The sequence below is a fragment of the Mytilus galloprovincialis genome, chromosome 4, assembly GCF_965363235.1.
Source record: "Mytilus galloprovincialis chromosome 4, xbMytGall1.hap1.1, whole genome shotgun sequence".
Lineage (NCBI taxonomy): Eukaryota > Metazoa > Mollusca > Bivalvia > Mytilida > Mytilidae > Mytilus > Mytilus galloprovincialis.
Window position 1 is genome coordinate 17,853,160 of NC_134841.1, and position 144,179 is coordinate 17,997,338.

Consider the following 144,179-nt stretch of genomic DNA (forward strand, 5'->3'; position numbering starts at 1 on the left):
CATATATAGTATCAAAGCATGTCCAATTGACATAGTTTTTTTGTTTATTGCTACTAAAAAATGACCTAAAAGAGTTTGAACATATATATTCACATTCTGACTTTTTAAATGCCCATTTAATTAGGTGTGGGAATTTTTTCTTAACCACATTTTCCCTCAAGATTGTTTCAACGGTCTTCATTAGAAATATGTTATAGCTTTATTGATATAAAAATACGGATATGTGGCATGATCACCAAAAAAACAATTATTAATCAATGATTAAAAAAGACGGAAGTTAAATTTTAGGTCAATGAACAAAACACACATTTTACAGTAAGATATAAAAAGCGCCGACATAACAAAATGTGAACAGTCAAAACGTAAAACATCAACGGTCTTACGATAAAACAATAATTGAAAAACAAATATAACAGACCCATTATTATAGGTACTAATGACTTGGGACAAGCACAATACGAAAGAGACGAGGTTGCAAGGTTAAACCTGATATTTAGTTCTAAACCCTCCATAAAACTAGGGACAGTGGTTTGACAATACAATGTATTCAAATACTATAAAAAGTCGTTGAAAAGGATTAACTCATCTGATTAGCAGAGAGACACCAAGAAACAAAACAAAACAAAAGAAACAAAACACAATTAATTCACAGAAAAAAAAAAAATAGTGGATCTCAGATCACTCACAGTTACCGAAAGCTATTTCAAAAGTAAAAACAACTATTATTTCAACCATTCTTTTCCACAGTAAAATATCAATCAGTATACAACAAAGCGATTAAGCTTATGAAGCTATAAGCAGAAAAAGCATGATTTATTGCAATGAAAAATACAAAAACACTGTAAAACAAAATCAATTCTAGTACTGATCTGACAAAATACAATTAAAACACAATGTTGAATTTGCATATTGATATTGATGCAACTATTGAAACCATCCTAAAGTCTAAACCTTATGCAGTACTGTGGATATGCTTGTGTGTCGTTAAAAATAACAAACTGAACAGGAGGTTTGCTATCATCCGTAGCCGAATCAAAGTTCATCATGGTTCCATCTGGTCTCATTGGTAAGTATCGCATTCCTTTCATACCCTGACGGTGAACACCAGTCAGCACCTTACACATATATATTGTACGATCAGTTGTTGAGTTGTCGTCAGCGTCAATCCCTTTTAGAATAGTAAAGCCTGCTTCATTGCTGAAGTATACACCTTCTCCAAATTTTTCTACAAAATAAATTTATTTAAATAGTACATATGTAGTTCGGGTATAACAAATTATGGTATTACAATATATCATCATAACTGCAAAATATAGTATTGCAATATCAACATGGCATTAAGCGAAAGATTCCTTGAAATAAATCAAATTCACCTGTACTTTACATGTATACAATCTGCGCAAATGAAAAATGAGATTGACGCAAGTGAAAAAAAACCAAGGTGCAAGTGAAATGCAGATCAGCGCAAATGCAAAACGTCACTTTAATGTGTTCGAAGTTATAACGAGAGGTTTAACGGTTCATTTTATGAATATTTTGATAACATGAATGATTTTTCTTTAAAACAAAGTTTACGTTCACTTCTTTTTTAATAAAACTTAACCATTCATGTATATAAAACAGATTGATTTTTTTTTTAAATATGAAGTTTCTTATTTGTTTTTTTATATGTAATAAATCGCACCATCTCGACGGTCATATTAATAACAACTATATCAACAAGTATACTACCTTCGTATGGGTTGTTGTCCTTTGGATCGTCTGGCTTTTTAACATTCTGCCTTTTTAATTTACATTTTTGGTCTGCAATTTATTAAAAAATGTAATGCAAGTGTTATTTAGACCAGCAACTTTTACAATATCAGTAACTTAACAATATTTATATTTGAATAAGTTCAACTTGTATATTTACAAATTTTGTTGTTGTTGTGCATACCACAAATATGAAACCGAATTAACACGTGACACCATGTATTTAAGGTATACACTAGAATGCAGCTATCAACCTTTAATCCGAACAATGAAGCATATAATGTAATTGTTCTTCTATAACATGCACTAATCTACATAAATCACATGAATACAGATTTTTGACGTTTTGAAGGTTACGAAATAGACTAATGTGGCATATCTTTAGGGATATAGAGACTAGAACTTTCATGAATTAATGCGTTATTTCACAATAATTATATAGATTTCCTATTACAAAAGCTTCGTATTTCAAAGTACTAAATCAAAGTAAGTAAACATGAAGATGTGGTATGAGTGCCAATGAGATAACTCTCTAAGCCAAAATTGGTAAAAATTATAGGTCAAAATACGGCATTCAACAGGGATCCAGGGCCGTAAATTACATGGAGGCATGTAGGCAGTAGCCTCCTATTTCGGGTTGACAAAAAAAAAGAAAGAAAAAAAAACAGAAAAGAAAAAAAATGGTTAAAATCATGCATTATTTTAATAGCACTGGTTGTTAGTTTAACCAACAAGGTGATTAATCATAATGGCAGGGTGTGTTCGATATTTAGATCTGGTAAATATCGCTGAACGGTAGCCAACTCCTTTGCACACGTAAAATTTTCCCGCCAATTTGGTACGTTACGTTATAATAAGTTGAATTTGATAATCACAGTTATGAGTTAATACGTGTGCATTTTCATTTTAAGGTTTGAAAATTGTGTCTATGAAACGTACATTTGTAGTTAAAATAGCTCGATTGGGACAGCCAAAAAACAGGATAAACCCCAAAAAATGCTCAACGTCAGGCGCCTTTCATTTAAAGTTCGCAAATTGTTTCCCTAAAACTAAGTAAAAATAGCTTGTGAAGAGTCATAAAGCAGGATAAAGCTTAAAAAATAACTTCCTTTACCGGCACACCTAATCTAACTCTGGTTTATAACTGTATATTCAAGGCACTTATTTAATGAAATGTAACAAAAAACAAAAAAACAAAAAGTGGTGGATTTGGGGGAGGTACATTGCATATAGGGAAAATGCCCGAAGAAATATCATTTTCTGCATAAAATGGGTTCAAAAATTTCTCGCTTAGCTCCGCTCGGCAGGCAATTTACGGCCCTGGGATCCTTAGCTAATACCGAACAGCATCTAAAAGCGCCCCAACGATGACTTGTGTAAACTCATTCAAATAGGAAAATCGACGGTCTAATCTATCTTAAAAACGAAAAACACATATAAACACCGGAATACTACTGTTGCTTTTATGAACCACATCAACAAACGACAACCATTGAACAACATGTTCCTGACTTAGGACAGGTGCATAGACAAAGCACGTTTTAACGTTTTAATAAGCGTCAACCTTCACCCTAACTTGAAGTATTAGTGTTACATTTCAATATAGAAAGAAATACTACAGAATAGCAATTGAAATGGCTCACCTAAATCAAAAACACATGTTAACAAAAACAAGTTAACATACACTGAACGAATAAATTTGATATATGACACAATATAAGTACAATATTAATATAAAAAAGGAAAACATATACAGTCAGACATTTCTACATCTTTTGGTATCTATATTATGAAAATAGCTTATACAGTTACTTCGTAATATTTTTTTTAAAAATATCGATTTTAGTTGAAATGATAGGACTTTTTTTGACTGGGAACTCACTTTTGTCCAATGACTGTACATAAATAAACTCATCATATATACCAGGACTAAATTTTATATATACGCCAGACGCGTGTTTCGTCTACAAAGACGGCGTGCACAAAGCTGAGTCCACAAACGTAACGTCTTCAAATTAATAAAACCATTTACGACGTCGGCATTTTCCTCCAGAAAACAAGCGCGTAACAAAAACACTGGACACTTAGTTTATCACATAATTTTAAATATTTACGTTCAACATATTTCTTATTTCTTTCGAACAAAATAGTGCAGCAAATGCACATTCTGGAAATATAAATAGATATATGTTAAGAGCAGTGAAATGGAAACGATTAGCGATTATGTCGTGGACCCTTTTCAGAAAATATCGTTAAAACGTCATTTCTTAAGATTGTAACATACTCCATGTAGCTAAAATAAAGCCAAATAAAGTACGAAGTTGAAGAGCATTGCGATCCAAAATTCCTAGAGTACACAGGAAAACATAATAATTTTGTTTGAAGGGGTGCATGGAGTACATACATATTATTTTACAAAATTAATTAATTTGTTGTTCATAGTACGAGAACAGCATTGAAAATTTATTGTGATACTGAATACTAATCAAAATTATAAAATAGTAAGACGAGACATAACACAAAATAGGTTAACATCGATTAACACATTGTTTCAACAGACCAAATTAGCAAGAAAATATGATTTCAGAGTAGTCAGTTTACTGAAAGATAATAAAAGCCAAACACAATTAAAAGTAAATAAAATCACGCATCAGAGTGGTATTCTCTAGCTTTTCTTTAGTCTAAGACTATGATCATCTCGTTATATCTTCACTGAATTCGTAAAATAACTGTATTTACGACTTGTACAATAACAGTACTTACATAGGTCACCACAGTAACTTCTATTGAACCCATAAAGGTTTATGCTGACAACAGAGTCCTCAAATGCACTATACCATAATTCCTGTTCATTTTTCGTGCCAGACGGATTCTGTTTTTCAACTAAACCTTTCTTTGCAGTGTACATCTGGTAAAGACTAAGATTCTGAATCCTCTCTATCTAAAATTGCAAAATTAAACAGTAACACAGTTGGGAAACGGAAGCGAATTAATGTCACTAATTCAAAGGTGTTTTCTGAATTAAAAATGTTGAGCTACTTATGTTTTTTTATTGTTAAATTAATCTGTTCAACAAGTCAATTGTTTTTACAAACTGCCTTAAACGTTCCGCAAAGGAGTGGAATTCAAATTTAAAGGGTAATTAAGTGAAATCATGTTCAATTTTGGTATATTCTAATGACTCGTTTTATTCTTTAATCATCTGCAATAAATATCACGTGTATGCATAACTTCCACCATTCATTTTTCGTTCGACATCAGGATAAACACGGCTCGCATAGTAAACCATTCGATCAAACAAACATCACCGAGTGTATTTTCCAAGATAAATTTCCGTTGAATAAGATAGCGTTTGTCATTTCTTCACGTTTGGATCGTGATTATGAGTCACTTGATTTTGAAATGGCCCCTCATATCAATGTACAAGTAACATTCATTGTTGTTTTATGATCTTGTATATTGATATCATTAAGTTTATTGTTTTAAATTGACGTGCAATACAAATAGGTCATTTTGCGTCTTAAAATTTCAATTAACGTGCCTATCAATTTTATATTTACAGACGAGATGATGTTACCATGCGATAAAAGAGTTTTACATAACAAACCTTTGTAATTTTTAAAGACTGTTTTTTGAATTTGGAAGTCCACTCTTTTCTTCCACCAAATACAGAGTCCAAAAACTTCTTCTCGATAGTTTTATATTCTGGCGATGTATTTATCATTGTAATCACTTTAACGTTATCAGAGCCTTGAACATCCCATGCTGCTGGTGGTTCAAAAGAACCACCATCTCCTATAAATAAAAGGTCTATATAGTACAGTGAATTTGTAAAATCCCTGAAATTTCAGGGACTTTGTATAAACACTGAACTGATTAGTGAATTAATGATATCCCTGATTTTCTCAAGGGGGTTTACAAAAATAATCAAATAATTAAGATCTTTTTTGTAGATTCCAAAATCAAATTCAGTGAATTTGTTAAAAAAAAAAAGTGATTCTTTTGTATTTAAAAATTCTTATAAAACAGCCGTTACACTCAAAGAGTTTGAGGCAACATAAGTTTTAAATATTAATAATAAATGAGCAATTTTCATCAAACAACTGACATCCTTTGAAAAATGATCGGCAGATATGTCTCTACATCAAGAGGAAACTTAAGCTTATTTTGATAATTGTGGGAAATAAAATTGTTACACATAACCAGTAATAAATTACAGATTTAAAGGCTGTATCAATTAACAATTGCATATCTGTTCGACAGGCAGTTATGTGATGGACAAGATTTTTTTTTCAATGTGAATATTCTGAAAAAAATCAATGTGAACGTAATATGCTTCTGTCGTAAAGCAGGGTAATTGTGTAACAGTTGATGTCACCCACTAAACATGCATACAAAAATTAGTAAATTGTAGTTTAAATATCAGTTAATATTCCTACTATTTATAACCACTGTACAATAGTTTCAACTACTATTATTTAGAAAATGTTTAGTTTAGTTTAAACATATTTATTTATAGTGGATTGGGAAACAAGTTTTGCAACTTATATTAATCCCTTTCCACTTTGCGGGTGCGAGTGCTGCCTTGTAGCGGCATTAGCCTGCTCTTTTTCGAAATCTACAAGGGTGTCTTTAACGTGCAAGAGATATGGCTCTCTCTTAACACGGGTCAGCCATTTATCGTCCCCTTCCGACGGACTATCATCGTTTCCTCGAGACCATACTCGCAAATGGTGTCAAGGGAGAGCCGAAAATTAAGTTCCTGAAATTTTCATCCCAGACGGGAATCGAACCAGGAACCTTTGTGTTAGTAGTCCGATGCACTAACCACTACACCACGGTTCTATTTAGAAAATGTCTTTAATTTAAAAACATTGGTACATTAGGACATCTTAAAACCGAGAAAGATGAAGAGAACTCCATTTGCGCTCCATTTGTCTGTAGTTTGTCCATTTGTCAGTTCAGCAAATTAGATCCCACATTGTGTATCCTGCTTGAAGATATTGATTAAATATGTGTAAAGTAAAATTATAGATAATGTCTGAATTTGGTGGTTCGTGTCTGACGATTTAATGCAGAGTTATTGTCCATGAAGTAAAACAAAAATCATGCAAATAACAAGTTTTCCACATTTTATTTAGTCATGCTTAAATATTTTGATTTGACGATTAGTATATATTCTTATCATGACTATTTACAGATTAATTTCGAATTTTTGTCTGATCAAATGATTTTGTGCAGAGTTATGGTCATTGGAATTAGAAAATTCATTCAAATAATCTGTTTACCTTACTTTTTTCGTCATGCCTGATTATATTGACTTGATTTTATTTCTGATATATATTTTACACCATGACAAATTATAGATCAAGTTGGAATTTAGTGCCAGTACAGGAACCAATTGGAAATACTCACAACTAGAATGAATTTGAAAATGGAAAGGGGGAATATGTTATAGAGATAACAATCCGATCAAAAATGCTTGTTTAATTTGGATTGGAAAAAAAACACATTTCTAATTTCAAATTTATACTTGAAATCACTGGCAATATTTTTATACTAAATTTAGACCTGGTATCTATGATGAGTTTATTTAGTGATTTTCCACAATGATTTTGTAAAAATCACTGAACTTTCAGGGATTTTACAAAAATCCCTGAAACTGTTAGTTATTTTACATATTCATTAATTATTCCAGGGATTTTACTTAATCCCTGATTTTACAAATTCACTGTAACATATATAAGATATCTGATTGCTATGTGAAAAAAATATGTAAATGAATAAATCAAATAGCAATTGTTCACAAAAAGAATGGCTACCACCATCTATATTTTTTTAGTAACATATGTTATTGTTAACGATGAAGTTCTTAAATTTACATGTCAATCTATGAAAGGACGTGTTTAAACCCTTGCGATCTTTTGCATTCATCATTGACTACATTCTAGCAAGTGTCTAGACCGACTATATATATTAAGTTAGCACTGTTCATTCAATATTTTTACTGATAATTTTATTAATGGGTCATTCCTAGTGTATTTCAAATATATATACTGTCAACAGAAACTTTTAGAAATCTTGTTTTATGGACTTTCCAACTACATTTTTAGCTAAGATATGACCTCCATAAATACTCTGTGTGGTTTATTCAATATAGGAACGGTCGGAGACCGGCTATCGACATTAAATTGCTGAGTGTACGTAGGATGTAGGACAAATATCGTTAAGTTACAAACCTTGCAGCTTTTCTCTTCGCAAAACATCTACTTTATTAGATCTGTCCTTCTTTAAATATTCAGTCATTTCTCTTAGTACAATAACATATTCTTCTCCCTGGTCGTCTTTGAATTCAACCTCTGTCCGTCCAGAATCACCTTTATAAGCGGTTTCCAAGTACATGTTTATCATATCAGGATATTCTTCTAAAGTTGGAAGTCCTTTATCATCAATATCCTACAATATTTACGAAAAAATGTTTTCAAGAGTGTTTTATTTAAAGGCAATTGGACGTATTTCTGCTTGTTAAATATCCATAGTCAAATTAAAAATGTGATGAATATTTAGGCTGAGAACATTATATGTATGAGACAAGAAGTAGATTCTGCATTCTACAGATACAGTTAAGTCGGCCTCATATCTTGACTTACATCTAGAAATTGACAATGAGGGTAGGTTGAAAACAAAACTTTACGACAAAAGAGATAATTTCAGTTTTCCAATTGTAAACTTTCCATTTCTAAGTAGTAACATTCCAGCAGCACCTGCATACGGGGTATATATCTCCCAATTGATACGATATTCCTGTGCTTACATTTCCTATCATGATTTTCTTGATAGAGGGTTGCTGCTCAAAAGGAAGCTATTAAACCAAGAGTTCCAAATGGTGAAGTTGAAATCATCCCTTCGTAAATTTTACGGACGCCACCACGAGTTGGTTGACTGTTATGGAATAACCGTTTCACAAATGATATCGGATATGTTCCTTACGTCGTAACTACAATCCCCTTCCCTTTCATGAATGTGACCTACGAAATTAGACTATTTGCCGGATTTGTTATCACATAAGCAACACGACGGATGCCACATGTGGAGCAGGATCTGCTTACCCTTCCGAAGCACCTGAGATCACCACTAGTTTTTGGTGGGGTTCGTGTTGTTTATTCTTTAGTTTTCTATGTTGTGTCATGTGTACTATTGTTTGTCTGTTTGTCTTTTTCATTTTTAGCCATGGCGTTGTCAGTTTATTTTAGATTTATGAGTTTGACTGTCCCTTTGGTATCTTCCGTCCCTCTTTTTGGTCGACTGAGGTGAAATGCGGGGAAATTCTAAAAATTTAAACTTGCAACAGGCTATCTAAGTTGCTTCAATTATTATTCTTCAACGCAAACACTAACCCGACACAAGTCAATGGATTTAACGACTGTTCAGTAAATAATTATCCAGTTTATGTTTGTTCACAAATTATTTCAAGAAAGAATGCTTCCCTAACTTGCATTACTTTACTGTATATCAATAAAATATATTAAAATATATAAATAATGGCAACAGAACATACAGTTTATTATGGTTCGCAACAGAACATATAGTTTATTATGATTCAATGGTCATAATTGAATAAAGAAAAAAAAATCTGGATAACAAACTAAAACAGAGGTAAACACACAACTATGTGATGATAACAAAAGAACAACAGAAACTCTACAGATGAGTCTTTTGTAGACGAAACACGCGTCTGGCGTATATATAAAATTTGAATCCATGTATCTATGATGAGTTTATCTACAACAAAAGGAAGCGCCATCATACATAGAAATGGACTAGAGATAACAACTGACACGTTCCTAACATTGTGCAGGACATTTTAAGAAAAAAGAAGGTTTGAACCTGGTTTTATGACTATCAAAACCACAAGATTAAGGAAGTTCGCTGCTCAGTTTCAAAATAAATAGCTTTCCATAACACTAGTATATATTGATATGGGATTAGTTGAAGAATAGAAAAAAGCAAAAAAAATATAGGGATCAATGTGCTAGTTTTCGAGATATTAGATATATCAGAGGATTTCGAAAATTTGACAAAAATTTCAAAACATGACAAGCAAACATCCTTAAATACCTCTAAAATGACAACCTCACGTAACAGGAATACAGTACAATCAAACACAAGAACACTTAACACAGAAAAATACATATGAATAAATAAACTTATAGTACATTACAACATGTGTAAACCGCAGTATAGCAACGACCAACTCCCATGAATTTACGACAGCAAAACCAGGACACCACACACGAAATATTACCTGAACATCATATTAATGGATCAACATAACAAATAATCACGTATTTTTTTTTTGTATACATTTAATATTATCACAGTAAAATTTAAAAAAAATAATTCTTTAACACCTAGTTGTAAATTAATTAGTAAATATTTTGTATCTTTTAAAATTTGTTTTGTTGGTAATACTTACCTTTAGATACCACTGGACTTGTTCTTTGATAATAGCGGCCTCTGCTTGACAATGCCGAGTGTGGTTAAACTTTCTAAGAGCATCAAAAATATCTTGCTTTGCATTCATTACTTCGTCAACAAGACCTTTTATGATAACGTCACATTTCACCGTGTCTACTGTCATTATTACTGCATGCCTATTTTCAACTGCTTTTAAATAGTCGGCCTAAAAGACAGTGAATGTTAAAACAGTTTTCACACAGAATCTTTTAGCACCTAAATTAAAAACAGTTACCTTTGGAAACATGTATCATCTTTCTATGTTAATTTGGTTAGTCGTCTTAGAGTTTTGAAAAAAATCATCATCATTTTATCACAATAACATCATACTATGAACTTTACAAACAAAATGTATCTTCAATCATGTAAATACAGAAGCACTGACTTCTGCAAGGCAAATGGTACCATCAGAGACAGAATGCCACCTTTTGCAATATCGATTACTTAGAAGATTAACCACATTACTTACTTCATTTTGTGTTATGTTTGCGATGACACTGTCATGTTGTTTCTCTGTCTGATACTTTTCTGATATTGCTTGCTCCAACATCGTCTTAGCCACATTGAGATCATTTCCGGATTGAAAGTAGATTGTAAATGATACAGACGACTGGTTAGCGTTCTCAACAACTAAACAAAACAACAATGATATTACTGTGGACTCATCAATATTCGTTGGATACCAAGTTCGTGGAATTCGTGGGTACAGCAAAACAAAGCCCCTAATTTAAATGTTCAACGAAATACAATTTTGTAAATAACTGTATGCAGACTTTGCCGAAATCACGAAATTAGATATCCAGAAAATGCAAGTTTTCCTCAATCTACGAAAATTGGTATCCACAGCATTCATAAATCAACAGTGGAATAAATGATAATTTTGACCTAAGGCTACTTCCCTTTTAATCTAGACGACCTTTTTCAGCAGCAGTTAATTAAGGGAGTTCGCTTATCGGTTTCAAAGTAATTAACTTTTCAAAACACTAGTTTATATTGATAATGGATTAATAAAGGAATCCAAAGAGCAAAAAGAATATATAGGTCACCGTGCTTGTTTTAGAGATATTAACCAATGAAATTTTGGCGGGGAAATATTCTCTCTTGACTTTTCATAGCTTTATTATTGACAGGTTTAAGTTCTCAAAAACTATTAAAAAATAATTACAATTTTATAAGACTTTTACAGATGACTTATTATACATGTAAAAAAAAACAAAAAGAAAAATGGTGGTCATCGGGCAAATTTTTTCAAGGCATTCAAATGGATAAAACCAGAGGATTCCAAAAATCTGACAAAAAAAACATAACATGACAAGCAAGCTTCCTTAAGTGTATGTTGATAGTTATGTGTGTTTGTATTTCAAGACATTGTATTAGAACAAAATGTCAAATTTCTACCTTAAAATACAATGATTGCCATACCGTTTTGGTCGAAAACGGGATTGTCCGTATTAAAATTATCGGTAAGCATTTTTTCTGTTGTTAATAAAACTATAAATGCAATTGTTGAAAGTTGAAGGATTGTAATTATGTCTTTCTTTTCACCTTTTGGTTTACTATCGCCATGTGCTTATTGTCGATATTCATTATAAACGTAGATAACAGGTCATTCGGTGTCTTTTTCCTGTCATCCATTTCGTCTGTAACATTAATAGGTCTTGGAAAAAGTTCCCAAATAGAGAAAATCATGTTTGCATAGAAAAACGTAGAGTGGATGAAATAGATAATTCGTTTAATTGTTTTTGTATGGGCAGTGTAAAATAAGAAGAATTTAAATATATCGAAGTCTAAAATGGCTAGGTATGAACTATTTTGTTTGTTTTCCGGAAGTTGATACGGAAGGTCATAGACATAATTGATATTTTTTTTGTCATCAAAAACATTTTCCGGACACTGTTTTTGTTTATATGCTACTTTGCCGTATATGGTCCTATATAATGGTGTACTAACCTACATCTGGGATAGACAAATGTTGTTCTGGAACACTTTTCTGTCTTAAAGCTAAATTGCCTTTTGGCAACGAATAGCGTTCCATTGTGTCTGGTTTTAAAGAAAAACGTACTGCTTTTAGCATAGGCTGCACCATTTTATCTTGAAATATTATTAAGTAGATGTGTTGTAAATGAGTCGTTTGTCCCTCTTTAACAAATTCTAAAATTGATTCTGCGATAGCCTTCCCCATTAATTCCTCTCTAGGTGGTCCTTGTGCTCCTAGAAATATTGATTTGAAGCATATTTTTTAATTCTATATGATGCGATAAATTGATAATTTATATTTGAAATTATATTTCTATTATGATTGGAACAGCCGTAATTAATACTATTGGTTACAGATAAAGACAAAAGTAGTATACCGGTGTTCAAAGGTCATAAATTGATTAAAAGAAAACAAACCAAAACCAAAGAAAACACATTAACTATACGAGTAAAAAAAAAGAACAACAGGAACACTGCAGTTCAACAAAAACAACATTCATTGAAACGAACTATTTGAAAACAACTGCCATATTCCTGACTCGGTACAGAAAAAGTGGTCGGTTGAACATATGTACAGTCAATAGCTTCTATTCAAATAGAAAGTTTACGTTAACAATCAGGGGCGGGTCCAGGTAAGGGCGTAATGGGCGTACGCCCCCCCCCCTTTAAAAAAAAAAAAAAAAAAAAAAAACTATCGTTATAATCTGCTAGTATTGTATTGAATGATGGCAATTTATCATATTCATTAATTAAACACATACTCTGATTTCTTTTTATACTGATTCCCCAATTTGATGGGTCATCATCAACCGTAAAATTTTGTTTCTCGGAGTCCGGCGTGTTCGACTCTGCGACTAGTATCCATTGTTGTTGATGTGATAAAGAATTCGCAAAGATGTCGATGTCAAAAACAAAACGTCAAAAGACCTTAAAATCGTATCAAGGTGTCTTTGACACCTTTTTTAAACAACCAAAACGGTAAGTAAATCAGTATAATACATGAATTTTTGTTGTTTTGTGTGACACTAACTTCGATTCCCCATAGCCATTCTAAATATACCGGGGGGGGGGGGGGGGGGGTATATTACTATATATACGATACTGGGTATATTCTGACAAAAGGGGTTGTATTTTCAGCTAAATTGTCTAAAATGGGGTTATTTTTTTACGCGTTGCCTTGGAAGGGGTCACTCAGATTTGACTATGATATCCAGAACGGGGTTCAAACCTATGATTGCGTTGGATAAAAACCGCAATTTTTATACGTGTGCATGCAAAACAAATTTCTTGGTAGAGTGGTATAAATATACATGCTCCAAGTCAGGAACCGTTACATTAGTGCAATTCTCTATTATTTTATGTTTTTAAGCCAAAAAAGGTCCAAAAAAATTTTCGCCGAGCGAAGCGAGGCGAAATAATTTATTCTACGCCCCCCTTTCAATTATCCTGGACACTCCCCTGAACAAGATTCTTTTCTGAAAACAATAGTTCACTTCAAAATATATAAAAAAAAATTAAACTACCTGTTCCAAAAGCCGGCAAGGAAAGCGTCTTCAGTTGTTTTCTCTCTGCTTTGTACAATGATTTCTTTATAACGGATTTCCAATCATCCGGTCTTTGTTTTGAGCAAACATGGAAAATATACTTGGAAGGGAGACCACAGCCAGATGTTGTAATAATTTCATGCCATGCCATTTTACCTTCTATAATTATTCAGATGCCAAGTGATACAAATTGCAAGATGCTCTATAATCACATGTTTATTTAAATACACCAAGCACCACATCAGTAAATAGTTTTATTTTTCAATTTTATTAAGGAGTTTCATATTTATTCTTGAATATGATGAAACATTGATTTATTTTGAAGCGTTATTTAATAAAAACTCATTTACATTTTAGTTTCTATTTTTTTTTTATCATTCTTTAAATGTGCAAATGAATTGTCAAGCATTGTTGGAAAAGCTGTGTAATATAATACTAAGAATTTTAACCTTTTTGTAATGCACTGCGTGCTTCGTAGTATCATAAATTACAACACTTTTTGTTTATTGTTTTAGTTTTACTGAGTGTAAATTGGGAACAAGCGTTTGTTTTTGGTTTAAAAACTACCCCTATTCATAAATTGATTTATTCGTAAATCCCTTACCATTGCATTATTTTATAGAAAAATCAACACCAATTTGTTAAGTTCCCAGCTGTTAGATAAAAAGAGAAAATAATAGTTTTTAAACAAATTAACAGAAGAAAAATATGTATGACCCATTGACATACATCTGTACCAACTGTTCTATTTCTCCGTGAAATTGCACTCCCTATATAGGTGAAATTTAACAATAGCTTCATATATATTACGTATAACTTTAAATAGGAAGAGACCCCTCTCCCTCTCCCCCTCGTCCGCATATCAAGCTGTATGTGTTTTCATCGCGATCTGAAAGAGCTAATATAATCTTCAATCGGATTTCAAGTTCCCATATTGGTATGCGTCTCTTGTATTGCTTTCCCTTTCTGTAAGGCTCTGTAATTTATTTATCCCCACCAAGAAATCAGTCGGTATTATTTTAACGTTTTAATTTCATGAAAATAATAGTTTTGCATCGTGAAGAAAAGCAAAAGATAAACTCATGTATTGGTAAATATTTCTGAATCTTACTTTTGTCTGTACATTCAGACTGAAGCTTCTTTGTGTTGCATCTCTGGTATATTTCTCTCGAAAGGTTACCTGAAGCGATTCACATTTATTTGTATAAACATTCATGAATGAATTTCTCAAAAACAATTAACCATATTTAGACTGTGTGTTCACAAACACATTTTCAATGAAAGTGTTTCTGTTTTTGTTTTAAAGATATAAATAGACAAATACAAAACGATTCAGCACTTATCCATATTTACAGCATGTTTCAGAAAACAAATATTATGTTCTAAAGTTTGTCTACTATTATTGCCTTTATGAACCATTTGTTAGCTACCATATTTTCCTTCCAGGAAAATATCAGTTTTATGTTAACATGACACCAAACCAAAAGGTTTAACAAAAATGAAAGAATAGACTTTTAAATAGATCAACAGAATATAATGATCTAAATTCTCAGAAGGGATGCGACGAAACAAAGAGCGTAAAACTAACATAACTCAAGGATGATCGTTTCTCTGTTTCAAAATAACAAGCATTATAAAAAACTGTTCTTTAATGATAGTATATAGACACAGAACCAAAAAGTAGGAAAAATTCAGGTTATGTGCGCGTGTTTTCGAGATATAAGCCATTGAAAATTTGGCGGAAAACGATTATCTCTAGATTTCTCATACTTTTAACATTGGTCGCTTTCTTGTTTCAAAAACAATTAATAAATACCAAGTATTTTAATAAGACTTTGTTCTAGTCACATGGGTTTTGTTTGTAATCAAGATATCAAGATATACATGTTCGCCTGGTAAAAGAATTGAGGATGTATGATCAATATTCTTGATAAGGAATTACTTCATTTTCCAGACAGGAAAATACCAAGTTTAGGCAGGCAAATAACATTCATGTTTTCTATAAACTGTTCTTTGACAATTTACGACCCATGCAATCTATAATAGGCATGCCATTCATCATAGCAACGTGGGACAAATATGCGAAATGTTTTGAATAAGTCTCTAGTGGACACCATAGTATGCAGAAAGTATAATGCAAAAGTATTTTTGCAAAAGGTTAAATGGCGATTTTACAGCAACAATAATTGATAACCGAAATCACAGTTTTAACACTTATTTTGATTTACTTAAAAATGTACTTTACCTTTTGTAAAATCCAATTCTTCATTTGATCCATACAACACGGCATCACACGCTTTTGACAAAATATCGCCTTTCTCGACAGATAACTGTAAATTTCCTATTTGAAACACTGAAATGATAGTCGAACAAATTATAATGAAATTTAAATGGTCAAAGTATAAGTCATATGTTTATTTAAAAAAAAAAGACAGCACGTGATAAATGCCACGCGTCTGTCGTCTTTCGTCAGGAACGCTCAAAGCCGAATATATGAAAGCCAAGGATGTATCGGGATCGAGATTGTTGAAGAGCTTTAAACCAAAAGAAGGACCTTAAAATAGCCAAATCCATCTGTGGCCAACTTTGCCTGAAGGGGTTGAGACCTTTGTTTCTGTATAATTTCAAAATTTATAATCGGACATGATCAAACAGCTTCTTATTTCAACCACCAAATAAAGTCTCGAAAAATAATGTTGAAATATAATTAAAAAACGCTCTTACCATTGTCAGATATAGACTTAACATTGACTGAATCTAGACCGGGTACTCGTTTTCTCTCTTCCTCTACAAAAGCCTGTAAATGTAATAGCAAACATTTTTCATTCCAAGTTTACCTTTCAAGAAGAAACGCGCGTCTGGCACAAATGCGCAGACACAAAATTCTAATCCTGGTATCTATGATTAGTTAATTCCATGTTTATGAGAATGACCAAATCACATGACTGAATTTTTGATGATGCCGAAATAAAAGAATATTATCACATATCCCAAAAATTGTTTAATAAATGAGATAGAAAGAAATTGCATGTTTTCTGAAATATCACGTATGTAACTGATGTTTATGTTGATCCGAATGTTTAAAAATCAAAAATATGTAATTTCCTGAAAATTGTAGAGCTTTATCGGAAATGGATTTCTTGTTGAACAATAACACCATTCATTTCTTTAACATATTTTGACATTGAAATACGAAAATCGTAACAAGCTTTGAATGAAATAGTGTTTTGTTATAAAAAAAATGCAATTGTTTATTGCGTTATTGAAAATGAGATTTTATAAAACAAGACTATAACTATTCAGTTGCAAAGTTACACTTTCACGACAATTTTAAATTAATGCAAACAAGAACTTGTCCAAAATACACGGATGCCCCATCTGCACTTATAGTTTCTATGTTCAGTGGCACGTGAAAATGGGGGGAAACTTTAATTTGGCATTAAAATTTGAAAGATCATATCATAGGGAACACATATACTAATTTTCAAGTTGATTGGACTTCAACTTCATCAAAAACTACATCGACCAAAAACTTTAACCTAAAAGGGACAGACGGACAAACGGACAAACGGACGGACGCACAGACCAGAAAACAGAATGCCCATAAATGGAGCATTCAAGGTTTTTTCCCCTCTAAAACAAGCTAGTTCACCTAAGTTTTATATCACATTATTCTACAGAAACCATGTCAATAAAAAATATTACAAAAATATAAAACAAAATGTTAAACTTTGTTTAATGATCTTTTGCATACCTGTATAACCTTTGAATCCTTTTCGTAAACCACAAAATATACATAAGATAATTTAGTTTTCTGTTTGATACTGGCAAACTGTTCTACTATATCATACATATATTTTGCAACAAGATGACATGGGTAGTGAAGATTGCCTGTTCCTAGAGCTGGGAAAGCAATTGATCTATATCCAGCCTTTTCAGCAGCAACAAGACAGTTATTAACAAATTTGTAGATTTGCTGTAAACATATGAAAATATCGAAAATAATAAAATTATGTACTGTTAAATTAAGGCGAACATGGAAAAGCTCAAAGATTTGTTATAGAAGACTTACAAGAACAGAAATGTAGTAATGCTATGACTGTTTACCATTGAAAAAATATGTAGACAGCAGATTTGAAAGAAGAAAATATATTACCTCTTTCTGAAAAACTTCCACAATAATAATATGCCATACCACAACCTCATTGTAACATGAGTTACTGACCAGAAACCAATTTTCGAGTAGCTGAAGTTTGTTTCCTATTCTAGATAAAATTAGGCGTATGCATAATCCTTTTAATAATTGTTTGGGAATTTTGGATCCTCAATGCTGTACAACTTTGTAATCGTTCGGCTTTATAAATATTTTGATATGAGCGTCACTGATGAGTCTTATGTAGACGAAACGCGCGTCTGGTATACTAAATTATAATACTGGAACCTTTAATAACTATTCTTAATTGCTTTAAAATTTTAATTTCGGATGTATTAATTTATGACATAATATGATGCACATCACAAACTTCAAAGCAAAGGAATAAATAAAGAATTGTCGCTCTACACGATGACGTGACGTCAACGTAAAACACTTTGAATATGGAACAAAAGTTCACACCTTAGTGAAAGTTCAAGACACATAATAGCACAAGAATGACTTTGAATTGCAAAATCTTTCATAAACGTGTGTTTACAAATTCAAAGGTTGTTTCTCTATGTCTGTTATTCTCTGATCCAATAGTCGCCATCTTGGATATTCATACTTGTTTTGCTGTAAATTTGCATACTAACCTAACTTAACTATTAGTGTCCTTACTTTTTCGGTGTCTTTTACTTTTTCCTGTTCTTTCCAAGCATTTAATGATGTTAAGTAGAGAACTTTACAACAACCAATATGAGATGAAAGCTTTACACAAGCCAATTCACCTTCCTGAATACCTTTAGGGTATTGCTTTGTTATATCCTGCTGAATATTAACACCTAAGCTATGTATTACCGACATGCCTGCACCTCCGGATTTTTCTAAACGTAAATTATTTGGGCCTGCTGCCACAAGAATATCAACCTGTAAGATAATGCGTAAATTCATAGAAAATAATTTTCGAATAAAAAACTCGATATTTCTTCAATCATTGAAAATTGATACCCACGACAAAAATGAATTCAGAGTCTTTATAATAATTCCCTCCCAATTTCACTACACTTTCAATTGATGACGTTTTGATTTGTTATACATTTACATTTTAGTTAGATTTGGTTTATGTGAATATGGTCTTTCTTTCCTGTGGATGAATTCGTTTTAGGATACAAAAAAAGAGACAAACTTCAAAAAGACAACTAAACCAAGCTATCAACCCTATAAAACAATTGAAAACATATCAACACAAAAACTGTCAAACACATGGATAATCTCAAACGATCTAGAGCTTAAATGATATAAACGTCGTAATTTAAGAAAGGTGATAACAGATGACATTTTTTATCAATAGACGAAAAACAAACACAAAACACTACAAACAAAACCAAATATTGAAGAAAACTAATAATTGGCGGCTTTCACTTTGAATTAGCAGTTCTTTCTTAACAAAAGCATTATTAGTAACATTCCGATTAGTATTCGCTTTTGTCAAATTGAAGGATAAAGGACAGACTTTTAGAATCTATAACATATATATCTTCTCAAGACTGCTCCAGATTGAAGGATTTGAAAATCAAAAATATCTTACAAAGCTGACGATCTGGTACAAATTAGATAATCAAATTAAGGAAAATGATTCAGAGTTAAACATAAGGCTTAATCATAAGTTATTTGTAAATTTCTAGGAGATTAATCATTTAGAAAGGCATCCAAGCAAAAAATTCCCATCAACTTTTCGCCATATGACGTCATGATAAACAATAAACATTGCTTCAACTTTTCTACTACATCTATATGCCACTTGACATTAAGAATTGTGAAAAAGCCTTATATCACAAGATAAATACAAAATAATGATAGGTGTGACCCACCATCACTTGGCGTTGTCAGTTTGTTTTAGATTTATGAGTTTGACTGTCCCTTTGGTATCTTTCGTCCCTCTTTTAGCTCATTATTTTTTGTATTTGGTGTCTAATCATTTTCAAATACTAATAACAATCTTTGTTTGAACAAAAGCTATACTCAATACTTTTCCCTTTTCCTTTTAACCCCTGGCTTTCACCCTTTAGCAAGATTAATAATTATAAATAACGACGTAACAATTCAAATTATAAAAAGATACTATTCAAGCGAGTACATTAGCATTACCTGTTGTGTTCCAATATTACCAACTACAACTGACACTGATATATCTTTCAACTGATAATAAGTAGGCTGACATTTTAATTCTGAAAATATAACTAACTTTGATAATTGATTAATGGTTTGAGGTCGGCTTCTAAGACTTCTATTTTACCTTTTATGAATTAAAAGAAGGCCACTAACTGTGATAATGTTAACTGACCAATGAATTGGGTTCATAAGCAACATTTTTTTTCTGAATTTGATATATGTTGATGACTAATTGGTGGCCGTCTGTTGTCTTTTTGTCTTTGGTCAGGTTGTTGTCTTTTTGACAAACATTTTTTCCACATTTTCGTTCTGAGTTTTATTCGTGATACATACAAAGAAATCGACAACATGTAAAACTCAGCATCATGAGAGGAAGTGATCAAACATGGTTTGTATCAATTAGTTTTAAGCAAAAAAAAAACATTACATTCTTGTTCTTTGTACTGGTGAATAGTTGTTTATTGGCAATGACTGTCTTATCTCATCTAAATATTTGTGTTTTAGAGAATTCAATGTTGTCGGCAAATCTGTTATTGTAAATATCTAATTTATTTTCAATTCATTTTAGATTTCTTTCAAAATCTGTTTTACAAGTGATATAACTTGCATATTAATCCAAGTAAATATGGATATTTCTATTTTATTAAAGCTTTCGTTTGGTTGCTGTAGGATTGTTGTTCTTCCAATATTTTCTTATATTGGTTTTGATAGATAAGTGCTAAATTCAGAATCGGTCTACAAAATAAACTAAATCATACCTGGAAAAGATTCATGATTAGGATTCAGGTGTAACATCTCTTCCCTTTCAAAGGCCTGCAAATAAAAACACAAAATTGTAGCTTTAATAAACACATTTTCAGCTTTAGAAGTCATTTCTGAATGCCGTTAGCAAAGAAAATTATATGTAGTATACTTTTACAAATGAAACTAGTATTTAATACTACAACAGCTTTATAACGACAGTAAATATAATTATACCAGATTGATCAATTGTCAAATACAATAACCATTCAGTCAGAAACTCAATTGTCCCAACATCATGACAATCGTTACTATTCTTCTATCAACAATAAATTTAAATACAAGATCTAGAGTAGTGCAATAGTAGTATGTATAGTATGTTGTACATTTTAAAAAACAATACGACTTTATTGCATCAAAAATATACTTGGAATTTATTTAGAGCAAACAAAAATGAAATCGATCTTTGCATATCGATGATGCACATCAAAGTTACTCTTGATTAAAATTCTAAATAAAATCAATGGAACTTTTTCGGAGCTAGATGCCCTCAGAAGTAGATAAATATGTTTTAGAATTAGGAACCGATTTTATTTTAGTACATCTAGTAATTGTAGGTCAAATATCAAAACAATTGATTAACTTATGGTGGTAAAAACAGAAAAAATATTTCTCAGGATTAAATGATCTGGTTTTCTATTTCCGTCTACTATTTTCCTTAATCACGAACAAAAAAGAAAAAAAAGCAAAAGTACCTGCAGTAATTTTAATTTATTCGAGGAAACTTTTTCATGAATTTTTTATTACGAGCGATTTAATTTTTTTAAATAAAGAACAACTATATTTTGTATGTAAACTAGAGGCTCTCAAGAGCCTGTATCGCAAAACTGATTCTACTTGGGGTTTTGAAATCATATATAAAATAAGATAAAATTTGGCTATAAAGTAACAACACTTGGCCAGCACCTCATTAATAAAGGAACATGTATGCTATGTTTGCTTTCATTCAATTCAGTGGTTATCTAAAAGAAGACATTTGTATGTTTCTCCCATAGGGTCATATGTTAAACCAAATCTCCTGCTGGAAGCCATCTTGGATGATGGATCGGATATAAAGTAACAACACTTGGTCAGTATCTCATAAGGAACATTCATGCCATGTTTGGTTTCATTCCACTCAGTGGTTCTCTTAAAGAAGTCATTTGTATGCATTTCCCGTAGGGTCCTTTGTTAAACTAGGTCCCCCGATGGGGACCATCTTGAATAATGGATCGGCTACAAAGTAACACTTGGTCAACACCTCATAAGGAACATTCATGCCATGTTTGAATTCATTCCATGCAGTGGTTCTCTAGAAGACGTTCAAAATGTAGAAAGTTAACGCCGACGACGGACGACGGACGACAGACGACATACGCCAAGTGATGAGAAAAGCTCACTTGGCCCTTCGAGTCAGGTGAGCTAAAACACGATATAGTTGTAATAATTAAATTTAGGCATGCAAATGTAGTATCAAAAGCATAAATTACCCTAATAGTATCGTTGTCATAACAGAGAAACCTGATATCTTTTAGAGACGTATTACTGAGATCAAACTGATGGACACAGTAGTACATTGTCTTTGCAACAACATCTCGAGGATAGTTGAAATTCCCTGTTCCTAACGCGGGAAATACAATAGACGTGTATGTCGATGCTCTTTGTAAACAACTGGTGACACATTTGGATAACATCTTTGATAAAAAGCAAAGAAAGTCGTCATTAGAAATCAAATCGTTGTGATCCTTTTTTGACAAGAAACAAAAACTCATCTGAAAACAACCTGTTTTTACACTAACACCGTATACAGTTTTTACCTTTTTTATTAATCAGTTTTTAATCCCTTATTAAAGACCAAAACAAATAAATACAGATATTTTAGTCGTTAACATCTAGATCCAACGAGACTTAAAGCATTACCAGAGTATTTTTTGTACATGTTTCGTAAAAATACAATTGATTTCACCCTTTTTAACTATAAACATTTTTTTTATTGTTTTTAAGATTTTGAATTAGTATATATTGTTATTTTTTCACTTTATTGTTTTTATCTTGCACAACAAATAGTTTCCATCTAACCATTTCTAAATTACTAGTAGTTGATATAAGTTATCATTCTATGACAGAGAATCAACAAAGATACAACCCACTGCATTTGTTTGCACCTGCCCTAAGTCAGGAATCTGATGTTCCCTAGTTTTCGCTTGTTGGTGTGGTTCAAAAGTGTTTCTAGTTCTCGTTTTTTTATATATAGATTATACCATTGGTTTTCCCGTTTAAATGGTTTTACACCTTTCATTTTTTGTGTCGTTATAGCTGGCTGATCGGTGCGAGTCAAGGTTCAGTGTTGAAGACCGTACCTTGACCGTTAACGGTTTACTTTTATAAATTGTGGCTTGGATAGAGAGTTGTCTCACTGGTAGTCGTACCACATCTTCGTATATATTATGCTTATCATTTGGTACACCAGATGTATAAACTACTTTGTTGTCATCCACTCACTTTCTCAAAACCAGGCCTCCAATTAAAAAGAGCAGCTAGATATAATTCTGTGCATTGCAGTTTGTATCCTTTAACGACAGCAATTTCACCATGTTGAATCCCACCTGTGTATTTCTTCTTTATTTCGGTTAAAAGTTCGTCTCCAGCAACTTTTATTATACTTTTACCTACTGGTCCTGATAAATCTAAATCTCCGTTTGACGAACAAATTATCACATCGGCCTACAATCAAAAACTTTGTGTCTTGTTATTTTAAAACTTTTACATGTTTCGTCCCCGATGGTATCACCAGCCCAGTAGTCAGCACTTCGGTGTTGACATGAATATCAATTATATGGTCATTTTTATAAATTTTCTGTTTACAAAAAACAAAAACTAAGGATTTTCTTACCCCAGCAGTAGATTACCTTAGCCGTATTTGGCACAAATTTTTGGAATTTTGGGTCCTCAATGCTCTTCAACTTTGTATTTATTTGGCTTTTTGAACTATTTTGATCTGAGCGTCACTGATGAGTCTTATGTAGACGAAACGCGCGTCTGCCGTATAAAATTATAATCCTGGTACTTTTGATAACTATTAAAGAATTGAACTAAAACGTTGCATAAACCATTAACACATTGATAGAATTTCATTTACTCTTGACTGCTTTAAAAAATGTGTTAATCTGTTTTTAATCTTTTTTTTTCAAATTTCCATTCAATATATGGAACGTTTTGATTAAATTTGATTTTCATACTGAAAAACATGTATTTATATTGACAAATTACTTTAAATATATGACATTAGAACAATTAAAGAGGAACTTAATTCAAGTTTTGTAACTAGCCTTTTGTTGTCCTAGATCTTCTCTCTTAATCAGATGAACTGTAGTTCCATTGCTGAATACAACTGGACCATTTTTTGACATGGGTTTTGCTATCGTTTTTTTCTCTTCCGTCTTTTTCTTTTCCGATCTTTTTCTGTCTTTAATTATATGAAAATATAAACAATGGAAATTCAATACTTCTTCTCTTTTTGAAAAAATGTGATCTCTTATGTTTAATTCTATATCAAAGATTGGTTTTCGTTTGGGTTCTTTTTTGCACATGTTTTTGATCAAATTGATTTACATAAAAATCGTATATATTTGAGGGCGATAAGCCGAGATTATCCCGATTTGGTGGTAAATCATACTAAAATTTTACGATTTAAGATTATGTGATGAAAATAGACGATTTGATATTCTCTTAATATCTATAAGCTTCATAAAAGAAAATTACTGGTATACTAATCTTAATTTATTTATAAAGAGAGGAGAAATATACCAAATGATTATTCAAAATGAAATCGATATAATGTGAAAACGCCATGGTACCGTTAAGTTGCTCATGTTAGTCCTCAATGTTCAACGTTATATGTTGCCTATAACAACGTGTACACTCATATTGAATTACACATGTTACTTTAAAACGTTTAATAGTTTTGTTTTAACGTTTTCACGATAAATAGATAAAACCAAGAAACCTCTCTTTTTCATCTGATAAAAAATATTTAATACCGTTTCGTTTTATGTCTTCGAATGCTTGGCGCATGGTGTATTCATCGTCTGTTTCTTTCAGCCTTGTGTTACTATTACGACTCTGTAAGCTATTTGCTGTATTGACTGCCACAACAGTTCTTGAGTCCGAATCTATTGGATCTAAAAAGGCAGCGACTGTGTCAGGTTCATTGAACAGTAAATGCAAACCTGGTTTCGATACGTTGTAATTTTCCTTTTGTATTTTACTGATTATGATGTCAATGTCTAATTTTGCGTTTTTTATTCCATCTTTAGTGCCTTGTACTTGAACTGAATGATCTTCGAATGTTATTTTTAGTCGATCATCACTGTACTTTACCTCTAATTCTTTAAGCCGGTCCTTGCAATGAAGTTTGAGAAATCTTAATTGGAATTCATCTGTTACATTTATATCTTCTTCATTGGTACTATGTTCTTTGATAAAGCTTTGAATCTCAGTAATGATATATTTGATTACATCATAAGTTGAAGTTACAATAATTTTAGTATCTTCAGAATCATCGATGATGCAAATATCTTTATATGAATCTTTCAAAGCTGTACATTTTGCTTCCCAATCACTAAGTTCGAGAACGTGTTTGTTGGAATCATCAAGTCCAATTGTACGTTCGACAACATATTTTCTTAAAATGTCTTCAATTACGCTTTTGTTTTCTTCTTCTGATGTACAAATTACTATCTCTTTATGTTTGACCTCAAATGTGGCAGACATATTACTTTCGAGTAACTTTTGGTCAGCTAAGTTTGCAACGACTGTATTTTGCAGCAATTCACAACAGTGGTATGCAACGTTTTTCATTGTCCAAATGTGGTAACTGTTTTTCTCTGTAAATATTATGTTTTTTGCCCTTTCAATGTCTTCTAATTGGCCCGTAAAAGAAATGCCCCCAATCACTTGGTCCAACTCATACTTGAAGTCAAATGCGATGTCATCGAGTTTTTCAAATTTGTTCTCTTTCAATAAGAGCTTTACTTCCGTCGGTTTCAGTTTTACAGAACCTGATGTGAGTTTATTTGCCCGGTTTATTGTTTCTTCTATATCCTGTAATCTATTATATGCTTGATTGTAAAAGCTTTCAACGATATCACATTTGCCTATGAATATAATAGTAATAGATTCAGACTCTTCAGGAATGATGATTTTCAAATCCTCTAGCTTGTGAGCTTCTTTTGATTCATTTAGATGCCTTAAACACAATTCTTTTGTGTCCTCAGGAATTTGAAGCTCCAGTTTTTTAACATTCTTGATAATACAGTCTTCCCAGACGTTCTGTATGTCTTCTGTCCACTGTTTGACTTTTTGTCGTATATCTTTCTCTTTAGGATTGAGGGTACATTCAATAATTATTTCGTCTTTGATTATCAAATGAGCATGATGCTTTTCTAATAGTTCATTGCATACCGATGTAATATCAATAACATATGATTTGATATATAGATCTTCGATACACGGTTTAAATGGCGCAGGAATAGAGACTCTATGTAGATTTTGATCCCAGAATATGCCATGGCTACAGTTGTATAAGATCGATGTTGTGATACAGTTTCCCTCTATCGTTATCTTTGGCACTTTTACAAATTCATCAAGATCTAAAATATATGTCATTTTAAATTTCAATTCATTCAGAGTTTGTAAATAAAAACATGTTTCTAACCTGATGATGTTTTTATCAATGATTCATTGAGAGATTCTTTTTGAGAGGCAACTTTAAACAAAAGTAAGCAAACTAAAGCGTACATCCGAGCAGTTTAAACTACATATTTTATCGATAACATGAAAGCATAATTAACGAGAAATGTATTAAAACATTTCTTGTATAGCTTGTGTACTCTTAAGATGCAAGCTTATGTATATATAAATCCTTGCATCAAAAATATCAACTAGTTGAATCAAATAGAAATTCAATGAGTAACGCGATAAACTTATATTCCTAATTAATAAAAATAGTCATAAATCATGTTATATTTTGATTTCCCCACCGAAAAATGCAATCCTTTATCTCAACAATTAAACACAACCTTGTTCTTTCTTAAACTTCACAGAATACAACCCATCCTCAGTCTTGCGCAGTCTTAAAATAACTAGATTCTTCGCTCGAAGGTAGGTTTTGAGAGACTTCTCTGACAAGGGTTCGTCATCAAAACTGATAATTGCACTCCTTGGGGGATCCAATTCCTCAAATACGAGTGAACATTCCTTTATTTTTCTTGATTCACAGGCTTTTGTTAGTGCATTTATGTCTGCAATAAGTAGTATAAAAAAAAATAATAAGGGCATAAAACAAACCTTTTTGTCAGTTATGGCTTATATCTTTAGATTGGGTTTCACACATTTCTTACATAATAGATTGTTATGATATTTAAGGGGAAACAGTTCATCAGGAATTATTAAAAAGACGAGTATCATTTACAATCATGAAAAAGTTGGAATTAACAAACCTTAACCAATATTGCAGCTGCATGGGAATTTGTTATTCTTGATGGAATGAGAGGCGGAAGGAGTTGAGACTCATACATTTTCTGATTTTTTAAAGACTTTTTTCTAAATTTTCATAAACTCTACAAGATTACTGCTAAAATCAACATACTCTTCGCTATTGCTATTTCGAATAACAGCACCGAATATTTTTAGGCCATGCAGAAAAAGAGTCTTAATTTTGTGAATTAATAAAATGTTATAGCGCCGCTGGAGACGAAAAGAAATCTTTTAAGTTGTTTTTAAAGTTTATCAGGAGATTTCAAGAGTTTTATGTTATTTTGTTAGTAATATTTTGAGATATTACAGATGAGTCTGTTATTCGTTTTGTATGGTACTTTTTTACTTGGTATTGTGTTAGCCAACAAGAGAATAGTAGAAAGCAATGGAACTTAACGACTGGTGATATGTAAGATATGAAAGTTGATATTACATATTTTGTTTTATTTTGAATATCAACAATAATAGAAAACCAAACTTTTTCAAAAATAAATCGGAAAAAACATCCGCGCTAGAATCAAAACATAAGAGTTTTCTTTGTAGTTCATTTTCAAACGGAGCTTAATTAGTTATCAAAGGTACCATCAAAGGATTATAATTTAGTACGCCAGACGCGCGTTTCGTCTACATAAGACTTGAGATTGTTATGCATATAATTTATATATTTAATATTACCAATTCTATGTTTGAATACAACAATGGCATGACCAAGATCATCCTCTGTCCTGACAAATTTCTCAGCAATTATGTCTGCTTTAGCACGTCCTTCTAGATACATCATCATCGTTTCGTTACTTTCATCGTGCGAAATACCAGTCACACACACATACATTTTCGTCTGTGGGTAAATATAATAGGTTAAATTCTCAGTTCTTACATGTAATTGTTTTCAAACTTAGTTCGTATCTTGGCTATCCTGTTTATGCCATCAATGTTTGTCGTACTTTAAAACGTTTACAGTAAATTTACTCTCCTTCATTTTTCTGGCGCAACTTTTTGTTATATTTACCTGAATCTTTTTTGCCACAAAAATGTTTATAGCACTTTATTAAGATATTGATAGCATAGCAAAATCATAATTGTATTGCATGAGACTATCCCACGTGGCGTAGAACATAATTTCCTATTCCCTTCATAGTATCATATTACCCTCTGAACGACGTAACCTTCTTGTGCAACTATACGCGCGGTTAATGTAAATAACGTTTCGAATGGGTTTTTTCTTTCTTTTAAAAAGCGATAGTTAGTCATTTTCGTGTTCATTATTCTGATTGAAATGTGTACATAACATTGACTCTTGATATCTATTTTCAAATAAGTTATAAAATTGCCATGTCCTGCCAACAAAGCCAAATATTAACATTGTTGACCACTATCAAGTTCAAATATACGGCTAATATCCGAAAAAATCCCCTAAAAGAGGGACAAAAAATACTAGATGGACATCCAAACTCATATGTCGAAATAAAGAGACAACGTCATGGCATAAAAAGAAAAAAGACCAATAGACAAATAGTAGTACATAACACACACCATAGAAAACTACAGATTGAGAACAACGAACGACAGTGATCTCAGGTCCTCCAGAAGACTAAGCAGATCCTGTCCAACAATTGCCACCCGTCGTGATGGTATAATCAAAAGAAAACAGCAAGTAAAAAATAGTCCTAATTTATTTGCATATGGTTGTAAAAAGGCATTAATTCATTGTTTTTTTTTTCTTACTATATTAAACTAAACAACTTACCTTTTCACAATTTCTTTCTGTAAGAGAATTAAAGAATTGATTAATAATAACCGATATATTGTCTTTACGATTGGCACTAGGGACTCTTGGCAAAAATAAATAGCACCCTGTGTATATAATTTTAATCTGCTACTTTCATAACCCGTTACTGGTTTGATAAACAGTACCTCGGTAGTCTCGTGGTAACGAGTTCGACTCGAGTGCGCAAGGTTATGGATTTGAACACAAGGTAGGTCAAAACAATAACTTTAAATGGGATTTGCTGCTTCTGCCCTCACACGAGCATAAAGACGTGAGAGCCAAAAAAAATATCGAATAAGAGACAGAACAATGTGTATGTGTAGGATGGGATGACATGTGTTCTTTTGACCTGTTACTTATGAATAGGAACGTTAAACAATCATCTTAGAATGTCGTCTAATACAAAGTAGAATACATTATTCATATCATGTTCTCGTTCTGAATATGCATTTAATATGTCGTTGGACGTTCAACAGCTATCCATCATCATCAGCAATACTGGTGGATTTTCCTTTTTTATGTTATTGTCAGCTTTCTTTGATAAGTTTTAGGGTAAACTAACTGTTTATCAAATGTTAAATTATTCGATGCACTAAGTTTTGACTACTTTACAGGAAAAATAACCAGAACCCGATCTCACAGTTATTATTTATCAAATATTGAACTTGGCGAATATATCTGTCCACACAATTGTCTTAATCAGACCCTGCACCAGGTCCAATGAGCCACCCCCCCCCACCCCATTTATTTTACAACGATTTACATTGATAAATACTTTATAAATTAATGTAAGGAAGTTGCAACTTATTTTGCTTGTATTTGATGCAGTTCTTTTGAACTCCAATTTATCAATTATCTGAAAATTATGGTAAATTATGTTCAGAATGAATATCAGAACTTTTGAAATAACGAAAAACAAAAATCTCAAAGTATGGTGCAATCAAAACTGAATGACAGGTGAATGAAAAGTACATAATTGTTACGTATAAATATTTATGCCATTTTAGAAATGTTCAAGTGAAATTTTAAAATTGTTTGTTTATACATTTAACGACAAATATATGTGACGTATAAAAAAATTCTGACGTCAGACACGCGAATCAATGAATGTGTTCGTAGATAGATGTGTTTGTGTTCTGTTAAATTGTTCCTTTATAAAATTGTTACACGATGATGACTGCTGAACCCATATTTTGACTATTTTATTTATTTTGTCTGTTTAGTTCACGCATCATTGTAAATACAACGGAATTCGATGAGACTGTCATCAAGTGAGAGGGTTAGCGCTTAAAATCCAGGTTTAATCCAACATTTTATAGATTCTGCGTACTGATGTAGTTTATCATCATTGTCTTTGTTCTATTATTAATATTACTTTTACTGTTGAATGGTTTTATGTGATATTCGTTTGACGTGGCTCAGTACTTATATATCTCGTCAATGTATTTGTACTGTCTTTCATTTTTTGGTGGTGTGTTTTGTATATGCGACTTTTTTGTATTTCTTTGGTTCTTTTTACGTGACTCTGTACTTTAAAAGATCCCGTCAGTATGATATTGTTCTATTTTATGTCATTATGATAAATTTCTATCATGAATTACAATATACGTTGAACCATAAACGTCAAAATCATTCAATCGCGTTGTCGAATTAACTATTTGTGGATTCTTATAAATTCTATATATAACTTTTGGACTAGTTTAAATCGAGGTCTATTTCTGAAATTTATTCTTACACACTTTTGATGTTTAACCCTGTATGCTAACATTGCCTAGGTAAATTTCAAAATTGATTGTATGCACATTGAACGACAAATCTATGTGACGTATAAAATTTTCAGACGTCAGACACACAAATCAATGAATGTGTTTGTAGATAGATGTTTTTGTGTTCTGTTAAATTGTTCCTTTTAAAATTGTTATACGATGATGACTGTGTACCCATATTCTGACTATTTTATTTATTGTGTCTGTTTAGTTAACGTATCAATGTAAATAGTACGGAAATTTATGAGACTGTCATCAAAGTGAGAGGGTTAGCGCTATAAAACCAGGTTTAATCCACCATTTTCTACATTTGAAAATGCCTGTACCAAGTCAGGAATATGACAGTTCTTGTCCATTCGTTTTTGATGCGTTTTGTTATTTGATTTTGCCATGTGATTATGGACTTTCCGAATTGATTTTCCTCTAAGTTCAGTATTTTTGTGATTTTACTTTTTCTACATTTGAAAATGCCTGTACCAAGTCAGGAATATGACAGTTCTTGTAAATTCGTTTTTGATGTGTTTTGTTATTTTATTTTGCCTTGTGATTATGGACTTTCCGATTAGATTTTCCTCTAAGTTCAGTATTTTTTTGATTTTACTTTTTTTCTTGAATCAAATAGTATTTACCTTCAATGTGTTTTGATTTCTTTTCTTCATTATCTTGTTTTGTAGCTTGTGATTGTGATACGCCAGTTTGTTTCTTTTTCTTGGAATGTCTGTCTTCTGCTCTTGGTGGCTTTGTCTTTTCTAGTGTTGTACTTGGCTTTGCATTTTTCCTTTGTTCTGACTGATCATTCTCTGTTTGCAAATTATGACTTCCTGGCAAGTTTTGTTCTCTGTTATCTTTTGACTGATAAGGCCTTTTGTTTGAACCAGCTTGTCCGAATTCATAACCAAACCTTTGTCTTTGTATATAATGACCAATCGGTTGTTGTGGACCACGATATGGAGGATAATACTCTGGGCCTACATTAATTCTTGGCGATGTAGGATAATATTGTGGATACGGACCTTGTTGATATTGCATGCGTTCTTGATACTGGGGATACTGCACATATGGTATTCTTGGACTGTAAGGATGACCAGGGTAATGTCCGGCGTACGCTCCTTGACCTCTTGGAGCATTATGTAGACTATCTGTATAACCACTGATTTGTTGGCGTGGTGTATTGTTGTCGTGAGGTGCATGCTGACCACCAGAAAACGGATAGGGATTGGCGTATGTCATGTCCCTGCTAAAAAATGTTTGAACACTTGTCAAATAACAAGACTAATGAAGAAATATTTCAACAAATGTTCTGTTACAATTGCATCATGTCTCTCATTTTCCTTTTTCCTGTATTTTTCTTGTTTTTTTCTTGTTTTAAGCTGGTTGATTGGCTTGTTTACTTTGGTAAAGTAAGCTTATCATAGATAAATACCAGAAAGCTTCTCTTAGTCATTTACTAGTATAAGTTTCACGATCACACCACGAATTAGTTGATTAATTAGATATGTCGGTGTCTCAATTACCTATTGATATTTTTGGGGTCTTAGATCTCGGCTATAAATCTAGGGATTATATCAGATACCCGATTATGACTTTCTCAGAACGACGTACCTGGTACCTTTATGACAATAAAGAGACGAGGATTTGTATAGTAAAAAGATAAAAATGTTTATATTGCAAAATACTATCTTGCAGCATTTGTTCATTTTTTTAATAAGGAAATTTAAATTAAACTACTATAATAGTGCCCTCTCAATAAAACAATTGGTCAGATCTGTATAAATCAATGCAATAATACAAAACGGTCTTATAATATTTTTTTTAATTTATCCCACAGCACTACAGCACTTCATGATCAGTTAGTTCAATGTATATTTAAAAGTCATATCTTACCATCCATAAGATGCACCTGGTTTTGGAAACTGAGTTGGTACATTATAATTTGTACCATAGGTCTGATGTGTTCCTGAGTCAAGTCCATGTTGGTCATGTTGTCTTTTGCTTTGTTCGTCCAAATCTAAGAGAGCAGCAGGTGTTTGAATTCTTATATTTGGAGCTGATTGTGGATTCCATTGACCAACAGACTCCGATTCCGAGATATTACCTTCGGGATCAACATTATCCTCGTGTAATTTGTTTAAGTTTTGGTTTTCAGAATCCCTATCCATTCTATCAAAAAAGAAACAAAACTCAAGTAACATACATATCTTTTCATATGGTTTTGTTCAGAATATTTTAAGAAAACAAGAACCCTTTTTCTAATGTAAAGACGTCTTCTTGTTTACCCTAAGACAATAGAGCTATTTCACGCAGTGCAAGATATTTGGAATTTAGTATGCAAATAGAGCTTTGTAGGGTCCCCATACGCCGTCGAGATTGTTACTACGTGGGTTTATTTTTCAAGCACTAGTTATACATATAAGTTTAGTTAATTTTTCCTATAACTTCTTGGAAATGTTAAGCAATATTTCCACTTTCTTCAAATAAATAAAAGCAAAACCACCAATTCCGACTACAAACCAAACTTGATATGGAAACAGAAATAAAAAAGGAACTGAACAGTACAAGTTTAAAACGGTTTGATATTGGACAGGTGTGTTTTTTTTTCATAACGACAAATTTCTTGAGGAAACTTTTTGTATATATGTTTTATTTTCTTTCTTATTATTCGTTATTTCATTATTTCATGAACGACTTTTAGAAAAAGCTTGCTGGATAGGCGGATGCACTTATTCACTTGAACAAAGACCAGAAAATAACTTTTTAAAATGATACATTTGAAGGGATATGCAATCATAAGCACAGAGAGGACCGAAAAGGCCTCCAAATTATTAAAAATAATGAAACAATCTAAAGAGTATCTGGTGTAAACATGATTTGAATTGAACACAAATAACAAAACATGTAGAACTGAACAAGAGACTACAAAAAGCTTTCTGACTATTAATATTTTTTGCTTCATTATTGTTCTTGAAACTGAAGTATTTGCTGGTTTGCCGAAGTTTATGCCAAGATAGCCTGTTCATGTCATGCTGTATGGTAGTAAACAGATGACTGTGATTTGTTTCTTCGGTTACACTACTCAATACATTTTCACTACGTTACATCTAATTTGATGTATTCACCCATATTATTATGTATCTTGCTGACTATTGATAAATCTGAATTTTAGTATTGCTGACTTTTTATAATGCCGACACATAATATTGTCGATTTTACTATTGTTATTGTTTATTTATCTCTATTGATGTATTAACTGCAAAAGGGGGGCATGTAAGTGGCACAAAGTCTACAATACAAAACACAAATACCACAGTTGTTCATATCAGTTGAAAACAAGAATGTGTCCAAAGTACACGGATGCCCCACTCGCACTATCCTTTTCCATGTTCCATGGACCGTGAAATTGGGTAATTATCTAATTTGGCATTAAAATTAGAAAGAATATACTATAGGGACCATATTGTACTAAGTTTCAAGTTGATTGGGCTTCAATTTCATCAAAAACTACCTTGACCAAAAACTTTAACCTGAAACTCCTACTTTCATTTTCTATGTTTATTGGACCGTGAAATTGGGATCAAAAGTCTAATTTGGCTTTAAAATTTGAAAGATCATATCATAAGCAACAAGTGTCCTAAGTTTCAAGTTGATTGGACTTCAGCTTCATCAAAAACTACCTTGACCAAAAACTTTAACCTGAACGGATGCACAGACGAACGGACGGACGGACGGACGAACGAACGGAGGCACAGACCAGAAAACATAATGCCCCTCTACTATCGCAAGTGGGGCATTAAAAGAGAGGCGAAGGATATACATAAGGAACATTCAAAATCATAATTAGAAAAAAAAACCAACTCCATGGCTAAAAAAAGAAAAAAACAAACATACAACGGCACAAAACAAAACATTAAAAAAACAAATCTATAAGGATCATAATAAATATGATATGAAGAATAATTCTTCGACTTTAGAATAAATGGTTAATAATGTTAAATAAGTACTGTGAGGGGGGAGTACTTATATGCATTGTATGACTAGGTATGAGTATGTAAGACAAATTTTAAAACCCCATTTCTTTATTGTCAAGGATTTATCGTAAACTAAGTTCAACCTTGATGCATCATGTTTAATTTTCTCTTTATCAAAATATTTCTTGGTAGATTAAATTTTGAAGTATATCAAGTTTGTTTATAATCTTTTACAGGGGGGTTACGAAAATTAACAGTCGAAAAAAATAATGCATATTTCCTGAGCAACATGTAAAGACTAAAATGTTTGGCAAAAGTTTCTTTATTATTTATTTTTTTATATCTCGCATTAACATAAAAAGGTAATTTACAGAAATGGATACAGGCATTTAATTATACTATTCTGTCGCTGTTTAAGCTATTTAATAAAACTTAAATATAAAAAAGCGTCTCCGTGAACGATATAAAAAATAGACCTTTTTGAAAATACCATAGCAAAGGGATTAGCACGCAATGAGGAAGATAAATTCATTTGAATACAGATTTAAAAAAATATATATATATATACTAACCATCAACCAATCAAATATCATATTATCATAAAAAGGGTTATACTGGTAAACCAATAAATACTACAGCCTTAACAATAAAAAAATGAAAATAAAATATTTAGTTGGCAGTTATCTTTTGTTGTTCCAATCAAGTGTCAGAGATCACCAAAAACCTAGCTCACATACACATAATGGTGTTTGAATAAAAATATGCAAAAAATAAGATTTGATAGTAAAATAACCAATATTCAGAACTCCAATGAAAATTCAAATAGTAAAGTTCTTTATCCAATTGCAAAATCAAAAACATCTAACGAATGGAAAACAAATGTTATATTCCTGACTTCGTGCATGCATTACTTGATGTAGAACATATTGGATTTAACCTGGTGTTATCACTAGCTAAGCCTCTCACTTTTATGACAGTCGCATACATTTTTTATTATATTAACAAACAGACATGACATGGATAAAAATTTCAAAATTGGGACACAGTAGTCAACATTGTGATAATCTTTATCACCATAAAACAAACGAATATGTCAGCAAAGAAAAACAAAATGCCAAAAAGATAATACACATAAGCAAAAATGAAAAACAAAGGCACCAGGCTTATCATTTTTAACACCAGACGTGCGTTCAGTCTACACAAGACTCATCAGTGATGCTCAAATAAACAAAAGTTAGAAAGCCAAACAAGTATAAAGTTGAAAGGCATTGAAGACCCGAAATAATGTGCCAAATACGAATATGGTAAATTGTTATCAAAAGTAACAGGATTATAATTCTACACGCCAGACGATCGTTTCATCTACACAAGACTCATCAGTGACACTCATATCAAAAAAGTTATAAAACTCAGCAAGTACAAAGTTGAAGAGCATTGACTGAGATAAGAAAATCTATAGTATTTCGAATAATTTACACTTTTGCAAACAGTAATTTTATAAAAATGACCAGGCTGGTGATACCCTCGGGGACGAAACAAAAAAATACCATATCACAATAACACAATGGCCGAACCATACCGACCCATACCAAAATGATATTACCAAAATTGGAATAAACTATAAATGTTAATAATTTACAAAGACAAATAAAAAGTTTAATAACAAAAATAACGAACTCTGACGAAAATTCTAACCCAAAAGTATCTGAGCAAATGACACAATCAGTAGCTCATACACATCAAACTAATGGTTAATAACTGTCATATTCCTGACTTGTTACAGGCATTTCTTAACCGAAAGACAAAATTAATTAACCATAGACTAAAAACACAATGACGGGAGGTACCGATATTGCCAGAGGGGCGAAAGATACCAGAGGGACAGTCAACCTCATAGATCGAACACAAACTGACAACGCCATGACATACACACAAATTATAGTACATAAGGCATAACAGAAAACTAAGGACCCACCAAAATCCGGGGGTGATCTCTGGTGCTTCGAAAGGTTAAGCAGATCCTGCTCTACTTATAAAAAAAGTAATAATTTACAAAGACAAATAAAGGATGCAATAACACGTTATTTTGAAGTTACAACGTCATTACCTAACATCCATGCTTCAAGACTATCATAAAAGAACACTATAACAAGAAATTAAGTCGAAAAACAACATCAGTACATATAATCTAAGATACTTCAAGACCATCATGTATCATTTTTTTAGCTATGGAGTTGTAATTTAATTTTTGACATATGAGTTCAAACGTCCTTTTTGTATATATTGCCTCTATCTTAAAAGATCAGTCGGCGAAAATACAACATCTCAATCCTGGTATCTATGATGAGTTTATTGATAAAGACTAGAGTTTGATCTTGACATAGTATATGGACTTCCTCGTTATGAACTTACATTTTTAATGAGAACATATAAGATAATAATAGGAATTCTAAATATACCCATTTCTGTAACGTCTGTCTATTGTTCTAAATGCAGATTATCATTTTCAAAAATCAAATGTCAAATAAAGTTCACATAGAATCTAACTATTTAGTTTACATACACTCGACCACACAACATTCTTTTTTGAGTGTTGAAAAATTTGTAAACTAAAGGACAAATTAGTTGGATTCGTGATACCACTCGATACCACTCGGCCAGAAATGCTGATATAAAACTAATGATAATTTACATTTTCGTCCTTACATGTACACATATGGTGTTACTGTATTTGTTCCTAAACTACGGTGCCTTTAAAAAAATGTTTAAGTTATATCCAATATGAATTAGGATTGGTTCTTTAAAATCCTATTTTTCATTTTTGTGCTATTGCTTAAATGGAGATATATTTGTAAATCTTTAAAATTCAAAGTTTGAAATTTCCTAATAGAAAACAGGAATAATATTCTATTTCAACTATTTATATATAAAGATCAAACAGTATATTCATACAGGATTACAAAAAAAAATCACAACAAAATTGCATAAAGAGAAGACTTATGAATCATTAATTTTGAGAAAAGATAAAAATCTGTACTCCGGATGTCAGTTTGAACATTGTTTGATTTTCTGTGTGGTATGTTGAACTGTAACACTGACGCGGTTTTCGCCTACATTAGACTGACCGTTGGCGCTTTATCCATTATTTAAATTCCGTCTAGCATATCATACAAGATGTTGAAAATTATTGTCAAGTGCCACTGAGGTGTCTTGTAAAGAAAAATGCGCGTCGACGTACCAAGAACTATAAGTAATATATATTTACGTTTTTCACCACAGTTATAAAAAATAAAAAATAATAGTAAATCGATATTCGTACACGACAATTGTCACATTCAAGGACTTTCGATTTTTTGCGGTTGAACCACATGTTTCCTTACACTACTAGTTTAGAAATCAATGTTTTCAAACAGTCTTGCTTTAATTAATTGCAAGTGGTTTAAGTGAACCTCACGTCAATATCAACTACAATAACAACTACTGAAGACCGAATGTGTTGAAACGTTTCAGCAGAATTCACTTAAGTGATCATAATAAAACAATTTAAAAGAGAATAAAAACAAAAGACACAAGGCATAATTTAAAAGATGAATTATTAAAAACAAGTAATGAATATAAAAACTTTGCTTTATGTTTAATCAATAACTGTTTCTAAATACTAAATCTTAACTTACGTAAAATCTATTTACATTAAATTCGACATTTATCCTTTAACGGACTGACATATCAGACAACTAACCTCTACACTAAGTAGGACACAAGATAAACTGTGATTGAAAAGATTATTGACGATACAAACAATAAATAATGAAAATAGTATGTTATCAATTTTCGCAGAAAAATGATAGGTTTAATTCACTTTATTCGATGTTTCCCAACCCACCCGGAAGTTTTTTTTCTATAAATTTATATACATGTATAAATGATATGATAACATGTAGTCATTACTTAGGTTTCAACGGTGCATGAATATCTCTTTACGCAAAGCCACTTTGAACGTGTCCGAGTATTCAAACGATCAAGCGTGCATCATTCCGTCAATTTCTCAGCACTTACCAGAGCCATTAATTGTCGCAATGCGCCTCTGATGACTTATGCACTCTGACTAATTATCACTCAAGTAGTTTTTCTACATTAGTGTCAATCTATATAGCAATTCTCAACCTGCAATTCTCTTGCAAAAAAAGCTATCCTGCAATTCGTCATTCTGCAAAACCTAGTGGCATTTTCTTCAGAATCATGGTTTTTTGACTTTTTTGTCTTAAAAAAATAAATAAATATAAAGATATATTGATATTCCGTTCCAAATTTTTAACTTTGGTTTACAGGTTTCCTACTCATATTTACGGTATAGAATTGAAATTGGTATCGGTTATTTTTTAAGGTAGAATTGTCTATTGTGTTTCATCTTTTAGCTATCAATGGAGTGTATAATACACTTATTTACTGGATTGGTCGGTTTGGTTCGCTTTATTTCAACCTTTTATATACCCTTTTCTTTGGAAAGGGGGGGGGGGGAGTAATCCCAAAATAAATTCACATCTCTTTCAAAATAAATGAAAGAGTTCTATCAATAATCGGTAGTTAGAGGTCATCACCATGTTTATCTTCATAAGTCAGTTTACTCATTCATCTTCTCAACACGTACTGTATTCCTCTAAGTTCAGTATTTTTGTGATTTTACTTTTTGTATATGAGAGGGGAAGAACCAAGTAATTCATTTTACACCCCAGTTCTATTGTTATACTTCACAGTTTCTATTTCTGAAACAAGTGTAAATCGAATAGATCTATTGTTACGAATAACAATGGTTTTTGGCCACAGGGTTTGATTATCGGGGTTTCTGGAAACCCCTGCTAATACGTCACGAAAAGACAGTGCATTGTTATTTATAACTATAGAAATTGTTGTTTTTTTTTTATCGCATGAACATAAGAAATTACTAATAGTGTTCACCGCATGTTGTTTCAAGAAAAGATATTTCAGGAAATTCAAATGGTGAATTTTTTTTTTATCAAACATCTGTTTCGAAAAAATATCATTAAAAAACTCATTCACTTGAAGCTAAATATTTTGATACCATATGACAATGTCAAACTTTACATTGAATTATATATTAAAACATTTAGACTAAGTTTTCTTCATTTGGACTACTAGAGTGACTGGTGAAAAATAATGTTTATCCAATTCTTGAACCAATGCATATATATTTCATCAACTAAGTATTCTATGTACGATTTAATCATTTTTTACGCCAATATATCTTATAATCATTAATTTGTTTTCTCTCTGTCTGTTATTTTTTTAACACATATGGCAGCTCATTAAATGCCGTTTTGACTCCGAGGTTTACCGATAGTCATCTTAAAGTAAATAATCAACGAAAAAACGTGGATTCTATATCATGTTTAACATGTACAATCAGATAATAGTTTATTTTAGTGACAGATCCATGCGTATTGCGATCAACGGATTTTTACGAGAAGGTTCACACTAAGGTCACTATGCATACGGAAAATAATGTCGGCGAATTGCTTCCTGGAAGCAAGGAATTAAAAAAAAGTAAACTTCTTCTAAATGTTCAGAAAAAAGTTTTTTTACACAAGTTTGAAAATGAAAACTATCCATTTTGTTATAAAAAACACAACATTAAAATGTAACACACACAGAAACGGACCAAGCATCAGACAAAATCCCACGAGAATAACAAATATAACATCAAAACCAAATACATAAATTTGGGATAGACAAGTACCGTGACACGTCTTATCGCAATGTGAAACACTCAAGCATTGATCTTAAAAAAAAGCAGGATTCCGTCTCGAGGACAACCCCTCCTCTTGATGTCCCCTTGGGGTTTCTAATCCAGACGCACATATACCTCAGTATGTCCTCAGTATATGCATGTCTGTTTAATGCTATTAAAAGGGGGATTATTTTTTTTTTATAATACTGTAAAAACTGCCAAATCAAACGCCTGATTCCAGATGTCTTCTATCTTATATCCGTCCACACTGACAGCTGAATACAAGGAGCATGATGTATTTTTGCAATAAGGATGCACTATACGGCCAACCTTGACCTGCTGATCAATATTATCACATGGACTTAACAGGAATAAGCAAAACGGCAATTTTGACATTTGTAAAATCTACTCACTTGTCAAAGTATGAACGGAGATAGTTAAAGAAGGGTTACTAATGGGGTTTCATCTGTTTGTTTTCGTATTATTCATGGTTTGATATTGTCAAATAAAATGGTATACGTTCTTTTTCATTTCATATTCAACGTTAACAAATATAGGCCTTACATTTGGGTGTAAAAACTCGTGATAAATTTTGGTTCGCTTAATTTATTTTGACATTTATACAAACATGTATCCTTTACATGATTGCGATATCAGATGACTTACCTACCAGTACAAACTGTGTACAACAAAAAGATAAACTGTGAATTTAGTTGTAATAAAAGATTGTTGAAGATACTCACATTTCTCGTTATAAATTTATAAATAAATGTCATCAGTTTTCACAGAAAAAAATGTAAAACCAAATCCGGAAGTTTCTTTAATCCTATAAATGCGGATTTTGATAGAACCAATAACTCAAAGTTAACATATGGACGCATTGTTTCGTGCAATTCAGTACTTCATCTATGTGTTGTTTTCTTCATGCAAAGAATTTCAAATACATGATTGTTAGACATAAAAAAAAAAAGTTCAACTGGGCCACCAATATGTTTTTTTAATATCCTATTATTGTAGTTGTTAACAATAATTAATTTCTATGTACGCGTTTGTTTTTGTTGCACTTCAGTGTTTTTTAAAGGATTTGTTTTCCTCTTACAATTGGTGCCGTATATGTGTTCTCCTTATCGATTTATGACTTTTGAACAGTGGTATACTACTGTTGCCTTTCTTTGTTGTATAATATATGGACTAAAATGAGAAAAAAAAGTTACACAAATTATACAAATGTGACAACTATGACGTTGAAACATCTGTATAACGGCTGTAAAAGCACATGTTTTATTTTTATTAAAAATATTGAATAATATTTCCCTTTTACAATTCTTTCATTGTAAATTTAAGGGGAAAAAATGAAAACAACACGTTATAAATTTCTTGTGTCGGAAACGTTTTCTGGATGTACCTTCAAAGCCGAATATTTGAAAGCCAAGGATGTATAAGTACCTAAACAGGTGAAGAGCTATATAACCAAAATGGATCTAAAAAAGCCAAATCCTTCTAAGGTCAACTTTGTCTGAACCTTTGTTTCTGATAATTTCAAAATTTATTTACGGATAATTTTATCAGTTTGTTTTAAATCATGTCAGTATAGAAGAATAGTGTTCACCACATGTTGTTTCAAGACAAGATATTTCAGGAAATTCAAATGGTGAAATTTTTTTTATCAAACATCTGTTTCGAAAAAATATCATTAAAAAACTCATTTACTTGAAGCTAAATGTTTTGATACCATATGACAATGTCAAACATTACATTGAATTATATATTAAATCATTTAGACTATGTTTTCTTCATTTGGACTACTAGTAAGTCTTAAAGTCATACGAAACGAGTGACTGGTGAAAAATAATGTTTATCCAATTCTTGAACCAATGCATATATATATATATATCATAAACTAAGTATTCTATGCACGATTTAATCATTTTTTACGCCAATATATCTTATAATCATCAATTTGTTTTCTCTCTGTCTGTTATTTTTTTTAACACATATGGCAGCTCATTAAATGCCGTGTTTTGACTCCGAGGTTTACCGATTGTCACCTTAAAGTAAATAATCAACGAAAAAACGTGGATATTGAGCACGACGTGTTTAACATGTACAATCAGATAATAGTTTATTTCAGTGACAGATCCATGCGTATTGCGATCAACGGATTTTTACGAGAAGGTTCACACTAAGGTCACTATGCATACGGAAAATAATGTCAGCGAATTGCTTCCTGGAAGCAAGGAATTAAAAAAAAGTAAACTTCTTCTAAATGTTCAGAAAAAAGTATTTTTACACAAGTTTGAAAATGAAAACTATCCATTTTGTTATAAAAAACACAACACTAAAATGTAACACACACAGAAACGGACCAAGCCTCAGACAAAATCCCACGAGAATAACAAATATAACATCAAAACCAAATACATGAATTTGGGATAGACAAGTACCGTGACACGTCTTATCGCAATGTGAAACACTCAAGCATTGATCGTAAAAAAAAGCAGGATTCCGTCTCGAGGACAACCCCTCCTCTTGATGCCCCCTTGGGGTTTCTAATCCAGACGCACATATACCTCAGTATGTCCTCAGTATATGCATGTCTGTTTAATGCTATTAAAAGGGGGATTGTTTTTTTTATAAAACTGTAAAATATAAAATACATTTATGATTACCTTCAATAAACTGATACATGTAAGTATATCCAGTCTTTTCTGCCAAATCAAACGCCTGATTCCAGATGTCTTCTATCTTATATCCGTCCATACTGACAGCTGAATACAAGGAGCATGATGTATTTTTGCAATAAGGATGCACTATACGGCCAACCTTGACCTGCTGATCAATATTATCACATGGACTTAACAAGAATAAGCAAAACGGCAATTTTGACATTTGTAAAATCTACTCACTTGTCAAAGTATGAACGGAGATAGTTAAAGAAGGGTTACTTATGGGGTTTCATCTGTTTGCTTTCTTATTATTCATGGTTTGATATTGTCAAATAAAATGGTATACGTTCTTTTTCATTTCATATTCAACGTTAACAAATATAGGCATTACATTTGGGTGTAAAAACTCGTGATACATTTTGGTTCGCTTAATTTATTTTTACATTCATACAAACATGTATCCTTTACATGATTGCGATATCAGATGACTTACCTACCAGTACAAACTATGTACAACAAAAAAGATAAACTGTGAATTTAGTTGTAATAAAAGATTGTTGAAGATACTCACATTTCTCGTTATAAATTTATAAATAAATGTCATCAGTTTTCACAGAAAAAAATGATAAAACATTTTATTTGATGTAAAACCAAATCCGGAAGTTTCTTTAATCCTATAAATGCGGATTTTGATAGAAGCAATAACTCAAAGTTAACATGGACGCATTGTTTCGTGCAATTCAGTACTTCATCTATGTGTTGTTTTCTTCATGCAAAGAATTTCAAATACATGATTGTTAGACATAAAAAAAATGTTCAACTGGGTCACCAATATGTTTTTTTAATATCCTATTATTGCAATTGTTAACAATAATTAATTTCTATGTACGCGTTTGGTTTTTGTTGCACTTCAGTGTTTTTTTTATTAATTTGTTTTCCTCTTACAATTGGTGCCGTATTTGTGTTCTCCTTATCGATTTATGACTTTTGAACAGTGGTATACACTGTTGCCTTTCTTTGTTGTATAATACATGGACTAAAATGAAAAAAAGTTACACAAATTATACAAATGTGACAACTATGACGTTGAAACATCTGTATAACGGCTGTAAAAGCACATGTTTTATTTTCATTAAAAATATTGAAGAATATTTGCCTTTTACAATTCTTTCATTGTAAATTTAAGGGGAAAAAATGAATACAACACGTTATAAATTTCTTGTGTCGGAAACGTTTTCTGGATGTACCTTCAAAGCCGAATATTTGAAATCACCTAAACAGGTGAAGCGCTATATAACCAAAATGGACCTAAAAAAAGCCAAATCCTTCTAAGGTCAACTTTGTCTGAACCTTTGTTTCTGATAATTTCTAAATTTATTTACGGACCTTTTTATCAGTTTGTTTTAAATCATGTCAGTATAGAAGAACTGAATACTGAGCCTCTGATACCCTCTGGGACTAATAGTTGATCATATAGTCAACCAGAAAAGGTATCGACCCAGTCTGATGAAACTGATAACTAATGTGAAAAAATGGTTAAAACAAATATGTTGATATGATTAACATAGTATGAAATTTTTTGACATCCCGTAAATAATCAAGGGTATACTGCCCCGCAAATATAGTATACACGTTTGAGTTTTGTGTTACTAGTTTGTTGAATCATAGTAAAAGAGGGGCGAAATATACCAGAGGGACATTCAAACTCATAGATCGAAAATAAACTGACAACACCATGGCCAAAAAAGCAAAAAGACAAACAGTAAAAGTGCCCTGCATGATGCATGTATAAAGGCCAATACAATTAAATGTCATATATATTTCCAGCAATGTGCATAAATTGTATGATCTTTACAAGTGCTTTACAGAGTATTGTTTTACGTGTATTACAGTTTGTAATGTTTTACACTCACGAAGTACGTGTAAAGAGTGCATAAATCCTGAGATATATCCCATTTATAAGTAATTGAAAAGACATGATATAAATTTATCGCATGTCAGGTTATTTACATACATTAGTTGTCATGAACTTATTGTATCTCCTTTCATTTAATTGTCCTTAAGCTTTGTCATTTCGCCTTAGTTATAAGACGAACTCGGTTTTCTTGTTATTAGAATGGTTCTATTCTACCTTTTTACTCATCCGTTTATGCTGATGTCAATCAAGGTTAATACCTGCTTTCATCCAGCTGTTCTATTTTGCACATTCCTCTATGATGCTTTTAAATAAATTTTCAATTGTCCACCACTAATAAATTGTCCAGTGAAGTAATAATCATCAAACATATTAATGCGTCTTCTCTCATCTGGCTATTTTCGCCCCCATCTTCTTACAAGTTTTACGTCTTTTAAAGCAACGATTAACTGGCAAGATTTATTTACAGGTACTCAATGCAGTTTTGTCATAAACTGGTTTATAATTCGAACTATTGACAGAATTATAAGGTATATCACTGGATTGAGCATTCTGTCTCTTTGTAGTTATATGGTGAATTGCACTTAGCTCAGTCCAATCTATTGCATTGTGTGTGATATTTAAAATTGTAATCATAGAACACACATATGCATGACAGTGTACATACAAACTGAAATCTTATGTAGCGAAAACACTTTGTCTAATATAGGATTTGTATATATAAATCCTTGATGTGATCTAAAAACTATTAGGATTGTTCTCACGCGAATTTTCAAGGATCCAAATAACTTGAGGATACTGCTAAATTTTGATTTAAAGTAAAACTGCTACTGCAGTAAGATACAAGGTGTATCTAAATTTATGTTTTAATCAGTTATACTGCTTAATGAAAAGTCATAAATACAAAGAGTTTTAAATGTATATTCATCTGAAAAACCCACAAGGCTTAATAAACTTCCAACATCTTATATTGTTCAACTTTGCCACTGTTTAGTAAAATAATATTTGTGATAAATAGTTAACATATTGCTGTGTGGTTTTTTTCTACACTGGATGGAGGTATTGGGGAGGGTTGAGATCTAAAACAAACATAAACGTTTAACCCCGCCGTATTTTGGAGCTTGTCCGTAGTTAGGAGCCTCTGGCCTTTGTTAGTATTATATGATTTTTAAATTTCAGTTTCCTTAATATATTTCGGAGTATAGAATGACGTCCATTATCTCTGAACTAGTACAACTTTTTGTTTTAGTGGACAGCTGAAGCAAGAAACCGGGTGCGGGATTTTCTCGCTGTATTGAAAACCCATGTGTGGCCTTCAACTGTTTTCCGCTCTTTGGTTAGGTTATTGGCTCTTTGAGACATTCCCTATTTCCATTCTCAATTTCATATTGTCAAGGCTTGAATTAAAACATTTTAGCGCAACCTTTTTAATATCCATAAATGATCAGTGCACAGTTTTAAAATGATTTGTCCATAACCTCGTGGTTCATACTATTGAATAGAAAGCAAGATGCAAGGCAAGAAAATTATTCACCTAAAGTATTGCTGGCAGGGCACAAACATGGAAAATGATTCATGAAATCTAGCCTAGTCTGTGGTAGGAATAAGGGTTTGGGTTTATGGCTAATGTTATAAGAATGTCAACCATACTTACTATGTTTAAAAGATTAAATTACTCATTACAAGTAATGACAGCCAATTCCATTGAGTTTGAAGTCAAATGCAATATCTTTGGTAAGCTTGCTTGCTAGCTGAACCATTAAATAGTTATCAAAGGTACCAGGATTATAATTTATTAAGTCATTGTTAGATCAGGTAAACTACCCTGCTTTAAGAGTAGACTAGTCCAGAAGATAACCAATCTATCTGTCTGTTGGACTAGGCTACTTCGAAAGGAGGGTAGTTTACCTGGTCTAACAATGACTTCACGGTTCAGCTAACAAGCAAGATAACCAAAGATATTACCTTTGGATTCACACTCAATGCAATCGGCTGTAAAATGATGAGCATCAGTTCTGCAATTGTCCTGCACATACCTGAAATATTTATCTCTGGACATTAAGCAACCAACCATCAGTTCTACAACAAATGCTGAAAACTGAAATTGTATTATAAATAACTTGGATAACCTAAAGAAATAAATGCATCTTTATTTGTGATTTCAAAATAAACAATAACAAAAGACACAAGACAGACATCTTATTTAAACAGGAAAACAAAAAAGTAAACTTAAGAAAGAGGTAATGTTTTTCTAATTAGTTATTCTATTTTGCATGTTAACAAAAATACATATGATATAATTAGGCAGTCTGTGTTATCATATCAATTTAAATTATACTCTGGGGATTCTATTCTCAAAAAAAATCTTACAATCAAAATTGACAGTAATTTGTTCAGAAATAGTCATGACTTACTAGTATTTTTCCTCAAAAGATTTTTGGTAAAAAGAGTTTTTGATTCGGAATGTCAATAACCTATTAGTTATAGATACAACTTAGGTCATAAAATAAATCAAGGAAACTGACAAAGTAGTATGGTCCCCACTGGTACATTTTTGTCTGAGGCACAATACCAATATTTAACAAACAAATCAATACATGTTACTGTTGTATAAATTTTTGTGGAAAACGCTCAAACCAGAGGGTTGGCAGGTATGTCAGTATCTTGCTGATCATGAAACATAACTTTATAATAACATGCCAAAAAGAAGTTTGATAATTTCAGGATAACTGATGTGTCTATACATAAAAAATTCTACTATTCTGAAAAATTCACATTTGAACATTGTAAAGAGACTTCATGGATGATGATTTTAAAGAATCATTTGCATACTAAAAAAACATGTTTGAGCAAAACCTAAAAATGACCTACTGTCAACCTAGTTTTTTCAATCTTAACAAAAGCATAACAAATCCAGTCAGCAAAATTCTCTTTAATTTGATGGTTAAAGTCCTAGTTCTCTTAAACAATTTATATTTTATATATTACTGTGGATTCATTATTATCTTACCTTCTATACATTTCCAGGAATATGATTGGTTAAAAGTGTCCGCGTGCAAACCGTGTATATTTGATATTAGGTTAGTAGGGAGGCGGGGTTTATCTCATACACGGTTAGTAGTGGAGTCACGTCCCTTTATATTCCATATTAGGTAAAAAGGGGGCGGAGCTTATTTCATACACGGTTAGTAATGGTGTTATGTCCCTTTATAAAAAAACAAAACGGTACTGAGAAAAAAACTTAAAAGTTCCAATAGACGAAGAAATTGATGATTAAGATTGAAATAAATTCACAAAACACATTTAAACCTTACAAGCCGACTCGTTATTGTTGGCATCTGTTTTTGTAGGATAAATGGAAGTATTTTCTTAATGCTAACAGTATTGAAGACTTGCTCATTTTGAGAATCACTAGTCTTAATTTCACACATTAAGATAGTCGGTAAGATAAATTCGTTACATAGTGTGCTAGTGACGTAATACGGTATATATGGGGTCAGTAAATTCCATATGGGGATTCGAGCTTCGCTCTCACCCCATATGGAATTTACTGACCCCATATATACCGTATTAGGTCACTAGCACACTATGTAACTAATAATATTTGTTTGATAATAATTTTTCCTGGATTTTGTGGGTACAGGTTAACCACAAATTTAAATGTTCAACGGACTACAAATTTTCTAAAGGAATATATGCAGACTTTGCCAAACCATAAAATTAAATATCCATGAATATGCAAGTTTTCCTCTATCCACGAAAAATTGGTACCCACAAAAATAATAGAATCCACAGTAAAGCTCACGATCGCATACTTTAAAACAAGTTTGAAGTAATAACATTCTTTTTTGAATATCAGTTAGGGAGCTTACTTATCAATCTTAACAAAATTTTCAACATTTCAAGTAAATAGATTCAAGCAAATTCAAGATAATCACATTGGAGCTTTTTTAACTATATGTTCAAATATTCTATACAAGTTTTAGAATTTTATTTAAAGAATTCTCTTGTCTTTACAAGAAATTTGGATGGATAAAAAGATTATACAATTGGTTTATGTTAGGCATATAAAACCAGTATCTGCATTTTTATTTGCAAAACAAACACAATAATACATATTACTTATAATCATTCACAAATAATATCACAAACAAATATCTACCAGCTGACTCTAAGCTTTAGGAAAGTTATCAAACATATAATAATATCTTTATTCAATAAATAATTGCCAGTTGATACATAAAATCATCACTTTGCAATAAACAAGGGTCAAAAAACAAATATTTCTATACAAAAAAAAACAAACAATAAAGGGGATGGGGTGTCATAATTTGATAAATGGATCTTCGCCTGGTTTCATTTCCTTTTTTAAACACCTAAATGCATTTTCTTTAAAGATCTTCCTCCATGATTTGACTAAATGCATATTAAATGAAACAAAAGGATTAAGTATTATTAGTGCAAATAAATCACATATGTACACCAAACTAGGGAGAATAACTTTCATTTCATAGTATACTGTTATATACTAGTATTTCCTTTTTTCCTGTCCTTTCTCCTTAATTTCTCTGTATTTATGTTTTTCTAAAAAGGGACAGGGTGAGTGAGATAGTCACACTCTCCTTTAATGGGGGTTTGTTTTATATTTTACCATCTTATTATTTGCTACGATCTATTATCTTTTCAATCTATTTTTCAGTGCCTTGTTATAAACATATTCAACTTAGATTGACGTATTTACATTTAAAATGTTCTATTTAAAACTAATATTTTTATCACAGATTTTTTTAATTATCACAGTTTTGTAAATTATGCAATTGAAATTAAAATTACACATTGTCATCATTGTCACTAGCTTTCACTCATCATACATATACAAACCATACACTCAGTTTATTTGTTTGTTGACACTGAAAGGTGATCAGAAATCATCAACAATAATAATAATGGCCAGGGGCGGATCCAGCCATTTTAAAAAGGGGGTTCCTAACCCAGGACAAAGGGGGGGTTCTAATTACATGTCCCAATTCAAATGCATTGATCGTTGAAAAAAGGGGGGGGTTCCAACCCCCAGAACCCCTCTCTGGATCCGTGCCTGATGGCAATCATCCTTATCACACACATTTCAAATAGATTGTCCTTGTGCAGATTAAACTGAAAGCTTCACCTGACTGTTGAACAACATTCTATTATAATTGCAACTAAAATGAATTTCTCAATTATCAATAAAATTATTACATTTAAGTTAGAGAATACATGGTCATGTTTTACTATATCTATAAAGCTCTAAGTAAAGGTGAGTGATCTTATTCATCACTTTAAAAACAAAATTAGTCAGCTATGCATAATATGCAGGTCTGAGAGACCATCTTTAAAGTATGACACTACATTCATAAAAACAAGATATAAGCCAGTAAAGCATAATATAATAGCAAATAAAAAGGGAAAGTGTTCATTAGACATAGATGATTCTCCCACTTGCATATCATATAATAATTTAGAGGGACATAACTGAAAAACTGTTAAAGTGAAAGGATTCAAATTTGTATTTAATCTGAGTTTTGTGTCAATAACAATTGTGTATAAGTTTCATAACATTTGGTGGAGGCAAACTAAAGTTAAGGAACAGACACAAAAAATTCAGCAAGTTTATCATTTGTAAAGGGGTAAAACTCTAGAATGGTTTAAGTGACACCACCAAAATTTAAATGTGATCTGTATTTTGTTGTTTTAAGCATTTTGTATCAGTTTAATAGCATCTGGGTGAGGCAAACTGAAGAAAGAGATCAAAAATGAAAAATTTTAACATTTGTAAAGGGTCATTATAGCTATAGAACTCTAAAAATGAGACCCCAACAATTCAAACTTGATCTGTATTTGGTGGTAATAAGCATTGTGTATAAGTTTCATACCATTTGGTTGAGGCAAACTAAAGTAAGGGAACAAAAAAGAAAAAATCAGCAATTTTCCATTTGTAAAGGGGCATTACTCTAGAATGGTTTAAGAGACGCCACCAAAATCAAAATTTGGTCTGTAGTTTGTGGTAAGAAGCGTTGAGTATAAGTTTCAAAACATTTGGCTGAGGCAATCTAAAGTCCAAGAACAGATATCAATGTTGGATGTAGGTATGGACGAACAATGGTTACACTTAATGAAAAAGACCTACTCTTTGAGGAAACCCATTTGCCTGTTATATGGACTATAGTATTTCACTAAGTGAAGTAAGATTAAAGATCACTTGTTATCCGAGATTCAATGATTAGATATCACTTTCTATTACAGATAAATGAGAATAAATAATTTATACATATAAAAAAGCATGATTATTCTTAAATAAAGTATATCTTTGTTAAAAATCAGATCAATTAAAAGCATGCTGTATTAACATGAATTAAAACATAACTTATCATATATATATCTAAATAAGAATGTGTCCATAGTACACGGATTCCCCTCTCGCACTATCATTTTACATGTCTAAAGGAATATATGCTGACTTTGCTAAAACCATAAAATTAAATATCCATGAATATGCAAGTTTTCCTCAATCCAAGAAAAATTGGTACCCACGAAAATAAAAGAATCCACAGTAATAATCACATTGGAGCTTTTTTAACTATATGTTCAAATATTCTATACAAGTTTTTAGAATTTTATTTAAAGAATTCTCTCGTCTTTACAAGAAATTTGGATGGATAAAAAGATTATACAATTGGTTTATGTTAGACATACAAAACCAGTACCAGTATTTTCACTTGCAAAACAAAAACGATAAAACAATATCATTTATAATCATTCACAAATAATATCACAAACAAATATCTACCTAAGCTTTAGAAAAGTTATCAAACATAATAATATCCTTATTTAATAAATAAATGCAATAAATGAAAATCTGCATTTTGCAATAATCATGCGTCAATAAAAACAAATATTTATATACAATAAAAACAAAAATAAAAGGTCAGACTTTGAAAATGGAACTTCACCTGGTTTCATTTCCCTTCTCAGCGGCTCAATGGAATTTCTTTAAAGATCTTCCTTCATAATTTTACTAAATGCATATTAAATGAAACAAAAGACTTAATATTAGTGCAAACAAATCAAACACAAACTAGAGAGAATAACTTTCATTCCATACCACACGTTCATGTATTTCCTTTTTTCTTTTCCTTTCTGTTTAATTCCTCTGTATTTATGATTTTTCTAAAAAGGGACAGGGTTAATGAGATGGTCACTCTTCTTTAATGTTGGTTTTTTTTTTATATTTTACCAACTTATTATCTTTCCAATCTAATTTTATCTCTGTTTTAAAAACATATTCAACTTGGATTTACATATTTACACACAAGATGTACTATTTAAAATTAATACTTTAATCACAGAGTTTTCTATATATCACAGACATTTAAAAATTGAGCAATTGAAATCCAAATTACACATTGTCATTATTAAAAATAATGGCAATCATCCTTATCACACACATTTTAAATAGATTGTCCTTGTGCAAATTAAACTGAATGCTCCACCAGACATGGTTATGTTTTACTATATTTATAAAGCTCTTAGTAAAGGTGAGTGATCTTATTTATCATTTTAAAATCAATATTAGCCAGTCAAGCATAATATGTAGGTTTGAAGGGCCTTCTTGAAAGTATGCCTATACATTTATATAGACAAATCTTTACAGCAATATGTATGATTTTTTGCATTGAGATCTGAATTGATATGTCATAGGTATATATATTGTATCAGTTTAATAGCATCTGGCAAACTAAAGAAAGAGAACAGAAACAAAAAAATTAACAATTTTAACATTTGTAAACGGTCATAGCTATAGAACTCTTAAAATGAGGCCACAAAAAAATGAAACATGATCTGTATTTTGTGTTTATAAGCATTGTGTATAAGTTTCATACCATTTGGTTGAGGCAAATTAAAATTTAGAGAACAGAAAGGATTTTTTTTTTTCTATTGTACAGGGGCATTACTGTAGAACAGTTAGAGCCAAAATTCAAATTTGGTCTGTAGTTTGTGGTAAGAAGCATTGTGTAGTTTCATAACATTTGGTCATGTTGGTAGAGGCAGTCTTAAGTTAGAGAACAGATACCAATTTTGGATGTATGGACGGACGGACACTGGTAAAACTTAATGCCCTCTCAATTATGGCGGGGCATAAAAAGACTATATGTTTGAGGAAAACCATTTGCCTTTTATAGGGACTAGTTTTTCACTAAGTGAAGTAAGTTTAAAGATAACTTGTTATCAGAGATTCAAACATTACATATCACTTTCTATCACAGATAAATGAGAATAAATAATTTATACATATAAAAAAGTATGATTATTCTTAAATATTCAAAGTATATATTTGTTAAACGTCAGATCAATTAAAAGCATGCTGCATTAACATCAAATAAAACAAAACTAATCATATATATATTTTAAAACCCAAAAAATAAGTTGTAGACTGCAAAAAAACAATATCACAATATATAGCATAAAATAACATTATATAAAACATAACTAATCATAAATATATTTTAAAACCCAAAAATTAGTTGTATACTGCAAAAAAACAATATCACAATACATTGCTATTATGTTATTTCTTCCAACATTGTACAACCTGGAGAATATGTTTGTACATTATTTTACAAAAGATATACAGTATTCAGGATAGGCTTGTGTGTCATTGAATATGACATACTCCAGAGGGTTGTTAACATCATTAACACCAGAATCAAAGTTTAACATTGTTCCATCACCCCTCTGTGGTAAAACACGCATGTTTGGATCTCCTTTACAGTATTTACCAGTTAAAACTTTACTCAGGAAAATCTGACTGACACTCGTTGTAACTCCACCAGGAGAAACCCAGTTTCGTGCTGAGTAAGATGCATCATTTGCAAAGTATACACCATATCCAAACCATGTACCTTCAAATAATAATAACAATAATATATAAACATGTCAAATTCAATGAGCAAGCTATAAATGGCTCTGAAATGGCAAAATTAAAACAAGAAAATTAATGGCTTAAATTATGTAAAAAAAAAAAAGAAAAGAAAGAAAAACAAATATAATTTACAGCATCAAACAAAAACCATTGAGTTCGGGCTTCTGACTTGGGACAGACACATGCAGAATGTGGCCGAGTTAAAGATGTTTGTGAGCTCCAAAATACATTTATATGTATATGTTCACCTTTTCTGCTTTCCAAATAACTTTTCTAGTCATAAATGCCAAGTGATGAGATGGGTTGAACTGCTTAGAGGGTCAAATGAGCTTATCGTTGAGTTACTTAAACAAGTGGCTGTAAAGAGCCTGTGTTGTATATGTGCATAATCAAGAAGAACTCTTTGCAACCATGCAGTGTCAAGAATAAAATTCATGACCAAAAAATCCTTTTCTGTTGATCTTAATTTTGTTTTGCTGATCCTTATGTCTGTTTAGTTTATCTCTATTTTTATAAATTTTTATATAATTTTTTTAAATCATTAAAGGGCAATTACTCATTTGAGGAGTGGACAGTTAACTTACTTTATCGGCAACATACGATTTGTTTGAGGATTTTGCCTTGCTGATTAATTTAGTTATTAAAAAGTTTCTATTTTTCTAGTATAAAGTTCATCATATAAGTCAAAAAGCAAAGAAAATTGGTAAAAATTGTCATTGTAGGGCAATAACTTTACTAATGGGTGAACTGACAATACCGAAAATGCAAAACTAACTTGTTTTAAGATCTTTCCTCTATCTATAAGTTTTCAAAATAAAAGACAAAGATGAAAAATATTACTAACTCCAATATGTAGTCTCCTGACAATGTAGATAGTTCTCCCCTTAATTATGAAAGTTCAATGCAGGTAATTCCTGAAATATAAAAGCTCACAATAACTTCTGTAGATTAACACTCCATCTTTATACTTACCATTTTTACCACAATAACTTCTGTTATAACCATACATTATTATACTTGGTACTGCATCACTCCCAGTTCCATGCCAGAGTTGTTGTTCAGCCACAACATTTGAATTCTGGTTCTGATCTTTTATAAGCTTTCTTTTTGCTGCGTACATCTGGTACAAAGATATATTCTGAATTCTTTCAATCTGAAATTAAATAACAACTCTTTGAATTCTTAAATCGTCAGCATTTAAAATGGAATATAACTTTATTTTAAGTAAAAAATCTTAATTTATACAAGACTTCTGTCAAATAGAGAAAACTATCCTGTCAGCAAAGGTTTTTCTTTTTTATGTGAGGCAAAGAGACTGATGTATACAAACCTTCAAAATTTGTTAGTTTTAAAAAATTGACACAAGTTAATTAAGGATGTGTACTTGATTAATGTTTTATTAAAATCCAAGAACTGTGTATTTTGGTGGACATTTTTGACAACTGCAGTACTCCATAAAGTGTTTTTGTTATATAATGAAATAGCAAAAATCAGCCCTCTTGTCAAGGTTTGCTTAAAATGAAAGAGGGTTGGTGCCTTCAAATACTGTAATTTAACTCACCACATTCTTAATTTGTCTGAAGTTGAGATGCTGCACCACTGTCCCAGGTGAGGTAGGGATTGACATCTTCTAACTAAGTTAACCCCACCCTATTAGGCAAGTGCCTGTCCCAAGTCAGGAACTTGTTATGCTGTGGTTGTCATTTGTTGCTGTCTTAAATATTTGTTTTTCATTCATTATTTTGTACATAAAGTAGGCAATGTTAGTATTCTCGTTTCAATTGTTTTACATTTGTCATTTCATGGTCTTTAATAGCTAACTATGAAGGCTATCTGGTTTTTCTCATTGTTGAAAGCTGTATGGTGACATATAGTTGTTAATTTCTGTGTCATTTGGTCAATAGTGGAGAGTTGCCTCATTAGCAATAATACCACATCTTCTTCTTATATAAGCAAAACTACTGCAAATTGATATCAAAATAGAAAGAGCACATGGCAAAAATATATCTATCAAAATCAATTCTCCATAGCAAGGAAAGGATTCAGGTTAGTATGATAGCTTATATCATGTTATGAAAAAGTCTCATATATAAAACTTACTTTTGTTACTTTGAAAGTTGAAGCATTAAACTGAGTTTTGTATTGCCCATTGAATACTGATGTCTTAAACAGTTTTACCACATCCATAAATTCTTGTGAGCTGTTCAACAGAGTTATAACCTTCAAATTCTGATCATTATTATCATCCCATTCAGAAGGAAGACTAAATATGTCGCCACCTGATTCAAGAAAAATGAATTATCACTATGCAATATAGAATTAGTTCAAATTAAATAAACTGCTTCACAGATCACACCTTGATACGACTGCAGAGATCCAACTATGAACAGTTTAGGCTAAAATGGACTCAATATTCAAGCTTGATATAGATCAAAATTTGAATTGTAATATATATTTGACACATTATAGGTTTCTAACACAGAATAAATGTAGTTAAAGAACTTGAAATAGGTTATATAATTTGAATTTACATTAAATTAAGTAGTTTTTGCTTTAGTACAGTATACTGTTACACTGTGCTATTGATCTATGCTAAGTAAATCTGTTTTCAGTCTAAATACAAATAACAAGAACATTATCAAATTAAATATGTACCCAAATATTGCTCTGAATAATTGACAATTACATACATCATGAGGAGTATATCTAAACAAAACGCATTTGACTAACAGGTCGAGCAACTGATGTTCTTTAACCCTGCTGACTGCCATGGTGATTGCCAAATAAAATTGATCACAAGATGTAACAAAATAGATCTTAATACAAATTTAATATTAAACAGAAAATATATATACAAACATCATCATAAACAGAATGGCAGCACCTCTTTTTAGAGTAAATACCTTTTAATTTTTCTCTTCTGATAACTTCTACTGTGTCAGTTGGATCATTTACAGGATATTCCTTCATAGTATTCAACTCAATTATATATTTATCACCAGAAGCTGAATAAAAGTCAACATCAGATCGTTTAGAAGTACCACGATGTGCATTCTCAAGATGCATATTTATCAAATCAGGATATGGTGTAAGAAGTTGTTTTCCGTGTTGGTCTATTTCCTACAAAGAAATTAAAAAAATATTACGTCAATCATCCTCTTCAATTCTCTCATTTCATGACCTTCAGTGAGACAATTTTAGTCAAGAAAAATAATCTAGATGAAGGGTTATTTCTCAAATGTTTATAGATTTGGACCATACATTTCCATTTGTTTAAGACAAGTCATGGTACAGCATGTTTTTCCATTTGCACAAAATTTGCCATATATTTGGAATCAACAAAACTCTGTAAAGGAGATCTAAGGGTTCAACCATTGATAGCAGCAGCAATGGTGTATAATATGGCATTATTCAATTGTGATGTTATATGTTTCTCTTTTCCCAGAGAATAACGCAATTTAAAGAGATTTGGAGAAAACAAAAATCTGCCATAGATTTGGTTTGATTGACATTTGTAACATCAAGTTTAACATAGATTAGGAATCTACCCTAGAGTGTTGAGTCCTACAAATCTATTTTTTAAAAATTGTTTTTTTACAAACATTGTTTATACTTACTTTGAAAAACCATTGAACTTGGTCATTCATGATTTTTGCTTCCTCTTCACAGAAGCGTCTATGTCTAAATTTGCTCAGCCAACCATGGATTTTATTTAAAGCATCTATTATGTGAGACTTAAGCCCCTCTAAAACTAGCTGACTTGTTTTTTTATTTACACATATCTTAATAGGAAAATCTTTCTTCACACTATGGATTGCTGCTTCCTGCAAAAGATATAAAAACTACACTTAAATAAGGGATGGCAACAAGTGTACAAAAATTGCTTCTAAAACTAAATCCACACAAAGACATTGATCCAAATAAATAAAATCAGGAGAAAGGTTTAAAGAGCTAAGAACACAGAAAGCACCAATCATAACATGCATGTTCATCAATTTAGTAGAAACTGGCCAAAGACCAAAAGACTGGAAACAAGCAAATAGCACAAACCCTGTATGTAAAAAGACTGAATGTTACAAAGCTGCAAATTATAGACCAATCTCTTTTAAACGTGTTTCTGCTGCAAAATAATGGAACACATTGTGACAACTAACATCATGGACCATCTATAAACAAACAACATCCTTATGACCTCCAACATTGGTTTCCAAATGTGGAGCTCATGCAAGTCACAACTCATCTAATCCATTCAAGAAATACACAACAACAGAAATATTCAAATAGATCTTATCACACAATGGATTTTGCCAATTATTTATAGTATAACTAATCGGCGTATTTGAATAGCAAAAAATAAGACAACGCGTGACCGAACGACGCATGGATTAAACGAGTGCGCAGCACGAGTTTAATCCATAGCGGCGTTCGGTCACAAGTTGTCTTATTTTTGATATTCAAATACGGCGATTAGTTATACTTTTTATTAAATTGTCAAATTGCTTTTTTTAAGAAAGTAATGTAGAAAATGTAAGGAACTATATATTTTTCCTACGCATGTTTTGTTTCGATGTTATCGACGTCTTGACAACGCCTATTGTTGTATGACGTCAGAGAGTGAAATAACCACATTTATTTCACATGTGAAATTATCGGTTTTTATTTAACTAGGAAATCAATGAAATTCATTGCAACCAATGTAATAATCTTAGATAAAGTCCACCGACTCTATGAACTAAAATACTATAACTACCTCATTGGTTGTTAACTCTTTGATAATGGAATCATGCATTTCTTTCTTTTCATACTCTGATTCTATAGCTTTCATCAACCTCTGTTTGACACTGTGAGTGTTCCTTTCTCCATAGATTAAAAATCTTACAGTATCAGTACCTACTGGGTCATCTTGCATCACAACAAATTTACCAACTGGACCAGCAGCTTAAATAAATAATATAAAAAAAAAAAAAAATTATAATAATAATAATAATACATATTTCTATCATTAACTTTTATTAGTCTTTTAATTGTGTCCCTGATAATACTCTATTTCATTTTTTAACAATATTTGTATATAGCTCATAGATAAAACTGTTAGAATTAACTATATTTCATGTGCTTTAGATTAATCATGACCTCTCTGTTGCATTGGACTAAAACTTACATCAGTTGGAAAAAGACGAAACTGATTAAGGGGTCATTCTTCAATAATTGCCAACCATTTTCCAAAGTGTACAAAACATACACTTTTCAGGTATATGGGACTAAAAATAAACTATAACATATCTGACGGTTTTATTTGATGACATCTATCTGTTATGCTCCTAATTTGTCAGAATAAAGATGTTATTTTCAAATGCATAGATGATAAAAGGCTTCATCGCAGTAAAAAAATTTTTTTTTAACCCTATGTAAAAGAAAACATTTAAAAAAAACAACTAAAAAAACCACATACGGTAAACATGATAATTTTTAACCCCCAACAAAAAATTTGACTCAAGATATTAAGGTTAATCTATCATTGGTGACCAGTGGGTGTTATGCCCATCAACATAGGAGACATAAAAACAGAGTTTTTACAGAAAACAGCTACAAAATAAATTAAAAAAACATCCTTTTTAACCACAGAAATTACATTTATTTTATGAGACTACATGAAAAATACAATATAAAACAACAGAATATAATACTTTCCCTGATATAAATTTTTTAGTCTTTTAAACTTAAATACATAAGAATAACCTTAAACATACCTGGAACTGTTTGTGATGCTTGGCCTATACCTTGTAACATTGATGTTACCATATCAGGTTGAAATATTACAAGATATACATGTTTTAATGTTCTTAAATCATTCTCTTCTAAGTACTCCTTGAGACCCTCTACTATAGTCTGACCCATCAATTTAGGATTTGTAGCATTGCCACCTGAAGAAATACAAACATAGTCAAATAATTTAGATGAATAAAAACAGTATTCAAATATCAAAATAACAAATGTACCCCTTCAATCTAATTTTTGCAAATATTCTTTTTACACACCACTGAATTTTTTTCTTTAATATGCAAAATATGTCATATGGTAGTTAAATTGACTTCTTCTGAAGGTGTTTTTTCAACATTATAACATGATACCACCATTCAGTATTTCTGCTAGTGAGTGCTGTTTTTGTAGAACATTAATCTAAATGTGGACTTTAACTAGCCCATTAATCATAAATAGATTTTCTTGTAGTATCAACAATGTTTGACTTGTTAAACAGTGTTTTCTAGAAATACATTACACTTCTACATTTCAATATCTATAATTTAAGTCTAATGTATGACTAGTCTGATGACAATCTCCTAAAGTACTGCCGAAATTGAGAGCTAGGCACCACAGACATTGATGTGGACAATATGTTAACACTCATCCTCTTGGTTAATACTGTAGATTCAGTCAAAAACTCAACAAGAGGCTGTCACAACGACAGCAAACCGGATTTATTAACATTTATTTGTGTCCTGGCAATATCACAAGAACCATTACTGATAAATGGTGAAAGTGAAAATCGTCAATATCAAATTTGACCTCCATTTTGTCATCAGTATCAACATATTAAAATTTGAAAAGCTTAGATTGAATGGTTCATGAGTAAATGCAACAACCTGAATGGAAACGCCATTTTACGATCTTTCAAGAACCATAACTCCTGAACGGTAAAAGTCAAAATCGTCATTATTGAACTTGACCTCTATTTTGTCATCAGTAACAACATATTAAAATTTCAAAAGCTTTGGTTGAATGGTTCATGAGAAAATGCACGGACACGACGGGAAAAACCATTTTTCAATCTTTCAAGAACCACAACTCCTGAACGGTAAAAGTCAAAATCGTCATTATTGAACTTGACCTCCATTTTGTCATCAGTAACAGCATATTAAAATTTCAGAAGCTTTGGTAGAACAGTTCATGCATAAATGCACGGACACGACTGGAAACTCCATTTTTCAATCTTTCAAGAACCATAACTCCTGAACGGTAAAAGTCAAATTCGTCATTATTGAACTTGACCTCCATTCTTTCATTAGTAACAACATATTAAAATTTGGGAAGCTTTGGTAGAACAGTTCATGTGTAAATGCACGGACAACTCCATTTTTCAATTTTTCAAGAACCATAACTCCTGAACGGTAAAAGTCAAAATCGCCATTATTGAACTTGACCTTCGTATAGTTGTCAGGAATAACATATTAAAATTTTAAAAGCTTTGGTTGAACGGTTCATGAGTTAATGCACGGACAACATTTGATTGCCGATCACCGCCCGCCCGCCCGCCCGCCGTACATCCCCAAATCAATAACCGACATTTTTGTCACAAAAATCCGGTTAAAAACCCTATGTTCTATTCTATAGTGGTAGACTGGCAGGTTCATCGAATATATTTTTCTTAATCTAAATACATGAACCACAAGAATGGTTGTGGCCATGTTTGATTCTTATTGACCTAGTGGTTTCAGAAGATAAATTTTTTGTAAGATTCAAGGAATGAGGCAAGACAACTGATGCAGAGTGATGGCAATTTTCATCCTAGCACTTTAAGCCAGGTTGACCAAACAGTTTATGGATAGTCATATCTACACTTTTTTAAGCATTACCTGTTCCAAGAGCAGGCAGTGCCAATGTGTTTAATTTCTTATCTTCAGCTTTCTTCATTGCTTTTCCAATCATTTTCTTCCATTGTGCAGAAGTAGACTGATATGTTATATGAAAAATAAACTGTACTGGAAGTCCACAGCCACTTGTTGATGTTATCTTGTGTTTCTTCATATGTTCTCCTATAAAAAATACACGAGTGAACAAAAAATTAAATTTTATATATAATTAAGGACAACAGCTCACATTTAACAGCAATATCTCCAAAACTTTGCATTGAAGATTTTAGACTCTACATATTGTGTAGATGTTGTTTGCTTATCATTTTGCTGTTTTCATTTTCTTTCTATCTCTTACAGTATTCAATATGATATGTAAATTAAAAAAATCATTTAAAAAAAACTTCATTGATTTCTAATTTCTCACTGCATCTCTAATACATCATTAATGTTTAAGGATGTTAGCTACTACTGATTTTGACTTGTTTGTCAGATATTTGGACTCCTCTAGCTGTATCTGTGTGGTGCAAATACAAATTTTGCCTGCTAACCCTTAATTTTCTTTTCATAATTTTCAAATTACATATTGTTTAAAAGCATTTTTGAAAATCTTGTACAATCCTTGTAATTTATTAACATTTTTTAAAAATAAATAAATGTGCCATAAATATATAAAAAAAAATCTTGAGAAAAAACAGTTCTCACCAAATTTTCAATGGCTTATATCTGGAAAACAAGCACACAGACCCTGTATTTTTTGCTGCTTTTGTAGTTCCTTTATTTACATACAATCAATTTATAGCAGTCTTTTAAAAAGCTTGTAATTTTGAATGAGAGTAGCGATCATCCTTAGTTAGAAAGGTCTTTAATTTTCCAACTTACTTTTCTTTGTGCATTCTTCATCCAGTTTCTTCTTGTCACACTGAGCTTTCAAAGCTTGGGCTACTGCACCTGTTAATAATTCAGAATTGATGATCACTATTACTGACTCAATAGGTCATAACAATTAGTACATGTATATTTTTTAGTTTTAACTAATGATGTAAAGGTCAATGTTATATGAAACTTATCAAGGAATATGAACACTTTACATTCTTTCCTATGCAAATATAGCTGATTTTTTGCTGTATATAGTATCTGACATATGAACCTAGCCTGAAAAACTTAACTTTTGACTCCTTGAAATGAGGTAAAGATCAGATGAGCATGTAACAGGCTATTATTTAAACTTGGAATTATTTTTAATTATGGAATTTGCTTGATTTCTTGTTATTGAAATTTTTAATAAATTCCATGTTTATTCTATACTGAAATGTTCTGTGCTGCGCACAACAATTTCTATTACAAAGAAGATAGTATATTTTCAATAGAATGTACTGTGCTGCGCACAACACTATCTAACCAAAATACATTGTATGGAAAGTGTTGTTAACCACTCAAAAGATTATAATACCAAATAAACATGGAATTTATTAAAAAATTTAAACACAAGAAATTATGCAAATTCCATAATCAAAAATAATTCCAAGTTCAAATAATAGCCTGTTATGTACACTTTTCAATAATTTCATATCCCAAACTGACAGTCAAACACCATTGCACCAAGGACAAGAAACTTTATGTGTTGAAAATTTTGATTGTTATGTTTGTTATGCAATAAGTATGAACAATTGTATATGTGAAATTATTTAAATAGTATATATCTGGAAATCATAATCTTTGAGTTACAAGACACCATTAAATGTGACATATATACTTTACTGACTAGAAATAAATTAAGAAGCCAGCTAACCACTTTACCTTTTGACAAATCCAAATCAACATTGGTACTGTTAACAATAGCATCACATTTCTTTTTAAGAATATTTCCCTGCTCTACACTGAATTTCAAATCATCTCCAATCAGAAATTCTGAAATAATAGTAATGTTCAACTTAGGAGCAATGGATAGAATAGTTTAAAGGCCACATGGGAAGGTTTTTAAACATGTATTAAGGAGGCTTTTAAGTCAACTTTATTGAATAGCATATTAAAGGTTGTACCTGTGTATCAATTTTGTCTAATTTCAAGACAAAAAGATATCATAAAGTATGCAAGCTGGGCCTTTGTAAAAATGTCAGTTTTCTAGTACTGGTAAAGGATAGACACAAATGCAGCATCTAGCTGTATGTGAAACATAAAATATTATACAAAATTTGTGAATTTTTAACAAAAAGTGTTCTTGGCTTAGATACCTGATTTCAGTAGCTGTTATTAGCTTTGAAATATCAGCACTAACTGTGAGTACTCTCAAATCTGTTCTGTATGTCTTTATTATTTTTTGTTAGTTGATTTTGTGCTTTATATCGTTTTATAAAATAACTTCAGTCCTTCTTTTTTTTTATCTGATTTTTATGGGTTGTTTATATGTTCTGCTGATACATCAGTGTCCCAGGTAAAGGGGAGGGGGGTTAAGGTGCACACAAAAATCATACCACATCCTTTTTTTATAGTGAAAGAAAACAAGAGTGCACACGCTGAAATGTCTCACCTTCTTTACTAATCATTGATATTATGTTAAGAGTCCTAGCTAAGGCTTAAATTAAAATATTGTTTGTTTGCAGTTTACCGAAAATCCTCCCGACTGTGAAAATTTTATTGCTTTAAATTTGAAGAAATTTTTTTTAATACCTCTTTTGACGCGATCCGGAACTTTGGGTCCTTTCCGGAAATGATTTAAAGTCTGGGTCAATTACGCGTTTCAATTTCGGTTTTTCTTAGCCTCCCGTCAAGCGTTCATGTGACCATTTAATGATAAAGCACATGGAAATTGTTTACAGGTATCCATGAAGTAACGGAGGAGTACTTTAAGCTGTCGTCTCGTGTCAATTTTAAGACAACTAACAAACAAAAAAGTTTATTAGTAAACTGTTTTTACAGATTCAGGCACATGTAATGATGTGTGATGAAATCATTGACGATAACGCAGCGGATATTCATAACTGACACGATAACCATTCTGTCTCAAACAAATCGGGTTCAGAATCTGTGGAGCCTGACTTTATGGAACCAAATTTCAGTGGTTAAATAATTCGACAGCAGCTTTAAGTATGGCATATTTTCTACAAATCGTTGTGAAGACGACAAAGATGAAACCACTGCTCCGTGACTTAAATCTTCATGGATATCTGTCAACACGCCTGTACGGAGGAAGGGCTCATTTGAAATGTTAATGGATATAGATCATACCAAATCAAATAAGAAGCAACCCTAACTACACAAAGATGTAGAGAAAATGAATGGTTAGCTTGAAAAATAAATATACTCTCTCTATATTAAATCCATCTTCGATTGCATTGAGTATGCTCCTTTAGGATAAGGGGGGCTGCCCCACTCATTGCAATTATTCTCTTTCTTACAATATTAAATATACCCAAACTGTGTGGCCTGTGTGAATTCAATTTAAACATGTCCTTAGGAGCTATGCTGCCAATTTTTTTTATGCATTAAAAACATTTCAGTACAGACCATTTACTTTTAATGAGGTGCTATGGATTTCACTCCAAACTTTAGATTTCTTTGGTTTTCATTAAAGCCTGGCAAAAATATAACCTTATCACATATAATTAAATATTGTTAGAAATATGAAAACAGTCGGATGTCTTAATACTTTTTTTTCAAGTTGCCTTTTTTTCAATTTAGGAAGATTCAATGGTTATTTTTTTTTATTAAAAATACACTCTTTAATAATTGTCTTATAAATTTATAATATATACATCTTTCTGAAGAAAATACTCTACTCATGAAAACATTCTAGTCAAGAAGCATACATGTCTGAATATATTTCTTTAAAACAGTTCTAGTCATAATGACATTCCTTGTTTATAAGTGTTCCAGTATTTAATAATTATACCATATTTTATGTAATAAATTGGATAATGGCACTACGTTAAAGTTTCAGTTTTGGTTAAAAAGTTTTTTTATCTGAAAATGCCTGTTCATTTGATGTTGGTTTTCAGCATGTCCAGTGTTTGTTGTTTTAAAATGGTCTTTTTTTTCTTCACAAGAAACTTGGTTTAGTGTAACTGCTTGTTTAAACTGTATTTTGGCTGATAAAATAAAATATTTTTCCTACCTACCGACCCTTCAGTCTGAAGGTACAGTCGGAAAACTGCAAACAAACATATTTTTAAGGTTGGCCTAAGTATAAAGCTTTATTAAAAACTGTCACATAAACTAAACATTAACCAAGATAACTAAACAAAGACCAATGAACCATGAAAATGAGGTCAAGGTCAGATGAACCATGCCAGGCAGACATGTACAGCTAGCAATGCTTCCATACAACAAATAAAGTTGACCTATTACTTTTAGATTAAGAAAAATAGACCAAAACACAAAAACTTAACACTGAGCAATGAACCGTAAAAATGAGGTCGAGGTCAAATGAAACCTGTGCGACTGACATATAGATCATAAAAAATTTCTGTACCCTAAATATAGTTGACCTATGGCATATAGTATTAGATAAAAAGACCAAAACTCAAAAACTTAACTTTGACCACTCAACCATGAAAATGAGGTCAAGGTCAGATGACATCTGCCCGCTAGACATGTACACCTTACAATCATTCCATACAACAAATATAGTAGATCTATTGCATAAAGTATGAGAATAACACACCAAAACACAAAAACTTAACTATAACCACTGAACCATGAAAATGAGGTCAAGGTCAGATGACACCTGCCAGTTGGACATATACACCTTACAGTCCTTCCATACACTGAATATATAAGCCCTATTGCTTATAGTATCTGAGATATAGACTTGACCACCAAAACTTAACCTTGTTCACTGATCCATGAAATGCGGTTGAGGTCAAGTGAAAACTGTCTGATGGGCATGAGGACCTTGCCTAGCACATACCAAATATAATTATCCTATTACTTATAATAAGAGAGAATTCAACATGACAAAAAATCTGAACTTTTTTTTCAAGTGGTCACTGAACCATGAAATGAGGTCAAGGACATTTGACATGTGACTGACGGAACTTCTTAACATGAGGCATCTATATACAAAGTATGAAGCATCCAGGTCTTCTACCTTCTAAAATATAAAGCTTTTAAGAAGTTAGATGACGCCGTTGTCGCCAGATCACTATTTCTATGTCGAGCTTTCTGGCTCGACAAAAATGTATACTATTACCTGTCTGGAAAGGCTCAGCCTGCACATTTTTGGGAGGCACAGACTGATGCAAACAAAGTAATTTAAATTCTTGGGTTGTCAATTTCTTTAAGTTTGACACCAATACTTTTGCTGTTGATGACACAGGTAAAAATCAAACTTTGGAACCAGGAAACAAATTTTAAAATCATATTAAAAAATGTATCTTTATCTCAATTTTTCCAAGCACAGCATATTTATATGGGCAGATAAAAATAATGTCATCAAGGTAGGACAATAAACAGACCAGTATATCTGCCGTTGGTTAAAATCTACTATGAAATCAAGAGAACCAATCCATATGATTGCAGATCACTTTGTGTCATTCATATAATTACTAAGGAAAATTTCATCAAAGTCAATGATTTGTTATCTGAATGATTAAGACATAATACCATGTATCTTCTACTACAGTTTCAACTTTGTGTGTATTCCAATGCTTCATGTTACAAATGATATAAGTCTGCGAAATATTTATTTTGTATCTCACTGAACTTGCAATTATTAATCTTTACAATTGTGCAAGTATTTCTAATTGTTTTTTAGATTATTTTTATATTTTTTTTGAGTTTTCTCACCTCTGGTGTCTGTTCTATAAATATTAACTGTTCTTTTTGGTCCTGAGCTAGGTCTTGGAATTCTTTTCACTTCTTCCGCTTCAAAAGCCTTTATTCAAAAGATTAGAAACAATTTCAATTCAAAGATAACTGTGAGAACAAATACATGTATAGTAAAAAATACAATATTTTCATTATTCATTAAAAATAAATAAAAAAAAAAAATTGTGATTTTTAGATATATATAAAGATATACAATGAAATTTGTTTTACATGCACACGTATAAAAAAAACTAGATACATCAATGATGATTGTGGCCAAGTTTGGTTAAATTTGGCACAGAAGTTTCAGAGCAGAAGATTTCTGTAAAAGTTAACGATGATGGACGACAGACGCCAAGTGATGAGAAAAGGTCACTTGGGCTTTTAGGCCAGGTGAGCTAAAAATAAATCTTGGCATAATGTTTGTTACCTTCACTGTTTTATCGTCAGAAGGATAAACCACTAGCTTCACTTCCTTGATTTTACTGCTTTTGTTGTTGTCAGAGAATTTGTCAACAATATTGTACATCATGGCAGCAACTCTCCAAGGTGGATATCCAATTATACCAGTACCCATAGCTGGGATGGCAATAGAATGTAATCTGGATTTGCTCATTGTCTCTAAGCAGGTGTATACAAACTTCCAAATTTGCTGTAACAAAATAAAAAATACTGTTTTACATTCATAACAATTTCATCATATGTACATGTACATGTACTGAAAAGTCAAAATATAATTAAATGAAAAAAATATCTGTATTTCTTATGTCAAATCATATGATCTCAAATAATTGTTGATCATGCAAAAATGAAATATGGATACAGTAAAGTATGGGTATATTTTTTAGTACTATAATTAATTCTAAGGTACATAAATGTTAAAGGAAGCAGACATAATAACAGTATCTGAAAAACTAACTGAACCACAGGAACTGAAAATTGACCAATTCACCATATATGAGGTCAAGGTCACATGAAACCTGTCAATCAGACAAATACACCTTACAATCATTCCATACGCCATATATAGTTGACCTATTGCTTATGGTATTTGAGATACCGAATTGATTATAAAAACTTAACGTTGATATCTTATCCATGAAATGAGGTAGAGATCAAATGAAACCTTACATATACCAAACATATTCAACCTATCATTAATAACCAAGAAACTAGATTTTTTTTTCAAGTATTTCTTAACCATGAAAATAAGATCGAGGACAATTGTCATACGACAGAAGGAAACTTAAAAAATAAGTCATCTGCGTACAAGGATTGACGCATCAATGTCTTCTTCTCTATGAAATCTAAAGCTTTATACAAATAGTCTAAATTTTAGATGTTTATACTACATACTGTAAAATCATCTTTTTTAAAGTGGATACTATTTTTCATGGATTTAAAGGAAAAAGGTAATTTAGTGGATATTTTTGATTTCATGGTTTTGCCTTCAAGACTATTCAAAATTTGTTCTTCCATAAACATTTAAATAAGTGGTTCACCTTCGTCATGAAAAAATTGGTATCAGGCCATAAATAATGAATCTACAGTAAACTAAAGTAGGTCATGCAAGTGATACATATTTACTTGCAAAAATTCAGTTCATATTTGGAATATCAAATGCAGAAACTGCTATCAAAGAAACATACAAATAAAGAGATAAACATGATAACCATCATACCTTAAAAGTCACTACTATTATGCTAATTACAAATTATTGTGATTAAAATGTACACCAATACTTAGAATCTATTTAACCAAGTCAATAGTATTCTGGGTAAAGAGACAAAGAATTATAAGGCCACACCAATTTGATTCCTTGTTCGACGGACCCGCCCGCACCTATTTTTTTCAAAACAGATTTTTTTATTTTTATTATATTCCCGCTTCCCGCATCCGGAAATGAAATTATGTCCATTTTCCGCACCGGTTTTTTTGTAAGTATTATATAAAGATCTCAACATTTGTTTTTTAAAATCACAGTCTAGCCTTTATATAACGATTTTAAACCTATCAGCACCCCACAACACTGTAAATATATGCGAGAATATTTGTTTCAGCATGAAACCAATTTATTCCAAGCGGGAGTGCTCCGATATAAATAGAAATACCAGTACAGAACAAAACGTTGGTTTCTTTCCCCCTAACTTATATTCCCTATAAAAAAAAAGTTCGTTGTTAAAATAAAGTACAAAGAACTTCTGAAGGATTTGCCTTCAACTGCAATTATAATGTATGGTGACGGTCATACCCGCTGCAGGTTTGTGCACCTGTCCTGGTTGATTCAGGGACCTGTCGTTCAGCAGTTATCGTTTGTTGATGTGGTTCATTGGTATTTTCCCTTTTGGAAATATAATTTAGATCGTTGGTTTTCCTGTTCGAATTGTGTACAATACTAAGTTGTGGTCCCTTATAGCTTTCTGGTTGGTCTTGGTCAAAGCCCTGTGTAAAATGCCGTACTTTGACCTGTTTGTTATAATCAGGTTGGGACCAACCCTCCCTCAGACAAGGGCCTTGAAGGGTTTCTTTTACCATGTTTACTGTTGTAGAAAAGAAAATAGAAATACTAAGGATTTGTACAGTGCTACTATACAAAACCTTTGACAACTTAGAATTTTTTATTCAAAAAGAGGAGAAATACATTATATTGTAAACAACTTTTCTAAAAGAGGGATGGGTCCACTTATTTTAAATAATATTAAACTGTTAAAGTAAATGTCTTTAACATGGTTAAAGTCCAGGAATATTACAAAATTCTAGGACATGTTTTGGCCATTTAATACCAAATATTATAGTTCTTTGGGAAAATATAAGCCCTTTTGAACTTAAAGTGTTTTTACAAAACAAATATATTATAACTTATTTTGACCCCTTATACAAGGGATATTCACAACAATAAGGGGTTGTTCTGAACCTGATAATGACTTGGATGGAGAATTGTCTCATTGTCAGTCACACATACATCGACCAGATTTAATTATTCAATTATTTCTTGTTGAACAGGGAAAAAATACTTCATAAATTAAAGAAATGTCAAGGTACAAGTGACATGAGTGATAAATCAAGTTTTAAAACAGTCAAAACCTACTATTTTATGTTTACAAACAAAAAATTATAATCGCTCGCCTTTACTTTTTAAGCTTCGCCTCAAAAATTTGGAAATTAAATATTTTTTTATTAAAATTTTCAAATCGCTCAGTCGCCCCAATTTTTGGAGTCCAAAAATCTGTAGAACAAGAAATTAAATTGGTGTGGCCTAAGTGATAACTTTCATTCTTTCATATCAAGGGTTTCAATAAAAGATCCAAAAGATCATGCATTGCCATATAAGGCTTGCTAGAATCTAGTTAAAGTTGATAACCTTCCTCGTCATTTAGTCTCATTGGCAATCATACCACATCTTCTTATTTTTATATACATGTATAAGTAGGTTAAGAAGAGAAGTATATTCAAAGATTTCCTGCACTTTTCTTATCAAAGATTGTTTTTATTGTCGTAATCTTAGCCATGGCAATTAAGAGACCAGATGCTCCGCAGGGCGTAGCTTTATACGACCGCAGAGGTTGAACCCTGAACGGTTGGGGCAAGTATGGACATAACATTCAAGCTGGATTCAGCTCTAAATTTGGATTGTGATTAAATAGTTGACACAGCATAGGTTTCTGACACAGAATGAATGTGTTCTAATGAAATTAAAATTTTTGTTTTCTCTTAGAGCAATTCACTATGCTGTTGAATATTATTCCTCTCAAAAAAATGTTTGAAGAAATTTTCTTTTTATTTATGAAATTTCAAATGAGAAAATTGAACCAAGGAGGTTATATTAGAAGGAGAGTGAACACTCTGCTTGATACAAAATTAGCATCCCCAGGATAGCAGTTCGATCAGAGAAAAATGATAAAATTATAAAGAAACCGACATATTTATCACCCACTTGACATGGCCCTCTGATGTACCGGGCTGTTACCGCGAGTAGTTCGGGCTATTAGATAAATTGCATATGTCACATGATTGTTATCGGTGACTGGGTCATTAAAGTTCAGGTGTATTTTTAGTTACAGTGCAGTGCATAGGTGTTTATGATTTGGAAAAAGATTTGTTGCGCAATTTCAAAATCAACCGTCTGTCTACGGTGAAAAAAGATTAAGAAATGACAAAGTTATGAGGGTTTAAAGGAAAGTTAGTGAGCGATTTTTATTCAACACTACATTTCTTTAAACAAAGATTTTCGCTTCACCTGTCAATTTCTGCTTATGAGAATTGGCAGGTAGTAATCATAGAAAATATACGAATATGCCAAGTACTTTAGTTACGGTGACCGGTAACGACCGGAAGGAATATTTGCAATTGAAACATAGAGAAATTTATCGGGAACAACGTAAAAGTGACTTTCTGTTATGACTGTTGATATTAACATTGACGGCAATGAGACGGATATTCGTTTTATTTCTATTGGTAATAAGTTTACTTTTAAAATTACATTTTAATTTTTAATTACTTAATAAAAAATATCACAAAAAATCTGATTAAGATTTCAATAATTGTATATCTGGTCAGTTTATGACACCTCGGGTGTTTCCGTTCTTACTCGAGTATATAATTAGGACAAATTTCCCTCTGTGACAGAGTCGATCTCAACTAATTAACACCCACTTAAAGAAAAGTCGGTAACATTTTATGTGTAATTATCGTCTTTCGTCCTCTCTCCTTCTAATATAACCTCCTTGATTGAACCTATTTTTTTTAATCACATCCCCCTTTCCCTTATTCCAAAACTAATCTCAATTAAAATTTCTAATGGAGTTTGCAACAATTACTACTCATTTAAATACATCATAAAATATTAAGGGGGCTCCTGGGTATAAATGATTTATTTTTTCTAATATAGGATTTCGCTATATTTTTTCATAAATGAACTTTATCATATACTTAAAATAACTAGAGGCTCTAAAGAGCCTGTGTCGCTCACCTTGGTCTATGTGCATATTAAACAAAGGACACAAATGGATTCATGACAAAATTGTATTTTGGTGATGGTGATGTGTTTGAAGTTCTTACTTTACTGAATGATTTTGCTTCTTACAATTATATCTATAATGAACTTTGCCCATTAGTAACAGAGAACTATATTTGGTAAAAATTTACATAAATTTACCAAATTAATGAAAATTGTTAAAAATTGACTATAAAGGGCAATAACTCCTTAAGGGGTCAATTGACCATTTAGGTCATGTTGACTTATTTGTAGATCTTACTTTGCTGAACATTATTGCTGTTTACAGTTTATTGCTATCTATAATAGTATTCAAGATAACCAAAAACGGCAAAATTTCTTTGAAAATTACCAATTGGAGGGCAGCAACCCAACAACCAGTTGTCCAATTCATCTGAAAAATTCAGGGCAGATAGATATTGACTTGATTAACAATTTAACTTCTTGTCAGATTTGCTCTAGATGCTTTGGTTTCATAGTTATAAGCCAGAAACTGCATTTTACCCCTATGTTCTATTTTTAGCCGTGGTGGCCATCTTGGTTGAATGGCCAGGTCATCGGACACATTTTTCAAACTAGATACCCCAAAGATGATTGTGGCCTAGTAGTTTCAGTGGAGATTTTGTAAAAGATTACTTAGATTTATGAAAAATGGTTAAAAATTGACTATAAAGGGCAATAACTCCTAAACGGGTCAACTGACCATTTTGGTCATGTTGACTTATTTGTAGATCTTACTTTGCTGAACATTATTGCTGTAACAGTTTATCTCTATCTATAATAATATTCAAGATAATAACCAAAAACAGCAAAATTTCCTCAAAATTACCAATTCAGGGGCAGCAACCCAACAACCCATTGACCGATTCATCTGAAAATTTCAGGGAAGATAGATCTTGACCTGATAAACATTTTTATCCCATGTCAGATTTCCTTAAAATGCTTTGGTTTTTGAGTTATAAGCCAAAAACTGCATTTTACCCCTATGTTCTATTTTTAGCCGTGGCGGCCATCTTGGTTGGTTGACCGGGTCACGCCACACATTTTTTAAACTAGATACCCCAAAGATGATTGTGGCCAAGTTTGGTTTGATTTGGCCCAGTAGTTTCAGAGGAGAAGATTTTTGTAAAAGATTACTTTAATTTACGAAAAATGGTTAAAAATTGACTATAAAGGGCAATAACTCCTAAACGGGTCAACTGACCATTTTGGTCATGTTGACTTATTTGTAGATCTTACTTTGCTGAACATTATTGCTGTAACAGTTTATCTCTATCTATAATAATATTCAAGATAATAACCAAAAACAGCAAAATTTCCTCAAAATTACCAATTCAGGGGCAGCAACCCAACAACCCATTGACCGATTCATCTGAAAATTTCAGGGAAGATAGATCTTGACCTGATAAACATTTTTATCCCATGTCAGATTTCCTTAAAATGCTTTGGTTTTTGAGTTATAAGCCAAAAACTGCATTTTACCCCTATGTTCTATTTTTAGCCGTGGCGGCCATCTTGGTTGGTTGACCGGGTCACGCCACACATTTTTTAAACTAGATACCCCAAAGATGATTGTGGCCAAGTTTGGTTTGATTTGGCCCAGTAGTTTCAGAGGAGAAGATTTTTGTAAAAGATTACTTTAATTTACGAAAAATGGTTAAAAATTGACTATAAAGGGCAATAACTCCTAAACGGGTCAACTGACCATTTTGGTCATGTTGACTTATTTGTAGATCTTACTTTGCTGAACATTATTGCTGTTTACAGTTTATCTCTATCTATAATAATATTCAAGATAATAACCAAAAACAGCAAAATTTCCTCAAAATTACCAATTCAGGGGCAGCAACCCAACAACCGATTGACCGATTCATCTGAAAATTTCAGGGAAGATAGATCTTGACCTGATAAACATTTTTACCCCATGTCAGATTTGCTCTAAATGCTTTGGTTTTTGAGTTATAAGCCAAAAACTGCATTTTACCCCTATGTTCTATTTTTAGCCGTGGCGGCCATCTTGGTTGGTTGACCGGGTCACGCCACACATTTTTTAAACTAGATACCCCAATGATGATTGTGGCCAAGTTTGGTTTGATTTGGCCCAGTAGTTTCAGAGGAGAAGATTTTTGTAAAAGATTACTTTAATTTACGAAAAATGGTTAAAAATTGACTATAAAGGGCAATAACTCCTAAACGGGTCAACTGACCATTTTGACCTTCGGGCCAGGTGAGCTAAAAATGAAATAAAAAAATGGAGTTACCGTTTATTCAAGCTAAAATCTGCCTCTGGAAGAAGCATACATGTTTGTTTATGTCCTTTTTTCTGTTGATCTAATTGGAGAAAAAGAGGAAATATCAAAATAAAAAAATAACCTAATATAAGAAATCGCTTATAATTTACAATTATTTAGTTTATGTACAGCTTATTTGAAAACAATAATAAAAAATATAGGTCACCGATGAGTTGGAAAAGATATTTCAAATTTAAGGCCAAAAAATGGCATTTTTGCACCAAAGGGAGATAATTTGGAGCTTTTTCAATTTTTAAAGTTATCTGGGGCCGAACCAAATCAATTTTTTGGGTTGTTTGTTGTACCATATCATAAAGTCACAACTAGAAGTGTAATAAATAAAATTTGTAATGAAAAAAATAAGGTTTAATTTTTTGCTAAAATTTTTGTACCCACGAGCCACCTTAAGATGTAAAAAAAACTGCTTGTTATCACTGAATGGTAAAGATTATTTTAATTTATCAGTTGGTAGTAAAAAGTGAATATACATTGTATATTGTATATATAACAAAGATTTAAGTTGATTCTGGACAAAGAAAGATAACTCCAAATAAAAAAAATTCTTACAATTAGATATTTCTTGCTGACTATTCTGGACAAAGAAAGATAACTCTAATTAAAAACAAAATTGCTATTTCACAATATTTTGCAATAAGATATTTCTTGCCATTGCGCAATACTGTGCAATTGAAAAGACTTGCTATTGCACAAAACTTAATATAATAATTTTAGATCCTGATTTGGACCAACTTGAAAACTGGGCCCATAATCAAAAATCTAAGTACATGTTTGGATTCAGCATATAAAAGAACCCAAAGATTTCAATTTTTGTTAAAATCAAACTAAGTTTAATTTTGGACCCTTTGGACTTTAATGTAGACCAATTTGAAAACAAGACCAAAAATGAGGAATCTACATACACAGTTAGATTTGGCATATCAAAGAACCCCATTTATTCAATTTTTGATGAAATCAAACAAAGTTTAATTTTGGACCCCGATTTGGACCAACTTGAAATCAAGAATCTAAGTACATTTTTAGATTCAGCATATCAAAGAACCCAACCGATCAATTTTTTTGTCAAAATCAAACGAAGTTTAATTTTGGACCCTTTGGACCTTAATGTAGACCAATTTGAAAACGGGACCAAAAGTTAAAAATCTACATACACAGTTAGATTCGGCATATCAAAGAACCCCAATTATTCAATTTTGATGAAATCAAACAAAGTTTAATTTTGGACCCTTTGGGCCCCTTATTCCTAAACTGTTGGGACCAAAACTCCCAAAATCATTAACAACCTTCCTTTTATGGTCATAAACCTTGTGTTTAAATTTCATAGATTTCTATTTACTTATACTAAAGTTATGGTGCGAAAACCAAGAAAATGTTTATTTGGGTCCCTTTTTGGCCCCTAATTCCTAAACTGTTGGGACCTAAACTCCCAAAATCAATACCAACCTTCCTTTTGTGGTCATAAACATTGTGTTTAAATTTCATTATTTTCTATTTACTTAAACTAAAGTTATTGTGCGAAAACCAAGAATAATGCTTATTTGGGCCCTTTTTTGGCCCCTAATTCCTACACTGTTGAAACCAAAACTCCCAAAATCAATCCCAACCTTTCTTTTGTGGTCATAATCCTTGTGTCAAAATTTCATAGATTTCTATTAACTTAAACTAAAGTTATAGTGCGAAAACCAAGAAAATGCTTATTTGGGCCCTTTTTGGCCCCTAATTCCTAAAATGTTGAGACCAAAACTCCCAAAATCAATACCAACCTTCCTTTTGTGGTCATAAACCTTGTGATAAAATTTTATAGATTTATATTCACTTTTACTAAAGTTAGAGTGCGAAAACTAAAAGTATTCAGACGACGACGACGACGACGACAACGACAACGACAACGACGACACAGACGACGACGCCAACGTGATAGCAATATACGACGAAAATTTTTTCAAAATTTGCGGTCGTATAATAACTGTATTGTATTTGAAGCTTTAAGGACGTCCATCGGTAGTTTTACTGTCGCAAATTTAGTTTACCTGGCGACGCGGATTGGAGACAGGTAAACGGGTATTTGCGACAGTAAAACTACCGATGGACGTCCTAAAAGCTTCAAATACAATACAGTTATCTCTATTCTAATGCAAAACAAGTTTATAATTAAATTTCAACCATTATTTCAGTATAAAATCTTCATTAAAGAAAATTCCGCGAAAAGATGTCATCTTTTTTGGTCCCTACACTAGTGACGTCATAGGTATGCTTCCGGCGTCAATCATAAACACTGGGCGTTTTCTGGCTTCTGTGCCGCTTCAAAATGTAATAAAATTTGATAAAAAGAAGAATTTTAGGCACAACAAGTGAGTTTTTTGTTTATTATTGTAGAAATAACATGTCAATGTATTCCGAAATTCAAAATGTCGGCTTCCTTAGTTACAGAGAAGGAGATAGAGAATTTTACGCTTGCTGTCATCCAATCAGAACAAATGTTACAAAATAATTGCATTAGAATTTCATATTTGTTACTTCTCAATTTTGTGGTGTGATTTTCAAGAAGATTTTTTTTCAAACAATTTCTTCATTAGATCATTGTAAATCCATATTCTCTAATCTATTATTTCCTAAGACCTTAAATTACAAAATTTCTGAATGACCATTATTTGATATTCCATGCACAATATTATGCTACAATCAAACATCATGGACTGTCTGATGAGTACAGTGACACAATGCAGGTGCACAGAGGTACATGTATAGGCAAACAAAGAATTCAAATTAGATTTTTTAGAGCAGGTAAAAATGCATTTGTTGGTATGAAAGCTAACAAAGGCAGACACATGCAGCTGTTGATTGTGATTGCCACTGAAGGTGAATTATACTGTGAGCTGTGAAGCATGCTCACAAGAAGCTTGATACTGAATTTAAGAATTACGGAAACTATAAATTTAACCTACCTTAAACCAAAACATTTACCTATTACTTTACTATGTTCTGTTAACTGTGAAATCAGATTCATAACCCTCATTTAGTATGTTTACTAAAAAATTCAACTCATAACTTACATGTTTACTCAATTTCAAGTAAATGTGACCACAAGTTACCCTTAATTCAAATTTTTAACCCTCATTTTAACCTGATACAGTATAGACAGACCAGAAAACATAATTTCCCTCCACAAACTGATGAAGGGCATAATTATCAAAGTGAACATTGCATTAAACCATAATAAAATATCAGTAATTTGTATGTATTTCACTCTTTCATATACCAGACATCATCTAATTAACCATCAGAATGACCTTCAAAAACAAAAAAATGACGTCACATATTAAAAGGAGCATAACTGACCATTCCATTAGGTAACAAAAAAATAACCTGTAAAATTGACTGTATTTAAAAGTTGTTTTTATGCTTGTTTAACCTGACCCTTCTGTGCCTATTTTCCAATCTATCAAGGACCATAACTCCTGAGGGTGGGGACCATAACTCCTCAGGGCAAAATTCTCAATTTTGAACTAAATTGACCTGCATTCTGTCATAAGTTACTCAAAACAAACTTTTAAAATTATTTGTGGAATGGTTCAGAACTTATTATAAGGAAACAATATAAAGTGTCATTTCAAAATCTATCAAGAACCATAATTCCTGAATGGTAAAAGGGAAATCATCAATATTAAATGTGACCTCCATGATGTCATCAGTTACAACAAATTTATATTTGAAAAGCATTGGTGTACATATTTAAAACACACTAGTTGAATGTTTCATTAACTGGAGCACAAAAAGACATTAAATGAACCTTTTAAATCTATCAAGAATCATAACTCCACAATTGTAAAAGTGAAAATCAACATTATACCTTTTGACCTCCATTTGGTCATCACTAAAAACTAGAATAAAAATTCAAATTTTATAAGCATTGTTTGAAAGGTTCATAAGTAATTGCATGGAAATGTGGGCATACTTTACCATTTCAAACAACAGATCTTACTTTTGCAACCTATCTCCAACATAGGTTCAAATTAAAGGTTGCATGCATATGGACCTAAACAAGGTCGTCTAAGACAATAACTTATCAGCAATATTTTTGAGCTTACAAAATATTTCCATGCAAACTGCATGCTAACTGCAAATTAAAATTTCAAAATTCTGCTTTAAATAATGTTTTCCCAAAATCAAATAATACTTAAATTTTTGTCTAAATTGTAGCTAATGCCTTTTCAAAATTCAAAACATTTCACCTTTTAGATTCTTAGAAGATTTTCAAAATTTGTCGAATCATAAATCAAATATAGCTTCTTTCATAGGTAACATATTTTTATCCAATCAAAATCAAAGGATGATCATTTGCAGAAGACTTCCCTTACTACCCTCTACAAAGTTTATTTAGAACACGCTAGATAATTTCAGAGAAGATGATGAATATATGATTCAAATTTCTTTTGTCAATTGGACATAATACAGAAGTTAGATTTACCATATCTTCATCTTTCTTGGACTTTTCTACATTCCATGGTTCTATAGAAGTTAAATATACAGCTTTACAAGTTCCACCACTAGTTATTGGAATTTCAGCAAATCCTCCCATTCTTATACCATTTGAATATTTGTTATTGATTTCTGTTTGGATATTAGGGACATGTTTCATCAATGACATGCCTGCTCCACCTGATGTTTCTAGATTTAAATCTTTTGGTACTGCAGCAACTAACACATCAGTCTAAAACATAAATATCAGGTTCAATCAGAGTTGAAATTGAAAAAAAAACATTTTCTTGAAATCTTAAAAAGGGTGTTTAATTGAATAATTTTGAATGCTGAGTACAACGCAGAGTATCCAATCACATCATAGATACCAGGCTTGATTTTTTATATGCCAGACACAGATTTGGTCTACAAAAGACTATCATTGATGAAAGAATCAAAACAAGTGAAACTGCGAGCTACTGCTCACTGATGATACCCCCGCTGCAAGTGGATAATTTTAATAGTGTAAAAATATGCAAGTGTTCGGTAAACAGGAAGTTGTTGAGTGATGAATCTGAAAATGCATTACACGGTATAGCTGACTTGTATAAATCCTGAAACCAAATTTCAGAAATCCTTGTATAGTAATTCCTGAGAAAAATGTGACGAAAATTTTCAACTTGGTTATCATGTGTAAAATAATACAAGTGTTCGGTAAACAGGAAGTTGTCGAGTGATGAATCTGAAAACGCATCACACGGTATAGCTGACTTATATCAAGTCTGAAACCAAATATCAGAAATCCTGCTAGTGCAGTTCCTGAGAAAAATGTGACGAAAAATTTTCAACTTGGCTATCAGGTGTAAAAATGATACAAGTGTTCGGTAAACAGGAAGTTGTCGAGTGATGAATCCCAAAACGCATCACACAGTAAAGCTGACTTATATCAAGCCTGAAACCAAATTTCAGAAATCCTGGAAGTGTAGTTCCTGAGAAAAATGTGACGAAAAATATTCATGGGACAGACGGACTGACAGACTGACGGAAGGACAGACAGAGGTAAAACAGTATACCCCCCTTTTTTTAAAGCGGGGGTATAATAAGCTATGAAGTCAAATAAAATAATGAAGTTTGAAGGAAAAACAACCATGAAAGTTAGGCAAAAACAACCATGGAAGTTAACCAAAAACAACCATGGAAGTAAAGCAAAAGCAACCATGGAAGTAAAGCAAAATCAACCATGAAAGTTAGGCAAAAACAACCATGAAGGTAAAGCAAAATCAACCATGGAGGTAAAGCAAAATCAACCATGGAAGTTAGGAAAAAACACCATGGAAGTTAGGCAAAATCAACCATGGAGGTTCAGCAAAATCAACCATGGCGGTAAAGCAAAATCAACCATGGAAGTTAGAAAAAAACAACCATGGAGGTAAAGCAAAATCAACCATGGAAGTAAAGCAAAATCAACCATGGAAGTTAGGCAAAATCAACCTTGGGAGTAAAGCAAAATCAACCATGGTAGTAAAGCAAAATCAACCATGGAAGTTAGGCAAAATCAACCATGGTAGTAAAGCAAAATCAACCATGAAAATTTGGAAAAAACAACCATGGAAGTAAAGCAAAAACAACCATGGAAGTTAGGCAAAATCAACCATGGAAGTTCAGCAAAATCAACCATGGAAGTAAAGCAAAAGCAACCATGGAAGTAAAGCAAAATCAACCATTGAAGTTCAGCAAAAACAACCATTAGAGTAAAGCAAAATCAACCATGGAAGTTCAGCAAAATCAACCACGGAAAGTAGGCAAAATCAACCGTGGAAGTAAAGCAAAATCAACCATGGAAGTAAAGCAAAATTAACCATGGAAGTAAAGCAAAATCAACCATGGAAGTTAGGAAAAAACAACCATTGAAGTTCAGCAAAAACAACCATGGAAGTTACGCAAAAACAACCATGGAAGTTAGGAAAAAACTACCATGGAAGTTAGGCAAAAACAACCATGGAAGTAAAGCAAAATCAACCATGGAAGTTCAGCAAAAACAACCATGGAAGTAAGGCAAAAACAACCATGACAGTTAGGCAAAAACAACCATGAAAGTTAGGCAAAAACAACTATGGAAGTTAGGCAAAAACAATCATGAAAGTTAGGCAAAAATAACCATGGAAGTTAGGCAAAAACAACGATGGAAGTTAGGCAAAAACAACCACGGACAATAGGCAAAAACAAACATGAAAGTTAGGCAAAAACAACCATGGAAGTTAGGCAAAAACAACCATGGAAGTAAAGCAAAATCAACCATGAAAGTTAGGCAAAAACAACCATGGAAGTTAGGCAAAAACAACCATGAAAGTTAAGCAAAAACAACCATGGCAGTAAAGCAAAATCAACCATGGAAGTTCAGTAAAAACAACCATGGAAGTTAGGCAAAAACAACCATGAAAGTTAGGCAAAAACAACCATGGAAATTAGGTAAAACAACCATGGAAGTTAGACAAAAACAACCATAGAAGTTAGGCAAAAACAACCATGGAAGTTAGGCAAAAACAAAGATGGAAGTTAGTCAAAACAACCCTGAAAATATAGCAAAATCAACCATTGAAGTTCAGCAAAAACAACCATGGAAGTTCAGCAAAAACAACCATGGAAGTTAGGCAAAAAAAAACATGGAAGTTAGGCAAAAACAACCATGGAAGTAAAGCAAAATTAACCATGGAAGTAAAGCAAAATCAACCATGGAAGTAAAGCAAAATCAACCATGGAAGTTCAGCAAAAACAACCATGGAAGTAAAGCAAAATCAACCATGGAAGTTAGGCAAAAAAAACATGGAAGTTAGGCAAAATCAACCATGGAAGTTAGGCAAAAACAACCATGGAAGTAAAGCAAAATTAACCGTGGAAGTAAAGCTAAATCAAACATGGAAGTAAAGCAAAATCAACCATGGAAGTTCAGCAAAAACAACCATGGAAGTAAAGCAAAATCAACCATGGAAGTTAGGCAAAAAAACCATGGAAGTTAGGCAAAATCAACCATGGAAGTTAGGCAAAAACAACCATGGAATTAAAGCAAAATCAACCATGGAAGTTCAGCAAAAACAACCATGGAAGTAAAGCAAAAACAACCATGGAAGTTAGGTAAAAGCAACCATGGAAGTTAGGCAAAAACAACCATGGAAGTTCAGCAAAAACAACCATGGAAGTAAAGCAAAATCAACCATTGAAGTAAAGCAAAATCAACCATTGAAATAAAGCAAAAACAACCATGGAAGTACAGTAAAAACAACCATGGAAGTAAAGCAAAATCAACCATGGAAGTTAGGCAAAATCAACCATGAAGGTAAAGCAAAATCAACCATAGAAGTTCAGCAAAAACAATCATGGAAGTTAGGCAAAATCAAACATGGAAGTTAGGCAAAAACAACCATGGAAGTAAAGCAAAATTAACCATGGAAGTAAAGCAAAATCAACCATGGAAGTTAGGAAAAAACAACCATTGAAGTTCAGCAAAAACAACCATGGAAGTTAGGCAAAAACAACCATGGAAGTTAGGAAAAAACTACCATGGAAGTTAGGCAAAAACAACCATGGAAGTAAAGCAAAATCAACCATGGAAGTAAGGAAAAAACGTTCAAAAAACCAATTTATCCTTAAGCCCCAGTCCCACTAGACCACAATCCCACCACGCTCACCGCGATATAAAATAAATTAAGATCATGGTGAGGTCGCGGTATGAGCGACATGAAAATGTAAATTTTCTTTGCTTTCACGATGCTACTACGTCCTCATTACACTTCTACAACGATCCCACTACGATTATACTAAGTTCTCATGCTTATTCTGCAACCTCACTATGCTTATCAAGATCTTTCTACACTCATCACGTTCTCACTGCGACCATACCACGAGTTATTCGATTGCGACACGATCTTACCACACTTCTACTGCCATTATAGCACGTTCATACTGCGATCTTACTACGCTCTCAGCAATAACCTCCAAATTGTTTTCTATATCAATACTGTACCAATCTTCTATTTCTAATTAATACGTAGATTTCTCGAAAACAACACAGTCATGCCATCAAAATCTACTAGAACACTTGGGCGTGGTGGTAGGGGTATATGTAGAGGCAGAAGGACCTCTGATAGTAACGAATCCTGATCTAGCACAGATGTCGGACTGACCAATCCAACCTGAATCACAACCTTATGTTGGTCCATCAAACTTAAAATAGCGATGTTTTAGTGATCGATAGCAGGGATGACACAGATATGTCAATCATGGTTGAGCCATTAGAGAAAAAGAACAAGAAGTCCAACTTACATACAGACAAACAAAACCTGGAGAGCTTTTAAATATTTTATGTGAAAATGACAATGAGCATGATGGTCCTAGTATGAGCGTAGTCAGGTCGTGAGAAGAGTGTGATGAAGACGGCATGGTCGTGCTAGAATCGAACTATGGTCTTGAACAGCGTGGTGTCAATGTGGTATAGTCGTAGTGGAAGCGTAGTTAGGTCGCTGTGAGAACGTGCTGGTCGTAGTAAGGTCATAATAAGGTTGCTGTGAGATCATAGCGAAGTCTCTATGAATAGAATCACGCTTTCACTACACTCTCGCTGCGATGGTACAGCAACCTTCGCGATCCTATCACGACCTCAATAGGCTTCTACTACGACTTGATTTCGCCTTGACCGCACCACGATTGTTTTGAACATGTTCAAAGTTGGCCACACTCATCACAATCATGAAGACCTCGCCACCACCGTATTGAGACCTCACTGCGATCTACACAATCCTACTACGATCGTCAAAGTTTGCACTTTTTTCACAAATCGTAGTGCGATAGTGGCCTAGTGGGACTGCGGTTTTAATTGAAAACTTTTTACAAAACTCTGCAGCAATGAAATGAAAAAAAATCTAGTTTATTATACACAGGAGTTGAATTACAAATAGTGTATATGCTTATAAGATACCTATCCTGACATAAAATAGTATAAATCTTAAATGTCACTACCTTGTAAGTCTGAAATCATGCATGATTTTTTATTGCTTCAAAATGTGACATGAAAATAAACTAGAGGCTCTAAAGAGCCTGTGTCGCTCACCTTGGTATATGTGAATATTAAACAAAGGAAGCAGATGGATTCATGACAAAATTGTGTTTAGGTGATGGTGATGTGTTTGTACATCTTACTTTACTGAACATTCTTGCTCCTTACAATTATCTCTATCTATAATGATCTTGGCCCAGTAGTTTCAGTGGAAAATGTTAGTAAAAATTTATAAATTTTATGAAAATTGTTAAAAATTGACTATAAAGGACAATAACTCCTTAGGGGGTCAACTGACCATTTTTGTCATGTGTGACTTATCTTTAGGTCTTACTTTGCTGTACATTATTGCTGTTACAGTTTATCTCTATCTATAATAATATTCAAGATAATAACAAAAAACGTCAAAATTTTCTTAAAATTACCAATTATGGGGCAGCAACCCAACAACCGGTTGTCAGATCCATTTGAAAATTTCAGGGCAGATAGATCTTGACATGATAAACAATTTCATTCCGTCAGATTTGCTCTAAATGCTTTGATTTTTGAGTTATAAGCCAAAAACTGCATTTTACCCCTATGTCCTATATCTAGCCGTGGCAGCCATCTTGGTTGGATGGCCGGGTCACCGGACACATTTTTTAAACTACATACCCCAAAGATGATTGTGGCCAAGTTTGGATTAATTTAGCCCATTAGTTTCAGAGGAGAAGATTTTTGTAAAAGATTACTAAGATTTACGAAAAATGGTTAAAAATTGACTATAAAGGGCAATAACTCCTTAAGGGGTCAACTGACCATTTCGGTCATGTTGACTTATTTGTAAATCTTACTTTGCTGAACATTATTGCTGTTTACAGTTTATCTTTATCTATAATAATATTCAAGATAATAACCAAAAACAGCACAATTTCCATAAAATTACCAATTCAGGGGCAGCAACCCATCAACAGGTTGTCCGATTCATCTGAAAATTTCTGGGCAGACAGATCTTGACCTGATAAACAATTTTACAATGTCAGATTTGCTCTAAATGCTTTGATTTTTGAGTTATAAGCCAAAAACTGCATTTTACCCCTATGTTCTATTTTTAGCCATGGCGGCCATCTTGGTTGGTTGGCGGGGTCACCGGACACATTTTTTAAACTAGATACCCCAATGATGATTGTGGCCAAGTTTGATTAAATTTGGCTCAGTAGTTTCAGAGGAGAAGATTTTTGTAAAAGTTAACGACGACGGACGCAGGACGACGACGGACGCAGGACGACGACAGACGCAGGACGACGACGGACGCAGGACGCCGGACGCCGGACGCAAAGTGATGGGAAAAGCTCATTGGCCCTTCGGGCCAGGTGAGCTAAAAAGGGGCAGAAAAATATAAAATGTTATTTTCTTCTTTAAAGTTTAGAAAAGTAATATTAAACAGGGCCCAGTTTCAAGAAGCTGTCTTAGGACTAAGACATGTCTTAGGATGGTCTTACGACATATCTTAGTCCTAAGTGGGTTTCACAAAGCGGTCCTAAATTAGGAAATCTCTTAAAGTTGGTCATAAAGTTAGGACAACGCTAGAGGTGTCTTATGATGGTCTTAGGATAGTTATACGTTTATTTATATGAATTACACTCATTTTTTATATTAATTTTGAAAAAAAATATCTTATTATCAGACCTGCCAACTTTTGAAAATCTCCATGGGGGATTTAGTGCGTGACCAGATTTTTAAGGGTTTCAATTTTAGCGATTTTTCTGTGTGCATTGTTTTTTACTCCTTAAATAGTCTAAGTTCTCTTCTCTTTTCTTTTGGTATACTAATGATGAGCTTGTAGGCCTTGATTTCTTTTATTTGCATGATTCTTGTACTATTAAATTATAAAATTGACAAAATAACTGAAGAATAGAGAAAAATGGCATTAAAAATAAAGGATTCAAAGTAGAGACCCCCCCCCTTTTTCCCCTCCAAAGACCTTCTTATCTATGAACCTTGACTCAAAAGACCTAAAACTACATGTCCTAAAGTTAGAAGGATGAAGACAGATTTTGATTTAGTCTTACTTATGGTCTTATCAGTATCAATGAGAAAATGGATAAAATTTGAGTTATCTTTCTTTGTATTCAGAGGTGCTCTTACCTGCGGAGGCTTATACAGTAACACAGTAGAAGTGAATACAAAATGGCGTCGATTTTAAATCAACAGACACACGACGTCTGGTTTCAAAAATTAAACGGATTTCGAGATAAACGACGTTTTCATGAGAGTTCATTACAGTTCTCATCTTTCAATAAATTAATATTTGTTGTGGAACTACGGCAAATGTTGCAAATTGTGCTTGTATATTAAATTGATTTAAATTGAAAGGCTGTTTGACCAAATTTGTGTATACAAATTAATTTTGAGGACTGTTACGACCCATTAGGTAATCTGATTACATACAACCACTAATTATGACACCTGTTGTGACTGTTGATTAGCGTAGGGTCGTTAACTTGTCATAATATGTCCCCAGGTAAAATTATAGATTTTTAAAAATTGATCAGAAAACTTCAAAATCGGTAAACAATAATTTTTTCGGGTGTATTTGGTGAAAATCGGGATTTTGACTAGTTTTACGATCCCGATATCGGGATTCGGATTGAGGGATAAAAATCGGGATGATACCGCGAAAATCGGGATAGTTGGCAGGTCTGTATTATTTATATCTAATTATCTATTCCCTTGTTCCTGCTTAAAACATATATACATTGACGGATTATCAGGATTTGTCAACAATGAAAGTTCGATGTATTGATATAAAAATTGCACGATTTTATCTCTTAACGTTTTATAACCAATAAAGTCGAAATTGAATTCAACTCACTTGTACCAAAACAATGTCATAAAATATATTCTTTTTTCTTAATTTTGCATTGAAAATTTCATATTTATATTGATGTATTGTTTAAAGATAATTTATATATAAATTACTTTTATTTTTTATATTTATTTTGCAAATTATGTCATTATATTAATCAATACGTTTAGAATAATTTATGGTAAGACATACTACATTTACATGATTTTTTTTCCGTAGATCATATTTATATTTGAAAATTTAAAGAACTTGCGACAGGTTTAGGATGTCTTAGCTAAGATGATCCTAAGACAGCTTCGAGACGAGGTCTGAGATATATCCTAGGATAGTCATAAGAGGATCATAAGACATGTCCTAAGATATGTCTTATGACATGTCTTAGGATAGCTTCGTGAAACCGGCCCCAGGTCTTCAAATAATATGTTTTAACCACTCTTGGTATCTATTATAATTCACCTAAATAGACCAAGTAGTTTTCACAATAATGTATGCACATGCAGTGTTGTTTCATAAAAGACAACTTACAAAATGTAATATAATTTGAACTTATTAAAGCAATCTTTCAACAGTTCTCAAGATTCTATATTGGACCAAGAAATGTAAGTCATAATTCTAGCAATTTTCATCAATCAATGCTACGTTTATACTTGTAATTCTTGGAGCTCATTTATTTGTTATATCTAAAATTCTTTTAAATATATTAGAGGTTATATATTCTAAATTATTTTTGTGGTTATACATATTTCATATTCTTTTATAGGTAATATATATAAATTCTTTATTTGAGATAAATATACATACTGTCATTGTTCCCAGTTCACCTTTAACAACAGTAACTGTAATGTTATTTCTCTTGTAAGGACCAGTTGCTATAATAGAAAATAAGACAATCATGTACAGCGGATATGTTGCGATAGAAAAGACAATTAATAACAAAATGAGATATTTTCTATTTAACAGTAAACTAAATATATTTGAAGAGACTTAATTTTTAAATATTTATCAAATAAATCATTAATTTCACAATCAGTCCTCCTATTGTTTGTATTTACATTTGATAGGTTATCAACTAATCACCTAACAAAACTTCTCCCCCCCCCCCTTTACCATCTGACAAGCCTAATTTAGTTTGCCATACATAGATTGTACTTGTTTAACACATCGCTCGTTTGAGGTTTTGAAAAGATAAAATGCATCATGGATTTCTAGTCATTTCCAATCAGACATAGAGAGAGAGACAGAAAACATTTGTATTTGTTTTCTAATAATTACATTAGATGTATGTTTCATTATAATACGTTATTCTGATTGGCTAACTAGCAATCTCTTGATATTCCTTAATCAGTTGCATTACACAATGCAACTTTTCATTCATGATGACACGAGGTCCCACAATAAAGTGCACAGGTTAATGAAATAAAAACTTGATAAAAGGCGTGTTTTCATAATCCTATAGGTAACCAGATGCTCCGCAGGGCGTAGCTTTATACGACCGCAGAGGTTGAACCCTGAACGGTTGGGGCAAGTATGGACACAACATTCAAGCTGGATTCAGCTCTAAATTTGGATTGTGATTAAATAGTTGACACAGCATAGGTTTCTGACACAGAATGAATGTGTTCTAATGAACTTAAAATTTTTGTTTTCTCTTAGAGCAATTCACTATGCTGTTGAATATTAATCCTCTCAAAAAAATGTTTGAAGAAATTTTCTTTTTTATTTATGAAATTTCAAATGAGAAAAATTGAACCCAATTTTTTTAATCACATCCCCTTTCCCTTATTCCAAAACTAATCTCAATTAAAATTTCTAATGGAGTTTGCAACAATAACTACTCATTTAAATACATCATAAAATATTAAGATGTAAAAAAACTGCTTGTTATCACTGAATGGTAAAGATTATTTTAATTTATCAGTTGGTAGTAAAAAGTGAATATACATTGTATATTGTATATAACAAAGATTTAAGTTGATTCTAAACAAAGAAAGATAACTCCAATTAAAAAAAAATCTTGCTATTGCACAATATTTTGCAATTAGATATTTCTTGCTTACTATTCTGGACAAAGAAAGATAACTCTAATTAAACAAATTTTTGCTATTTCACAATATTGTGCAATTAGATATTTCTTGCCATTGCGCAATACTGTGCAATTGAAAAGACTTGCTATTGCACAATACTTAATATAATAATTTTAGATCCTGATTTGGACCAACTTGAAAACTGGGCCCATAATAAAAAATCTAAGTACATTTTTGGATTCAGCATATCAAAGAACCCCAAGATTTCAATTTTTGTTAAAATCAGACTAAGTTTAATTTTGGACCCTTTGGACTTTAGTGTAGACCAATTTGAAAACAGGACCAAAAATGAAGAATCTACACAGTTAGATTTGGTATATCAAAGAACCCCATTTATTCAATTTTTGATGAAATCAAACAAAGTTTAATTTTGGACCCCGATTTGGACCAACTTGAAAACTGGGCCAATAATCAAGAATCTAAGTACATTTTTAGATTCAGCATATCAAAGAACCTAACTGATTCATTTTTTGTCAAAATCAAACTAAGTTTAATTTTGGACCCTTTGGACCTTAATGTAGACCAATTTGAAAACGGGACCAAAAGTTAAGAATCTACATACACAGTCATGACAGTTAGATTCGGCATATCAAAGAACTCCAATTATTCAATTTTGATGAAATCAAACAAAGTTTAATTTTGGACCCTTTGGGCCCCTTATTCTGTTGGGACCAAAACTCCCAAAATCAATACCAACCTTCCTTTTATGGTCATAAACCTTGTGTTTAAATTTCATAGATTTCTATTTACTTATACTAACGTTATGGTGCGAAAACCAAGAAAAATGCTTATTTGGGTCCCTTTTTGGCCCCTAATTCCTAAACTGTTGGAACCTAAACTCCCAAAATCAATACCAACCTTCCTTTTGTAGTCATTAACATTGTGTTTAAATTTCATTGATTTCTATTTACTTAAACTAAAATTATTGTGCGAAAACCAAGAATAATGCTTATTTGGGCCCTTTTTTGGCCCCTAATTCCTAAACTGTTGAAACCAAAACTCCCAAAATCAATCCCAACCGTTCTTTTTTGGTCATAAACCTTGTGTCAAAATTTCATAGATTTCTATTAACTTAAACTAAAGTTATAGTGCGAAAACTAAGAAAATGCTTATTTGGGCCCGTTTTGGCCCCTAATTCCTAAAATGTTGGGACCAAAACTCCCAAAATCAATACCAACCTTCCTTTTGTGGTCATAAACCTTGTGTTAAAATTTCATAGATTTCCATTCACTTTTACTAAAGTTAGAGTGCGAAAACTAAAAGTATTCGGACGACGACGACGACGACGACGACGACGACGCCAGCGTGATAGCAATATACGACGAAAAATTTTTCAAATTTTGCGGTCGTATAAAAATGTTATTATAAGTATTGAATGCCTTTTTTTGTAACTTTATAGGGTTGTAAAAGCGGTGACCGTGCGCACATTTTTAGTATGAAGCGCTTCCGCGCTTCATACAAAATGTACTTCGGTCAACACTTTTACACCCCAAAAAATTTACAAAAAAGAGCATTCAATTCTTAAATGCATGAATTTTCTCATTGTTTTTATCCTCAGTTAATTTTTCAAGAGTCTGAACTGTTGCTGTGCGTTTAACTTGTGTTTTGTTGCTTTTGGCTTCAAACTGTCAATTATGTCTTTTAGTTTTTCATTAGCTTTTATCTCTTTTTTCTCGTGTACTAGCCATTGAATTAGGAGCTTTAAGAAAAACTTGCTTGCATGCTTACAAAACTGGTCACAATGCTATTTGGTCACTATCTCTGCAAGGCATTGAGGCTGTGCATGAGTAAGGGTTGGTTTCAAGGTTAGCTAACCCTGGGATATTAATACACATGGCTAAAATTAGTTTTATTCTTAATTACGTAATAAATGATTAACCTTATTTCTTTCTATAAATATAATGTATAATTTAGCTACCTTGTCCATGATGTCCCACTGAATCTAGTCTACAGGCTTCCTCACCTTGGAATGCCTGAAAATATCAAATGTATACAACTATGTCAGCTTTTATAAGTCGCTATTTATATAAAGGTGTAATATTGTTTGAAGTTAAACATTATCTCAGCCCAAAACTTTAAGCAATATATGAACTAGATGGGATAGAAATGATAGTTGTGTGCAAAATTTCGATTGATTTTCAGAACATTTTAAAAAATACTAATAAAATAAAAAATGAATTTTGTTTTGTATGATCCTTCAAATACTGGTACTGATTGAAATTATTAAACAATTCATTTACCTTAATTGTGTCATCATCAAAACACAAAAATCTCACATCCTTTAAATTACTGCCAGTCTTATCAAATTCACAGACTGTTGTATACATCAATTCTGCTACTTTATCCCGAGGATAACTTAGACCACCAGTTCCCATTGCAGGTAAAACTATTGACTTGTAACCAGAGGCATTCTGTAAACAAGCATTCAAGCTATCCTGCAGAGTCTAAAAAGAAACAATGTGCTGAAATTACTTTTTCAGTTTTGAAAGAATACGTTTTTCCTATCAAATCAAACTGAAATTTTTTATGCAACCTTCCACTGGAGTATGACATAGTTTATGGTTTCCTTCAGTTTCTTTTTTCAGGCCTCATTATATTTTGCATTTGTTTTAAAGTGCTGTGCTTTGAAGCGTTGCATGTCATACTAAACATTCTTAATGGTGCTAACACTATATATATACATGTATAATTATGTATGATTAAATAAAACAACAGAAGGAACATATTTTCAGAATCTTAAACTTTGCACACAAAAAATCATGGAAAATATATGTTACCACATATCATGTTTTCCCTGTTACATTATGTCAACAATCACTAAAAGAATATTCATGAAAGCATTCAAATTACACAAGTTAAAGTTAAGGCAGATTAAAGAACTAAATAAATATAAATCAAGTTACGGTACATACTTTTTCAACACCAGTTTTCCAAGATGGCAAAGCAGCAAGAAAAACTTGTTGACAGTTCAGGCCATGACCTTGAAGAACAGCAATATCACCATGTTTAATACCTCCTGTATATTTAATCTTGATTTCTTGGACTAAACCTTGGCCTGCACCTTTGACAAGGTCACTCCCTGCTTTTCCAATCAAGTCTAACGTGGCATTGGTGGAACAGACAAGTACATCAGCCTGAAATAGGAAATTTTTATTTTTCCATAACCCTTCAAAAAAGGTGTTAAAAGCATAAAACTATTCAGCTACTGGTCTTATATATAATATTCCTATAATTGACTTTCCCAGTTCAGATTATAGCTTCTAGAACTGTCCTTAAAGTTTCACCTCCCAATAATGAATGAAAATTCTCCAGAAAACAGTTATGCACCAGATTCAATTAACTACCAAGAGTCAAGCAAGTTTTGGTTGAAGGTCACCTTGAAATCAGAGAGACCTTATTCTGGTATTTAACAAACAAAATATCCCATGACACTTTGCATATTAAGTTTTGTCAAACTAAGACCTACAGTACAGAAGTTATGTACCATACACAAATTAAACTATGTTTACCATCATAGGGGTCAAGTAAAGGTCAGAGTGACCTAATTTTGATACACAACACATACCAATCCCCTGATGTATCACCATAATAAGTTTGGTCAACCTAAGTTCTACATTCTAAAAGATATTCACAGGAAAGAAATCAGACAAGGTTTTACTATCAAGGATCGATGGAAGGTGAAAGTTTGAGTGCCTGCCTTTCGTATGTGACACACCCCAGCCAATAATGCAACTGCGTACCAAGTTTGGTTAACTTAAGTTATACAGTACAAAAGTTATGTACCAGACATGAATTGAGACAGTCAGTTGGATTGATGGAAAAACTTGATATACTCCTAAACTGTGTTTATCAGTTTTTGCCAATAGAGGTCAGTTGTTAATCTATTATTTTACATTTTTTGGCAGGAACAACTAAATTTTGACATTTTGGGATGAACAAGTCTACAGCCATGTAAACATAGTACCTGTACAGAGTTTTGTTTTGTTTTATCTGAGATGCATGCTTTATGATTAAATAAACTCATCATAGATACCAGGACTAAATTTTGTATATACGCCAGATGCACATTTCGTCTACAAAAGACTCATCAGTGATGCTCGAATCCAAAAAAGTTAAAAAGCCCAAATAAAGTACCAAGTAAAATCAATAGTTGGAGTTTTACCAGTATTACTGAGCTATTCTCATAAAAAAAACACATATTGTATTGCATTTGATAAAAAATTATTGACAATAAAGAAGGACATTTGTTGAGGAAAAATATTTGTCTATATGAATTTAAAATATTTCTATTGTTTATAGATATATATCATGTATATCTTTGAGATTTCGTAAGACTATTTATGTAATTACTTACCTGTTGTGTGCTTAGACCCTGTTTTAGCACCAATGTGATTTTAGTGTTGTTTCTGCAAACATATGGTCCTGTCTTAGGCACTTTATGTTCTCTCTGTGGAAACTGTTTCCGATGCATTTTTCTTCCTGTATCTGATAAATAGACATAGATTGAAAACTACCATGAAAGATATTAGCTACCTGCAAACTCATTTTGATGTTTTTCAACTAATATGTTAAATCATAATAGTAGTCCCTATTGGCTTAGCTCAAGACTGTTCCAGAAAAAAACATGGTGTCTGTTTATGTGCTTCATAAGTGTTTCTCGTTTCTCATTTTTATATAGATTAGACCGTTGGTTTTACCATTTGAATAGTTTTACACTAGTAATTTTTTTGAGGCCCTTTATAGCTTGCTGTTCAGTGTGATCTAACACTCCATGTTGAAAGCTGTACTTTGATCTATAATGGTTTACTTAAATTATAAATTGTTACTTGAATGGAGAGTTGTCTCATTTGCACTCATACCACATCTTCTTATATCTATTCACAATAGAATATGGACTATCATGGTAGGGTTGTTGTCTCTTTGGCACATTCCCCATTTCCATTCTCAATTTTATCAAAACATTTATTTTATAAGTCAATTGATAAGCACATATATGTCTTGTTGTGGAATTAGAATTATATTAATTTGTGTCTTCGAAATATGAAAAAGTGTTAATTATTAATAACAGTAAAATGCCAAATTAATGAATTGTACTAACTTTGTCTGTGAAAATTTTGAGCTGCATAATCCATTACAAAATCCTCTAACTCATCCTTTGACGGTTCTTGTTGATCAACCTGTTTTGGCTTTGCTCCAAGCTTGAGGTTTTCATCCACCAATATAATAGTTTCTGTCTCATCTTCAATTTGCTCAAGTATATTTGAATACTTGCTCTTATCACCAAATAATGAATCAATACCTGGTTTGGAAATACTGTGCGTGTCTGGTTGACTAATTCGTCGGATTTTATCATTTATTTCCTCTTTTGCCTTGGTAATTCCATCTTTGGTACCAGATAGATATATCATATTACTTTTAAATTCCATCTTCAATGAATGTTTACTCTGATTGAATTCCAGACTTGATTTCCAGTTGCTGCAGTGCTTTTCCAGATAATTCATGACTCCATCTTCTTGAATTCGTACAGTATCAGTGTATATGGAATGGTTGACAAGGAAATCTTTTAACTCCTCCATTATACCATCAAGAAGAAGACTCCTAGCAGTGACAACAATGCTGTCACCCTGACTATCATCTATAATACAAGTCCCACTGAAAATATTTTGCATTTCTTCCTTTTTGTCAGTCCACTCATCAATTGTGAGCACAATCTGATTTGTTGAATCTAATACAATTTTTTCCTCTTCTATTTCATCCTTGATTATCTTTTCTACCATTTGTTTTTTGTTCTGGCAATTTGTGCAAACTTTAACGACTGGTGGTTTAACTTCAATTACAACATGGAGATGGTTATCTCTAATGTTCTCAGCAATTGTTTGAAGAATAACATCTTTCTCCAGTAGTTTACATTTATTCATGGAAAGATCATCTATTTGCCAAAAATCAAAATCATTCTTTGCCTCATAAATTTTGACCTCTGCAGACCTAATATCTTCAGGAACACCTATCAAGGTCACATGTCCACTAGTGTCGTCTGCTTCAAGGCTAAAATCATCTGCCAAGGACTTCAGACCATCAAGCACATGAATCTCTTTCAATAAAGCAAGGTGTAATGGATTTATATTCTTCATTGTTTTTCTTGTGATTTTATTCTTTCTATCTAACTTCTTTTGAATTTCTATCTTCTTAGCTGAAACTTGTTTATGGAAGTTTTCAACTATTTTGGATTCACCAACAAAAACAAATTTCAGTTGTGAATCATCATGAAACAAGACTTTCAATTTTTCCGATGTATGACTAATTTTAGTTTTGTTTATATGTTCAAGTAATGATTCTTTCATTGTATCATTAATCTGTATTTCCTTTTTGTGAGCACAATCTTTAACAAATTCTTCCCATGCTTTTCTTATATCCTTTTCCCATGTTTGTACTTTCTTTCTAGTATCTTTGCTTTTAGGGTCAAGTGTACATTCAATATGGATTTCATCCTTTTGTATCAATCGACCATGATGTGCTTTAAGTTTAGCATCACATACCGATGTAATTTCTATGATGAAAGATTTGATATAACTATCTGGAACAGAAGGTTTGAAAGGAGCAGGAATGGAAACTCTATGCAAATTGTGATCCATACATACTCCATGGTAACAATAATACATTGGTGAAACAATAACTTCAAAGCCTCCTATTTTAATATTTGTATCCTTAAGAATTTGTTCAACTTCTGAAAAAAAAAACAATGATAGATTTTAAACATCCATGGTCAAATTCAACAGTTTCAGGTAATAATGACTTCTTCCAACAAGTTAAATGTTAATCGAAGATTTTTCAACATTTTATCCCATGATACAATATATGCAAAATTAAACTTTGCCCCACTTCCAGCTAACTGAAGAACACAGTTATTGTGCAATGCAATTCTTTTAAACCATGATTTAAACCATGATTTAAACCATGAATCAAAATTTTAAAAAATTGTTCTGGCTTACTCAATAAGATTTGGACAGTGCACATATTTTGTGACAAATTAAGGTGGTACCCAACACTTTGGCTGAAATTAATTTGGCTGGTTTAATTTTCATAAAATTTTGACAAAATATTTACTTTGACCGTGTTGACCTTTTGAAAAAAAATATGAAAAAATTTCAGAAAACTTGAACCAATCACTTTCTAGGTAAAAATCATTGGATAGATAGCAGTTTGAATAAACAGTTATTTTGATCATTGAGAAGCTTAATATTTCCTTAAAAAACCAACATTATTAAAATGTTTAGCTCATTTTAAAGAGTTATTTCCCTGAAGTGTTAGGTACCACCTTAATAAGATTAAACATAAAAAAATTTGACACAGAGATATGTCTCTCATTTTTATAAATTTGATAGTACATGTACATACAATGTACAATGCAAATGGTAAATTTGGTTTGGTCATTTTTTTAAACAAATGAGCTACGCAAAACATTTAGTCAATGAACCATGACTGAAGGGGCAGGGCCAAATTCAATATCTCCATGGAAATAAAAAATACCAATGCTTATAAACCTGCATACCAACTACTATTTACTTATCATAAGTTGTTGCCATCTGGTTTGGATATGACAAGTGCAATAGTTCTACATGTATTAACAGATCATAACAATAACTCTACATGTAGAGATTTTTTTAAATGCTTCAATGAACAAGCTTTTAAGACACATACCAGAATTGTCTTTTAACTTTGCTGAAATAAATCCTTCGTCAGTTGTATGCACTCTCTTAACCAAAAATTTGCTTTTGGACTCTAAAAAATTCCTGAAAGTATCTTTTGTAAATTTGTCATCCTGGGAACTGGCTACAACTACCTCTGGTGGATTAACTTTTCCAAATTCCAAATTAATACTAGTCAATTTTTTGCTTCTACATGATTCTCTAAGTTTTTCTATATCTAAAAATATATCAATTATATGTTACATTGCAGTTTATCTGATAGATAATTGTAATAAAAGAATAAAACTGGATACAATATTTTGACTTAAAAGCTAATGAGCATACAATAACACATTGTAAAATCTTAGCTTGATAAATAATTCTTTAGGTTAGTGATTTATAGAAACTTTGAGACAGGTTTTTCACCATAATAAGTTTGTTGTAATCTTGCCTAGCATGTGAATATATTTTTTTGTAGAAATCAGATAATGTTGAAAGTTACATGCTTTGGCAGCCATCATGAAATGATTCTTTCTTAGTGTTGTCATCTTGTTTCCCCATATCAAACAAGTCTCAAACATATTTTTTTTTCAGATCAGACAACCTTCACATTTTCAAATAAAGGCAGCCGTCGTAAATAGGGAGACTAATTTAAAAATTTTCACCATCATCTTATTTTTCATGTCAAACAATCTACCCATATACAACATGATATAAACTTTTCTTTGTTGAAAATAATTCTTCAAAAATAAGTTCAGAAACATGTGAATGAATATATCTGGATCATGTAAACTTAACCACCATCAATGAACATTTCTGCAAAGTGTGAGTTTTTCTTCAGCCCTGGCCTTGAAGTCATAAAACTTTCAAGTCCGTTTTTTCTACTCATACTCCAAAATCAACCAATCAAAATGTTGGATTTCATGTTTTAAGGAGGATCGAGGGTATAAAAATTTCAGAAAAAAATCAAACATTTGTTTTTCATTACAAATTTTATTTATTTCCTTTTGTAGTTGCTACTTTATCATATGGTACCAAAATCATTCAAACAATCACTTCGTGTTGGCCCCAGATGACTTTCAAAATGTATACATCATTGAAAAAGTTCCAAATTATCTCCCTTTGGTGGAAAAATGCCATTTTTTGGCTCTAAAATTGAAATATCTTTTTCAACTCATCAGTGACCTATCTTTTTTAATATAATTTCCATATAAGCTGTACTTAAACTAAATTATTGTAAAATTTTAGCGATTTCTGTAATAAATTTCTTTTTTTTATTTGATATTACCTTTATTTCTCTTATTACTTCAACAGAAAAAAAACACCTTTACAAAAATATATGCTTCTTTCAAAGGCAGATTGTGAGTGCAAATGAACGGTGACCCCACTTTTTTATTTTATTTTTCTATTAACTATAAGATAAAGTTCACTTATAGAAAAATATAGAGAAATCCTATATAAATGATTTAGACCCGCGAACCCCCTTAAGTATGATTCTTGTGCTCCAAGCACTGAGTAAAGTTTTATGACTTCAACCCCAGGGGTTTCAGAGAAAATTTCATTTAAAAGATGATAATCAACTACAACAGAGGCAAAGTTATGTCAATATGTATACAAATATGTATACAAATATCCATTCAACAATGGTTTGCAACCATTACACAATCAGATAATTACATAGTTGATTTCATGACACCCAATATCAAGTGATGAGAAAAGTTCCTCTCAGTCATAAAACTTTCCAGTCAGTTTTTTTTAACTCATTCTCCAAAATCAACCAAGCGAAATGCAGGATTTCATGTTTGGAGCAGGAGGAAAGTTTTATGACTTCAATCCTAAGCTAAGAATAATAACTTACCTATCTTATCCTTAAATACAACAACAGCATGATCTTCCTTGTCCCTCAGGATGGCCTGTTGCACAGGTGAGCTAAGAATAATTACTTACCTATCTTATCCTTAAATACAACAACAGCATGATCTTCCTTGTCCCTCACAATAGCCTGTTGCCCAGGTGAGCTTAGAATATTGACTTACCTATCTTATCCTCAAATACAACAACAGCATGATCTTCCTTGTCCCTCACGATAGCCTGTTGCCCAAGTGAGCTTAGAATAATGACTTACCTATCTTATCCTTAAATACAACAACAGCATGATCTTCCTTGTCCCTCACGATAGCCTGTTGCCCAGGTGAGCTTAGAATAATGACTTACCTATCTTATCCTCAAATACAACAACAGCATGATCTTCCTTGTCCCTCACTATAGCCTGTTGCCCAGGTGAGCTTAGAATAATGACTTACCTATCTTATCCTCAAATACAACAACAGCATGATCGTCCTTGTCTCTCACGGACTGTTCAGTAATTATCCCAAGTTTGGCTCTTCCTTCCAGCAAATTAAAGATTGATTCAGTACTTGCATCCTTGTCAATACCAGACACACATATAAAACACTTCTCTCGCTTCTACAACATATAGATTGATTGATTGATTGGTGTTTAACAGCCCTTTCAACACTATTGTGCTACTTTGTGGTGGTCAGTATTTATTGGTGGAGGAAGCTGCAGTGCCAAAAAAAAAAACCCAGACCTTCCGTAGGAAAACTGACAATACCAGTCAATTAAGATCATGAAGATTGAAGTCAAATGCATTTGCATGGTGCAGGATTCAAATTCACAACATTGGAGTGCTTATATGCAATTTTCTTTAGAAATTACATTTCTAAGGGACATAACTCTTACAAAACAGTTAATCAGCATTCATATAAACCTGATATCAATTTCATAAAAATCTGGCAAAACTTGTATCTTTAAGAACACTTACAAACCAAAATGGAAGCCAGGACATATGAAAATGCAAAAAAATAGTGTCACGCGAGTACCGGGAAAAATAATTATGTCATTAAATTGATAGTGATTTTTGTTTTAACTTACCAGAACTGCTACTTACCTGTTGAGAAGGACCAGGCTTTTTATCAGCTGCTTTTGTACCTACAATAAACAAGAGGCTCTCAAGAGCCTGAATCGCTCACCTGGTAAACAATGCCTTCGTCCATGTTTTTTGACGAAATAGAAAATAAAACACAAACTTTATTTTATACACCCTACTGATCATTCAAATGAAGTTTGTAAAAGACTTATTTGTAAATCTAACTTTTCTGAACATTATTGCTGTTTACAGTTTATCTCTATCTATAATAATATTCAAGATAATAACGGCCATGTTTTTTGACGGATCAAAAATCGAAGCACACACTTTGTGCAGGATAATCTAAGGAACTATCATGCTAAGTTTTATCCAAATCCATTCAGTAGTTTCAGAGGAGAAGATTTTTTAAAGTTAGCAAATATGATGAACAAATTGTGAAAAATTGTCATTAAAGGACATTTACCCCTTAAGGGGTCAAATGACAATTTTGGTCATATTAACCTATTTGTAGATCTTACTTTGCTGATCATTTTTGCTGTTTACAGTTTATCTTTATCTATAATGATATTCAAGATAATGACCAAAAACTGCAAAATTTCCTTAAAATTACCAATTAAGTGGCAGCAACCCAACAATGGTTTGTTTGATTCGTCTGAAAATTTCAGGGCTGATAGATCTTGACCTAATGAACATTTTTACCCCTGTCAGATTTGCTCTAAATGCTTTCGTTTTTGAGATATAAGCCAAAAACTGCATTTGACCCCTATGTTCTATTTAAAGTAAAGGCGGCCATGTTTTTTGACGGATCAAAAATCGAAGCACACACTTTGTGCAGGATAATCTAAGGAACAATCATTTTAAGTTTCATTCAAATCCATTCAGTAGTTTCAGAGGAGAAGATGTTTGAAAAATTGTTAACGACGACAGACGACGACGACGGACGCCAAGTGATGAGAAAAGCTCACATGGCCTTTTAGGCCAGGTGAGCTAAAAAAGAAGATAACATTGTTATATATAAGTATTTAGTAAACAGGAAGTTGATGAACTAATTTTGAATCTAAACCTGTGTCACATAGTATACTTTATTCTAAACCAGTTGTTGGCATGACATGGGTTATGTTCTTCTCATGCTTGTAGTATTTTGTTATTTATGTGTTATTGCTATTTTGTTTATTCTCTTTTGTTACCTATTCTGACAACAGACTCTGACTTCACATAAACTGAGTTTTACTATGCGTATTGTTTTGCGTTTGATTTTTCTACATTTGCTAGAGGTATAGACGGAGGGTTGAGATCTCAAAAAACATGTTTAACCCCGCTGCATTTTTGCGCCTGTCCCAAGTGAGGAGTCGTGACCTTTGTTAGTCTTGTATGATTTTTACTTTTAGTTTCTTGTGTATAATTTTGGAGTTTAGTATGACGTTCATTATCACTGAACTAGTATACATATTTGTTTAGGGGCCAGATGAAGGACCCTTCCGGTGCGGCAGTTTCTCGCTGCATTCAAGACCCATTGGTGGCATTAGGCTGTTGTCTGCTCTATGGTCAGGTTATTGTCTCTTTGACACATTCCCAATTTCCATTTTCAATTTCATTGAACAACAAAGGATATAGGGCATTCATGTATGACACAAAATCAGTACATACACTGCAAAAAACACACAAAAAGCAAAGGAAAATACAAATCACAGACATGACAGATAGACCAACAGATGTATGCAGATAGGATCAAATAGGGATAGCAGTATACCTCCCATCCTTTGGAACAGATATAATCAATATTTATAATGTACATAGATAACAGCTTTTTTCAGTAAAAAAAAAATCTCTTCCAAACTTATTAGACAGGCTTTAATACATATTTTGCTGAATATTAAGAACTTATGAATATTTTATAACTAAGTCTAACAACTATTTTAAAAGGCAAGATAAGCACATAACTAGAGGATATTAAGAGCCTGTGTCGCTCACCAGTTACTGTATTTACTGATGTTGGCCATCTTGGTTGGTAGGTGGGGTCATTAGACATTTTTTTTAAAATAGATAACTTAGTAATGATTGTGGCCAAGTTTGGTTAAATTTGGCCCATACTTCATGTAGTTTTAGAAAAGAGATTTATTTACCTTCACTTTTGTTTCCTCTAGCTGGTTTCCATTTAAGATCTTCAGATATACCATCCTCTTTTATTGGTGAACCAGTTTTTTCATCTCCTTTCTTTTGCTGAGTTCCTTTTTTCTCTCCTTTTCCTGTTGGAACTTGTCTGACAGGATTTTCTGTTTTATTAGATGGTAAACCATGCTTGTGCTCTGGTTTAACCTTTGTCTGCCCTTGACCTAATACTGGTATATCAGGATCAACAACCACTGGTGGACCATGGAATGGTTGATTTTGATGTTGATATCCATAATATGCATATTGATTCCATTCATGAGGCTTTTCAGGAGATATTGGTAACAATTCTCTTGGACCTGTTTTTGTAGGATTATAAACTGGACAGGGGAGACCTGTTGTGTCTTTAGGAACACCTTGGTATTTAGGGAACTGTCTGCCAGGGCTATACATTCCTTTCTCTGGTGGGGGAGTGCCTGGCCTATTATCAAAAAATATAAAATAGCTGATAATATAAAAACAAGAGGCTCTCAAGAGCATAAACACTGTGTATCATCAGTACACCGGATATAGGTACTACCGGTAACCAAGTGGGCATGATCGATTTTGACCTTACACGGTAACGAAAATCTCTGTTTTGCTTTATCAATATTCACTGTACATTTCTCAACATTTGAAATTCCTGCTCCCAAATAATTTTCGCATCGATTTTTTTCTATTCATAAAACAAATTTGATATTCTAATAAGAACAATTAACTTGAACATGCGAAAATAAATGTAGTTGTGAATGTCAACACCAACTTTCAATTTCGATACAGTTGTTGAGACATTTACATGTTTTATCTGAAAGAAACCTAATACAGGGCAAAAGTAATAGTCACCAATCATAAACCTACCCGTGATTACTCATTCCTTGAAACTTTTTGGGTAATAAACGAGTATAAAAATACTGTTTTTGTGTACGGTGTACAACCACTTAACTATGCACCGTATAAAGGATTTAAGTGATCATCTAAACACCGTACACAACACTTTTTTAGGGATAAAATATCGAAAAATAACATAGGTATGAAAGATTTCAATGCCAATTGTTGAAACAGCTTTACTTATTACACACATACATTGACCTTCTATCAGAAAAAGTGTTGCAATGAATATAGAATTATATCGGATGAGACGAGGGCCAACTTCTTTGACAAGTATTTGCACATGCTTGTACAATGTTTAAGTAATCCCTCTTGTTTTGGGGAAATAATGAGACATCTCTAATCATCAACCTACGACCAAATCATTTCTTAAAACAGCAATTATGTTTAGATTGAAGTACTCATTGATATTATGTGAACAAAACAAAGATTTTCGTTACCGTGTAAGATCAAAATCGCTCACGCCCGCTTGGTTAGTACTTATATCCGCTGTACGATGATACACGGTGATAAATCCCTCACATGTAATATGTCTTCCAGCACAGTTTTTTTTGCTTTTCAATTTTTCAAAAGCAAAAGAACGCATTTTACCCCTACTCAGTGGCTATGTTTCTTGACTTTAATACAAGCAATCAAAGCACCAAATTTATTCTAAATACTCAATTCTGATTAAGCCTAAATTTGGCTGAAATTGTTTCAGCAGTTTCAAAGGATAGGATTTTTAATAGTAACCAAACTTGATGAACAAATTGAGAAAATGGACAATAACTCCTTAAGTGGTCAATTGATAATTTTGATCACTTAAAAACTTCTTTGTAGATCTTACTTTAATTTGCTGAAAATTTTGCTGTTTACAGTTTTTCTTCATCATTATTAATATTCACTATTAAAGTTGAATACTGCAAAATTCCCCTTAAATCATCAATTTAGGGGCAATAATCTAAAATTAGAAACTATATTTGGCTGACCTTGATCTAATGATCAGCTTAACGGTTTGGTTTGAATTGAGAAAGGGGCTTCAGAGGAGAAGATTTTTTAAATTGTTTTAACAGGATGGAAGATGATGACATACAGCATTGGACACCAAGTGATGGCAAAAGCTAACATTTCAATTGGAAATGACCTTAAAAAGACAAAATGCATATTACCAAAATGTTTTGTTTTACATTAACTCTTTTAATTATTACTTTATTTACCAATGCCACAGAAAGCCAGTGGGGGATCCAGAAATTTTCATAAGTGGGGGCCCACTGACTGCCTAAAAGGGGCCCGCTCCAGTCATCCTTCAGTGATTCCCTATATAAGCAACCAAATTTTTTCCCAAAAAGAGGGCCCCTGGCGAAGGGTCTGGGGGCCGCGCAAGGCCCCCAGAAGCTCTGAGAAAAATAAAGCAAAATCGTGCATTCTGAGCGTTTCCCAGACTCTTTCTTAAATTGAAACGCAATTTATTTTTAGCGCTTATTTTGACAATATTCTGGTCTCAAAGCAAAAACATAGATTCATTGTAATTTAAGACTTTTACGGGTTTTACGGAGACAACATTAAAAGTAGACCGATATGAAGGATAAAGCAAAAATCATAATTCTCACAATCATTAAAATCGCATCTGTCTGTCTGTTCTTTGACTCGTATTGTTCTTAGACTTTGGTGATTTTTTTTGTGACTAGATTTATATATATAGTGACAGTGCTGTAGTATACTTTAAGTACTAGTACTGCTTAAGTTGACATGAAGGATCATCTTGACCTTGTTTTACGGTATTAATGATTCTTTTATTGTTGAAGACCCTCCAGAAACTATCAAGATGAAGAACAAGAATAAAAACTTTGACCATTGATCATTTGTATTTTTTCTATGCATAAATTTTGTGTGAGATTAGGTCCTGTGCACATTTACTCCATCTTCTTTTATTTTCTGTTAAAGGGTCTGAACACGACTTAATGCAAGTTTAACCCTTTAATGTAAAAGATCATATATGGCAATACATTGATGTTTTTATAGATGATTTGATACTGGGAAATTGGTGGTCTTACTTTAATTTAAACTATGTCAGCTATCTAGTTTTATCTACAACAAAAAGAGCCAGTTTTGTATTCTTTGATATCAAGTTCAATTCTCCATGCAGAAACGACCATATTTTTCTGTGTCCAGTAGCATCGTAAATATTCTTAAAATATTTTCTCGTACAATGTCTGGACATTGGTTGACATGCAACATTGCAAAACCATATGTTTACAAATGAAAATCAACACTCAGACTATTTGGATGGAGAGTTGTCTCATTGGCACTCACACCACATCTTCCTATATCTATATAGTCATAAAGTAGGACAATAAATGAACAAAAGACAAACCCGGGACACAGAAGTACAAACAATAGACCCTCAACTCTGAAGACTAAAAATAAAATAGAAACATGGACCACGATAAACATGCAAGGGCGACCTCTGAGAGTAAAGAGAACTTGCGTCTTGCAAGACACTTTCCGTGAAAACAATTTGATATTCAGAAGACAATCTTTTGTTTCGGGGTTTTTTTTTTTGTTGTTTTTTTTTATAATTTTCAACATGAGGCATTTGCCTCATTTGCCTCAATGTAGTTACGGCCCTGAAAACACCTACTGATTCTGGGGAGAAGGTTTCATTTCCTTCATAATCGTAATGAAAAACAATCAAAACCTGAAAAATGAAAAAATTGCTGGGTGGCGGCAGAATGTAGAACTGCTATGTCTAGGTTTTAAATTTTAAATACTCATGAGGAATGAATAAAAGAGATTTAAGTTACAATGTATGTTTGAAGATCTTATATCATTATCTTTCTAACCTTAACTTTAAACCAGGTGCTCCGCAGGGCGCAGCTTTATACGACCGCAGAGGTCAAACCCTGAACAGTTGGGGCAAGTATGAACAAAACATTCATGTGTGACACAGCTCTGAATTTGGATTGTGATCAAATTTTTGACATTACATGGTTTTTTTTTACACAAAACAAATGTCAAGATTTTACAAATCAATTAAAGATTTCTTCTTCAAACTTATTTAAATCTAAAATTAAATAGTTGACACAGAATGAATGTGGTCTAATGAACTTAAAAATTTATTTTTTTGCCTTTGAGCAGTTCACTATGCTGTTGAATATTAATCCTTTCAAAAAAATGTTTGAAGAAATTTTCTTTTTATTTATGAAATCTGAAATGAGAAAAATTAAACCCCCCACCCCCATTTTTTTTTTCACATCCCCGTTTCCCTTTTTCCAAAACTGATATCAATTCAAATTTCTAATGGAGTTTGCAACAATAACTACTCTTTTAAATACATCATAAAATATTAAAATGTAAAATAAAGTGCTTGTTATCACTGAAAGTAAAGATAGGTTGGTAGTAAAAGTGAATATACATTGTTTATTGTATAAAACAATAAAAAAAAAAAAAAACTTCATCAGCAACATTTTATATTGGCAAATTTCCAATGAAGTTATTTATATAAAGTTATTGGCAAATAAAAATAGAAAATGACATCATAGTCATGTCTGGCAAATGTCCAACATACATTATATAAAAACATTTTAGATAAGATAAGTAAAAAAAGCTTCATCAGCAACATTTTATATTGGCAAATTTCCAATGAAGTTATTTACATAAACTTTAATATTGGAAAATAAAAATAGAAAATGACATCATAGTCATGTCTGGCAAATTTCCAACATATATTATCAACTACTACTCTATACAAAGAAAGATAACTCCAATCGAAAATAAATTGCTATTGCACAATATTGTGCAATTAGATATTTCTTGCTATTGTGCAATACTGTGCAATTGAAAATTTCTTGCTATTGCACAATACTTGATATGGAATCCTGATTTGGACCAACTTGAAAACTGGGCCCATAATCAAAAATCAAAGTACATGTCTAGATAAAGCATATCAAATAAGCCCAAGAATTAAATTTTTGATAAAATCAAACTTAGTTTAATTTTGGACCCTTTGGACCTTAATGTAGACCAATTTGAAAACTGGATCAAAAATTAAGAATCTACATACACAGTTAGATTTGGCATTTCAAAGAACCCATTTATTCAATTTTTGATGAAATCAAACAAAGTTTAATTTTGGACCCCCATTTGGACCAACTTGAAAACTAGGCCAATAATTAAAAATCTAAGTACATTTTTAAATTCAGCATATCAAAGAACCCCAAGGATTCAATTTTTGTTAAAATCAAACTAAGTTTAATTTTGGACCCTTTGGACCTTAATATAGACCAATTTGAAAACGGGACCAAAAATTAAGAATCTACATACGTAGTTAGATTCGGCATATCAAAGAACCCCAATTATTCAATTTTTGATGAAATCACACAAAGTTGAATTTTGGACCCTATGGGCCCCTTATTCCTAAACTGTTAGGACCAAAACTCCCAACCTTCCTTTTATGGTCATAAACCTTGTGTTTAAATTTCATAGATTTCTATTAACTTATACTAAAGTTATGGTGCAAAAACCAAAAATAATGCTTATTTGGGCCCCTTTTTGGCCCCTAATTCATAAACTGTTGTGACCTCAACTCCAAAAATCAATCCCAACCTTCCTTTTGTGGTCATAAACCTTGTGTTAAAATTTCATTGATTTCTATTTACTTATACTAAAGTTATTGTGTGAAAACCCAGAATAATGCTTATTTGGGCCCTTTTTTGGCCCTTAATTCCTAAACTGTTGGAACCAAAACTCCCAAAATCAATCCCAACCTTCCTTTTGTGGACATAAACCTTGTGTTAAAATTTCATTGATTTCTATTCACTTTTACTAAAGTTAGAGTGCGAAAACTAAAAGTATTCAGACGACGACGACGACGACGACGACGCAGACGACGACGACGACGCAGACGACGACGCCAACGTGATAGCAATATACGACCAAAAAATTAAAATTTTTGCGGTCGTATAAAAAATTGTTTCTATATACACCTATTAAAATTGTAAAGATATTAGCCAATAAGTCTGACAAAAACTTTGGTTATAATAGACAGTGGGTATATTCATATATTTAGACATTCTTATCATTTTTGCCCTGGAAGATTTTTCTCTACAGCTGTAGTTGCTTTCAAAATTATAGAACAATTACGTTATACCTTAACCCAAAGTTCTATTATTTCTAGGAGAAGTAAGTTAAAGTTATTTTCCTCAGTGATAACAATCACACTACTAACTACATACACACATTTAAAAAAACTGTCCTCTAAATAAATCAAAAGAGTTAAGCAGTCACATACTCACCATCCCAAATGTGACTTTGGCCTGGGATCCTGTTGTGTTCTAGTATCTTGGTTTGACCATGGGGATAGTCTTTCTATCTCAGAGCTAATATGGCTCTCTAGGTCAGTCTGCTGCCCTGGTGATAACTTATCAGCTTCAGGATGTTCCAGTTGTTCTTTGTGTCCTCCTGTTTTATAAACACCTTCATCCTGCTGTTCTGAATATAGTGTTGGTCCTAATGGTTTATCTATGGTTTTACTTTCTTCGGGATGTCTTTGCTCATCATTACCTTTTCTTTGAATCCCAGCCTCTGGAAATGATTCTGATATGTGAAATGAGTTTTCCAGCTGACCACTATCAACATTAATAGATTCCACTGATTTGGATCTGAATGGTTCCTCTGACTGTTCAAACATTTTGGCTCTGTCTCTTACAGACATTCTATTCTCACTGTTGTTTCCCTCTTCAGTGGTTTTGTTTCTAAACAAAGGCTGGTTCTGATCCTCTTCATAGTTACTTTTCTCTTCCATTTCCCTTGGTTTCTCAAAATGACCTCTTTTCTGTTTAAAAGTTTTGGGGGGTACAGGGGGTGGGTTATTCTCCTCTATTGAGTGTTTTCTACTAATTGTTTTTACAGAGCTTACAAATTCTGTGTCTACTTTAGTTTTAATGTCCTGGTTTAAAAGAGTAGAATCTTGAGGCATGTCAGGCCCATGCCATATATCAGGAGAGCCATTACTTTCATCGCTATCAGAGTTTCTACTTCTGGCGTCCATAAACTCCTCTTCATCAGATTCACCACTCATTATTTCAATTAGTATTAACTGGTAAATTTTTTTGTCTCCTCATTTATCTGAAATGCAATATCAGGAGAATATAGAAATTCATGTACTAGAGTATTCTGCATCGCTAAAAATATCAACAGACAGAGAGTTCATATGGCTAAGCATCCAAAAATGAGCAACTAATTACTATGCCATGATATTTGACATGATTCTAGTTTAAATTCATGCAGATTGTGTATAATGAGGTCATATTCAGTTGTCATTATCAAGACATAAGATACATTATCGCTATTTTGTGCATTTTTCCTTTGATCTTTTTTTGTGATAATTTTTCATATCATGCTACTCGCTTCAGATGGAAAATTATCACTAGAAACTAAGAAGGCACGTGGCGTTTCTTACGAAATTGACATGAAATTGACAACGTCGTCATAGGTAAAATAGCGATAAACAGATTATCATTGGTCATCTCAACTCGACAGCCTTTCTCACTTTCGCCTTCCCAGCTCAAGTGAGAAAATCAATCTCGTTGAGATGATCAACAATAATCTATAAGTAGCAAGGGAAGATTATAATGCATTTAAATTTGTTGCATTGTTTTGCAAGTTTGCTAATGATAAGCATAAAAAATTTGCTGAAAAATCACAATGTCATCAAGTAGGTTACACAGATTGAAATTAATCACAAAAGAAAAACAAAAATAATGTATATTAGCACTCAAAATCTACGAGGGTTTTGCTGGGCGAGGGGATTGTTAAAATTTGTATAGTGTTTTGATCTACAGCTTAAATAACAGCATGACGAAGTTACATTCATGACATTTGAATACACTGCGAACATAATTCAGTTAATTTTAAAGCTAAATTGAGTTTGGGGCATTTATAGAAATACTATTGTTTATTTATTTCTAGCTACAAGATAAGCACATGGACCCCTACTTTTTTCTCTTGTAATCCAAATGTAGTCCTCTTAGAATGTTATATTGAAAATGCAAGAAATAAATCAACCGTTTTTTTCTGTCTGCATTTGCAATGGAAAGAAATAATGCCTATAGCTTTTGATTAGCTATAATTGAATAATTTTACAAACATTTATTGGCATTCACCCTTGATTATGGGGACATAATGAAAGGCCTATAAACTAAGGAACATTTGCAAGAAACTGGCTGAAAATATCTATTTACATCTTTTCATTTGAAAATGGTGTTATTTTTTTCCCTAGCTATTCCAGGATTACCCCACATTGTAATCACGCAGCACTATTTTTTTTTTGAATTATTGAATGCATCTAAAGTACTCATTGCAGTTAAGCATAGTTCACATTGGTGGGAGTGGGTGGCACTTCCTATATACAAGATGATAGGAGTTCTGATGGAATAGGTCACCTTTTCAAGCTTGAAAATATGTGAACAGGTCAGAAAAAACTATCAGACATATATGATAAGGTCAATAAAGTTCCAATGACTTCTTCGTCTGTCATCTTTGTTGGTGTTTTTATCAACCAATGTTCTGTCTTTTGAATTCCATGTTCATTAAACAACATCAAAGCCAAACAATATGGGAAAAGGTTACAACATTTTTACCTACACAATATATGAAAAGGTATCCATTTTCAAAATCTAAATTATATGAAAAGGGTAGGGTAACAAAACCCCAGCAGCAACCCCATCAATAAGTGAGGGTCCTGATGAGGGGGGGTTTCATCACAATTCAGGAGTTTGATTTTTTTGTCAATCACTATTCACAGAAAATAAATTTCCATTATCACAGATCACAAAAATATAAAGAAAAAAAATCTGAAGAAAAACAGATCACGATAGCAAAAATGCTCCAATCACAAAGAACGAAAATAACCCATCAGGCCCCTCAAAAGTATAAAGTATTGAAATCTTCCCCTTTTTAAGCTCAGGATTTCAGGATTCATCCTTTCAGGATCAGGGAATGATTTATTTCGAATTTTGTGATGTCTGGATTAAAATTTATTTCTTTAAATTTAGCCTCACTTAAATTTTAGGACCTCTAGGTGTCAGACCACCAATTACTCCCTTCAATTTAGAACGTATGTAAAAGTAGCCCTACTCTGACACAAAATAGTGCTTTTGATGTCCTTGTTTACTTAAACTAACCAACAAATTTGCAGAAATGAAACTTTTGGTGAAAGAGAAATATATCTAGATCATTTTGAGCCAAAATTTACTTGTCTATGAGTTTGCATTAAAAATTGAGGATTAATGCAATCCATATGATAGTATACTAATTTTAGATTTTCAGAAAACCAGGTTTTGTTTTGGAGTACCTAGATGTTTGAAGGTCAGTTATTTTGTTAGAAGGCTTTAAAGGTATTGTGAAATGTTATGTTTATCTTTTTAATACTGGTTAATGAAATCATTACAGTGTGTACTGGCTGTTCATTATCGTGTATGATACGATTTTGACACGCCTACATAGCTAATAAATATTCTTGACTTTATAGATAAGAACAGCACGTGTAGCCATAAACTGAGAGTTGTAGATTTGTAGTGTAAATATATAGATGTAGTTTATAGAATAGAAAATTAGATCAGAAATATAGTTTTTAATTATAACAAAGCCAAGCGGGTAAAACACGGATCTATCAGAAAATTGGCATGTAGAAAGCTGATACATGTACAATTAAGGATATACCTGGTTTCCGTGAAGTTGAACTTACGGTAAAATATTTAGAAAGCTGTTAAAATTGCAAAATTTGGTTGAACAGATAGGGATTTTTAATTGGTGGTCTGACGCCTCTAGATTTCGGGTTCAATAATTTAATTGTGATGTAACTGAAAATGAAAGTAGTTGTATACATGTTTATTCTTAAAGTCATATGAAACCAGTGAGTGGTGAAAAATAATGTTTATCCAATTCTTGAACCAATGCATGTATATATCATAAACTTAGAACTCTGTGCACCATTTTGTCACTTTTTACGCAAATATATCGTATAATCGTCAATTTTTTTTCTTTCTGTCCATTATGATTTAACTAATATGGCTGCTCATTAAATGCTGTGTTTTAAAGCCGAAGTTTACCGATTGTCACCTTATAGTAAACAAATAACAAAAAGCATGGGTATTGAGCACGTGTTTAACATGTACAATCAGATAAATTGTTTATTTTATTGACAGATCCATGCGTATTGTGATCACTGGATTTTTACGAGGAGGGTTCGCTCAGGTCACTATGCATACGGAAAATATGTCGGCGAATTGATTCCTGGAAGCAAGCAATTAAAAATTAGTCAACTTCTTCTATATGTGGACAAATTAAAGAATTTTCCTCAGAAAAAAGTATATGCACTTAAGTTGTATAATGAAAACTTTCCATTTAGTTATAAAAAACATATGCATGAATTTTTTTTAATTTGAGGTTTCTTATGACTTTCATCATTAGAAATAATGAAAATTAATAGCTTCTATCTTCAAATTATGTTGTTTTCTTTCATAAAATAACGCAAATAAACGTGGCCGGTATTACTAAGGATTAAGGAGAAAACGAAAGTAGAAAATTATTTAGTGTTACGAATGAAAAGAACAAACATTTTTTACATGAAAACAATAAATTGAATATCTATTTATCATAACTTTTTCGTTTATAAATATTTTAGTGGCGATACGTTATAGGCTAGCCAATTCGTAGTTTACCTAGTTAAAACAAAAGTTCTAAAACAGCACAAGGTAAAAAAATATCCTTCCATACTTCCCAAACTTTTCAGAAATTGACGCATGCGTAATTTACTTTTTACTTTCGTTAAGGGAAATGATACTTATTTTATTTTCAACATGGATATTCATGATAGGGGCCGTCATTATAGCAAAAATGTATAGCAATATTTCTGATTTTTTTCAGTTTTTTATAAGAAGACTATAATAAATTATCAGTGGCGTAGCTAGGTCATTTTAACGTGTACGCCCAAACCTTGGCGAAGGGTCTGAGGACCCCAAACTACTACATGTCAAACAATTTCGGGTAGTGGATTAGATCTTGGGAGCGAGGCCCCCGGAAGCTAATGAGTTATCGAGAATGAATACCATTCCTGTCATTAAAAACTCATCAGTAGCAACATACTTTACAATCTAAATGGTTTATTTGTTATGTTAAATTATTCATTTTGTTAATTTGAAATATAATAGTCATAGGATTCAGAGATAATTTCAAAACCAGTAGCTTTTAAATATGTTATAAAAGAGCTGTGAGGGTAAAGCAATTAACCAACAAAATCACCTTTCTATTTCCAAATTTCGTAAATGAACATTAATCTTCAGAGATGTTCAGGTCCAATATTAGATATCGTAAAGGGTTCTGTGGAATCCTGTTTTTTTTTTTTGTCAAGGATTCCTCCTGCAAAAAGTGAATCCATTTATCAGTCCATTACAGGATTTTCAACATTTTCTTTAGATATTTTTTCTAGATCTGGAGTACTACTAGTGTTGGCCCAAGTTTCATGACAATTTATGAAGATTGATAATTTAAAAAAAGCCATTTAGGATCGCTATGTCGCGCTTTGGCGTCAGAAATAAAAATGTATGTCACAGGCTCAACAAAACTGTAAACCACAAAACGATTTTAAGGAGATAAAGGATTGCTTAAAACAAAAGGGAAGGGAGTATAAAAAAAGTAGCTTCAGACTTGACAGAAAATGAACAAATAAATGATATGATACCATTTGACTGAAAGTAAATTTCGTCAATTTTATCCACAATTACAAGCCAACGAAGAAAGAATTATAAAGCTGATGTGCTTCTATTTTAAACAAGTTATTTTTATTTTCTTTAGACTAAAATATTTTTTTAACAAAAATTCAAGTGTACGCCCGGGCGTTTTGACGTAAACGTAGCTACGCGCCTGATGATTATGAGGGTAGTAATGCCCTTTAACGTTCATGTGGACCCTATGGCTAAAATGGCCGTATTTTCACCTCAAAATTTACTCTGAGTACTGACAAACCTGCGCATCTGTAAAAAATTTCAAGCATAGCATGCCCTAGATAAATAAATTTCAAATATGTTTTATGTTTTAAAAAAATAAAAACTTACCAGGATATTGCCGTGCACTTTTTTTCATTCCTCCAGAAGGTGCCAAAATAAACTAAGTTGGGAAACAGGTTTGAGAACTTCCCCACAGATAATAATTGAATTAAGTGAGATGTTTTGCATGTCATGGACATGAGATGGACAATAGATACCAGACAATAATTGGTTATTTAAACTGTGTACCTGAGTGGACCATATCTAGATAAACTCAACTGTTTGTTAATTTTATCATCTTCTGCATGGACTAAAAAAAGTGTACCGCAAAATCAAGTTAAGTTGTAAATTTTCTAAATGATTAATCATACAATGCATTTGAATAGTATTTAGCTAGGGCATGCTATGCCTTAAAACTTTTCCAGATGCACAGGTTTGCCTGTACTCAAAGTTAATTTTGAGGTGAAAATACGGCCATTTTAGCCATAGGCTCCACATGAACCTTAAATAACGCACAGGCACTAGACGTTCTGTCAATAGTATAACGTCTTGTGTCTGTGAATAACGTCAGGCGTCAAACAGCCATTTTCGACCAGGGCCGTAAATTATATGGAGGCATGTAGGCAGTTACGAAAAAAAAACACCCAGAAAATAAAAAAATGGTTAAAATCATGCATTAATTATTTTAATAGCACCGGTTATTAATTTGACCAACAAGGTGATTAATCATAATTGCAGGGTGTGTTCGATATTTAAATCTGGTGATTATCGCTGAACGGTACCCATGCAACCCCTTGGCACACGTAAAAATTTCCCGCCAATTTTGTAGCACAGGATTTTTCTGTGTCTCATTCGCCGCGGGCATAATAAAAATCCTGCTGCCATATCAGACTGAGGAGCAAATTACGAGGTTGATTGAAACTGGACCACTGGTTCTGATGTTGCGCCACATTAAATGGTTCGTTAACAACTAGAAGAATCGTCATAATTTGTGCATAGACTAACCAACTTGTTAATAATGTAAGTAGAACTGTGAATTGTATGTCAAGAGCCGAGGTTCCATGACACCTCAATTTAGTTGATATAATTTATAATAACCGGTCCTGATCAGTGTCGGGTGATTTTTTTCTAGACATTTCCAAAAGACAGTCTGACTGTTCGTTGTCACTTGTTTTTGAAGTCCCCCCGTTAATTCCGTCATTATATATTTAACATCCTGCACATTTTCTGCAATCCAATATTTAAAATAAACTCCTACCCAAACAAACTGAGTTTGTCGCTTGTATGAATTTATTGCTATGTGAACACAGTTGCTGATCCGGGGTTTGGGTCAGGAAGTTGGACCCACTATTATTTTGACAACCGATGTATTCATTTCGTATGGCAACATTTTGTTGACCCCCCCCCCTTTTCTTTGCAGGAATTGCATGTGTTGAAATTCCCCCTTTTCAAATAGATCCACCCCTATTATATATCATTGAAGGCCCCACGTATAATAAAAAACTAGAAATTAAACAATTGGAAATTTTATTGCAGGTCAAAATGCCAAACAAGTAACAAGCAAAGAAGTTTGGATTCTTACTTTAAAGTTGCTCGACAAGCGGGAAATGAAGAAACGGGAGACATCGATGAAAATTCAGTAGCTATTAATCCATCCCCAAATGAATCAGTGATCGAAGCAGAACTGCGCTAGCATGCAGCGAAAACACGCCTTCAACATTATCTGAGATACTATTATCACCAATCGATTACAGTGATCCCGTCCAATTCAACAAGCGCTCGATCTCTATCAGATGAAGATCGACTGAAACTACTGAAGACAAAATGGATACCATTGTCTAATTCTTATATATATCATAAAAATAACCAAAATCGTCGCTACAACAAATCATGGGAAAATGACTATTCCTGGCTACGATATTCTCCTTCACAAGATGGTGCTTACTGTTCTCTATGTATTGCTTTTCAGGATCACCTTAGCTAGTGAAAATCCACGATACAATGAATTTGTTACCATATCTTACAATGACTGGAAAAACGCATTAGGAGAGAAGAGAGGTCGTCTTGCGCTCCAATAGCGAGCGTCCACTGAAAGCTCTTGAAAAACTGGTCTCCTACTATCGGTTTCGGATCAGAGAAGGCCATCTATAGTCCAGTCTATTAGCAAAGCATACAGTGACAAGGTTGAAAAAAATAGAGCTAGTCTTTTATCTCTGATAGACGTAATAATCACCCTAGGTAAACGGAATATAGCATAACGGGGTAATTGGAACAAAGAAATTTCAGAGGAGGATGGAAATTTCATGTTTTTTGTGAATTGGAAATCTTCTTTTGACTTAGTCCTTAAGGAACATATTGAACAGAAATGTTCTTTGGGAAATACTTGTCACCATTGGCTCAGAATGAATTCATACACTGTTGCGAATTTGAAATTAGAAGTAAAATTGTAAGCAGATGTAATCAATCTAATTTCTTCAGTGTGATGGCAGACGAATGCGAAGACTGATAGAACCAAGCGCAGCTTTCTATCTGTATCCGGTATTGTTATACAGAAAACGATGCTTGGTATATATGTAACGGAAGATTTCTGTGGTTTTGTAGAGCTTGTTAAAACGAACACAGAGACTATATCAACATGCATACTAAATAAACTTCGTGAATGAGGATTCGACCTGACCCGTTTAAGAGGACAAGGTTATGACGTATGTTCTACGATGACTGGAGAAGTATCTGGTGTCAAGACGAGAATTACTCGAGAGCTTTCAAATGCGAAATATTTCGTGCACTGTCGATCGCACTGTCTTAATCTTGTCGTTGTTAACAGTTGTCAGTCAGTCGCAGTTGTCAGAAATTTTATGGCAATTTTAGGGAAAATCACATGGTTTATCAGTGCGTCCAGTAAACGCAAAGATATTATGAAATCTGTAATGAAAGATGAAGGACAAATCGCGATTCAATTTGATTTGATGAATGATCAAGAAGAAGGTTTATTCAACCAGGAAAACAGTCTACTACCAACACTAGCAGAAACTCGATGGACATCACGAACTGATACATTAACTTAGCTGTTGAAACACTATGACAAAGTGCTTGACATTCTTGATGAAATTCAAAACCAAACCGTCGGCAACTCAGATGCTACATCTTACAAAATGACTCTTCTTAACTTTGAAATATTAGTTGTAGCGGTCGTAACCCAGTTCCTACTAGGATACCTTAGACCCTTGTCCATAGAACTTCAATCTGAAAACTGTGATCTTGTGGAAGCACACGTTCAAGCTCGTTCACTAGCTGCATCTTTTCTCGAGATACGGGAACACGCAGAAGAAGCTTTTGATGGGCTTTTTAAAAGAGCATCTACAATCGCAAATAAGAACGACAAACCGCGAACATCTGGACGCCAACGCCATAGGGCAAATGCAGCCGCTGAAACTGTAGAACAGTATTATCGGATCAACATTTTTATACCTCTGATTGATCACATCATTAAACATTTCAATGACAGATTTCCGGACGATATTCAGCCAATGCTTTACGGATTTTACTTGCTACCACTGTACTTTTGTAAGTTGACGGAAGACATTATAGGCTCTATTGCTAATGAGTATATAAATGATATTCCATACCCTGATGACTTGCCACAAGAAGTTCACAGATGGAAAACGTTTACGTGGATTAAGGAGATTGGGTCAAAATGTACAATAGAGCAAGCAATCAAACACACGCAGATTTACCAAAATATAAGGCAAATACTACTGCTTCTGTTAGCCTTGCCAGTTGGGTCTTGCAGTTGTGAAAAATCGTTTTCTGTGCTACGGCGCCTCAAAACATGGAATAGGTCAACAATGACGGAAAACAGATTGTGTGGTCTTGCTATGCTACACATACATAGAAGTGACAATGTTGGCAATATTGAAGGTATAGAAGTGCTCAAGAGATGGGATTCATCATGTCACAGAAAAATCGCCTTGACATTTGATAAAGCTTAACCAAATAAAACTTTCAGTATAAACAAACAGTGTCATTTTATACTAATTTGAATTTGATGATCAAAATTATGAGTAATAAATTACATGTGAATTTTCAGTTTAAGGTTTGTAAATTGTGTCTGTGAAGCGAAGTTAAAATAGCTCGATTTGAACAGACAAAAAAAGCAGGATAAACCACAAAAAATGCTCAAGTTGGCAATGTCAGGGAGTCTTTCATTTTAAATTCCAGGGGAGGCAATTTATGGCCCTGATAAACTTATCAATTCTTTGTTCCATAGCTACTAACTTGTGCCGTTGTGGGAAATTTCTCTTTTTAGAAAGAAATTAACTATAGATATATATAATCCAAATGCCGAATTGTGTGCTGTCTTGTACAAATTTCACGAAAGACGAGACATGTGGATGCTTATCGAGTATCTCTTTTAATAAAGCTTTATTTTACAGAAGAAAGAAGATAAGTCATAACTTGTATTTAGACATAAAATGTTCTGAAGTTTCCATCTGGCACATTTTCGTTGTCATTGAATTAATTTCCATGGTTAAGCAACTCCTTATTAAAAATTGTAATTTTTATAACATGAACGTCAGTTATTATTAGCCTCTACATTTTGTCTGAGACTACAATAACACATGTGTTATAGTAGTCTCAGATTTGGTATATAGAATCTTTCCAAGGTTTTTTTAAAGGGTCGCCAGTCATGGTTCACAGTGCCTTGACCTCAACTAATGAACAGTGATCATGGTGAAGGTTCGCTTTTGTTATAAGGTAAATTTTCCACATATCAAAATCAACGTCAACTACATTATGTGTCTAAAATGAACGCACATGTTGAAACTGTATTTGATTTAATTCACTTGAGCTTGACCTCATTTACATCAATCGTAAATACATCCTTATTTCAAAGACCAGTCTGTACCAATCATTTCTTATACCTATACCAAACCTATTGCAACTAAAATTTTCAATTACAAACCCGTTTTGCAGGATCTCGATATTGACGACTTCAAGTCTAAACCTCCTGATTGCACTTGTGCTAGTTCCCAATTCACATATAATCCTGCTGGCCACGTTATTGCCGGTGACCTCAACATTGTTAATAACACTTCTCTACGAAATGTGTTATCGAAAGGTCCGAAATATCGTGAGCCTAAATCCATCAATTGGAAATACAACTTTAAAATTTTGATGGATTCAGTCGAGGATTATGCCAGGCAATGGGCTAAGCGCGAGAAAGAAGACATAGACACTCTTTCCGAATGGATTAAGGCAGTGAGGTCGTTGATACAAATCAGAATAAAGAAACTGAATGGGTCTATCAATGCTCATGCTACGTCAATCTTTAAAGACCCAAATATTGCAAAACACCTATCCTACCTCCATGACAAATATGTTGTTGTCCCCGCATATAAAGCCCCAAACAACATCGTTTTTGTGTGTAAATCTCATTACATCAACTGCTTGATAAACAAATTGGGTATAATTGACAATTCACTTGAAAACTCGACATATACCCTCACGACACTTACCAAAGAGGAAATCCTGGTTAATCATAGGTCTGTTCTATGTTCCTTTGGAATTTCAACCAAAGATGAAGAACTGGATCTTCCATCTGTGTATTGGATACATAAACTACATAAGTGTCCTTTCAAACAACGATATATTGCTGGGTCTTCCAAGTGCTCCACGAAACCTATTCTAAATTATTAACATCTATTTTATCAGCAATCAAAGACGGGCTTCAAAGTTATTGTGAAACTGCCTATTCTAGACGTGGCGTGAATCAGATGTGGATACTTAAAAATTCCCAAGATCGTTAAGAGTACATACAATCTAACTCTCTTTCATCTTGTAACAGTATCAAAACATTTGACTTTTCTACTCTTTACACAAGTATTCCAAATTCCAAACTAAAAGACAAATTGAAAGAGTTGGTATTGCTTTGCTTCATAAAAAGAATGGACAACGTAGATACAAGTATCTTGTCTTAGGGAGGGATAAATCCTACTTTGTAAATAAACTCATCATAGATACCAGGACTAAATTGTGTATATACGCCAGACGCACTTTTCGTCTACAAAAGACTCATCAGTGACGCTCGAATCCAACAAAGTTTAAAAGGCCAAATAAAGTACGAAGTTGAAGAGCATGAGGACAGGATCACTCTGATTCAAACAAAAAATTCTCTGAAACTGGTTTTATCAAGATGCTTGATTTCTTGATTGACAACATATTTGTTACGTTCGAAGGACGTGTTTTACAACAGACTGTCGGCATTCCAATGGGAACAAACTGTGCCTCTCTTCTTGCCGACTTGTTTCTTTATTATTATGAGGCTGACTTCATGCAGGAACTTCTTAGGAAGAAAGACAAGTTAGCAATATACTTTAACTCTACTTTCCGCTATGAAGATGATGTTCTTTCACTAAATTATTCAAAATTTGGTGACTTTGTGGAACGCATCTATCCCATCGAACTAGAGATAAAGGATACTACAGATACAGTTAAGTCGGCCTCATATATTGACTTATATCTAGAAGTTGACAATGAGGGTCGGTTTAAAACAAAACTTTACGACAAAAGAGATGATTTCAGCTTTCCAATTGTGAACTTTCCATTTCTAAGTAGCAACATTCCAGCAGCACCTGCATACGATACGATATTCCCGTGCTTGGATTTTCTATCATAATTTTCTTTATAGAGGGTTGCTGCTCACAAGGAAGCTATTAAACCAAGAGCTCCAAATGGTGAAGTTGAAATCATCCCTTCGTAAATTTTACAAACGCCATCACATTGGTTGACCGTTATGGAATAACCGTTTCACAAATGGTATCGGATATGTTCCTTACGTCGTAACTATAATCCCCTTCCCTTTCATGAATGTGACCTACCGAATTAGACTATTTACCTAATTTGTTATCACATAAGCAACACGACGGGTGCCAAATGTGGAGCAGGATCTGCGTATCCTTCCGAAGCACCTGAGATTACCCCAAGTTTTTTTTTGGGGGGGGGGGGGTTCGTGTTGTTTATTCTTTAGTTTTCTATGTTATGTCATGTGTACTATTCTTTGTCTGTTGTTTTTTTTTTCATTTTTAGCCATGGCGTTGTCAGTTTATTTTAGATTAATGAGTTTGACTGTCCCTTTGGTATCTTTCGTCCTTCTTTTACATAGTTTCTTTGATCAATGATGTTTCCGTGACAATAGATGCACTTACTTATTTCTGAATTTACAGTAATCAATTATATTCATAATATGGATGATTGCGAGATTTACATGTGCATTTGAAAGGGTTAATCTTAATTACCTTATTTTCTGTATCGTTGGTCAACGTCTATGACTATTTTTCCAATACTATAAACAGTGGGCATCATTGATCATTGATAATCAGGCGCGTAGCTACGTTTACGTCAAAACGCCCGGGCGTACACTTGAATTTTTGTTAAAAAAATATTTTAGTCTAAAGAAAATAAAAATAACTTGTTTAAAATAGAAGCACATCAGCTTTATAATTCTTTCTTCGTTGGCTTGTAATTGTGGATAAAATTGACGAAATTTACTTTCAGTCAAATGGTATCATATCATTTATTTGTTCATTTTCTGTCAAGTCTGAAGCTACTTTTTTTATACTCCCTTCCCTTTTGTTTTAAGCAATCCTTTATCTCCTTAAAATCGTTTTGTGGTTTACAGTTTTGTTGAGCCTGTGACATACATTTTTATTTCTGACGCCAAAGCGCGACATAGCGATCCTAAATGGCTTTTTATAAATTATCAATCTTCATAAATTGTCATGAAACTTGGGCCAACACTAGTAGTACTCCAGATCTAGAAAAAATATCTAAAGAAAATGTTGAAAATCCTGTAATGGACTGATAAATGGATTCACTTTTTGCAGGAGGAATCCTTGACAAAAAAAAACAGGATTCCACAGAACCCTTTACGATATCTAATATTGGACCTGAACATCTCTGAAGATTAATGTTCATTTACGAAATTTGGAAATAGAAAGGTGATTTTGTTGGTTAATTGCTTTACCCTCACAGCTCTTTTATAACATATTTAAAAGCTACTGGTTTTGAAATTATCTCTGAATCCTATGACTATTATATTTCAAATTAACAAAATGAATAATTTAACATAACAAATAAACCATTTAGATTGTAAAGTATGTTGCTACTGATGAGTTTTTAATGACAGGAATGGTATTCATTCTCGATAACTCATTAGCTTCCGGGGGCCTCGCTCCCTAGATCTAATCCACTACCCGAAATTGTTTGACATGTAGTAGTTTGGGGTCCTCAGACCCTTCGCCAAGGTTTGGGCGTACACGTTAAAATGACCTAGCTACGCCACTGATAATGATATTTTTGTATTATACCTGCAGTTAACTTTTACGATTTTCCACATAAAATTCAATCATAATCAGTAAAACAGCCAAGATATTTAAGCCAGATCAAGTGTCAGCTTATTTTAAATAATGCAAACGTTCAATCAGATATATATAAATGAACCAAGATGTGGGGCATATGTAATTCTAAAACTGCTCCAACAAAGTTATGAGGAGAACAGATTCAAAATGACACTCCGTAAATTTTACGGACACCATCACAAATTGGTTGATCCATACAATGTGTCTTTGTCCAAAATCAGGACATTTTTACCACGTGCTAGATTGTGGTTTGTCATTACGTAGTTTGATCTTTTTGTTACCGAACGTGACTTATTCCCGATTGTGACTGTTTTGCTGAGTGTGAATTTGCATTGCTATAAGACGTGTCACGGTACTTTTCCATCCCAAATTCATGTATTTAGTTTAGATGTTATATTTGTTAGTGTCATCGGATTTTGTCAAATGTCTTAACGTTTGTAGTTGTAAATCTTATTTTTTTCTATGGTAAAGATAATTAATCAGCCAGTTCATTTATTAGATTTTAGTTTTGGTTATTTTAAAATAAATATCATATCAGTCTTACAAATCTAATCTTGAATTCTATCCTAGTTCTATCTACTTTTTTGGGAAATCTTTTTAGAAATTCAAATGTGACGTAACTTTGTGTGTTGAACTAGCTTTGGCTAACTCAGCTGTGTATTTTTATGTGCTGGTATTTAGGTTGTTTTTATGTAATGTATCCGTTTTTATTCTGTAGTTAGTCGCCACTTCGGTTTTATCATGTATATTCCTTCCAGCAAGCTATTCCCCCGACATATTTTCCGTATGCAAGGTGACCTCAGTGTGACCCATCTCGTAAAAATCCGGTGACCACAATACGCATGGATGTCCTTAAAATAAACTATTATCTGAATGTACATGTTAAACACGTGCTCAATTTCCATGCTTTTTTGTTTATTTTTCGTCAATTGTTGACAAACAGGTGACAATTGTTAAACTTCGGCTTCAAAACACGAACTTTAATTACCTGCCATATTTTCACAACAACACTGACCGATTGAGAAAAAAAATTGACAATTATACGAAATTTACACGAAAAAAATGATAAATTCGAGAACAGAAGACGAAGTTTAGGATGTTTGTATGCATTAGTTCAAGAATTGGAAGAACATTATTTTTCACCGGTCACTCGTTTCTTATGACTTTAAAATCAGCTTTGTAATATATATATACATGATGAATGATTCAATAAAATAGAAAATGATCAAATGTATCTGCATATAGGTCTACTTTATAATAATACATTATCATTTTTGTACTGAGAAAACTTTGAAGTGCCTAAGAATGTATAAAATGTCATTATAATGTACACAAGATAACCCAGAAAAATATTATTATTTAAATTCAATTACACAATCAGTTTCAATATAGTACAAATCACAGACTTTTTTTCATTGATTATTTGGAAATCCCCTTTAACCATTCATAATAGTAACATTTATTTTTTTTAAAATAAGGGAAAATTGCTTCATACATATTCCAAAACAATAAGCAATGGACTTTCTGCAATACATGATTATTGCTATGGGTTTATATAATTTAAAGTTTTAAAAAGAGAGGTGCTAGATACCTAAATAATAATCAAACACATATGTCAAAAACACAAACTGACAATACCAAGTCATTTAAAAACAAATACAAAAGAAAAAGAAAAACAACATGATGCAGAACACAACATGAGAAACTAAAGAGAACAACTTAAGCCAAAGAAACAAAGGGTGTTCTCAGGTGCTCCTCCTGTTATTAAAACATTGCCCTCAGAATACTCAAATTAAGGCAAGTAACACCAAAGAACATTTTAAAAAGGTTTGCAGATAATATAATAAATCTTTTAATTCTTAACAGTGGTATTTGCACAAACTGCTATTGAATTGAATAACATAAATGTTTTTCCGCATAAATCTTACAGAAGAACATCCCAACAACATACATTTTATTACTTTTGTAGAAGATGGGAACAAAACTCACTAGGCATACATGCACTCTTTCACAAGATCGTCTAGTAGTTCTGACCTTGACATGGCTTTGTGTCTTTGAATATTTAATATTCAAACTGAAGGAAATAAGGTTGTGGCTAAAAAATTCTTCTGTGTTGCAACATTACAAGCTTTTTTAAATACACCCTCCAGTTGTGCATGTACAACAATAATACTAAGTATCATAAAACTTAACAGAAACATCACAATCAATGCTTGACTTAGTCAAGGAAAGCAACAAATAATAATATGTTTACAGTATATATATATAAATAAAACAAAATAAAAAACTATAAATAAGTAACAAACTATTCAACTTCATGCAAGTATATTGTAACATAAGAGAATCACAATGATCAACTTGGGTGCTCTTTAACACAGTGGTAAAGATGTCAAGAGTTCCTCTAATATATATATAAAAAAAAGTTATCACAAAAAGTATATTATTCTTTATGGTCTACGATTGTCAGTGCATGCACACACAACATTTGCTAATCGATAAGTATACTCGGGCATGGCATGGTCAACAGAATCTGAATATCTTTTTAAATTATGTAAATGGTGCATAACAATATTTGTCTTTAAATTTATTTATTCATTGAAATATGAAATATCCATAGACAATTTGTCATATCTTATAAGACTTTATATAATTATTTACAAAATATAACACGTGAGTAAAAAAATCAGAAAAAGAAGAGCAGCTATAAAAAAGAATTATTTAAAAAGTGGGACACCAAACATAAATAATATTTCATGGTAGAATTTGACATCAAAATAACAAATGATAACTAATTAATTTTAAAGATATCATACTATCTTAACAAATATTTCATCTCTGAATCAGCACTGAATTCAAACCCCAATTCTAAATTTGCATACTAATATAGAAAATGTACAGGTTATGAATAATAGCATGAGAAAAAAGCACTAATACATATAACATAAGAATTATTTCAATATAGTTCATATTGTTAAAAACAAGGCACTGATGTACACATTTGAATGTTCAAAGTTCATTTAGTTTCCAAGTTGCTGCATCACCATACTGAGGTTAATATTTTGGTTGGCGATGTTTTCCAGGAGATCGAAGAATCTTATATAATTAATAATTTCTATAATGATTTTAAAGTGAAAAGTTAGGTCACTTAGATGTGGACTTAATTAGGTGTAGCTGTAGACTGTAGAAAGGAAATTCTTTGAATAAAAAGTGTAATATCTTGATAACTGTACACAAAACAAATTATAGAAAACAAAAGGATAAGCAACACGAACCTTAGTAAATACAAGAAGTGATCGTAGGTGCTCAGCATATTATATAAATATAAGAACAATTTCAAACCACTCCTGTTCATTTTCTCTGAAAAAATAATGATAAAATATTCTATGTAAAATGATGAAACTTAAAAATACTGCACAACTTATTAAACTCTAACTGAAGCAAAAGTGTGTCTTCCTAATATATTTGGAAATCACTGGTTACATATAGAATTACTAATACTTGAATTTAATGCAGTACTGAGGATAGGCTTGTGTATCGTGAAAGATAACATATTCTACTGTAGGATTATAGTTGGTATCTGTAGCAGAGTCATAGTTCATATTTGTCCCATCTTTTCTGACAGGAAGAACTCGCATTCCTCTTTGTCCTGGACAAGATACACCTGTCAACACTTTACACATATACATATTATGTTCACCACTTACAGATGGCTTTGATAACCATCCTCTGGCTGAATATGATGCATCAGCTGCAAAATAAACACCCTCACCCCAGTATTCGTCCTCTGAAAAAAAACAAAAAAGTTTTCTCATTTTTCACTCATAATCAAATTCCCCTTCATAACTAAGACTGGAAAAACTTAGGTGAATGTTTATATTTATGCACATTTCTGATGCAACTGATTTCACTTCATTTAGTAATCTTTTAATCATTAAGTTTGAAATAACTTTTAAACACTGTTTATTAAGATGTTTTAGTTACGGTACTTAAGGTTCATGTGGACACTTAGCCCAAAATGGCTGCATTTTCACATTTTTACAGACAAACCTGTGCATCTGGAATAGTTTTAAGGCATAGCATGCCCTAGAAAAATACATTGCTTTACAGAGCGCAGTTGGATACGATCAATGGTCCAACCCTGAACCATTGGGCCAAAATTGAACACAATATTGACGCTTGATACAGGTTTGAATTTGGATTGTAATTGAATATTTGACACATAATAGGTTTCTGACACAGAATAACTGTAGTCAAAGATCTTTAAATTGATTATATGATTTGAAATTATTTTGCTTTTGTGTAATACACTATGCTGTTGCCAATTGCCCCTCCCCCTTTTTTTTAATTTTGTGAATACACTATGCTGTAATAATTGACCTAAAAAAATGTAATATGTCCACTTTTTTGGGCAAAAATAATAAAATGTTTGGATTACCTCCCCTACACTGCTTTAAAATTGTCTTAATTGTCCATTAAAAAAGAAACCCTTTTAACCCCGTTTTGCCCCGAAGTCCTACATGGTTTGAGCCATAACACACCTATGCCAATCCTAACCATCCTTTTGTGGTATGGAAACCTTTGGAATAATTTCAGAGAGATCCATACACTGAAACACAATTCATTGTCTGGAAACTAGAAAAATGCCTTTTTGAGCCTCTTTTTGGCCCTTAATTCCTACACTGTTAGGACTATAAGCCCAAAATTCAATCAAACCCTTCCTATTGTGGTTATTAACCTTGTGTTTAAATTTAATAGATTTCATTAAACTAATACTAAAGTTACTGTCTGAAAACCAACTGTCTTTGGACAACAACGAGATAACAATATATGACCGCAAAAAAAAATGAGGTCGTATTATAAAATTTAAATATATTGTAAGTTTGAAAAATTTAAAAGTTAACTGGATTTTGCCATGTACTTGTTTTCATCCCAGCAGTAGATGATAAAATTAACAACCAGTTGAGTTTCACTTGATATGGTCCACTCAGTTACACTGTTTAAATCACCAATTATTGCCAGGTATCTATCGTCCATCTAATGCCTATGTCAATCAATACTGCTTACTTCAATTATTACCTGTGGGAAGTTCTGATTTCTTTCTCAACTGAGTTTATTTTGGAACTTTATGGAGGAATGAAAATAAGTGAACTGTAAAATCCAGTTTAATTTTTATTTTTTCTTAAACATGAAACAGAGTGCAAACCTAAAGTCCCATTTGACTTCGTTGGTAGGGGACTAAAATTTACTTACTGCTGTTGACATGACAATAACTCCTGTTAAACCCATAGAAGTTGATGCTGACAACAGCTAAGTCATGTGCTCCATGCCACAATTCCTTCTCATTGTTTGTTCCAGTAGGGTTTTGTTTATCCATTAGAGCTTTCTTCGCAGCATACATATGGTATAAACTTAGATTTTGCAATCGCTCTATCTGTCAATAGATTGAAAACGTGATAAAGATACATAGAATTATTGAACAAATGCATGCATATATACTGAAGTAAGCTCTTTGTGCACATATTTTTACATTGATAATGAATCCATAAAATATAACCAACAAAAATACACTTTAACTGCTAATTTTCTTTCAAAACTTTTATGGTTGTTTCACATTTGCTCCTTAATAAGCTTTGATGAAACTGTGGATAAAAATCGCAATTTTCATATATGTGCATGTAAAACAAATTTCGTTGTAGAGGTGTCTAAATACAGCACAAACAACATTTTCCAAAAAGACCAAATGAATGAAAAAGTATAAATTTAACAAAACGCATTTAACTAACAGGTCAAACAACTGATGTTCTTAAACCCTGCCATCAACGATAGCCAAATAAATTGATCACAAAGATGTAACAAAATGAATCTTTATATTAATTTAATACCAAACAGAAAACAATAAATTTGCAGCAAAGATGCAGTAAAGATGGTAAACCACAAACATCAGGTGCTTACATTTTTTTTACACCATATCCAGATTTCAACCAATAATGTCTCTTCAGTGATAATAGGGATCGAAAAAGTATTTGGAAGGCCATATTATTTACCTCAATTTAGGATTGACCATGAATTTTAAAGAGTGGAAATAGGATGAATGAATTATATAAACCGGAGGGAAAATATAATACAAGCCAAAACGAAATAAATAAACAAGACTAAATTGAAACAACGTTCAAACTAATGATTGTGTTGGATAAAAACTGCAATTTTTATACTTGTGCATGTAAAACAAATTTCTTTAAATGCGTAGGAATATGTTTATCATTAACAAGAAGTCCATGAAGGATAAATGTGCAAATGTATCAAAGGGAATAACATATTCACACAAAATATAATAACAAATTTCAGGACATTCTGGTTTGTATTCGAGTGTAAGTCTTACATTTGGGAATAAAATAATGGATTCAGGAAGTAGTATTGACTTTTAGGCAAGACTAATGCCAAAGTTCATAATTATAAGTCTAAAGGTAAAAAAACAGGTGGCTTTGGCTACTGTAGTTGCCAAGTAAATGTGAATGAAAAGTATTTGGAAAACAGGAATGAGTAATGAATCAGATAATGAAATTTTATTTGGTCTCATTTATACAATGTTAAAACTTATTATTACCTTTGTTACTTTGAATGACTGTTTATTGAACTGGTTAACCCACTCTGGTCTGCCACTAAATATAGAGGTTAAAAACTTTTGTTCAACAAGTTTATATTCTGGTGATGTGTTTAGAAGTGTTACAAGCTTGACATTTTCTGATCCAGTATGTTCATCCCACTCTGGTGGAGGCTCAAAATTACCTCCATCTCCTGAAGATAGGTATTAAAACAACATAATGTTATCATTGACATAATGATTAAATTCATGTAAAAAGCAACTTGCAAAAAAAGACTATTTAGTACTCATCATAATTTCATCTAATAGACCAATTTCAAGTTTGTCCATCACCAGAAAAAAATCGTCAATTATGCAGGCCTTTATAATTTTAATAGTTATGCTTCCTAGTCGTTATGTTTAGATCGTTAAACGCCTTGCTCAATTCAAGTTCAATTTTGTATTTCCACTTCATTTGAACAGTGGTGGGTAGTTGTCTCATTGGCAGTCAGGCCACATTTCCTTATTTTTGAATTATAGTTGACAAGATAACTGGAAACCTTCTCCTTTGCAAATAATACGTAATGGTCTTCAAGTAAAATATTTTAGGTATCGATGTTGTTTATTATTTTGATTACATGTGATATGGTTCTTTTATTTGTCTTTATAATTTACTGTTTCGTCCATAATTAGTAATATCCGTTTAGTGTGGCTCCGTTCTTATGCATCTCGACAATGTGTTGCTGTACTGTGGTAATTTTATATATTCTCGTCTTTAATTTTTATTTATGTGTTTCGTTCATATGCCATCTTGTTTTCTTTTGTTGACATAAATGTTTGTATTTGTCATAGTGATTAAGATTATAACACAATGTTGACTGTTGGACCATATTTTTGACATTATTGCCAATTTTAATCACAATTTTTTTTCTTCAATATAACGGGATTTTATGTGACTGTCATATAAGTGAGAGGTTAGGCTAGCTATAAAACAGGCATTTTTCTAAATAAGGAAATGTCTGTACGAAGTCAGAAATATGACACTTGTTTTCCATTCGTTTGATATTTTTAATTTTTCCTTTTCAAAAAGAACTTTCCGATTGGAATTTTCCCTCAAGTTTTTGTGTTTTGTGTTTGTTTTCTTTATGTTCCTTTTTAGATAATATTATTGATAAAAGTACCTAGCAATGAATCATTTGTTTTTTTATTTGAATGCTGGTCTATTATCACACTGCGTTGTAAGTAATGACTGATAAAGTACCCGAATACTGTGCAAATGTATAATATTATGTATAACACAATTATCAAATATCTCGTCTGTGTCTGCTACTGCATGCATGTATGTGTATTTGTCACTTTTTTGTATTAATTTAAACTATGCATACTAACCTTGTTCATTTCTTTTATTATATTTATTGTTTTCATTCACATGTTTTTTCTTTTTCCATGATTTAACAAACGGTCGTCCACTTCTCTGTGTATGTCTATAAAAGTGATGTAAGATATATACAAAGGCATTATTAAACAAACACAGTTGGTAATATTCATGTAATGATAGTTATCTTTCGTAATAAAAGTGATCGTCAACCGAATATTTTTTTAAATTACGTTTAATGATGACTTTGATATAAAAAGAATTACCATTGAAAATTCTCATTCTACACCAGGTCAGATATGATAAATTAACATATTGTTTTCAAATTCAGATTGACTGAGGAATAGATTTCAAAATATTTGTAATTACACAAAATCATGGTTTCTTGTACTGTGTGAACTGTTGAATGTTGAATATCAACCGATATTAAGTATCATAACCACAGAACTTATTATTATCAGCAGGCAAAGTAGTATGACATTGGACGCTTATTTGTCTAAAATGGGGAATTTATTCATGAAATTTACATAATGTTAAAAGAATCTCTGAATAATTGATTTATGTTCTATACCCTCCTTTCTAAATATATCTAAAAATAAATAGAAGCCCCTCTCCTTAATGCAAGGAGTAATAAAATAAATCAAATTCAATTTGATGATTTGAGATTAATTGAGTAAGTATTGTGATTATGGCTTTTATTGATTATTGCATGTTGCATTAAGAACAGATATAAAGTTTGCATAACTCACGTCTTTTTCAATTCGGATGAATCTGTGAAAGTGTGATTTTTACTGACATTTGCCCTCAGGTGAGACGTCTTGCAGTTGCTACAGAAGTACTGGTCGCAATCGAGGCAGAAAAACTGACCACCATACTTGGTTAAACAGATTTCACAGTCTTTACTTTTTGTTTCAAGCGCCTCTACAAGATGGTGACTATTACTGACTTTGGCTTTCTTGTGCGATATTCGGCAAGTTTGACAAAAATGTTGCTCACATTCGATACAAAAAAAGTCTCCACGAGCCCCTGAACAAATACAGATATTTGTTGCAACTTGTGCTTTGTTTGCCTGAGCCATTACTTGTATAAATGTATTACTTCCTTATTTTGTAATATGGGTTGGTCTAGTTCGTTGTTGGAATTTAATAAATGTTTTAAAATAGATTATTCTAATTCAGATATTTCAATATATTTACAATCTTAGGGTGAACCTTTCATGTAAGCTTTAAATATTTTTGAAAATGAATGAACTGACCGTGACAACATACAACTTATGGGGTTATTTAACAATTATATCAAATATAATTTAAATACAAAAATGTTTAGATTTAATTCATTGTACGTCAATGAAATGCACAATCAATGATAATTAAATGGCTGTTCTGATCATGAAAATACCTCCCTGTGTATAAGATAGCTAGCTTGTCACGGACCATAGACAAGTATCACGTGAGCGGTATTTCATCATTTTGTTAGGTTGCTAAGAAAATCAGTTATACAAAATTATCAAATAATTGCATATTGGATTTTTAAACATAAAAAACAAGTTCTGATATAAAGTTAACTGATTACAAAACTTTTGAATTTTGAAATACTATAATCCTTTTCTACCTCAGGAATAGCTGTATTTGGCAAAACTTTTAGGAAGTTTTATCCTCAATGCTCTTCCACTTCGTATTTTATTTGGCCTTTTTAAATGAGATAACGAATTCAGTAAATATGGTGCAGTTCCTTTTTAGGGGCTCTGCCTGTCTCCAAACCTTTTCGACCAAGCTCTTCTTACTGGTCTGGTTAGTCCTAGGGACCCAAAGGCTGTCCTAAACGTGTGACAAACAAAGATCTACAGCTCCACTGGAAAATACAATATCCTCCAATTCATATCTTGGATGTCTATTAAAACGCACGAAAAAGTATGTGTGAGGTTCATATTTTTATAAACTATTGAAGAGCAGTGTAGGTCAACCTTCTACTCTGTCATAGTATTTCTACACCACACCCTGTGCTGAGTGTTATGTGTACTGTATTCCAGTCACGGAGTGTTGCAAAAAGTTAATTCACCCAAAAAAACTGAACTCTAAGGAAAATTTAAAACGTAAAGTCCCTAATCAAATGGCAAAATCAAAAGCTTAAACTTATTATTTAAGCAATATCTGTTGACACTGCTATATAAGCGGGAGGTTTGGCTAACCATAAGATCAGATCCAATCCATCAATTATTTTCTTAAAATGCCCAGTATGGCAGTTATTATCAATTAGTCAGTTACTATGTATGCTGGCATTTGTTTGTGTTGTACTTCAGTTTTTCTGTTATACCGTTGTTTCCCACTTATAGTTGATGTATTTCCCTTAGTTTTATAACCCGGATTCGTTTTCGTTTTCTCTCCAACGATTTATGACTTTTGAACAGCGGTATACAATTGTTGCCTTTATTTATTCTGAGAAGATTTGGTGCAAGTATAAATTTTCTAAAATACCCACACGCTTTTGTTACAATTTCAATAGAAGACCTTAAGGCATCACATAATTTTATGGCAACACGGGAGCAAATTCATGAATGATAAAATGTAATTAAGTAAAACACATATTGTCTACAAGGAAAAAAGAGTCGACAAAGTGATGGAATGGTGATATGATACCTTTTCACAACTTTCTGTCAGTGGTATAATTATCCGAGCAGCTCCATTTGTTGTTAATATATAAAAAAAGAAGATGTGGTATGATTGCCAATGAGACAACTGTCCACAAGAGACCAAAATGACACATACATTAACAACTATAGGTCACCGTACGGCCTTCAACAATGAGCAAAGCCAATACCGCATAGTCAGCTATAAAAGGCCCCGATAAGACAATGTAAAATTCAAACGAGAAAACTAACGGCCTTATTTATATAAAAAAAAATTGAAAGAAAAACAAATATGTAACACATAAACAAACGACAACCACTGAATTACAGGCTCCTGATTTTGGAAAGGCACATACATAAATAATGTGGCGGGGTTAAACATGTTAGCGAGATCCCAACCCTCCCCCTAACCTGGTCAGCCTTTTTTTCTTTATAAAAACAGAAATAAACTGATAATTATTGCTTTGCATAAACTTATCAATACTATGTTCCATAGCTACTAACTTGTGCTGTTGTGGGAAATTTCTCTTTTTAGAAAGAAATTAACTAGATGTACATAATCCAAATGTCGAATTTTGTGTTGTCTTGTACAAATTTCACGAAAGACGAGACATGTGGATGCTTATCGAGTATCTCTTTTAATAAAGCTTTATTTTACATATTTTACATAAAAAAGAATCAGCAACTCCTTATCAAAAGTTGTAATTTTTATAACATGAACATCAGTTATTATTAGCCTCTACATTTGGTATATAGATTCATTCCAAGTTTTTTTTTAAAGGGTCGCCAGTCAGAGTTCACAGTTCCTTGGTCTTAATTAATGAATCAATGATCATGGTAAACCTTCGGTTTTGTGATAAGGTACATTTTCCACTTATCAAAATCAACGTCAACTACATTTTGTGACATTGCAAATGTTGAAACTGTATTTGGTTGGATTCACTTGAGCTTGATCTCATTTACATAGCTTCTTTGATCAATAATGTTTCCGTGATAATAGATGCACCCAATTATTTCTGAATTTACAGTAATCAATTATATTTGTAATATGGATGATTGAGAGATTTACATGTCCATTTGAAAGGGTTCATCTAACCATGACCTTATTTTATGTATCGTTGGTCAACGTTTATGACTTTTTTTCCAGTACCATAAACAGTGGGCATCAATATCTGATAATTGAAAAGAGTGTAAGGTGTCATTTGGGATATAATTTACCTGCCCTTTATCCATTTCGTGGATTAGTAATGAGCATTCAGTATTCTTATGTCGTTTATCAGATACTTTATACGAGGAGTAAACTCTTTTTATGGAATAAAATGACTAAACATGGGTAGCTGCCAGGGATCATCTTACCTCAGTTCAATGGATCATTGATCATGATATTTTTCTATTATAAACTGCAATAAACTTTTACGATTTTTAACAAAAAAATCAATCAAAATCAGTTAAAAAAAAGAATGTGTCCCCAGTACACGGATGCCCCACTCGCACTATCATTTTCTATGTTCAGTGGACCGTGAAATTTGGGTCAAAACTCTTATTTGGCATTAAAATAAGAAAGATCATATCATAAGGAAAATGTGTACTAAGTTTCAAGTTGATTGGACTTCAGCTTCATCAAAACTAACTCGACCAAAAACTTTAACCTGAAGCGGGACGAACGGACGCACGGACGAACGAACGGACGAACGAACAGACAGACGGACGGACGAACGGACGTACAGACCAGAAAACATAATGCCCCTCTACTATCGTAGGTGGGGCATAACAACTTTTGGGAAATTTTGGTCCTCAGTGCTTTTCAACTTAATACTTGTTTCGGCTTTCAAACAATTTTCATCTGAACGTCACTGGTAAGTGTTGTGTGGACGAAACAAATGTCTGGCGTATTAAATTCTAAACCTGATACATTTTGGTAGCTATTATTCGGGTGGACAAGACGAATGTCTGGCGTATTAAATTTTAAACCTGGTTTGTTAGATATTATTCGTGTGTTAATCTGTCCTATATTTTCTCCAAATTATGTGTGTTGTAGTCCTGTCATGTAAAGTTCTCATTTGTTGTTATATTTAACATTGCCATTAAAGCGGGAGGTTTGGCTTGCCACAAAATCAGGTTCAACCCACCATTTTTTTTTTAAATGTCCTGTACCAAGTCAGGATAATGTCCATTGTTATATTATAGTGTTTCTGTGTGTGTTACATTTTAATTTTGTGTTTCTGTTGTGTCGTAGTTCTCTTATATTTGATGCGTTTCCCTCAGTTTTAGTTTGTAACACGGATTTGGGTTGTTTTTTTCAATCGATTTATGAATTTCCAACAGCGGTATACTACGTCTGCCTTTATTTAAGATAGCAACCCAAATCCATTTCCATGATTTATTCCATACAAAACATTCAATAAGATATATCCATACTTAAATGACAGAACTTAATCAAGAGTTTAAAATGTTAAGCAAAACTTAGTAATTTCATGCACTTCATAATTAGTAAACATTGGATAACGTATAATTACCAAAAATATTAAAATTGTATATAACTGTTAAAATCAGCTTTGTAATATATATACATGATGAATTATTCAATAAAGTAGATAATGATCAAATGTCTCTGCATATAGGTATACTTTATATTAATACATTATTGTTTTTGTACTTAAGAAACTTTGATGTGCTTAAGAATGTATAAAATGTCATTATAATGTACAAAGCTAACACAGAAAAATATTATTATTCAATTCAATTTCACTATCAGTTTTAATATAGTACAAATCACAGACTTTTTTGTTGTTGATTATTTGGAAACCCCCTTTAACCATATATAATAGTAATATCTTTAAAATTAAGGGAAAAATTGCTGGATGAATTTCCAAAACAATAAGCAATGGACTTTCTGCAATAGATAATTGTTTTTATTGGTTTTAAATAATTTAAAGTTTTTAAAAGAGAGGTGAAAGATACCAAAATAATAATCAAACTCATATGTCAAAACACATAATCAAACTCATATGTCAAAAACACATAATCAAACTCATATGTCAAAAACACATAATCAAACTCATATGTCGAAAAACACAAACTGACAATGCCATGACATTTAAAACACACAAAAAATCAAAAGAAAACATGCATCCTATTGCAAGGTCATCTAATAGTTCTAACCTTGACATGGCTTTGCGTCTTTTAATATTTAATATTCAAACTGAAGGAAATAAGGTTGTGGCTAAAACACATCTGTGTTGCAACATTACAAGCTTTTTTAAAAACACCCTCAGGTGGTGCATATACAACAATAACAGAAACATCACAATCAATGTTTGACTTAGTCAAGGAAATCAACTAATACTAAAATGTTTACTGTATATATATAAATAAAATAAAATAAAAAATATAAATAAGTAACAAACATTTCAACTACATGCAAGCATATTGTAACATAAGAGAATCACAATGATCAACTTTGGTGCTCTTTAACACATTGGTGAAAATGTCAATAGTACTACTAATATATATATAAATGGAAAGTTATCACAAAAAGTAAATTATTCTTTATGGTCTACGATCGTCAATGCATGCAGACACAATGTATGCAAATCAATAACTATACTTGGCATGACATGGTCAAAATAATCTCAAGATCTTTCTAAATTATGTAAATGTGCATAACAGTATAAATTAGGTAATGAGGCACCTTTCTTACAATTTTAAAACACTTTAGTATGTCTTTTTATTGAAATTTTCCAATCATAAGCCTATTCACTTTTTTATAGGCAAACAAGTAAAAATCTTCCAATTAGCTTTCAATTAAGCCAGTTTATGTAAATAAAGATTCATTTATCAAACTCATGTCAATTTTCTTTGGTTAATTGATGGGTGAAAATAGACGTACAAGTCCCACTTACTGTATAAGGTTACAGTTGGAGGGGCATTTTAGGGGTAAGACTCCCAAATGGGAGGATTGTTAGAAATATCAAAGGCATAACAACAGTATCAAAGTGATAATTACTTTAATGATTTTAAAGTGAAAAGTTCGCTCACTTAGATGTGGACTTAATTGCGTGTAGACTGTATAAAGGAAAATTTTGAATAAAAAATGTAATATCTTGAAAAATGTACACAAAACACATGTAAGGAAACCAAAAAGGATAAGTAACACGAACCTTAGTAAATACAAGAAGTGATCGTAGGTGCTCAGCATGTTATACAAATATAAGAACAATTTCAAACCACTCCTGTTCATTTTTCTCTGAAAAAGTAATGATAAATATAGATTATCGTTGATCATCTCAATGAGATTGATTTTCTCGCTTGAGCCGGGACGGCGAAAGCTAGAAAGGCAATCGAGATGAGATGACTAATGATAATCTGTTTATTGCTATTTTACCTATGGCGACGTTGTCAATTTGATGTCAATTTCGTTAGCAACGCCACATGCCTGCTTAGTTTCTAGCGATAATTTTCCATCTCAAGCGAGTAGCATGATATGAAAAATTATCACAAAAAAAAATCAAAGGAAAAATGCGCAAAATAGCGATAAACTATTCTATTTAAAATAATGAAACTTAAAAAACCGCACAACTTTTAAACATTTTGAACTCATGACTCATACATGTTTTAATAACCTCTTTTATTAAGAACAACACAATGAACAGAACATATATATAAATAAACTCTAACTGTAGCAAAAGTGTGTCTTCCTAATATATTTGTAAATCACTGGTTACATATAGAAATACTAATACTTGAATTTAATGCAGTACTGAGGATAGGCTTGTGTATCGTTAAAGATAACATATTCTACTGTAGGAGTATAGTTGGTATCTGTAGCAGAGTCAAAGTACAGCAGGGTCCCATCTCGTCTGCCAGGAAGAACTCGCATTCCTCTTTTCCCCGGACAAGATACACCTGTCAACACTTTACACATATACATATTATGTTCACCACTTGCAGATGGCTCTGATAACAATCCTCTTGCTGAATACGATGCATCAGCTGAAAAATAAACACCCTCACCCCAGTATGCATCCTCTGAAAAAGAACAAAAGTTTCATTTTCTTAACTTTCACTCATAATCCTGAATCCTAATTCACCTTAAAAACAAAAAATGAGAGGTATGTTACTGTACATTACTAGTTTCTCGTCATTCAGTACTCTCTGTATCAATTAGTTTGAAATAACAAGTTTAAATTTGGACTCAAGGACCTCAATTTGGACCAATTAAATAATGGGATCCAAAATCAAAAATCAAAATTAAACCTCTAGAGAACCCAAAGAATTATGGACTTTGAAGTATTCTGACATTGGTGAAGAATTAAGCAATTCATAGAAAGTATAAGACACAATGCTCTTCAACTTTGTACCTGTTTGGCTTTAGAAATATTTTGATTTGAGCGTCACTGATGAGTCTTACCCCAAAATGAATCCTTATCTTTCTTTTCTGGTATAAAGTCTTATGGAACAATTTCATTGGCTGGGAATTCCTAGTGTTTCCCCTTTTTTAACCTCTTATTCAAATAAGGTTTCGGTAATGACCTTTGAACGCAATCCCAACCTTACTTTTGTGGTATTTCATTACATTACTTCATAGAAATTCATACACGTATACACAAGTAAATGTCTGGAAACTAGATGTCTTCGGACAGCACTAATGTTGTTGTTGTATTTTAAAACGAAACAAAATTGGTAAAATTCATTATTTAAACTACTAGTAACTTCAATATCTAAAAGCCATAGTAACATTCAATACTACTTACTTCTATTGTTCTGATAATAACTTTTGTTAAATCCATATAAATTGATGCTAACAACAGTATTATATGATGTACCATGCCACAATTCTTTCTCATTCTTTCTGCCTGGTGGGTTTTGTTTATCCATAAGAGCTTTCTTTGCTGCATACATTTGGTATAAACCTAAATTTTGCACTCTTTCTATCTGTCAATATATTGAAAACAAGTTACAGTTATATGAAACTATTGAACCACTGCATCCATATATACTACAGTTAGTACTGTAAGCCTTCTGTGTACATATTTTTACATTTATAACAAATCCATATCTTATAATTGACAATGCATTCAGTGATTGTTGACCAAAAAAAATTGGCTGCTTATTATTTTTTTTTCTGTCAATCTTTCTTTTTGTTTTTTTTTACAGATTTTTTGTCTCGATTAACAATTAATACAGAATAATGGAGCACATATGTCATAAGTGAGATGCAAAAGCAATGTTCATTTGTTGATTTTTATATTTTTAGTGTTTCCCATAAATGTTTATTAAACTTTGTCATACATGTAACTGTTTTCAAATGATTAGTTTTTTTTTTTAAAGTTTCTTTTACAAGTATTTAACATAGTATCTTCCTTCCACTTTTGTAGGATTCCTTTTTATCAAGATTATTCCCTTAGCAATTGTCATGTGCGATTGAAGAATTTCTTACAAGATGTCATGGTTAATGTCACTGCATATGAAAAAGCTAATTACAGTACATGTTCTGGAAGACTGTAATTCAATAGCAGGACGTTTCTGAATATTTGAATAAAATAAAGCTTTTTCTTTAAAAAGAACGTCTATGTACACACCTTTTATAGTAATACATTCAAGTTTATAAAATATATGTATCTGTTGGGTTTTTTTTAATTCAAGGAATGAAATATTTTTATATTGTGAGCTATTGTTAAATTTTGCCCCGATTAAAATATTTGGTTAAGGGATCGTTCAATATTTATCAGATGGATGGGTCGGTGCAAAATGGGGCGGGACAAGCAGTGTGTATAGTGGATGGGCCAGAACTTATTTTAGGAAAAATTTTGCTATCAATTTTATCGGTGTATAGGAGATTTCTTTTGCGAGCACACAAAACATGTCTAAAAAAACTGGTAGGTTGGTTCATTTCTGTCAATTATAAGGATTAGATTAAGGATTAAAAAAGCTAGAATTTTCTGTACGGACTTATTTCAGATAGTCACATTTATATAAATTTTCAAATCAACTTGGATTTTCATATAACATTATAGAAATCTCAATTGTATTTTGACCTTTCAGTTTAGGCTAAATTCAGATAGTCACCTTTAATTTTTTTTTTAACTTTTTCAAATCAACTTGGATTTTCATAAAAATATACAACTATCTCATTTATATATTGATTTTATGAACAGACAGGTTTTTTGGTAGTTTGGTGTATTGCTGTCATTTTTATGAATTTAGTTAATAGGTAAAAAAACAAAAATTTTCAGTTAAGACTAAATTTAGATAGTCACCTTTAAAAATTGGTATAACGTTACCAAATCAACTTGGATTTTCATATAAATCAACAGCTATCTCATTTACATATTGACCTTCTAGATTGCCAGATTTTTTTGCAGTTTGGTGTATTGCTCTAAATTCATGGATTTAATTAATAGGTAAAAAAAACTAAAATTTTCAGTTCAGGCTGAAATCAGATAGTCATCTTTAAAAATTTGTGAGACTTTTTTAAATCAACTTGGATTTTGATAAACTCTTTGGAAGGGGGAACAAGAGGTGACCCTAAATTATTCAATAGAACAAAGATGTAAAAAGAGATACATTAAATTGATTCAAATTCAAACTGACCTCAGATTTCAGAAAAATATAAACAAGTTGTCTCATTGGCAATCATACCACATCTTCTTTTTCATAAGTACATTTAATAGTAGGTTAATATTTCTTCATATGTTTTATGACTTGCATGAATATTGTTAGCACTTCTTAAGACTCTAGGAAAGGCTGGCTGATATAGTATGCTATTACTTATGTCTTGAGATTTAATTGTGATATTGTATCTGTGGCTGCACATGTAAAATGTAATCTATAGATAGATATAGAAAGATGTGGTGTGAGTGCCGATGAGAGAACTCTCCATCCAAATAACAATTTATATAAGTAAACCATTATAGGTCAATGTACGGCCTTCAACACGGAGCCTTGGCTCACACCTATAAAGGGCCCCAAAATTACTAGTGTAAAACCATTCAAACGGGAAAACCAAAGGTCTAATCTACTAGAATATAAAAAACGAGAAACGAGAAACACGTATAAATTACATAAACAAACGACAACTATGTATATTCATAGGTTTTTCATACTGGCTTTAAAAACAATAAAATGTGTGTTTCTGATACACGCATAAAATATATATATATATATATATATATATATGGAATTAACTAGCACATTTAGAATTTTGTAATTTATACACCAAAGTCTATTCTTTGATTTCCATAAACATGCAAACATTAGATATCAAAAGAACCTAAATCATTTTTGATTGTCTTTAAATTTTAGAGGGGCTAGTACTTTTTTTATATATAATATTGTAGCTCGGCAAGGAATTTTTTGCAAAATTTAAAAGGATGAGCATTAACCTTTTAATGAAACAATATTAAGAATGCACAAGCCCATCCATCTGGTAAATATTGAACGGTCCCTAACAAGGATGTTAATGAGCAATGGATGTGAAAAATACCATATTGTATAGCCTGATCATTTAAACATTTACAACAAATGTATGAATGCCTTGATTTGAAGATCCTTGGAAAAATGTGAGGAGAATTTCATACAAGATCTTGATGTGTAGGAATGTATGTGTTTACTGTAAACAACAATCATTGGAAGATTAGTGAGAAGATGTATCACATTTAATGAGCAATGAATCTGAAAATACAGTGTTATTGAGACTTATTCAAGCAATGTTTATACATTTTGATTACCTTTGTCACTTTGAATGTCTGTTTATTGAACTGTTTTACCCACTCTGGTCTCCCACTAAACACAGAGGCTAAAAACTTTTGTTCAACAGATTTATATTCTGGTGATGAGTTCAGTAGTGTTACTAGCTTTACATTTTCTGATCCTTGTTCATCCCACTCTGGTGGAAGCTCAACTCTATCTTCTGGAGATAGATATGAAATTTTCATTAGTATATATCATCATTGACATTAAGGCCAATTTCATGGGAAAAGTAATACGCATTACAAGACTCCGAATTAAAGAACAATGTTCCATTACGAACAAATCACATATTTTATCTGTTTATACATATCCCAAACGAAACGTAGGAGAGACCTCACTTACAATGCAATTGACATGCATTTCGAAATGCCTCGGTCTCCATGTAAGACGTTGATTTTTTCCCCTGTTAAAATCTAGCTGATAAACAGTTATGTACTTTTATTTAAATTTAATATAAGATGACATTAATGCTTAAATTGGAACTCTAATTGCGTGTTGTTGTTCATAGTATTGTGTTTGAATTTCATTAAATTTCATGGGGGCAAATTTGAATCAGAGTGCAGAACAGAAAAAAACCCGATGTTTTCCAAGTTAAAAAGGGTCTCAACTCTAGAACGTAATGTGACTCACTGCCAAAATTCGATCTCTGTCGGCGATTTTGTTTTGTTTTAGCATATTGTACGAGTTTTATAAAAAATGAGCATCATGCAAACAAAGAAAGAGTGCGAAAACGATAAGAATTTGCAATTTAAAAAATTAAAAAGGGCATAAAGATAGGATGTTTAGTGACTTACTACCGATATACGATATCTGTCTGTATGTTGTTTTTATTATTAGATCTTTCCATCTTTCTGATGGAAAGACCTTTTGATTTTGTTCTGATTATCAGGTCTTTCCACCTTTCCGTGGAAAGACCTATTGAATTTGTTCTGATTATTAGGTCTTTCAACCTTTTCGGTTGAAAGACCTATAGGTTTTGTTCTGATTATTATTAATTAGGTCTTTCCACCTTTCCGTGGAAAGACCTATTGAATTTGTTCTGATTATTATTATTATTAGGTCTTTCCACCTTTCCGTGGAAAGACCTATTGAATTTGTTCTGATTATTATTAGGTCTTTCAACCTTTCAGGTGAAAGACCTATTGTATTTGTTCTGATTATTATTATTATTATTATTAGGTCTTTCCACCTTTCCGTGGAAAGACCTATAGGGTTTGTTCTGATTATTAGGTCTTTCCACCTTTCCGTGGAAAGACCTATTGAATTTGTTCTGATTATTATTATTTTTTTTTTTTTTCTTCCGCCTAATTTTTTTTTTTGCGTAGTATTGATGTTTTAAAAGATGTCGCTTAGATATTTGGAATATGATGTCGTATAGTTTATACGCTTTAAAAATTTACAACTGCGTAACAAAATACTTTACGTTGTAAGAGTTATCTCCCCAAACACTGTTTTTCTTGTGGCCACTACTCCTTCGCAACCGTAAAAGATTACGACAAATTTATTTTACCAAATTGCTCGTTACATCTTCAGGATTAGGATATTCATTTGAACCGAAGCTATCCACAGACTCCATATGAGAGTTATTTCCCCTTATGCATTTGATATAAGTGATATGCGTTTCTAACTGGTAAACCATCAATTGATATAGGCCTAGGGTCTTTGGATTTAAGTTTCTTGGTCCAAAAAAATGAAAATAAGGTCAAGGTCAAAGGTCAAGGTCATATTCTAAATTTTGATTTTGGCTTATTTTCTCTTATTTTCAACAACCGTGAAAGATATTGACAAATTATTTTTACTAAATTGTGAGTTGCGACATGTTGTAACTTATAAATTTTGGTTGGAAGGGTGTGTAAACAATAAATGAGAGTTTTCGCCCATCTTATATTTAAAATCATGCATAAAGTGACATAACTCATTAACCATACATATTACAGACCTAGGGTCTTTTTATTTGAGGTCCTTGGTTGGTGACCTTGAAATTGAGGTCAAGGTCAAAGGTTAATAGACGTTCTAGATTTTGACCTTTGCTTTAAATTCATATTTATACATTATAAAGTCATAGGAACTGACATTTTAGATTGATTTTTAATATTTTGATAATAAAATAGATTTGTACTTGTGGAAAGACCTTCAATTGTTCTTTGAACAATTGGTTTTTAATTATTAGGTCTTTCCACTTTTCCGTGGAAAGACCTATTGATTTTGTTCTGATTATTATTATTTTTCTTCTTCCGCCTAAATTTTTTTCTTGCGTAGTTTTGTTGTTTCATAAGATGTCGCTTAGATATTTGAAATATGATATTGTATAGTTTATACGCTTTAAAAATTTACAACTGCGTAACAAAATACTTTACGTTGTAAGAGTTATCTCCC

The 144,179-nt window shown here is 32.3% G+C and overlaps 4 protein-coding genes across 5 annotated transcripts; all 4 read right to left on the reverse strand.

Annotated features, from left to right (window-relative positions):
• Nucleotides 1-783: 783 nt before the first annotated feature.
• Nucleotides 784-43,471, reverse strand: LOC143071522 (uncharacterized). The gene is made up of 26 exons (XM_076245878.1): nucleotides 43,329-43,471; nucleotides 32,833-33,108; nucleotides 31,578-32,185; nucleotides 29,162-29,178; nucleotides 28,090-28,252; nucleotides 26,958-27,179; nucleotides 24,918-26,528; nucleotides 24,207-24,343; nucleotides 23,380-23,601; nucleotides 22,368-22,571; nucleotides 20,856-20,910; nucleotides 20,074-20,153; nucleotides 18,604-18,852; nucleotides 17,545-17,766; nucleotides 16,515-16,587; nucleotides 16,036-16,143; nucleotides 14,902-14,970; nucleotides 13,770-13,949; nucleotides 12,220-12,480; nucleotides 10,739-10,899; nucleotides 10,229-10,435; nucleotides 7,992-8,208; nucleotides 5,360-5,547; nucleotides 4,516-4,693; nucleotides 1,732-1,803; nucleotides 784-1,225 (listed from the first exon to the last, which is right to left on the reverse strand). Exons 2-26 carry the CDS (start codon nucleotides 33,105-33,107, stop codon nucleotides 939-941), a joined length of 6,066 nt encoding a protein of 2,021 aa, XP_076101993.1. The 5' UTR covers nucleotide 33,108; nucleotides 43,329-43,471; the 3' UTR covers nucleotides 784-938.
• An 8,600-nt stretch (nucleotides 43,472-52,071) lies between these two features.
• On the reverse strand, nucleotides 52,072-112,774 carry LOC143071523 (protein mono-ADP-ribosyltransferase PARP14-like). Of its 2 annotated transcripts, XM_076245880.1 has the most exons (25): nucleotides 112,732-112,774; nucleotides 108,304-109,135; nucleotides 102,118-102,584; nucleotides 100,016-100,056; nucleotides 99,369-99,531; nucleotides 97,079-97,303; nucleotides 94,479-96,104; nucleotides 93,735-93,865; nucleotides 92,293-92,514; nucleotides 91,621-91,824; nucleotides 91,299-91,353; nucleotides 88,098-88,165; nucleotides 79,409-79,651; nucleotides 68,069-68,290; nucleotides 67,618-67,705; nucleotides 63,631-63,741; nucleotides 62,713-62,781; nucleotides 61,834-62,013; nucleotides 59,950-60,123; nucleotides 58,950-59,137; nucleotides 57,817-58,023; nucleotides 57,103-57,319; nucleotides 56,300-56,478; nucleotides 55,172-55,352; nucleotides 52,072-54,179 (listed from the first exon to the last, which is right to left on the reverse strand). In XM_076245880.1, the coding sequence occupies exons 2-25, from the start codon at nucleotides 109,086-109,088 to the stop codon at nucleotides 53,890-53,892; spliced, it is 6,336 nt and encodes a 2,111-aa protein (XP_076101995.1). In that variant the 5' UTR covers nucleotides 109,089-109,135; nucleotides 112,732-112,774; the 3' UTR covers nucleotides 52,072-53,889. The 2 variants fall into 2 exon arrangements, with proteins under 2 accessions (XP_076101995.1, XP_076101996.1); XM_076245881.1 differs by lacking the exons at nucleotides 100,016-100,056; nucleotides 108,304-109,135; nucleotides 112,732-112,774 and having other exon boundaries at nucleotides 102,118-102,315.
• Nucleotides 112,775-125,127: 12,353 nt separating this feature from the next.
• Nucleotides 125,128-131,649, reverse strand: LOC143071524 (protein mono-ADP-ribosyltransferase PARP15-like). Its single transcript, XM_076245882.1, has 5 exons — nucleotides 131,176-131,649; nucleotides 130,441-130,535; nucleotides 129,076-129,266; nucleotides 127,722-127,902; nucleotides 125,128-126,255 (listed from the first exon to the last, which is right to left on the reverse strand). The coding sequence occupies exons 1-5, from the start codon at nucleotides 131,502-131,504 to the stop codon at nucleotides 125,963-125,965; spliced, it is 1,089 nt and encodes a 362-aa protein (XP_076101997.1). The 5' UTR covers nucleotides 131,505-131,649; the 3' UTR covers nucleotides 125,128-125,962.
• A 7,148-nt stretch (nucleotides 131,650-138,797) lies between these two features.
• LOC143070988 (protein mono-ADP-ribosyltransferase PARP11-like) lies at nucleotides 138,798-141,988 on the reverse strand. Its single transcript, XM_076245083.1, has 2 exons — nucleotides 141,782-141,988; nucleotides 138,798-138,986 (listed from the first exon to the last, which is right to left on the reverse strand). The coding sequence occupies exons 1-2, from the start codon at nucleotides 141,986-141,988 to the stop codon at nucleotides 138,798-138,800; spliced, it is 396 nt and encodes a 131-aa protein (XP_076101198.1).
• Between the last annotated feature and the right edge of the window lie 2,191 nt (nucleotides 141,989-144,179).

Excerpts from the sequence above, each read along its gene's own strand:
- LOC143071522 (XM_076245878.1), bottom strand. The coding sequence starts at position 33,107 with ATGGATAGGGATTCTGAAAACCAAAACTTAAACAAATTACACGAGGAT. Across the intron at positions 26,529-26,957 it reads GAAGTTTAAGAAAGAACAAG|ATCTTGATGAATTTGTAAAA; the intron begins GTTGTGTTTAAT and ends CATATATTTTAG. Across the intron at positions 20,154-20,855 it reads TAATCATGAATCTTTTCCAG|AATTAAAATGTCAGCCTACT; the intron begins GTATGATTTAGT and ends TTATATTTTCAG.
- LOC143071523 (XM_076245880.1), bottom strand. The coding sequence starts at position 109,088 with ATGAGTGGTGAATCTGATGAAGAGGAGTTTATGGACGCCAGAAGTAGA. Across the intron at positions 62,782-63,630 it reads TGATTTGGATTTGTCAAAAG|GTGCAGTAGCCCAAGCTTTG; the intron begins GTAAAGTGGTTA and ends AATTATTAACAG. Across the intron at positions 59,138-59,949 it reads AGCATCACAAACAGTTCCAG|CTGCTGGTCCAGTTGGTAAA; the intron begins GTATGTTTAAGG and ends TATTTATTTAAG.
- LOC143071524 (XM_076245882.1), bottom strand. The coding sequence starts at position 131,504 with ATGGCTCAGGCAAACAAAGCACAAGTTGCAACAAATATCTGTATTTGT. Across the intron at positions 129,267-130,440 it reads TAATAAAAGAAATGAACAAG|GAGATGGAGGTAATTTTGAG; the intron begins GTTAGTATGCAT and ends ACCTATCTTCAG. Across the intron at positions 126,256-127,721 it reads TTATTGTCATGTCAACAGCA|AGGACGAATACTGGGGTGAG; the intron begins GTAAGTAAATTT and ends GTTTTTTTTCAG.
- LOC143070988 (XM_076245083.1), bottom strand. The coding sequence starts at position 141,988 with ATGAAAATTTCATATCTATCTCCAGAAGATAGAGTTGAGCTTCCACCA. Across the intron at positions 138,987-141,781 it reads AGACATTCAAAGTGACAAAG|ATAGAAAGAGTGCAAAATTT; the intron begins GTAATCAAAATG and ends ATATATTGACAG.